The 104,995-nt window shown below is 45.1% G+C and overlaps 1 protein-coding gene across 2 annotated transcripts; it reads right to left on the bottom strand.

The window, feature by feature from the left end:
* Positions 1 to 27,409: 27,409 nt before the first annotated feature.
* Positions 27,410 to 104,793, bottom strand: SEC62 (SEC62 homolog, preprotein translocation factor). Of its 2 annotated transcripts, none has more exons than XM_068280985.1 (8): positions 104,706 to 104,793; positions 73,943 to 74,051; positions 68,128 to 68,233; positions 58,614 to 58,830; positions 44,632 to 44,724; positions 39,503 to 39,563; positions 32,212 to 32,331; positions 27,410 to 30,702 (listed from the first exon to the last, which is right to left on the bottom strand). In XM_068280985.1, the coding sequence occupies exons 1-8, from the start codon at positions 104,739 to 104,741 to the stop codon at positions 30,230 to 30,232; spliced, it is 1,215 nt and encodes a 404-aa protein (XP_068137086.1). In that variant the 5' UTR covers positions 104,742 to 104,793; the 3' UTR covers positions 27,410 to 30,229. The 2 variants fall into 2 exon arrangements, with proteins under 2 accessions (XP_068137086.1, XP_068137085.1); XM_068280984.1 differs by lacking the exon at positions 104,706 to 104,793 and adding an exon at positions 98,210 to 98,297.
* Between the last annotated feature and the right edge of the window lie 202 nt (positions 104,794 to 104,995).

The raw sequence follows: 104,995 nt of genomic DNA, 5'->3' as shown, positions 1-104,995 counted from the left end.
GCCAGCATTTACTTCAACCAGCCAAGCACAGCCCAGCATCACCAGCAGCCAGCCCAGCAACAGCATCACCGCCAGCCCGGCCACAGCATCACCGCCAGCCAGGCCACAGCATCACTGCCAGGCCTTTCAGCCCACACATCATCCCCAATTCAGCCAAAAACAGTATTGCCAGGCACAGCAGCCAGTAAAGGAGAATTCAGAAGCCAGGTGAGAGGCGTCTACTATATTAAGGAAGCATTCTGCCTATTTATGTGAAATCTATTTATGTGCTTCATGACTGCTGAATTTGTCTTGTTGGGGGCCTCATGGTTACTGAAGATACCGGGCCGCAATTATTTTTCTAAAAAGGCGATACCCAAACTGTACCATGAAGTTGAAAGGCAAGTGGTATCATCTCTGGCACACAGCATTGGGTCAAGGGTCCATCTGACCACGTATGCCTGGTCTGCCAAGCACGGTCAGGGCAGGTACATTACTTACACAGCCAATTGGGTCAACCTGGTGACCGCTGGCAAGAAGGGAGTACGTGGCTGTGCAGCAGACCTAGTTGTGACACCTCCACGGCTTGCAGGCAGGCCTCCTGACACCTCCTCTCCTCCTGCTACATCCTCTTCGCTGTCGTCCTCTTTCTCCTCCTTGGCTGAGTGGCAGTTCAACTCTACTGGTGCTGCAATCTCCTCTCCAGCTACACAGACCCAGCTCCCTAGGGCCTATGCTGCATGCCAGGTATGACGGTGTCACACCATCTTACACATGTCTTGCCTCAATGCGGAGAGTCACACTGGAGCAGCTCTCCTGGCTGCTCTTAACAAACAGGTGGATCAGTGACTGACCCCGCACCAACTGGAGATCGGCAACGTGGTGTGTGATGACGGCAGCAATCTAATTTCGGCTTTGAATTTGGGAAAGTTGACACATGTACCCTGCATGGCACATGTGCTGAATCTAATAATTCAGAGATTTTTGTCTAAGTACCAAGGCTTACTGGACATCCTGAAGCAGTCCAGGAAGGTGTGTGGGCATTTCAGGCAGTCTTACATGGCCATGGCACACTTTGCCGATATTCAGCAGAGAAACAACTTGCCGGTGAGACGCTTCATTTGCGATAGCCGGACTCACTGGAATTCACTGCTCCTGATGTTCAACCGCCTGCTACAACAGGAGAAAGCCGTCTACAACTACAGTCAAAGGACACGCTCTTGGGAGATGGGAATGTTCTGGCCGAATTACTGGACACTCATGCGAAATGCCTGCAGGCTCATGTGGCCGTTTGAGGATGTGACAAACCTGGTGAGTCACAGTGAAGGCGCCATCAGCGACTTGATCCCATATGCTTTCTTCCTGGAGCATGCCATGCGTAGAGTGGTGGATCAAGCTGTGGAGGAGCGTGAACAGGAACAGGAGGAAGAGTTGTGGGAATCAATTCTCAGCAGAAGCAGATGATTCCTCAACACCTGCGGCAGCACAGAGGGGGAGGAGGAGGAGGAAGAGTCGTGTGGGGAAGAGGAGTCAGATGATGAGGAAGGTGTTGTTTTGGAGGAGGAGGCGGCGGCGGAAGAACAACTGCAGCAGGTGTCGCAGGGGGCTTGTGCTGCTCAACTTTCCCGTGGTATTGTTTATGGTTGGGGGGAGGAGGAGAACTTAGCTGACATAACTGAGGAAGAGCAAGAGGAGATGGATAGTACATCTGCATCCAATTTTGTGCAGATGGCATCTTTCATGCTGTCCAGCCTGTTGAGGGACCCCCGTATAAAAAAAACTCAAGGGGAATGAGCTGTACTGGGTGGCCATGCTACTAGACCCTCGGTATAGGCACAAAGTGGCGGAGATGTTTTCAATTCACCAGAAGGCAGAAAGGATGCAGCACTTGCAGAACAAGCTGGCAACTATGCTTTACAGTGCGTTTAAGGGTGATGTCACAGCACAACGGAATAAAGGTGCCACTGCCAGTAATCCTCCTCCTCCCATGTCCACGCAGGCAAGGACAGGACGCTCTAGCGATCTCATGGTGATGTCGGACATGCGGACATTCTTCAGTCCAATGTCTCGCCTTAGCCCTTCCAGATCCAACGCCTGGACTGGCAGGTAGCCAACTATCTGGCCTTAAGTGTGGATGTAGACACTGTGAGCAGCAATGAACCCTTGGACTACTGGGTGCGCAGGCTTGACCTGTGGCCAGAGCTGTCACATTTTGCCATCCAACTTCTGTCTTGCCCTGCCTCAAGCGTCCAGTCAGAAAGGACATTCAGCGCAGCTGGAGGCATTGTCACTGAGAAGACACGTCGCCTAGGTCACAAAAGTGTTCAGTACCTCACCTTTATCAAAATGAATGAGGCATGGATCCCGGAAGGCTACTGCCCGCCCGAAAACTAAGTCAGTCCCGACACACAGCATCTCTGCCTGCAGGCCGCTTGACTGCCTTCTCCGCCACCACCAACAGGGTCCAGGACCCCAGGCGGATTCCTGAATTTTTAAGGCCGCTATGATAATTTTTCTGGTGCATGTACATGCCTGCCTAATTTTTCTGGCTGCACCACGGCTGCAACAACAAAGCAAAAGGCATGCATTGCACATGTGTTAATTCCCCTTCGTGATCATTACCTTGTCGCGGTGAAGGGGCTTGCGTATCACAATGAAGCACAACAAAGATAATAAGGTTGTGTTTCATTGTGGACAGACCAAATTCGATCAGCTGGTCAGTCACTGTTCTGTCATTCAGGGCCGGCGCTACCATAGAGGCAAAGGAGACAACTGCCCCAGGGCCCCAGAGCCTGTAGGGGCCCCCAGTGGCTACAAGAGGAAACATTTTTTTTCAAATCGACCTTATAGTTTTTGAGAAAATCGATTTTAAAGTTTCAAAGGAAAAAAAATACACATTTAAAAACTTGCCAACCTTAATGGTTAATAGCAAATCCATTTTAAATGCTAGAAACCCTAAATTTGTAGGATATGTTAAGGAGATCATTAGGAATAAGAGGAAAAATAATTTTTCAAAAAGACCTTATAGTTTTTGAGAAAATCGATTTTAAAGTTTCGAAGGAAAAAAATATACTTTTAAATGTGGTAAATGTCACCTTCAGTAGCAAACCTAACAGTAGTGTAATTTTACATGAATCAAAAGAAAGAGCAATACATTTCCTGATGGGGTTTCCAGGGGGCCCATACGCAGCTGGAATGCTTTGGCCAGGGATCGATATACAGCCGCAATATGTCTGTATGAAGATCCCTTGCATTTTTTCCTATTTTTCCATTTTTTTTTTATGTTTACAGTGCTGGAATTTTAAAAAAAAAATTATGTGGGGTCCCGCCTCCTGAAACTTTTTAACCCCTTGTCCCCTATGCAGGCTGGGGTAGCCAGAATGTGGAGTCCAACCGATTGGGGCTTCACACCCTGACTATAACAGCTGCAAAAAAGGTCCCTTAATGCCGATTTTTGTTCTGCGGTATCTGTTGGGGCAGCCCCCCAGGTTTATTTTGCCCTGGGGTCCCATTGTTGCTTAAACCGGCCCTGCTGTCATTGACCATATGGACTGGAAAGCCGCCATCACCTGCACTCTTGTCATGGTACGCACCAGTCCAGCTAGGCCGTCACTACACAAACTGCTGTTTGCGGTGCGTTACACAGGGAGTTTGGTCTGTCAGTGTGAAGCAGTACACTAATTACACTACTTGATTGATAATACACATGCAAGATGTTTTAAAGCACTTTAGGCCTCCAATTTAGCATTCAATGTGATTTCTGCCCTTAAAACGCTACTGTGCGTCAAATCCAGATTTTTCCCCGGGACGTTTGGCGTGTATCCCACTCCTTATGCAAAAACTCAGATGTTAGACCCCTTGAAACATCTTTTCCATCAGTAAAGTGTGAAGTGTTGCGCCACTGGGAATAGCTGCTAAATCTGATTGAAGGTGTCCCAATTCCTGAGAGTAAGATTGGCATAAAATATCAGATTGCGCTTAGGGGATTCTCACTGACATTAACATACAACTAATATCTGAAAGTGTGCAAATAGCTTTATTGAGCCTGTCTACCCACAATGGTGACAAGCACATGTAATACTCCTAAAATGATCAGTAAAAGTAATCATTAAAAACAATAAAAATAAATAAAAATAAAAATAAAATAAACATCAGTAGAACTGTGTATAGGAAGGGCTCCACTGATCACTTTCACAGGCAAGCTAAATGAATGGATAAGATGCTTACTCTTAATATATCCTCCCAATGCGTGGATTTACAGTACATGTGGAGTTCACCCTTCATATAGGGATAAATGAATAATGCTCCTGGTAACTGAACAATTGTGTAACAAGTATAAAGGTTCCAATTTGAAGGAATCCTATTGATTTGTATATCACATGTGAATAAGTCCTCTTCACTAAGCTTAGCGTGCTGTTTGATCCCTTAATGCAGCATCCAAGTGAATGCACTGATGTACTCACGGACTTCCGTTAAATGAAGGCAGGAACCACAGGATATGCACGGATCTTGAACGGGAGCCGCTCGATCTCACTGGCCCCGGCCGGCGACACAGCGAGAGAGTCTAGACCGGCTGCAAGGTGTTCGCTGCAGGGTCGGGCAGCAAGCCCTGCTCCCGGAGGATGGTTACTGGTGAGAGGTTTAGATGGTAGATCCCTCACTTTTTGCCCGCTTTGAGAAAGGGAGGCGTTCCTCCCGAAACGTCAGCACAGGCATCACTAGTGACGTCACACAGTGCGGAAGAAGGACGGCTGCTCTGAACATCACGCAGCGGTGAGGGATCTACCATCTAAACCTCTCACCAGTAACCATCCTCCGGGAGCAGGGCTTGCTGCCCGACCCTGCAGCGAACACCTTGCAGCCGGTCTAGACTCTCTCGCTGTGTCGCCGGCCGGGGCCAGTGAGATCGAGCGGCTCCCGTTCAAGATCCGTGCATATCCTGTGGTTCCTGCCTTCATTTAACGGAAGTCCGTGAGTACATCAGTGCATTCACTTGGATGCTGCATTAAGGGATCAAACAGCACGCTAAGCTTAGTGAAGAGGACTTATTCACATGTGATATACAAATCAATAGGATTCCTTCAAATTGGAACCTTTATACTTGTTACACAATTGTTCAGTTACCAGGAGCATTATTCATTTATCCCTATATGAAGGGTGAACTCCACATGTACTGTAAATCCACGCATTGGGAGGATATATTAAGAGTAAGCATCTTATCCATTCATTTAGCTTGCCTGTGAAAGTGATCAGTGGAGCCCTTCCTATACACAGTTCTACTGATGTTTATTTTATTTTTATTTTTATTTATTTTTATTGTTTTTAATGATTACTTTTACTGATCATTTTAGGAGTATTACATGTGCTTGTCACCATTGTAGGTAGACAGGCTCAATAAAGCTATTTGCACACTTTCAGATATTAGTTGTATGTTAATGTCAGTGAGAATCCCCTAAGCGCAATCTGATATTTTATGCCAATCTTTTCCATCACTTTTGTGGCCAGCATAAATGTTTCTAATTTTCGAAGTTCGCCTCCCCATTGAAGTCTATTGCGGTTCACGCGAACCAAACTTTTTGCGGAGGTTTGCATTCAAGGTTCATGAACGGAAAATCGGAGGTTTGAGCAATTTCTAGAGAGAGGTTCCAGCCTCAGAGCGCAGTGTAGGATGTGGCGCACAACTCACTCAGCTATCATTCCCCTATTGTGTTTGAAGCAGAGAGAAATAAGAAAAGGGGATACATGGCAGTTACTGCAAGCCAGATAACTAGAGATTAATAACTAGAGATTAAAGAGAACCCGAGGTGGGTTTCTGACATAATTAGGACACAGAGGCTGGTTCTGCATACTTTCACCAGCCTCTGTGTCCGTATAGTGCGCCCCCAGGCCCCCCTGCGCTCTGCTGTCCTCCAATATAAAAACCGCCACGCTAGTGATATGCAGCTTGTCGCTAGCTGGCTGTTTACCTGTGTGCTGCCTGTCACCACCGCTCCCCTCCCCGCCTCTGTAAGCTTCCTCTAATCTGCTTACGGAGGCGGGGAGGGAAGGGACGCAGTCGGGAAGCGGCGATATGCAGGAGGCGGGGAGCGGCGGGTGAATGGCAGCACAAAGGTAAACAGCCAGCTAGCGACAAGCTACATGTCCCTAGCGTGGCGTTTTTTATATTTTGGGGCGACAGCAGAGAGCAGGGGGGCCTGGGGGCACACTATACGGACACAGAGGCTGGTGATTGTATGCAGAACCAGCCTCTGTGTCCTAATATTCATGTCAAAAACCCACCTGGGGTTCTCTTTAAGGTGTTGGGGGCCCTGGGGTGCCTCTTAGTCTAATAGCAATTAGTGTGTCACTGCTGGGGTGGGAGGGATGGCGGGCGCACTTTGGTGTCTCAGCCTTGGGTGTTGGAGGACCTTGTCCCAGCTCTGCTCCTGGTCCTTAACATGAATAATAGGTGACAGGATGTAATCACTACCTCTGGGGGATCAAATACTTGAAAGTGCATTTGACAAATGTTGGACTCCAAAGTATTAATATATATATATATATATATGGGTTTTTTTTAAGTTACAATATTACTTTACCTGGGATGGGAACAGGAATGGAGCTGATGAGGAGATGGATAGCTATTTCATGGAGTCAGGGTGGGGATGAAATGATATGAACAGATGGGTACAGGCACGTGCACAGGGGGGTGCTCTGGGTGCCCAGGCACCCCCCTTTTTAAAATCTTCAAATAAGGCCCCTCTCGCTGCGCAAAATAAGCCCCGCCCCCAACTGCGATAAGTCCCACCCGCGGGAAGCTCCTCCCCCACCAGGGACACTTTCAAGTGAAGAGGCCCAGACAGGATTCCTAGTGTGGCATACTGACCTCTCCCTCCACCTAGGACCCATACTGACCTCTACCTCCCCCAGCACCCATAGTGATCTCTCCCTCCACCTAGTACCCAGTGACCACTCCCTCCACCTAGGACCCATACTGACCTCTCCCTACCCAGTACCCACAGTGACATCTCCCTTCACCTAGCACCCACAGTGACCTCTCCCTCCCTCCCCCAGCACCCACAGTGACCTCTCCCTCCACCTAGCACCCACAGTGACCTATCTCTCCACCTAGCACCCACAGTGACCTCTCCCTCCCCAGCTCTAGCAGTGATCCTGTCTACCCCAGAACCCACACTGACCTATCCCTCCCCCAGCACCCACAGTGATTTTTACCTCCCCCAGTGGCTACCCTCCTGTCCCCTGCAGCACCCACAAGGACCTCCCATCCCAAAAGCAGCACCTACAGTGACCTCTTCCATTGCCAGCGCCCACAGTGGCCTCTCCCAACATCCAGCATCCACTCCCTCCTCCAGTAACCACACTGACTTCTCCCAGCACCCACAGTGACCTACCCTTCACCCAGCACCCACACTGACCTCTACCTCCCTTAGCAGCAACTAGTATGCCATTCATAGCAGCACCCATAGTGACCTCCCACCCCCTGCACCCATACTGACCTCTACCTCCTGAGACCCACAGTGATCTCCCCCAAAGGACCCACAGCGACCTCCCTTTCCTCCAGCACCCATACTGACCTCTACCTTCCACAGCACCCACAGTTACTTCTCCCCACAGTGACCTACCCTTCCCCCATCAACTACACTGACCTCTACCTCCCATAGCAGCAACTATGCTATTCATAGCAGTACCCACAGTGATCTCCCACCCCCTGCACCCACATCAATCCCACCAATATTCAGCACCCACATTACACTCAACCAGTAACCCCCACTATAGCAAGCACCCAATACTTGCACCAAGCACCCTGCATCCAATACTCACATCCGGCCTCAATATGGCACTTAGTACTTGCATCAAACAGCCACATGACACCCAGTACCTGAACCCCTTCACCCTATAGCTGGCACCCAGTACTCACACCTACATGGCACAGTACTTGCACCCAGCCCCAACATGGCACTCACTACTCACACCTGCACACCGCCTTCACATGGCACCCACTAGCTGCACTCACATAACTAGTACTAGCACCCAAAGTACCTGCACTCAGAACCCACATGACACACAATGCCCACCCATAGCTAGCACCCAGTGCAGGCATGGCACCAAGTATTTGCACCTATGTGATACCCATTACCTGCACCCAACACCCACATGTTTCATCTGCAGTAGTTCCAGTTGCACTAAGCCTCCACTTGGTGCCCAGCACCCACACCAAACACTCACATAAGACATCCAGTACTTGCACCCAGAACTCACAAGGGACTGAGTACCTGCAATCAACACCTACATGATGGTTGATGCACGCCCATACAGCCAGAATCCACATGACGCCCTGTGTCAGCACCCATAACCCACATGGCACCCAGCATCTACCTTTAGCACCCACATGACAACTAATACTCCACTAGCCAGCACCCATCACCCATATGTCACCATGTACTCACTTCCAGTACCCACTTGGCACTCAATATTTGCACCTAAGACCCACATACCCCCAATGTCCCCATAATCAACACCCACATGGCACAGTACTCACACGTCACCAAGTTGCAAAGCCATTATATGTGCCTAGTACCAGTCCATGGCCAGCACCCAAATAGCATTCAGTACCCATCCTTGGTCTGAACCCGTATGAGACTCAGTACTCTCCCATGGCACACAACCAGACCACACATGGCACTCCTTACTCACTCATGTCCAACACTTACATGGCTCCCTGTACCAATTAGCACTCACATGGCACCCACTATTGTTTATCACCATCTGCTACTCATTCAGCACCCAATACTGCATAGCACCCACTGCAAATAAACACCCAATACAAACTGGACCTTGGTACCCAAAGCAGCTTGACAAAGACTTTACTTTGGCATCTCGGCACCCACTGCAACTGAGCACAAAGTGAACCTTTGCGTCTTACCATCTACTGCATCTGGGCACCCACTGCACCTTGGCACTTACTGCAGTTTTCCATCTACTAATGCTTAGCAACCACTGCATACTGGTAACCACTTATTTGCCTGAAAAGAGGATTGGGTGCTGATCAAGAGGGACAGAGGGTCCAGTAATGAAAGGCGAGCCTGTGCCTCCACTGTGGGCTCCACTGTTCCCACTCTAACCCACTAACAGTGGGCACCTATCACTGCTGATTTGAGGGTGGTAGTACCAAAAGAGTTGGTTGGAAGAGACACAATGGGCCTGATTCACAAAGCGGTGTTAACAGTTAGCACGCTGGTGAAAAGCCCATTATCATGCCTAAACTCAATTTAGGCATGATAAGTTTAGGTGTGATAAGTTTAGGCATGTTAAGTTTAGGTGTGATAAGTTTAGGCATGATAAATTTAAGCACCAACTGGGTTAGCACCGCAGTGCACAGCTGATCAAAAGTTTTGCGCTAGCAAAGTCTGGTGCACTTCGCATAGAGTTTAATGGCGCTGCTTTGCGTGCGGGACTTTGAGTGCAATCTAAAGTTATCTAAACTTATCATGCCTAAACTTATCATGCCTAAACTTATCACGCCTAAACTTATCACGCCTAAACTGGCTTTTCACCAGCGTGGTGCAATGGTTATCATGCCTAAAGTCTCTAACTGGGTTAGCACCGCTTTGTGAATCGAGCCCAATCGAGCTGGTGAAAAGCCAGTTTAGGCATGATAAGTTTAGGTGTGATAAGTTTAGGTGTGATAAGTTTAGGCATGCTAAGTTTAGATAAGTGTAGATAGCGTGCAAAGTCCTGCACGCAAAGCAGCGACATTAAACTCTATGTAAAGTCCACCAGACTTTGCTAGCGCAAAACTTTTGATCAGCTGTGCACTGCGGTGCTAACCCAGTTGGTGCTTAAACTTATCATGCCTAAACTTATCACACCTAAACTGAGTTTAGGCGTGATAAAGGGCTTTTCACCAGCGTGCTAACTGTTAGCACCGCTTTGTGAATCAGGCCCAAAGTCTGCCTGATACTGCTATAAAGAGGTGTGTGTGTGTGTGTGTGTGTGTGTGTGCGTGCGTGCGTGCGTGCGTGTGTGTGTGTGTGTGTGTGTTTTTTGCCGGGCCCCTTTTTTAAATTTGAGCACCCCCCACTTAAAGACCCTCTGCACGGCCCTGGATGGGTATATGATAAGATGGGTATAGATGAGGACTAAATCATGTTCCTAATATAACTCATCAAGTCTTTATCTCTGTCGCTTATTTTCTGATTCCAGAACTCACATTCATTTCTTGGAGGCCCACAGACATTCCAGTGGCACAAGGTGAGGGAAGTGTGAACACAGACTACAATGTAAGCTACTAAGGGATCTAACTCCTTCACTGCTTTATCCTGCAGTTGGGATTACATTATAATTGGTTTACAAATGCATACAGTAATAAATGTATGATAGGCTGTACAAGGTTTTATATTTATCTGCGTTGTGAACAACTTGTTCTTCCTTTCTGAGTTTTATGCAGGGTTGCTCATGTACAAAGGCTGATTCCTTTTAAGTTATTTTTGGAATATCATATAACTCCATATATTATAGGATGACACACAGTATATGGAAAAGGGGTAATATTACAGAGGTATTGTACTATCACAGGTTAGACGAGTATCCAGTAATCACAATGGTATGGTGAGATCATAGTTTCTGTGGACAAAACAAACTAGGTGGTACCATAAGGACATACTATAAGCCCCACTACCTCCATTTGTAAAATGTGTTTTGGTCATTTGTAATTGCAGTTTACATAACAATGGCCACAATTCACTAAGCTTACCTCCTGTCTTTAATAAAGATTCTGAGCTGTTTTTACTGTTATCACCATGGTGATAAAGCATTTAGTATTCATTAAGCTAATGCTGTCCTTAACCTCCTTAGCGGTAACCCCGTGTGTGACACGGGTTAAGCCGCCGGAGGATGCAGCTAGCACTTTGCTAGCTGTGCCAGCACACTGATCGCCGCCGGCCCGCGCTCGATCGCCGCTATCCGTTGCGGCGCATGCCCCCCCCCAGACCCCGTGCACTGCCTGGCCAATCAGTGCCAGGCAGCGCCGAGGGGTGGATCGGGACTCCCAATGACGTAAATCCTGAGCGGGATTTCCTGATCGAAGCGGGCGGGAGGATGCCGCTGAGCAGCGGCTATCATGTAGTGAGCCCTGGGCTCGCTACATGATTAAAAAAAAAAAAAAAAAACTGCTGCGCTGCCCCCTGGCGGAATTTTTCATACCGCCAGGGGGGTTAAAATAAGGATTACGGTTAAAGAACTGGGGGGCACCCAGAATCACTATCAAAAAGGCCACAGCATCACCACCAGTCAGGCCAGCATTTACTTCAACCAGCCAAGCACAGCCCAGCATCACCAGCAGCCAGCCCAGCAACAGCATCACCGCCAGCCCGGCCACAGCATCACTACCAGGCCCTTCAGCCCGCACAGCATTCCCAATCCAGCCAAAAACAGTATTGCCAGGCCAGCCAGGCACAGCAGCCAGTAGAGGAGAATTCATAAGCCAGGTTAGAGGTGTCTACCATATGAAGGGGGCATTCTGCCTATTTATGTGAAATGCTATCTGTGCCTCATGACTGCTGAATTTGTCTTGTTGGGGGCCTCATGATTGCTGAATTTGTCATATTGGGGCCTCATGATTGCTGACTTTGTCTTGATAGGGGCCTCATGATTGCTGAATTTGTCTTGTTGGGGGTCACATGATTGCTAACTGCGAGACTATGGGAAAAGCTGAATCACCATCATATGAGACAATAGCATTAAACCTACTTTTTGTTAGCTTTTGAAAACAGAAAATAAAAGTGGAAGTTTCTAAAAAAAAAAAAAGAATACATTTTTTAGGAGTAGGATGGATGAAATTGTTTATCTTCACAGAGTTTTTTCACCTTGGATTTTCCATAATGTTCATGTATGAGTTAAAACGTTCGTATTTAGTTTAAATTGCTGTTGGCACTTTGCGATAGATAAGTGACTTTTGGGTTGCAGTTTGGGCACTCGGCCTCCAAGGTTCGCCACCACTGCCATTGCCAAGTTCATGTAAATTTGTCTCCACCCATGACCACACCCACATTCTGGTCCATGACCACACCCATTTTTACACACGCCACACAACATAATTCCCCCCCCCCCCCCGAAAAATTTTCTGCGGACGCCCATGTGCATGGGAGTTTAAATCCAGGGGGAGGGGTACACCAAAGTCTTGTTTCTCTCTGGGTGTTATGAAACCTGAGGCTGGCCCTGATTATAGGAGTTAATTTTCACCTATACAGCACAAATTCCTACATTGTGGTTATATTTAGTGATTTAAATAGCTTCTAATCTGAAAACAATAGCCTTTATTCCAATGAAACTGCATGGCCACTCTCCGAGATTCCTGTATCACTGCACTGATCATGCGGTTTGTTCTCAGCTACATCTGTATCTCTGCTAGTAGCTAGGAAACCCACTTTAAACAGGAAGATCATTATACTGGGGCTTTCCTCAGCAGAGATTTCACTTCTTGGCAGATTAAATGGTGTGAGAAGCATCCTGTGACAGAAAAGCCATCTGGGTCTCTTGAGCATCTCAGGTATTTTCTGAACATTAGCCTGCTTCCTTCCACAGAAACGTATTGCCATGTTTACGAATGTGCATTGTACCATAAAGCCAGTGGGGATCCCGCCAGAGCAATTTGCTGCTATAAACACACACTTATTACATGTGATTTGGCCAGGGCCGGATTTCTGGCTAGGCCACCTAGGCCATGGCCTAGGGCGGCAGAAAAATCAACTTTGTGTAGGGCGGCTGATGGGCAGGAGGCATTTGTATACAGCAAACAAGATCACCGACCGCACTAAATATTATGCCGATTCAGTCCTGACTCCTCCACACTGCAGATGGAAGCAGCAGCCAGCAAGAGGCAGTCAGACCTGGTCCTTCCAGAGTCGCCCTGCATAAGTTTACAGATAGCAGCAGCGGCTGCAGGAAGTGAGGCAGGCATGTGTGATTAACAAGCTAATGGGGATGAAAGCACACGTGGTAGGCAGCGGCAGAGGGAAGAAGGAACTCCGCGGTGGCGAGGCAGGGAAGCTGCTAAGAGACAGCGTTAGGATGCAGAGGAGCATCGGAAGCCCATGGACCAGTCCAAATGCACAGAGGCACACACAGAGTGGGACCTCCCTCTTCGGGATTACTTCAAGAACGCAAGCAGTCAGCAAGGATAGCGCACACAGACGTGCAGAGCAGCATCCATGCATCTCCATTTTCGATCCAGATTCTACACTCCTTTCAGTTTAGGTTTCCTTTAAGGCATGTTTAATAGAGGGGGGAAGGGGGAGGGGGGGTTCTGGCTGAAGGGGGGGTCGGTGGGGAAGAAGGGTTAGGCTGCAGCGAAAGGCTCACTTTAAATGAACACGGATTTGGGCTGGTGCAGATTTTCTTCCCTGGGGCTTCTTCCAGGCCCCCAGTCTATCGGGTCCCTAACTTGCTGTAATTCGGACCTCCTCCAGAGTACCACTGGCCCCTCCAAAACATCTGATAGTCACCCAGTGTCGAATGCTACTGCACATGCGTGGGCCTATCTGGGTGCCTCCTCAATCACGCCCCCATAGCCAGGAGCATTTGCAAACCACTCCTGGCCATAAGGCATGATCGAGTAGGTGTGCAGACAGGCCCGTACATGTGCAGTAGCTGGATCTTTTGGATGTGAAAGCGGCACCATGGAGAGAATCAGAAGTAAAGCAAAGGATCCTAGACTGCTGGGAGCTGGATCTGATCTTCCTAGGGCACTTCCCCCTCCCCAGGTAATCCTTTATAAGTAGGGTTGTGGTGGAAATAGGCCATGCAGTGGTACTGCACTAGGGCCCCATGATGCTCTGTGTGTGTAGGGAGGTGTTTGGCTGCAGCAAAGGGCAACATTTAAAGTGAGACATCTATAGCCTCCTTCCCAGTGACATGGCTGATTCATCACATATAAATGGACCTGATCTATGCAGCTTTCCATTGGCCTGAACATGCTCTTGTCACAGTGACTCATCACAGACAGTCTTCAGGCCAATGGAAAACTTCAGAGACCAGATCCATTTATGTGGCTGATGCATCACTAGAAAAACTAGGTAGGAGAAGAAGGAGCGCTCTGCTGTAATCACACTGAGGAATCAGTCAGATAGTTATGGGATCTATGTGAAACAACTACTCTTGAACCTGATAATGGGGACACAAGTTTTAAAAAAATGAGTTCTGGTTCACTACTTCACTTCAAAAAAGGACAGGGGCAGAGATTGGCAGTGTTGGGAGGAGGGGGGGGGGGGTTGAAATTGCTGTTGGTCATGGGGCGGCTGGTGATAGTTGGCCTAGGGCGGTAAAAAGTACAAATCCAGCCCTGGATCTGACAGATGGAGAGGATTTTGCTGATCAGAAGATACCTTGGACAGTAAACCTTCAATATGGCCACAACATTTTTTTTTTTTTGCCAAAGAGCCCATGAATTTGCTATCCAAGAAAAGATATATTCACCATTGTCTTGCATGAATACAATGGAATTCACCGTGCCCCTTTATGCTGTGTTTCATGTACAATGTGCATAATATAATAAGATGGCTCTGGCCTTTGGCAATTTTCATCGCACCTATGAAATTATTTCTATCTACATACTCTCCTACCTAGGACACTACCCACTAACCACCATTTCTACCACTCCACACACAGCATCCCTTTACCTACTGTCCTACAGACTGTAATGCCTTCTGGCCAGGGCTCTCTCCTCCCCTTTTGTCTCACAATGCTGTGTAATGGGTGTACATACCTACCACCCCTGTGTAAAATATGTAATGAATTTGTTATACCCACTTGTCTTATATCAATTGTTGTATTGTATACTTGTATTGTTATACCCTGTAAGTTATTGTACAGCACCACTGAAGATGCTGGTGCTATATAAATCAATAGTAATGATAATCTGCCTTAAATCTGATTGTTCAGTAATTCAAGACACTAATTTCCTCACCTAGGAATGCTTGTAGTTTTTTGCAGAACATGCACTGTTAGTAGGAGATAGGCAAAAAGGGCGCCGGACATAGACTGTAATGCAAATTATAGCTATAGTGGCACTCAGAGGGTAATTTGGGTGCCCAAAAAAGATGGAAGCCAAATTACAAAAAAAAAAAAAACCTGTGACATACGGTCGGCAGCAATAGCTGGTAGCTGCATTGCATCTTTCCCCTGAGCCCACGGCAGCCTGGAGAGGCAATTGTAATGAACGCCACTGGGAAATTTGCAATAGCAGGGTAAGCCGTTCTTCGATTTCACCCTGCACATTTCCTGGCCCCATTTTGGAATGTTTGCCTGGTCGTGGGCCTTGAGAATGGGGTTGGGGAACTCTGAAACATCTATAACAACTGTGTAAGGCCCGGTTCACATTAGCGGTGGCCGTCCGGAATCGCCGTGCCGGAGCCGGACCGCTTGCAGAACGGACGGAACGGACGCACGGCAATAGCAATGAAAGCCTATGCGTCCGTTCACATGCGTCCGTTCTGCCGGACCGGATCCGGACTCCGGCGTCCGTTCCAACATGCGCTATTTTTTGGTCCGGCTTCTCCGGCAGCCGTATCCGGGGCGGAGCCGGACTGCACCATCCGGCCAATACAAAGTAATGAGAACCGGAGAGCGCACAACACACTGGCTACAAAAACCGGACGTTCTACCCCACTTCCTATGCATTTTGGATGGGGACCACATGGAGTTCACAGAGTGGGGCAGCAGCGATTTCATGCTGGAGCTCTAGGCAGCAACATGTCTGATATAAGTCTGATAACGAGGAGGCGAACAACAGAGAATTCCCAGGTATACGAAAAATGCCTGGATCCATGGTCCCAACTGCAGTCTCTGTATCCACGGATGGTCTCCACACGTCCACCTGTCTCCAACAATGACCCCAGACCCTTCTGCTGACCTCCCAGACCCCAGGTATTTACAGGTTGTTATCTCCTTAAGAAACCGGATCCGGACCGCAACCGTGTTCACACCGCACGGAAACCGGATGCAAACGGACCGGATCCGGATAGGAACCGTACGGATCAGGTCCGGTCCGGATACGGTGCGGTCCGGACATCCGGTGCGGTTTTGACAAAACCGCAAGTGTGAACGGGGCCTTACGCTAATGATCCTATGGAGCAGTTCCCAAATACCACTTTATTGGAGTACCTGAAGTGACATGTAGCATGATGAGCTAATCATGTACTGTAACATTTATCAATCCTAATTAGAACTTGCCTGTGTTCCCTTTTTTCCCCATTGCAAGCACCCTGTTTGATATCAGTAACTGCATTTTTTATTTAACCACTTACATGCCAAAAGTCTCTAGCCCCTTAAAGAGAACCTGAAGTGAAAGGAATATGGAGGCTGCCATATTTATTTCCTTTTAAAGCAAACGTGAAATAAGTTATTTAAAAAAAAAAAAAAAGATTCACTTAGGCTAGGTGCACACATAGCACAAACGCTAGTGTTGCATAAAACGCTGCGTTTTTGCCGCTAATGGAAGTCTATGGGCCGCAGGAAAACCGCATATGCGTTTTGTGTACACGTGTTTTTGAAAACTTTTGAAAAAGTTGTTGCATAATATTCAAAAACGCACATAATGAAAGTCAATGGGAACGCAATGGTATGCATTTTCCATGCGTTTTTATATGTCTTTTACCCCCCCCCAAAAAAATGTTTTTGTTATGTATTTCCGCTTCCTATTGTCTTCCTAGTGATTTACAAAAATGGAAATATAAAAACCCAAGAAAAACATATACAAAATGCATATGCGGTTTGTATATGCAAACCAAACGCATTAAAACACTTGAAAAACGCACATGCGCTAAAAAACTGCAAATGCTCCAAAAACGCAGTAAAAACACAAAACCGCAAACATAAAATGAAAAAATGGTGTAAAATACAGCATTTCATGTTCTGTTATGTGTACACACTTCTCCCAGGTCCCTGCAGCCGGCCTGTCCCGCGCAGGTACTCAAAGATCCTGCTCTCCCCACCATGGCTCCGTTTCATCACCGCCGACTAATACGTCAACAGCCATGCGCTCCCGTGGCCGTGCAGGCGCGATACGAGAAAATCTTGGGGAACAATGACCTGCGCAGCCAGGGCTGCGCAGATGCCACGGACGGCAACTGAAGAGAGAGAAACTGAGCCGCGGCAGGAGACCAGAGGATCATTGTGTACCGGCGTGGGACAGGGCGGCTGCAGGGGGCTGGGAAAAGCTACAGGTAAGTTAAACTTTTTTTTTTTTTTTTAAACTTAATTCAGGTTCCCTTTAAAGGGATACTGTAGGGGGAGTCAGGGGAAAATGAGCTGAACTTACCCGGGGCTTCTAATGGTCCCCCGCAGAGATCCTGTGTTGGCGCAGCCACTCCCCAATGCTCCGGCCCCGCCTCCGGTTCACTTCTGGAATTCCTGACATTAAAGTCAGAAAACCATTGCGCCTGCGTTGCCGTGTCCTCGCTCCCGCTGATGTCACCAGGAGTGTACTGCGCAGACACAGACCATACTGGGCCTGCGCTGTGTGCTTTTGATGACATCAGTGGGATCGAGGACACGGCAACGCAGGCACAGTGGTTTTCAGACTTTAAAGTCAGAAGTGAACCGGAGGCGGGGCCGGAGCATCGGTGAGTGGCTGCGCCAACACAGGATGTCTGCGGGGGACCATTAGAAGCCCCGGGTAAGTTCAGCTCATTTCCCCCCGACCCCCCTACAGTATCCCTTTAAGCATTACCAGTTGCCTGGCTGTCCTGCTGATCCTCTGCCTCTAATAACTTTATCCATAGATCCTGAACAAGCATATGCAGATCAGGTGTTTCTGACATTGTCAGATCTGACAAGATTAGCTACATGCTTGTTTCAGGTGTGATGCAGATACTACTGCAGCCAAATAGATCAGCAGGGCTGCCAGGCAACTGGTATTGTTTAAAATGAAATAAATATAGCAGCCTCCATATTCTTCTCACTTCAGTTGTCCTTTAAAGGACCAGAAACTTCTTGGTAAAAAAAAAAACTCCAAAAAAAACAGCTCACCAACATTACGCCGCACGGATCCGTCTTTCGTTGTTTTCCCGTCACTGCAGCCCACTGAGCTTCCTGAGCGAGCCAGGAGAAGTTTTCATTGGCACCCGACCCTGTGATCACTGTGAGCCAATCCCAGTCATCACAGGGTCAGGAGCCAATGAAATCGACTCCTGACCGACTTATGAAGCTCTGCTGTCAGAACGACAGCAGAGCGAGTGGGCTACAACGGGACAGTGGCGCGGCAATTTAAATCTACACCCTGGCAGGGATAACAGGTTCCAAACATGGAGTAGATTTCGATTACCGTGATCCAAAAGCAGATAAAACCCATCTGTTTGAAATTATCTTATAAAAAAATCAACATTTGGTTGGTATAGATGACTGATTAAGTTTATGAAATTGGTACTAGAGTACTTGACTTGGAAACGCTGGTAAACATTAACCTTATACAGATATATCTATCTATATCTCACGTATCCTTTCCTCCCTCTTGGATGTATCCCTTGATTGAGAATGTGCCCAGATAGGGGTCCAGAGTGTAATGCTGGGAATACACAGCTAGATTCTGAGCCATTTAGATGGCTCGATAATTTCCCACACGTCCAATCTCCCGCCTGATCGTTTTCACCGCTCGATTCTGCATTGAGGACAATGGAAAAAGATAAGAAAAATTAGCAGAAGATAAGAGACTCTCCTGCAGAATCGAGAAGGGAATCGATCGGGCGGGAGAATCGAGCAGCAAAACCAAGCCGTGTATGCCCAGTATAACAGAGCAATAGAACAATTGAAATGCCACCTGTGGGCAAAATATATAAAAACTGGAAATATATTTCACTAATTTAAAGGACACCCGAGGTGACATGATGAGATAGACATGTGTTCAGTATGTACAGTGCCTTGCACCCAAATAACTATGCTGTGTTCCTTTTTTCTTTCTCTGCCTGAAAAGTTAAATATCAGGTATGTAAGTAGCTGACTCAGATAGGAAGTGACCTCACTGACAAGAAATTCCCCTTTTTATCTCTTTCTTGCTCTCAGAAGCCATTTTCTGCTAGGAAAGTGTTTTATAGTTGGAATTTGTTATTAGTGAAGGTCACACTGTAGTCACTTCCCGTCCTGCCCCGCCTCTGATAGGCTTCAATCTATCAGATGCCGGCGATCCCCGGCCAATCAGAGGCCAGAGATCGGCGATCTCCTTTACGGCGCTGCTGCGCAGCAGCGCCGTATGATGTAAACAGCGGGGATTGCTTCCCCGCGTGTTTACAATTAGCCTGCGAGCCGTGATCGGAGGCTCGCAGGCTGTTCACGGAGACACCCTCCGTGAACTTTCCATGTAAAACCACCGTTCATATTGGGACTTAAACATTGGTATTTGGCAAATGGGAATATGTGTTCCCTGAGCCAATTAAAGTACCTGGGAATGAGTGAATGACTCCAAACAGCATTCAGAAGCCATGTTCATTCATAAAAAGTAAAGTAAAAGCTTTTTTTAAAAAAAAAAAGTAATCAAACATCTCCTGGTAACCAGGATAGTGTATAGCATCTTGTGGCCAGAAAATAAAATTACAATAAAAATACATTCAAAAATACATTTTACAGTACAGTATTACTCCCCCTTCTCCCCCATAGTTACCAAAATAAAACATTTGTAAAAAAAATAAATAAGTGACAGCATTAAAAAAAAAAAAAAAAATAGGTACCTTAGGGCAGGGGTAGGGAACCTATGGCTCAGGAGCAAGATGTGGCTCTTGATAGCTTCAACTGGCTCCCAGACAAATCGGTAGGGGTTGATTCACTAAGCTACACTGCTCAACCAGCGCAGCTTAGTGTGGCAGCACAAGTAAAAATTTTCAAAGTAGGCACACTACTTCTGTAGCATGCACTACTCACTTGCGCTAGCCCAAAACAAATGGCTGCTCCAATTGTCCCACTCTGGACATCGTCAGGTCCATTGACTTTGAAGGACGAGATCCGCATACTTTGATTGGATCAATAGGCTGCCTGTCACTTGACAGGCAGCCTAATGGGCCAAAGTGCAGGATCTTGTCCTACAAAGTGAATCAACCCCCAAGTCAGCTAGCTAATTGTACAAGCTGTTAGTCTGTATTTCTCCTGTCTGGCTCTTTGGGAAATTGCTGATGTTGCTGAAACCCAAGAGAAGCTGAAGTAGTGTCTGACACTTCAGCTGCCCAGCGAATCAACTGTATACACATCACCATGGCACCAGAGACGTGAGCCCTCTGTTGCTGCCCATTGCTGCGCATGCGCACTGTCCCAGTTTGAAACATACTGTATGGCTTTCAGGGAAATACATTTTAAAATATGTGGCGTTTATGTCTCTCAGCCAAAAAGGTTCCTGACCCCTGCCTTAGGGACTCTCTCTCGTGGTACGTGGCTGTGCTTGTCAGCAAATCTTTCTACAGGCAACATAAAAGCATCCCAGGGTGAGGAATTTTCAAAGGGGGGGGGGGATACCTATAATATGGCAGTGAGCTTCTTGGACAGTCAGTGACATAAATATGTACTCTGTAAAGCCCTGCAGGAGGTGTCGATGCTATACGGATACATAATAATAATAATAGTATGGTAGGACATTAGACTATGAGAGGAAAGTGAAAGACAGTAAAGGGGAAGAGACGCGAGTGTCAGTAAGTCAGTGTGTGTATGTGGGGAAGAAGAGAGTTGGGGAAAGAGGAGAAGAATGAGAGAGACAGGAATGGGGTACAGAGAGAGAGACACACACACAGGACAGAGTAGGGGAGAGAGAGGCACAGAACAGAGGGAATTGGAGGCAACCCTAAAACAGGCGAGAGATACCCGACAGGACTGCAATATTCTATTTTGCAGGGCCATACTGAAATAATACAGACATATTGCACTGTAGAGGAGAGACGGGGTAAAAGGGAGAGAGGATATACCAGGGAGAGAGGGTGAGAAAGACATGGGAGAGCATGAGACACATAATTAAGTGAGATTTACGAGGGCTATCACATGGGCAGCCCAAGAACAGGAAGTATTCAGCTGGCTTATCCATTCATACCATTCTCAGGTCTTCTTTTCCTATCACAACAAATGTCAGCTGATAGGAAGCATTGTTATCTGTATCCACAGGCCTCTGTAACATATTCAGTGAATACAGATTTTAATGAGGACAACCAACATCTGTAATGAAGGGGGAAGTGAAGCCTTCTGCAAGGTCCCAACTTCCTTCTTTACTAGCACACAGCTGGGGAACAGGGCTGCGCTCATACCTTGCTCTGTGCTCTTTCAAGTTCTCCAGAGCTGCCCCATGCTCAGTACACATGCTGCTGCTACTGCCAAAGTCAACTGTAGCCAGGAAAGAAAGAGGGCAGCACATCATGCAGCAGGAGCACCAGGGTGCAGCGAGCTACAGGAAACCTGCATTTTGTTATCTCAACTTGTGCCTGTCCCCAGATACCACATCAGCCCCGGTCTGAGCACCAGTATCCCCCTAAGCTTGCCTATTGGGCATTTGGCATGCTCTTAACCTGACTGAGGAAGTGGCTTATTTTTTTGTAGCAGCACTTTTTTTTTAATTTTATTTACAGAAACATATTTTCCATATAAGCTGTTACCTGTAATGAAGAGGTGCCTTGGCATTCTGTATTATTGCAGTGACCACCAAGTCTCAAGCAATACCACAGCATTTATTACAGTCACTTGTAAAATCTAGGTAATCTTCAACTCTCTCTTATTAGACAGTGGTCAAAGAGATCTTTTTTGCATAGCTGCACATACAAACTGTTAGGGCTGTTTTATACTGGATGGGGTACTGTTAAGGCTGTTGACTGATGCAGGGTTATTATTATTATTTATTGTATTTATAAAGCGCCAACATATTACGCAGCGCTGCACAATAGATAAATGGGTTAACATACAAGGTAGGACATACAGAAACTTACAACAAAACAAGATCATGCAAATGATTTGATAACAATACAGTGTCATAGGTCAAAATAGAGACTGTTCGAGTCTAAAAGAAGGGTGGTTGTGAGTAAGATGGCATAATCAAGCTGGATACATTAGGAAGGAGGGCCCTGCCAGAGGCTTACAATCTAAAGGGTGGGGTGGAGACAATAGGTGTGTCTTTTGAGAGGGGGTCTAACAGAATATATTATGATGCTGGTGTAGGGGGGGTATGCGAGCGTGAAGAGGTGAGTCTTGAGAGCTTGTTTGAAGGTATTAAAGGTGGGGGCGAGTCTGACGGCTGGTGGGAGAGAGTTCCAGAGAGTAGGGGCAGCCCTGGTGAAGTCCTGCAATCGTGCGTTTGACTGAGTTATGCGTGGTGCGACTAGGCGCAGGTCATTGGAGGGTCGGAGGGGGCGGGCTGGTATGTGCCTGTGGACCAGATCAGAGATGTAAGTCGGGCAGGTCTTGTGCACTGATTTGTAGACCAAGCACAGGATTTTGAAATTGATCCTTAAGCTGATGGGGAGCCAGTGTAGTGCTTTACAGAGCGGAGTTGTAGAGGTGCTGCGGTGAGAAGAATGTATCAGTCTGGCTGCCGCATTCATTACCAATTTAAGTGGGTCAGTACGGTTAGAGGGGAGGCCGGATAAAAGAGAATTGCAGTAGTCTAGGCGGGAGATGACAAGGGCATGGATAAGGAGTTTAGTGGTGTCAGGGGACAGGTAGGAGCGGATCTTGGAGATGTTGCGGAGGTGGAAGTTGCAGGATCTGGCAATACCTTGGATGTGGGCTGTAAAGGAAAGTTCAGAGTCCAGAGTAACGCCTAGACAGCGGGCTTGGGAGGTAGGGTGGATAGTAGTATTTTCAATAGTGACGTGCAGATCTGGGAGGGGTGCAGCCTTTGTCCAGGATCTGAATTATGGCTCAAGCCAGTACCTAAAACAGTAAGGAGTCTTTGGGCAAGGTGATCCTGGTCGCCATAAGTGACTGAAACCCTCAAGTGCTTCGAGTCCTCCAGGAGAAATGCACAATATCAATGTTCTGTGTGTTGTACTACATGTGATTTGCTGCGTTTTGCTATCTGTTTCCAATGACAAGCAAATCGCAAGATGGAAGGGCACCTTCAAAGTAAAGAAAATCAGGGGCAAACTTGTATATTACTGCGATCCAATTTGCCCAATTCAAATGTCCTGCATTCCTCCTAGTGTTCCTAGCAGTCAGAGAAAACTGCAGAATGTAACAAACTAAGTCATGGCTTTTGTGATTTGCAATATAGAGCAGCCCTTAGGCCTCTTTCACAGTGGGACGTTGTGTTTGATGCGATATTAAGGTCGCATAACGTGCCCCTAATGCAACGCATTGAAAGACTATAACTTGGACGTTCTAGTACATTCTTTAGCCCTGCATTTGGTGCGCGTTTTTGTCGCACAGCGATGGAACGAAAATTGCGCATGCGTTACATTAAAAAAAAAAAAAAAAAAAACTTGCCGAGCATGTGCAACACACATAACGCAGCAAATGTATTGCTAAACACACAGCATGCAGCACTTTCTAAATATTGCTACACGTTACACACAACGCAACGTGTGCACTGTGAATGTCGCGCAGAGTATTGCTCCGGCAATCTCCGATCAGGAAATCCCGTTCAAAGAACGGGATTTCCTGGAGGACTTCCCCCGTCGCCATGGCGACATGACGTCACTGATGTCGTGACGTCATTGGGAGTCCCGATCTACCCCTCAGCGCTGCCTGGCACTGTTTGGCCAGGCAGCGCACGGGGTCTGGGGGGGGGGGCGCGGCACGGCGAGCGGCGGACAATCGGCGCAGAACGGCGGCGATCAGAGTGCACACGCAGCTAGCAAAGTGCTAGCTGCGTGTTGCAAAAAAAAAAAAATTATGCAAATCGGCCCAGCAGGGCCTGAGAAACCCCCCTGCTCGGCATAGCCCGTGCTCAGCAGGGAGCTCGCCAGGGAGGTTAATGTCCGTTGTGTTGAAAGTATAAGAAGTAGAGATTATCAATGAAATGAAGTATTGTGTACATTTTGTATGCACATTTATGCAGCTTGAAAACGGACCAATCAAATGAAGCTGCGGTGGGATCAATTGGCTCCATTTCAAACTGGATGTATTTACATAGAGAACTTGCATTACCTGCATCAACTTGGATTTACATCTCATTGACCATCCCTAATAAGTAGGCTAAAAAAAAGCAGGCTATATTCTATAGGTACTGGCCAGTGGAAACTGATTTCTCATGTGTTTCTTTTTGCCCCCCTTACCAAAAGGGTTAAAGGGGTTCTTTAAGTTGTAGTAAAAAAAAAAAAAAAAAAAAAAAAAAACCCACACCTGTGGCTTCTACCGGCCCCCTGCAGATATCCTTTTCCCGCCACGGGTCATTTTCTCTTTTTTCATTTAACTAGACAGATGATACTGCGCCTGCGCGTCCTCGCTCCCGCCACCAGGAGCGTCATGCGCAGTACAAAAAAAAAAAAAGTTAGTTCTGCGCCTGTGCAGGATGCTCCCGGCGGCATGAGCAGCGACGCGCGCAGCCCCCTTTTTTTTTGGGGGGGGGGCAGCTTAAAGAACCCCTTTAAGCTATGTAAACTCATCCAACAAGTTTCACAACCAACACCATGACAAACCATTTACACGACTTGTCATTTCTCCGCACCAACTGTACGTCCAACTCATCTACATACTGCGCGCAAGTGAAACGACGAGATGCACAACATGGCCGCATTCAAAACAAGTATGTCATTCAAATGGCATTGTACACACGTAGTCAACTGCACAATACTAGACCAATAGTTGTGTGGGTTGATTTGACGGATGGATTGGGGCAAACTGCCTCCTAACATTAGCTTGTCTAATCATTTGCCAAGCGTACACATGCCTGATTGTCGTCCAACAGACCAAAATCAGACGACAATCAGGCGGTTTGGTTGAGCGAGTACGAGCCTTTAGACAACCCTGGTAAACACTGTTAGCATACATATCAATATTTGTAAATACATTAGCAGATTTTTGACACTAGGCAAAGCAGAAGTGGTGTACTGAGCTCAGCTTGGAGCAGTAAGACACAGGAAAGCTTACAGACCCCAAACTCAGACCCTTGTACAGCACCACATAACTTTCTATAGAAAGTCCAACATTTCCTAGGAAGGTCTCCTTTGGCTGTGCATACCGCATAACATGTTCAATAGGTCAGTCACTCTTACAAACATCTGCAACAACCACCAATATTGCAATTTATTGAATCACAACCAACTTCAAAGTTTGCAGTAAAGTATTTTTGTATTTTTGCTTTTACAGGACTATACATTTCAAAAATGGTGTCATAAAAGGTGCACAGACTTTTACAAACACATCATAACAATTCTCACTTCTCTTTCCTTTTTTTCAGTCTATAAGTAAAGTTTCAAAAAGGAAGACGCTCCCAGATGCCATCTGCTGCTTTTCTGTCGCCTTGGCCTGCTCGGTGACATTCATTTACACAAATAACAGCTACACATACTAAATTGTAGGCATTTATATTGGGAAGAAAGACTATAGCGCAGAGCATACTTTCTAAAACAACCTCCGGCAAATACACATTACCTGCTCAAGTGATTTCACTGGAGAGGCTAACAATGTCATACTACAAGGAAATTGCTGTTTCAACACATTCTTATGAAGAAAGTTAACTTGTGTAAAATAGAAAATGCCCCCCTTAAACCGGAAGGGGCATGGAGCTAAACAGCCAGCAGACAGAAAAAGTTTCTTGAAGTTTGGTCAAAAGAAGGCATGGATAAGCAAAACAAGGAAAGAACAATTATGCTGCAAAATTCCTGGTCATTGATCTTGTGTATATTATCAGGGAAGTCCAACATGCGTTTGCTACGGCCTTATTTATAAGGCAACACTTATAATTTAAAGTACACCCAACTCTAGGTTAAGCCAAGTACAATAGTAACAGGGTACTTTACGTTAACAGGGGAGTGTTCCAGGTAGCCTGTGATTTTAGTGTAGGGCACATCACCGAAATAGGACCCCGCTGTGTCATAAGGTTGGGCACTACATAGGAAACGGTCCTTCAAAAGTTATCGGCTTGTAGCCAGATAAATGAGTCAGGATAGAGAAACTAATTGCATGAGGACCAGGATGAAACATTTCTTTGAAAATAACAGACTTAGTGGATTCTACCTGTAGGAATACCCTTATAATTACTACCACAGCAGGTTTTGTGATAAACCTTCATAAAGTTCAGTTAAACTAAACCATGAAACATAGAAGTTAAAAAGTTTGTATTCAGCTATTTTTTTTTAAAGCAGATTATAACTAAACAGACAGCAGAGAAGTAGTTTTATTGTATAATTTCTAGATTTCCCCTTTAAATTCAAGGAGGGCTTTTTAGAACACTCGTCTGTCATTAAAAGGGAAGCAGGAAATGTGGGCGCCCATTAACAGGATTTTTTTTGTGGTGGAGGGGGTGTGTGTTAAGGTCAGGCGTCCATGGGGAGGGTTTTAAGGTAAGGGGTGTGTGGGTGGTGTTGGTTAAGGTTTAGGCATTGACAGGGGAATGGTTGAAGTGGATCCGAGGTGAACTTTTACTCATTGAATAATTGTGTTCCTTTCCTATTGTTTATAGGGCATTCCTCAAGCAAAATTTTTTGTTTTTGTTTTAATATTCTAATTCCCTATAAACTAAATAAACCACGCCCATGGGTTTTCAGAGAGCCTTGGCAGTAGCGAGGGCTCATGGGAGCTCAGTCTGGGCAGGGGGAGGAGGAGGTGTTACTAGTCATTGATTTCAGAGGCAGAGAGGAGGAGGAGGTTGGGTTTTTTTTCACTGTCTGAGCGCTGATGGTGCAGATAAGCCTGCCTCTGTGTAATGTTTACAAACAACATGGCTGCTGTCATTGCATCACAGGAAGAAATAATCATTTTCTATTAAATTTGTTTGCAGCTAGGTTTGCTGTGTAAACTATCTAAACTTTAGATAGGATATATAGACAAGTTACTTGTTATAGTTCGTTTTTCATCTCAGATCCGCTTTAAAGAGAACCCAAGGTGGCATTGTATTACGTTAGTGGGGCACAGAGGCTGGTTGGGCACACTAACACCAGCCTCTGTTGCCCCATAGTGTGTCTCAAAGACCCCCCTGCTCGCCGCTATACTCCCCGCAGTGCTGGCGACACGCAGCGTGTCGCCAGCACAATGTTTACTCTAGCACTGTCTGTCAGCGCCGCTCCGCCGCCTCCTCCGCATCGCCGCTACCCGCCCTCGTCCCTTCCCTCCCGCTGATTGGAGGGAAGGGACGAGGGCGGGTAGCGGCGATGCGGAGGAGGCGGGGGAGCGGCGCTGACAGACAGTGCTAGAGTAAACATTGTGCTGGCGACACGCTGCGTGTCGCCAGCACTGCGGGGAGTATAGCGGCGAGCAGGGGGGTCTTTGAGACACACGATGGGGCAACAGAGGCTGGTGTTAGTGTGCCTAACCAGCCTCTGTGCCCCACTAACGTAATACAATGCCACCTCGGGTTCTCTTTAAGGTTAGGCATCAGTAGAGGGAGGGTTCAGTGTGAGAATAGGGTTAGATTTATTTGTAGTAAAATATCAGTATTATTCACTGATATTTTACTATCATTATTGCCACTTTAACAATATAGAATATTGGTATATCTACCAATATTCTACTAGCCGAAATTGGGTGCCAAAATTTCCTGGTGCCTCTTTCTTATGCACGCCTTAAAAGTACCGTTCCTAGTGTACTTGGTTTAAACTCAACTAGTGATAGGTAGACTTCAATCAAATGGCATTTTTCCAGAAATAAGAACAAAGCGGTTTATTCCATAAACAAAAGGAGAAAAGTAATGTCACACAAAGGTCCCAATCCTATTGTTTTTATGAATATTGACCAGAACACAAGTAGTGCTGGGTGCTTATTGACAGAACAATTAACTGCTTCCACCTTTTCTTGTTATTACACTACGTTATACAGGTCAAAGAAATACGGGTCTGAAGACATGACGTCTCTCCCGATCACTTGTGTTACACGAGAGGCAAGACTCAGAGGAGGAAGCACAAGACGTGTGCTGGTACCTTAATACTACATATTATTTGCATTTTACAGTTAAAAAGTAATTTAAGGCGGGGCAGTGAAATCGTCACTCATTTAAATAGTAATTACATGCTTACAATGTACCTCTGTCAAGTGTTTGAAGTATCAGAGTCAAACTGAAAATGTTCAGAAATCCTTAAGATATAGTGTAACAGCTTTGATAGCGGTTTGTTGAGTATTTCCTAGGCATGCATCCAGCTTACTCAAGTGTGGCAGTGCAGAAAGAAAGAATAATGCACAAGGTGCAGTACAGCGTGGCAACAAGGTTTCTGATTGGCTGCTGCACATTGTCATTCATCACTGCCCTTGCCCCTCCAGTAGGACACTGTACGTCTGGAGCTGGTGTATCTCCAGACGTACAGTCTACAGTACAGTACAGTCTACATCAAGGAGCTGTATGGGCATCAGAGAATGAAATAAATAATATTTACAAAACCGGATCATTTTACTAGTCTGCCTTATTGTGGATACAGATAGAAGGACACCCTAATCGCTCGCTCATGGCGGCACCCAGCCCAGCCTTCGTGGGAGCTGAAAAGGGCTGCTCACATTCTACCTGTAGGTTCACTACTGAGCAGAGTGTCACTAAGATACACTGTTTATTGCCAGTTTATTCCAGTGTTATGGAAAAAGTATGAATTTTCAGGTGCTCCTCAATGCACTGCAGTGTTCTCCCCAGAATTTTTTTCCAGCCGGGTGGCTTGAAAATGTAGCCGGGTCCCATGTAAAACTGGCCGGGTGGGGAGAGATGAGAGAATGCCGGACTGGTGCTTCTGTACGCAACTCTGCTTACAGCATAGGAGGAGGTGAGCTGATAACTTCCGGGTGCTCAACAAAACTAGCCGGGTGGAGCACCCGGCTAAAAGAGCCTGGGGAGAACACTGCACTGGAAACAAATGTCTACTAGCAGAGTACATGACAATGTGCTACTCCACAAAGTTCTGCAGATTGTAAGGGTACCATGTGAGTTCTTCTGTCTCTCCCATTCCCAATCATTAGTGATTCAATTTCTCGAACGATTGATCAGAAAAGATTGTTCAGGCCCCTCAAAAGGAGGAAAAAGATAAGCAATCCAATAAGGCCAAAAAAATTGTTCTGGAATATGGATTGATGGAACAATCGTTTGTCATTGATTGGCAAAATCAACGGTATGTGATCCGATCAATTGTGCGGTTGATTGTTTGGGAGATTGTACCATTAATGGGCACCAGGGATTCTATGAGCACTTGTCTAACTCTAGCCCATATCACAACTGTCAAAATGAGAACGTTGGGCTTTAGGAAAAAGCAAGTGAACCATATCAATGTATAGTTCTGCTGGACAACTCTGTCAATGAAGGTTTTACTTGCCATTTAAATTCTGCCATTTATATGGAAACTGTGGTGGCAAAATGTACCATCAATACTATAAAAAGCAAAGTACTTATTTTTTTCTTTTAGCTTTAAAACAAACCAAAATTGGTGACTTCAACTTTTAGATAGACAGGTTGTCAAGAATAATTATATAATGTAATAAAAAACTCTAATCTTTAATAAACATAAAGGGACAGACATAATATGAACTTTATGTAAATAGGGATCATCAAAATCAATAAAAAAAAGAACACTTAAGTCTTAGACATATATATGGAACAAACAAAGAAAAAAAATCAGATGTCCAATTAAGGAAATGGAATAGCACTTTACTGTCAGGTGTTAAAGACACACTGATCAGATCGAGCAATATATTAAAGAGGACCTCTTGAAGAAAAGACGTACAAAGAAACAGTTTGCTACAACCGAGAGCTGCTGAGGAAAACCCCAAACACTTCCTGAAATGAACAGACCTTATTGCAATACATGCACCAGACAGGCAACAATGTGTATGAGCAGCATGCACAGGTCAGAGCAGCATCATCTAACCCAAAAACCAATGGATCGGATAGTCTACGGACAAGCAGGACAAGGATGAGTGCCTAACTCTTAGCATTTTGGCCTTTTTGCTAGAAAGAGAAAATTTAAAAAATATCTTTAATAAGCATTATGAAGCTTTTGCTTTTTTTTTTCTCTTAACACCAATTTTGTTTTAGTCTAGTGAATTTGATGATCCCTACAGATCCTGCATATTTGAAAGACAGTGAAGAGATGTGTGTAAATGTTTTGGTGATCACTCCACAGAAAACCTCCTTTCATATGCGCGTATCCAGTCCTACAGCCTGACCCATGCATTAAGATTTTCCACAGAGAGGCTCTGACTCTGATTTTAAATCCTGATCGTCTTCTTCGCAGTCTCCTTCATCCGTCTGCTGCTCAAGTTCCTCTTTCGTGATCATTTCAAAATCATTGCCATTGCCGTTACTGTGCTGTGAGCCATCATCCTCCCTCCTGTCACTGTCTGTGTCAGACTGCCTCTCTGCACCGGACCCTTCTGAGCCAGACCCCTCAGCGGCTTCCGTTCCCTTACCCTCCTCCTCTTCCTTCTTCTCACTGTCAGATTTATCCTCACTGTCAGACTTTACAGGCTTTTTGGACTCTTCTTTCTCATCTTTCTTCTGATCGGTCTTTGGTCCCTTGTACTCGTGTGTATACAATGGTCGGAAGGAGTCGATGAAGCCAACATCTGCCGTCAAATTAGGTAAGAACCAGAAGTGGTGGCGCCCTCCGGTCAGGAGCCAAATGATGAGGAAGAGAATGCATCGAGCTGAAAACAGAATACAAGGAATTTAAATACTCATGACTAGACATCATCATTAGAATTATATAGTAAACCAGTGCAAAGAGCAATGATTATAACAACAACAAAAAAATTCCTTACTACCACAATCTGAACATTGTGGCTAAATTATTAAGATAAGTGCCCAGAAAACTGATGCAAAAGTGGAGCAATTGCAATTGTCCAAGAGTAAAATGCACTATACACTCCTTTTCTTCTATATTCCTGTCACTTAAGGTGGCCACATACTGTCCAATTTCTAGCGAAAAATCGGATTGGTTGTAAATAACCTCAGTTGATGGACACAATCGATTATGAATGAGTGAAAAAAATGTCGTCCGAATGAATTTTCGTCGAATCAAAATTTGGATTTTCTTGTTGGTCGTGATAGATAAGAAGCAAAGATTTGTTAGTTGATGGTGTAGTGAACGATGTATTACAATATTTCACTTCCGATCAGAATTTCAAATGATTTTTCGCTAGAAATTGGATCATTAGTGGCCACCTTTACAATAGGTAGTAGAAATCTGACAGATCTGACAGGGACTCTATGAGGAGGTAATACAGGCGTCTGATATTGCCAGTGACCAAATTGCCTCCTTTTTGCCAATTTGCCCAAATTAATTACTACTCGCCGCTACAGCCATTATTCATATTACGGCCTATAGCGGTGTACAAATCCCGGCCGCTGCACTGCTCCGAAATGAACTGCCTCCCTCAAAAAACAGTCAAGATGGAACAGGTCAATTCGGCGCTCACTCTGCACCTGTGCTGCGCTGGATTAGGTGACAGCTACAATCTGTCAAAAATCACTAATTCATGTGCCGGCAATAGCGGGACCCTGAATTACGTACAGAAGGGAGGAAATTAGGTAATCAGTAGAGCAATGTGTTTTTTTTAATAAATTTCCCGAGAATACCTAGCACAAGAAGAACAGTCTTTTCCTTTCGCCCAAAGTGAACGCATCCAGAACATATGTACTCCAGTCAAGATGGCAGTGCTATATAAATACAGGGTAATAATACCAGTTTTTACATCTGTGTGCTGCCTGCATTAAACTTTAAGTTCTACTAAATGCAACACAGCGTCCTAAGTTTATTATGACAGCTACATCTGAAACTAGCCTTACTTTTATTTAAGATGGATGCTATACAAGTTATTTTTGATAAAATGTGCATGCAAATTGTGTGTTTAAAGTTACATATGGGGTTTAAAGCTACATATCTTTCACTGGATCTAGTTAATGTATAAATCACACAGATGCATATATAATAATTTGTAGTATACAACGAATGCAATTCTATAGCATAGTACTCCTAGTACTCAGACATGTCACAGCAAGAAAACTTGAAGTTCCCATGCCATTATACTGTAGCCTTATGTTTCTATCATATTTGCCAGCAAATTCCAAACAATGAAGAGAAAAGTTGAGGGATGAAGACACCTAGTGGCTGTAAGTAGCATGACAATAACAGACATTCATTTAGAGAGACTTACCAACGGCAAGGAGAAGAATACTGGCCACAAAACACCCAGCTCCCACACTGAGATAATACACCCCAACACGCATCTCTGCCGGCCACAGAGGGAACAGTGTGGCTGCGATCACTGCAATCACTGGAACAGAAGAGGACAACATAATAAACATACACAAGTCAGAAAAAACTGGGCACGACCAGAAAAATGGCACATTAAAGGAAACATCCGAGGAAATGTAAAAACTTACCTGGGGCTTCCTCCAGCCCCTGGTAGCCATCCTGTGCCCTCGCTTAAGTTCCGCTTCCAGCCGGTGTCCCCCTCTGGTGCAGATGCTGATTTCGCCCGGTGGACATCCACTGCCTCTGCACGAGTCGCTTGCAATGAAGTCATCAGGAGTGTACCGCTCAGGCGCAGTAGATTTGCGCCTGTGCAGAACACTCCAGATTATGCCAGCGCGACACCGAGCGATTCTCACACAGGCGCAGTAGATGCCGAACTGGCGAGGTCAGCATCTACACCAGAGGGGACCGGGAGCCCCCAGACCTGCGGAGAGGGCTCAGGACAGCTGCAAGGGGCTGGAGGAAGCCCCAAGTAAGTTGATTTTTTTTTTATTTCCTCAGACATTACCTTTAAAACTATTAGAATTCAGCCTTAATGCTGGAAAACCTTACTTTTCAGTAAGTTGCAATCATGTGACCACACTGGACTACTGTTACATTCAGTGGACATAACTAGCCTAGCCTGGGTCATACAGTATTCCCTATACCAGTCCTGTGGGGTTTAATCATTTGGGGACCCGCGCTACACTTATGCATTCCCCACAGAACTTGCCGCTTGTCTCCCGTCCGGATTCGCCGCAATCCTGTCCCCTCCGTGATCGGGGAATGGATAACAGCTGTTTCCATCACCGATCACTGTGTCTCCAATGACTCAGAATTTCTGGCAGCTCTGATTAAAAAAAAATCCGACAGAAATATATGTAAACACTCGGTTCCCTGTTATGGTTACTCAACACGGAACTCAGTGTAGCGCCATCTTGTGGCCAAAAAGTAAAAATTCATCCAAATACACTCTAATATTATATTATACACTAATCCGTAGGAGTATTAATTTTTTTTTTATATTATTTAACCCCTTCCTCCCCTACCCCATAGTTACCAAATAAAAACACTTGTAAGCAAATAAAAAAAATTACACCATTTCAAAAAAAAAAATAAAAAATAAAAAATATAATAATAATAATAATAATAATAATAATAATAATAATAAATATATATATATATATATATATATATATATATATATATATATATATATATATATATATATATATATATATATATATATATATATATATATATATATATATATATATATATATATATATATATATATATATTTACCTTAGGGAATTTTTTATATGTATGTCCTGAGGGTATATTACTGTGGCTTTTGTAAATAAAGGCTTGGAATTATTATAATAATATAACAAAAAATCACTAACGGAGAAATAGACACCTTTATTTCCAAATAAAATATTATTGCTATACATTGTACTAGGGACACAATTTAAACGTTGTAATAACCGGGACAAATTGGCCAATACAATGTGTTTGTTTCATCATCAATAGCACATTTTATTTTTAAACTACAATGGCTGAGAAATGGTGAATTTTTTTTCAATTTCTTTCCTTCTTTTTCCTTGCAAAATGCATATAAATAAAATAATTCTTAGCAAAAAGTACTGCCCAAAGAAAGCCTAGTTTGTCCTGCAAAAAATAATATATACATCATTTCAGTGTGATAAGTAGCAATAAAGTTATTGGCGAATGAATGGGAGGAGCATGATGTGAAAATTGCTCTGGTCCTGAAGGGGAAAAAACTGTGGTCCTGTAGTGGTTAATGAAGCATTAAGTTATAAAGTTCACACACATTTATTGTTTCCCAAGATAATCATGATTATCTTGGGTGAAAATCACGCATGCTAGATGAAATTGAAAAAAATCCAGTGTGTGTACAGCAGCCATCGATCCCCCTTGGCCAGTGTTCAGCCTGGCGGATCAATTCTGCTGAGCGCTGGCCAAGAGCATTGTTCTCCCCACTGACCATGCTTCTGTATAATTTCGTGCTGCTCTGTCAACCCTCTGCCCCCCTGCATAGCAACAGAGCAGGTTGTTACCCTGCAGGCTAGCAATGCATCTGTACAGCTTCAGCCCTCCAATGTCGCCCGAGGGATCAGGTCTTGATGACCGACAGGCGACAGACCTCTTACGTGTGTACAATGCTTTAGAGTTTTATTTGATTATGATGCAAATCCATAATATCCAGAATTGGACAACATAAAATAGTAATCTACCTATTACACTACTTCTGCAGATAAACGACAGCCAACATAAAATGTATCAGCTGATCCTGAATATTATTACAAGGCTACAGAAGCATCTTTACACTGATCACAACAGAGAACAGGAAAAGATTTAGTTACGATTAAGATTCATATTTTTTGAAGTACATGTATTATTCATTACAGAGGTGTGGTGAAAAGCAAGGGGAGTTTAACCACTTAATGGCAAGCTGACACATTAAAACGTCGTGTTGGAGCCTGTTAACGCTTCCAGGACGTTTTAGTGTGCCTCGTTTCCGACACCGCTCCCCCCACTCGTCAGGACACCATGATCTATGATTGGGGAAGAGAACCCAATCGCAATGTCTGGAATGAATGGACATGACCCCGATCAGGGGCCAAGTCCATTCATAAAACAAGAAGCCATCAGAGGCTAGTAAAATGTAAAAAAAGAAAAAAAACACTTCCTGTGAGTGTTTGCAGCTCTGGCCAAGTAGTGGCCAAAAACCAATGTTAGTTACCTGGTAACATCCTTTTTAGTAACCTCCAGGACAGGTCCACCATGAGAACGACAGGCTCCTCCCAGGAACAGGAAACGTCCAGATAGAGTACTCTATAAATCTTTGTCCAACCCCTTGATCCTCAGTCAATTCCAAGTACTGTTCCTAAAAACAAAGGGGTTTTAATATTCATACTGCATATACATATACTTTTCTTGTACTTATATACTCATATAAATCCTTTACTCGGGTGGGTTACGGACCTGTCCTGGAGGTTACTAAAAAGGATGTTACCAGGTAACTAACATTGGTTTTTCCATTAACCTCCAGGACAGGTCCACCATGAGAAGATGAGCAAGAATCTTACCCAATTAGGGTGGGCCGACTGCCTGCAGGACTTTTCTCCCAAATGATTGCTGTCCTGCAGACATCAGGTTCACTCTATAGTGTCTAGAGAAGGTACTTAGACTTGACCACGTAGCTGCTCTGCAGATCTCTTCCGGCGTAGCACTCGCTCTGTAAGCCCATGAAGTGGCCGCTGCTCTAGCTGAATGAGCTCTAACTGTATATAATACCGTATCCCCTGTAATCTTATAGGATTCCTCTATACACCGTTTTATCCCTTTCTAAATAGCATCTAAGACATCTTCTGAAATCTAAACCCGGCTTGTATTATTTTCTTTAATCTTTTTATCTTTTCGCTTGTTAAGTACATTCTTTCTGTTTCTGAATTTATTATGACTCCTAGAAACTGAATCTTTGACGTTGGTTGTAGGACCAACTTGTCTCAGTTTACTATCCATCCGAGGGTCTGTAACTGATCTAGTACTTTTTCTTGTATTTCTCTCTGTTTTTTTTGGTATGACTCCGCCACTACAAGGAGATCGTCTGGATATGGAATTATGAGAATTCCCTCTGCATGTAAATACTTTATCACTTCCGCCATTACTTTTGAGAAGATCCTCGGTGCTGATGATATTCCGAAGGGCAGGACAGTAAACTAAAAATGTTGAATCGTCTTCTTTTCCCTTACCGCAAATCTCAGGAACTTCTGAGACAACGCTCTTATTGGAATGTGCCAATCTGCGTCCCTCAAATCTATGTTTATCATCATGCAGTTTGTGGTTAACAAGTTTCTCACAGAGAATATTGATTCCATCCTGAATCTTTGATAAGACACAAAAGGTGTTTAAGCTTTTAAGATTAGAATTAACCTGAATTTTCTCGTCAGCTTTCTTACCAGAAAACCGTCGAATAAAATCACTGATAGCCAGTGATCTGACTGCCCGGAACCGGTCCGACGATGTTCTCGTCTAACATTGATTTTATGATGCTGGCTTTTCTCTCTGTCCTTTTGGAAGAGGAGTAGCAATAATTTTCTTGCTGGAAGGGACTGAAACTGAATTTTGTACCCCTAGTTTATAAAATTGTGGAAGAAATCGTTTTTGCTTATTTTCGTCCACTGGGAATAGAATTCCGATAGACGACCCCCAAATCTTTCTCTGGCGTCAATTCTTTTCTTGACTATTTTGGTTTCGAAAAAGAAAACGCTTTTTCGTTCCCTCTCTATTAATAGCCCCAGGTCTCCCCTTGCTACGTATGTTGTGGCTGCTGCTGGTTGAAAATTTGCCCCTGCTGCAGTCCAGGCCTTTTTAAGGGCAAACTCCACCTTCTTATCTTGTGGATCCTTCAGGTATCCCGGATCCTCAAAGGCTAATTCATTGTCTATATTAACCTGTGAGATGTTGTAGATCTTATGTACGGGAAAGTCAAAGATTCTTTTGGTTCCATTCCCTGATACAATCTATTGTGCATCGATAATTCTGATTTCTTAGATTCAATATTTAGAGTTTTATTAATAGCCCAGATAAGCTGCTCAGTCTCATCAGCTGGAATCTAAACCTGGAGATTTTCTGATTTCAGTCTGGCTGTCCATACTTTTAGAAGAAGAGTCTGACTCATCATTATCCTCCTCTTCACCCTCTGTATTTGGTATATCTACGGCCGGCCTGGTCGTACTAGTACCAGGGATTACTGCTTCTGTTGCTGGGATGATAGCAGAAGCAAATACTTCCCTTAATGACTTAATTGTCTCAGCCCTCTCAATTTTTACGGCTGACATTAATTCTTCCTTTAAGTCCCCTGAATGTTCCTACATTAACGTTACTTAAACCGGTTTGACAAAACTGCTTATTATAAGTATGGGCCATTTTTGTATCACAGAGCGGGCACCACCTTCTTGGCCTTGCTGGGTCAGTAGACTCTGTGCCCTATAACAATACAAACAAAAAATATAGTGTCATTTTTCTTTCTAAACCTAAAGAAAGAACACCCTGGTGCGCATCTGTCAAAGAGTGATAAGTAACCCTGAGCCCAGATGGATAAGAACATGAATAAAAATATCATATACATATGATTTATTTGAGGCCATCTATATAATCCCCCTATATATATTAGACAGGGGATGATACCACATATACACATATTGCCTGTACACTGATCCTATGTTGGCCCCTATGTTGGCACGCTCTGAAGAAGCCCCAAGGGAGGGGTGAAATGCATTAGCGATGGCCGCTGCTGGTGTGCATCCTGGATGATCTGAATGTTTGGGCAGTTCCCACGTGGCAATTATCCTCTGCTTACTACATCTTATGGCAGCAGAGCACAGTATACAGATAAGTGGAAATAGGCAGTAGTCTGCATACTTATATGAAGTGCTGAGGGAAATACATATTGCATTTCAGCAACCTTCTATGTGAACTGTCTGGAAGGGCATTACTGCTATCAGCTAACTGGATAAGGATTAGTGTGGCAAGGACTGATGATCACACATACAGTTTGCAATCATGCTGTTTGGTACGTGGTGCAGCTGCCCTTAAGTGATTTTTATCTACCAAGTCGTATGCTGCCTTTTATCATTATTATGACAAGTAAACTTTATTGGGACATTGCCTCAGCATTACATTGCATATTTATGAGTGGGAGATGTGAGTGTGGTTTCTCTCTGGTAGATGTATTGGGGCCCCAATTGGATCTTGTCATTTTTAGATTTATGCAACTTATACCCTATATTTATTGGGGGTTCTTTTGCTCAAATTTCCAAACAGTGAAGCATATTTTCGAGCAATAAATGGTTCTCTCTTATGAGTGCAGCTAAACTGGTGTTGGTGTTCTGTATATTGGGTGATATATATACATATATATACACACACACACACACACACACACACAACATATGACCCAGCAATATCACAACTGAATATCTGCAAAACATATATCTCCAGCTATATGCATAAGTTTATACAGACCTCAGATCAGACGCTAAGCCGGCTTTATATTATACTGCACAGTCAGATAATAAGTAACAGACCTCCGTACAGACGCGGCATAAGGCGTACGGCTCATACCATATAGGTCCCCAAGCCTCCGCCACTCTCACCTTTCCTGGCTCCTGCTTAGCGTCCCTCCCGCTCCGTTCGTGACACGAAATGCCGAACCATGCGGGCTTCCGGCGTCTCTTCCCCGCGCCACCGGAAGTGACGCCGCGTAAGGGCGGAAGTACGTCACAAGGACGCCGCCATTGAGGGCAATCAGCCACCTTCCCTCCGGAGGCCTGCTAGACTTCCCACGTCACTTCCGGTGCGCCATTAGCCTCCGCTCTAGGGGAATCATGGACACCGCGCGTGTCCTCCGGATCCACCTGCAACTCGGGCAGCCAGGACAGCCACAGGAGAAGGTACACCTCGCTTCTCCTTACTAGACCCAAATACCTCTCTAGGTAGGTCCACCATTCGCCGCCAACCGGGTCCCAAACACACCTGGTCTGACGGACCGGCGAGCGACTAGAGCACTCCTTGTTCCTTGGAACAGGAAACGTCAACTGAGGATCAAGGGGTTGGACAAAGATTTATAGAGTACTCTATCTGGACGTTTCCTGTTCCTGGGAGGAGCCTGTCGTTCTCATGGTGGACCTGTCCTGGAGGTTAATGGAAAAAGTAAAATTACACATACTTATAATTAAATATTAATAAGGTAAATATATTCCACATCCAAAGCACCCCCCTCCCCCCCAAAACCCCCCCCCCACATAAATAGTTGCCATAGGGACAACAAAAAATTACGCCTATATTTCTCAATAATATATTGTTGCCATACATTGTGATACGGACATAATTTAAACAGTCTAATAACTGGGTCAATTATTGAAAAATAATGATTTTTTTCCATTTTTTTTTATTTTTCCTGTTAAAATGCATTTAGAATACAAAAAATTCTTAGCAAGATGTACTACCCACAGAAAGCCTAATTGGTGGCAAAAAACAAGGTATAGGTAATTTTATTACAATAAGTATTAATAAAGTTATTGGCAAATAAAAGGGAGGAGCGCTGACAGGGGAAAATTGCTCTGGTCCGTTAGGATAAAAAACCCCTAGGGGTTAAAAAGAAAATGAGTGAATAAACTTACCAAGGATAAGCCCCATAGCAAAGGTTTTAAAATGGACTGGATCGTATATCCACACATACACCTGAAAAAAGAGAGCGGGTTACAAATGTGAAGGTTCTCAAAACGGGCATACATAAAAAAAAATAATGTACTTTGCACAAAAAAAAGCATAGCCATACACTCAAAACGGTTATACCCTGAATCAACCAATAACCGCAAATTCACAGCCCTGAGATGGGTATAAAATAGGTGAAGGCTTTCCCTGTGTTTTGTGCTTAAAGGAAACCAGAAACAATTTAAAATAAAAGTTTTATATATACCTGGGGCTTCCTCCAACCGCATGCACATGGACTGCTCCCACACCACCGTCCTCTGCCTCTTTTGTTGCCAGTACCAGGTCCCGTAACTTCTGCCAGTCGCAGACAGCCTACACAAGAGAAGTGCGCCCTCTACGTAGGACAGCCGCCGGAGAGATAGGTAGAGAGCAGCCAGAGAGATACTTAGAGGGCACACTTCTGTTGCGCCGACTGGCCGAAGTAACAGGACCCGGTACCGGCGATACAGAAGACTGAGGACGGGTGGCAGCGTGGGTGAGTTTCATTGGGATGGGGCTGTAGGAAGCCCCAGGTATGTATAAAACTTATTTGAAATTGTCTCTGGTACACTAAGTGCCTAGGATCTCAATATGTGGTATGTGTTGCCAAATGAGTACTTCTGTTGAGTAAGAAGACAATTGGCATACCAAATATTTAATAAAGGGATACACACTAAACACCCCTTTAGTGCATACTTTATTAAAGTACCCCTTAACCAGGGGAAAATCTATTAAGGGCCTGTACACACTGCTGCAATTGCTCTGTGTTTTTAAAATCGCAAAGCCTTCATGGAAATAGAAAAATCGCATCGCACCAGTGTGTACAGGTCTTCACGATTTTCATGATTTATCAAAAGACCTTGCGATTAAAAAAAAGCATGTGATTGTAAAAGCGCAGCAGTGTGTACAGGCCCTAAAAGAAGCTGCGGGGGAGGGGGTAGATTACCTTGTCAGAAGTGTCTTAGCGCTATTTTGTTGTAGGTTGATATTCAAAAGATTGCAGCAATAAATCTATTAAAAATGTATCTAAGCACAGCGTTCCTACCCCCACTCTTGCCAATGGACATTCTATGTTCTGTCCCATCCATAATTTTGATCAATCTTAGTTCAAAATCAATCGAAATTACATCGTCAGAACATGTTGGGGCAATTGATTACTGGCAGATTCAATAAGAGTAAGTAAATGATAGCACGCAGCAGCACAGAAAAGACAATGGACCTGATGCACTTAAAAAGGAACCGTCGAAGATCTTAAAATTTAAAACATACAAAAAAGAAGTACGTTTCTTCCAGAGCAAAATGAGCCATACATTAATTTTCTCCTATGTTGCTGTCATTTACAGTAGGTATTAGAAATCTGACATTTCCAACATATTTTGGGCTAGTCCATCGCTTCATAGGGAATTCTCACAATGGCCTTTATTCTTTATAAAGACACTAGCAGACCCAAGCCCGTTTAAAAACGGGCTCTAGGGTCTGTGTTTTCTCGCTGCCGCATGTACTACGTACGTGCTCGCGCACACCCGGCCGCCCGGTCACACGCCCGCCTGGCTTCCTGGCCTTGTCCTTCTGTCTCTATGAGGCTGGGTCCGTGCTGCGGACATGCGCAGTAGCTAAACGCACAGACCCAGCTACACAGAGACCGCACACGCAGGGACACAGGGGTATTATAGAGGATTCCCTGAAAAAGATTTATACGAAGATGCTGGCCAGCCTCTGCCCACTTCTTTGGCAGTTGGACGGAGCAACTACCATTCACCAAGTGCTTTTAAAAATTAGTAGCAGTAGGGTATTGCTGAAAGGCCGAAAGCTTGCTTATTTTTATTCATTTTTTAGTTAGCCAATAAATGGTATCATCCTAGTTTAAAACTTCTTGCTTTTAAAAATTAAGAAAACCCTGAGAACCCCCATGAGAACATGGGCTAGTTCAAAATCTGTCGGTAATGTCAGATTTCAACTACTTGCAGTAAGTGACAGCAACACAGGAGAAAAGTAATGTATAGGTCATTTTATTCTGGAAGAAACGTACTTCTTATTTGTACATGTTTACATGTATTTTAAATGTTAAGATTTTCGCAACAGAGGTCCTTTAACTCTGGTAAAGTTGCCGTGTGCAGGAAGCACATGGCAATTTTACAGTTGCTAGCACAGGGGGAGCACTGGCTATAAATACGTTAGTGCCACGTGCGTTACACTTGCTCAGAAGCAGCACACAATTTACCAATGCACACTTTTTTCTGGACTGCCCACGTCTGCCATTCATGACTTGGATGGAAGCCGTGTTAGGCCTCTTGCACACTGAAAGCAATTCAGATTCAGATTCCGCTTTTTAATCTGTTTTTACTTCCGATTCAGATTTGCAGTTTGCTCCTTGCACACTGCAAATCTGAATCGGAGGTAAAAACTGATTAAAAAGCGGAATCTGAATCTGATTTGCTTGCAGTGTGCAAGAGGCCTTACAGTGGAAAGATTGTGCATTGTGTTACAGCAACTTGCCCTTTATAGTGTGGAAGTGCCTTTACTCTGCAAGCAAATCAGAGGATTCTACCTCTTTTACACATCCTTCATGCACAATCTAAACCAAGTTTACAGGTGATAGACAACACCTCTGCGTTTGATGTGCACAATGCTGCCAGTGGATGCACAACAGCCCTGCAGGAAGTGTACACGTAGAATACATTAGTAATGTATGCCCATAATTCCATTGTAGACATGAACTACAAATTTAATAATATATAAAATAAACTGATTTCATGAGTAAAGGGATTTTGAAAATTATATGCAATAGGTCCTAGAGCTGACAATAGTTACACGTTAAGTTCACACTCAAATGCACTAGTTTAAACATACAGTATTACAGTTTAAATAAAATTAACACACTTTTGTAATGTGCCAAAATACACATTAAAATAATGTGTGAATGTCAATTTGCATAATAGCTGAGCTGGATGTTGCACTAATGACACAAGTATGCACCGGCCATTAGTCTTACAACAGATTATTATACATAAAATATTTAGGTGTACACAGACATACAAATAGTTATGTATGACCGCTTTATTGCAGATTTTTTTTATTGGTTTATTATTTAGTTTTTGGTGGATGAAGAGCTGCTTGGTTTATAATTTATTATGACTTATCCAGGGGCGTCGCTAGGGCCTTTGAACCTGTTGCCATGGTGCCCCGGAACCTGGAGCCTGTTGCCATGGTACCCCGGATCTAATGAGTGGCAGGAGGGACCACTGGGCGGAGCGGCGCAGGCAGTTCAGTTAAAAACTCACCATGTGCTTCCGACTTCCTCCCCGCGGCGTCCGTCGTCTTGGTTACAGCACCCCCTGTGATGACATCACAGGGTGCGCTGTTACCAATGCAAGGGACGCCGCGGGGAGGAAGTCGGAAGCACATGGAGGCTGTACCTGCATGCGGCGATCTGAAGACAGGCGATTTTTTAAATCCCCGCACCCCCCGCCGCTCCGCCCAGTGCCCCCTCCTACACTAGGGGAAGCTGCCTATCTAATCTACGCTGGGGAAACCTACCTATCTAATCTATACTGGGGGATGCTGCTTATCTAACCTATAATAAGGGAACCTACCTATCTAATCTATACTGGGGGAACCTACCTATCTAATCTACGCTGGGGGAACCTACCTATCTAATCTCCACTGGGGGAACCTACCTATCTAATCTCCACTGGGGGAACCTACCTATCTAATCTCCACTTTAGATAAGATATATAGACAAGTTACTTGTTATAGTTAGTTTTTCATCTCAGATCCGCTTTAATGCTATATTGCTCGGCCATACAACTTGGTACCCAAATGAATTCTACCTCCTTTTCTTCCCACTAATGGAGTTTTCATTTGTTGGTATCCGATTATGGCTGCGATCTTCATTTTTTTTAAATATTAAAAAAAAAAAATCCCGTTTCTTTTAATTCCCCCCCCCCCCCCCCCTCCCAAATTAGCCCTAGACTGCAATAAAGACACGTCACATACATAGGCATCAGCTTATGCATGGGATTACATTGTGAGCCGTTGGGAGGGACAATTACGTGACAGGCTGTCCCCTGTACAGCGCTGTACACTTTTTTTAACCTGACTGAGCATTCAGCCTGGCTTTGCTCAGGAATCGTTATAGCTGATTCTGTCTTCTCTGATGTCTTTTCAAGCCAAAGCCTGCCCCCTTCTGGATCTGCTATAATGACTCAGCTATAACGATTCCTGAGCAAAGCCAGACTGAATGCTCAGTCGGGGATTTTATCAGGGCTGATAACAAGCAGGCTGAGCAGTAAAAGATGAAACAGAAAGCAGGGTAGGCGTTTCCTTTGGTAAAATACATGAGGGTGCTTCGTCTCTGGTTCACTTTAAGCACAGTAGACCGCACAAACAGCCTTTATCACTGTGAGTGCTGCTGGCATATCGTGCTGGGTGGTTGAGTCTGCTGGTAAGTCGAGTTCCGGATAATCAGGACTCTACTGTAATATTGTCGTGCTCTATTCTATTTATGTACGGTTTGCAGCAGGCCGTTTATCACACTACAACCACCACATATGATAAAAGCACCCAGAAGGGCACATTCAAGTACCAATTCTCTGGTGAACAAAACACTGCGGGCATATCTTACACTAGGTGCAGTTACAGTGTTTCCCCAAAAATAAGACGGTGACTTTATATTAATTTTTGCTCCAAAAGATGTGCTAGAGCTTATTTTCAGGGGATGTCTTACATTTCTATGAACACACAAGTTCCTGTGCGGTGTCTCCTCCTGCTTTCCCCACTCTGCCGCTAGGGCTTACTTCTGGGGTAGGGTGCAATTTCAAGCATGCTTGAAATCCCTCCTAGGGATGTCTAAACAGGGTATAGGGCATCCTCTGAAAGGCAAATTTTCTCAGCACTTCACTGGATTTTGGACCTGGATTTTTATCATTTAATTTAATTCCACTCATTCCAGATTTATGGGGAAAAAATAAATGTTTAAATACTACCACTATAATTGTACTCTTGAATTATTTAGGGTAGATGGGACAGGTCCCTATGCTCCTGCAGACTGCCTCACCTCATTACCATCCAGGAACAGCTGATCTTCATGCGGCTCTAGCTTGAACTTTCTCTTAGTTTCCTTCTTTTTTGGAGTTCCTGGAGTCTCATCCTGTTAAAAACACAAGATCAGGAAATGATAATAAAAGAAGAAGAATTTAATAAGACAGCAATGTACCAGAAGTACAATAACATGTGATGCGATCACTCAGTAAGGATAGGTGCATATCCACGGCCAATCTAACATTTCTTTCTACACAGTGTAAAGTGTGTCCTTTAGGCTAATTTCACACCAGGACGTTGCGTTAGAGGGGGCGTTAAGGTCGCATAACGTCCCCCTAACTCAACGCCTGGTGGTGCTGGATCTGGACGTCAGAGTGAGCCGCGTTGTGCAGCTCACTCTGGCGTCAGTGATGCCGTGATGCGCACTCTTGTGCGCATGCGGCATCACGTGGTCCCGCCGGCCAATCGCCGCACAGAGCGGCTGCTCCAGGATGTAAACACTGCACGTCACAACGTGCAGTGCATAATAATTAGCCATGTGCCTGGCCGCTCTCCGCTCCTCCCCAACATTACTGAGCATGTGCAAGCAGTCTAACGCGGCTCAACCGCGTCCAAAGTACTGCATGCAGTACGTTGTCTTGTGACGCAGTGTTACAACGTAACGCAACGTCCGCACTGTGAACAGCCCCATTGATTTTTCAGTACTGTGCAGTGGGCTGCGTTACAGGCTGCTCTAACGTGCGCCTGTAACGTCCCACTGTGAAACCAGCCTTAAAGAAGAACACCCTGAGGCATTAAAAATGTATATAAAGTAGTAACTGTAGAAAATGTGTAAATAATTATCGTTTGTTTAGGAACTGCTTAATTTAGCTGAAAACAGCATTTCTACTCCTCTAAGGGCCTGAGCCCACTAATGCAGTTTTCAGTTACACGTCAATGTTACAGATGCTGAAAAGCAGTCAGAAGCGGATACAACTGTGCACAACTGCGTTAGTGGGCTCAGGCCCTAAGTGTCTTGACACAAGTCTGAGATGCCCTTTAGGGCTTATCCTACTTTCTCAACAATCCATAACCAGTCATGACCGACCCATTACATTTTATCCTGGGATTGCCTATATTGCTAGAGCTCAGGCATTTGTCTGTCAGTTTAAAATCATGCAGCACTTGCGTATAAAGATGCACATGAATCTAGCGATGTATGGGGAGATCGACCAAGAGGCAGATCGAATCTGATTAGGGAGAGCTCTGTTTGTTTCCCAGGCCGATTCCGGATTGGATTACAGCATCCCTCTACACCCTCTTTCCCCCCCCCCCCACCCCCCCATGCATTCAAATTCTACCTGCTTCCAGTCTTGTCTGCTGCTTCCCCATGAGTGGCCGCCTATAGAATGTGGGGCGTTTGTCATCACACACACGTGGTTGCCGGTGCTCAGGAGAAGTAGCGTACGAAACCAGGAGCAGCTGGACAGTCACAGCAGCTAAAGCAGGTGAAATTTAAATGCATGGGTAACTCGGAGTGTGTGTGTGTGGGGGGGGTCATTTACATCGGCGAATGGGGGGGGGGGTCATTGTGATATACTGCATGCAGTTACCGCCATGTACCTGATCGACAATGTGGGCCCGATATTCCCCAGAATTCTTGATTGATCCCTACAACCAATTTCAGCATGAACACTGGACAAATCATCAATCAGGCGTGCTTGCTGTAGCACCCATTTTTACTCAATTAGATAACATTATTGAATTAGATGATTGTTCAAGCCGTACAATCGATAAATGCATGGCCACCTTTAGCTCATGGACTGCAGATTTGGCAGGAACAGCTGATCTGACTGGGGACACCTCTCCCCTTTTCCTCTGCCTAACACTATCCTCTCCACTAGTCTGCCTAGCACCAACCTTCAACTCTCCTCTGTCTAATGCCTAGTACACACAATGCAATTATCCGTCAGACTTACGGTTGAATCTATTATTTCCAACAGGTCCAATGTGTTTTACGATTATTTTTCTCATTGATTTTTCAATCACTTCTATACAAAATTGATCAGAAAAACCAGGGCTGTGGAGTCGGTCCAAAAATCCACCGACTCCGACTCCTCAGTTTAGGATTCCACCGACTCCGACTCCTCGACTCCGACTCCTCTAATTTGCATATTACAATTTTGTTGATTAAAAGTATGTAACATGAAATTTGTCTCTTAACTGCCAACGCTTAGGAATTTTACAAGACAACTGAAGTGAGAAGGATATGTAGACTACTATATTTATTCCCTTTAGACTAAAACTAGTCCTTGGTAAGAGTACTTGTAAAAGGTACAAACCGGAACAAAGAACATCTATCAGGCCCTAGGCAATGTAACTGTGGGTACATGTAAGAGTGATGTGCAGGTACTCTGCAGGGGAATAGGAGATTCTTCCTCTATTACATTCTTCATGCACAATCTGAACAAGGTTTATGGGTGACAGACAACACCTCTGTGTTCAATGTGCACAGCATTCTCAGTGGATTCCCTGCAGCTCTGTGGGGAGTGCATATGTAGAGTATAGTACTACTGTGTAGCAAAGTAAACGTAAGACAGATGAAATTAAAGTTTTATACATACCTGGGGCTTCCTCCAGCCGCCTTCAGGATAATCAGTCCCTCGTTGTCCTCCTCCACCACCTGGATCTTCTGCTATGAGTCCAGGTACTTGAGCCAGTCGGGCGTAGTGCGCATGCACACACTCCGCCACCAGGAGCATACTACACCTGTGCAGCACTATTGCTCAGGTGCAGAATGTTCCTGGCGGTGGGAGTGGCATGCGGCCGGACAGCGCTGACTGGCTGAATTAACAAGACTCATAGCAGAAGATCCGGGTGGTGGAGGACAGCGAGGGACTGATTAGCCTGAAGGGGGCTGGAGGAAGCCCCAGGTATGTATAAAACTTTACCTTTCATCCGTCTCAGGTACCCTTTAATTTGTAGCCACCAAACCAAATTTTAACAACAGATCAAATTATTTGATTTCATCAGCAAAGGGAGTGCATACATTTGCATAAATCAGCATCAATGCAGAATTATTTCCATCTCATTGACCATCTCTATTAGTGACACAGCTACACATCAGGCTTTATTCTTACAGCATAGATGTTATTTAGTATATATAAGAGATTCCTGTGTACACATCATATATACAGCCACAATCAGATGTGTATATCTGACCTTAAAAATACAGGGACTGCTTTATTGAAGCAGCACAAGTAACTAATTTTGATTAGTTCATTTCATTTTTGTGGACTAAGCACAGCTATTACTGTATATATACTGTATATATACATTATTTTTAATGACTATTATCTGAGAAATAGAACATTTTATCATGTTTTCTATTTTAATTACAGTTACAAATTCATTAGGAGTCGGAGTCGGTGCATTTTTTCCCGACTCCGACTCCAGGCACCCAAAATTGCCCGACTCCACGACTCCGACTCCACGACTCCGACTCCACAGCCCTGAGAAAAACAATGGAAAATCAGAATAAACCTGTCGAAAATAATCGATTCGACCATCAATCTGACGGAAAATTGCATTGTGTACCAGGCATAAGGGTGCATAAACAATTTTGATACAAACAATCACTGACCAATTTTACGACTCCCATGTAGTATGCGGGCAAACAGATTTTGAATACTATGAATAGATTGTATATGTAAACTGTCATATTACTTGGAAGTGGTAAAATTGGCCAAGGTTAGTTCGGGGCTAGGGTTTTTTAACCACTCAAAAGACCACTCAAAAGAGAAACTCCGACCAAAAATTTAACTTTATCCCAAACAGTAGCCGATACCCCCTTTTACATGAGAAATCTATTCCTTTTCACAAACGTATCATCAGGGGGCGCTGTATGACTGATATTGTGGTGAAACCCCTCCCACAAGAAAAGTTCAAACTTTTTTTGGCAGTTTCCTGTCTGTGAACCTTGTTGCATTGTGAAAAATAGCTGTTAGGGCCCTTTTCCACTAGAGCGATTGTGATTGCTGAATCGCAAAATCGCAAATCGCTAGTGATTTTTAAATCGCTAGAGTTGTTACTTTATCATAGAAATCACGAGAAGTATTTTCCACTACAGTGATTCGATTTGGAAATAGCTAATCGCAAATCGCAATCGCTTGCTGGAGCGATTTTTACAATGATAATGCAATTCAAATGAAAATCACAAATTGCAATCGCATAACAAAATTAATGAAAAATCGCAATTGCTGGCGTTTGTGATTTGTGATTGCGATTGCTAGTGGAAAAGGGCCCTTACAGCTGTTTTTAACTGCCAAAAATCATGCAGCAGCTACATCACCTGCCAACAGTAAAATGTTCACTGGAGTTCCTCTTTAAATGGGAACTGTCGCGAAAATCTTAAAATTTAAAACACATACAAATAAAAAGGACAGTTCTTCCTGAGTAAAATGAGCCATAAATTACTTCTCTCTAGGTTGCTGGCACTTTCCGTAAGTAGTAGAAATTTGACATTACTGACAGGTTTTGGGCTAGTCCATCTCTCCATAGGGGATTCTCAGCATGGGTTTTATTCATTATAAAGACACTCCCTGAAAAAAGATTTATACAAAGATGCTGACCAGCCTCCCTGCACACTGTACACTATTTGGCAGTTGGACGGTGCAACTGCCATTCACTATGTGCATTTTAAGAATAAAGAAAACCCTGTGAATCCCCATGAGTTTTGGACTATCGCTAGTCCAAAACCTGTTGATTCTGTCAGATTTCTACTACCTACTGTAAGTGACAGCAACATAGTAGAAAAGTAATTTATGGCTCATTTTACTCTGGAAGAAACGTACTTCTTAATTGTGTATGTTTACATATATTTTACATTTTAAGATTTTTGCGACAGAGGTCCTTTAAGCCCGAAGGGTTGTTTATTTTTTTTGCATCTGAGCAACTTTCATCTCCCATTCATTTTCCAATAACTTTATCACTATCTTGACCAAGATGGTGCCTCGGTCGCATGGCTCCTGGCTTTTCTGTCGTTTTTTTGCTTTTAATGTAGAAATAGTCCAGCAGTAGTTTTAGTTTTAACTGTAGTTTTGCAGTTCCACTCACCTGATCCAGCGCTGACCGTGGACTGCACATCGCCCCCGGGGATATCTCGCCGAGCCAACCCGATATCTGGCTCCCGCCGCCGCACCGGTCCTCCTCCGCTTCTGGCCCGACGGCCGCCACCGCTCAGCTCTCTTCGTTCCCAGCTTCGGCAGACACACACGATCCCGCTGCCACCTCAGCTCTGGATCCTTGGTTGCCATTGACTCTCGGCTCCTGCCGCCTCACCGGTTAGCGGCCAGTGGCTGTTCGGCCTCTACTCTCTCTGGTATGGGGGTACCAGCTCCAGCTATCCGACCTGCCTCCTGCCGTCTCCCCATCTCTGCTGCGGATGGTCTCCTCCTGCCGCCTCTCCTTTGCAGTCTGCGGGGTTCCTCCGCTGCCACCTCTCGGCCCCAGGAAACAAAGCAGGTCGGCTTCACAGCACGTGGACTCCTGGCCCCACCGTCCCGGGCAGCATCCGTCCTCTACCATCAATCTGCGCAGCCCCTCTGGCTCCAGCCACCCTCAACAGACCGGCTCCTCTGGCCAGCAGCATCAACCCAGCACCAGCAGCGGCTCCTCTGGCCAACAGCATCAGCAGCATCACCCCAGCACCCAGATGACTAGGAACACAGGCCTGCGTTCGGAAGGGTGAGCTGCACTCTGGGCCTGCACTCTGAAATGGTGAGCCACAAACTTTCTTGCCTCCCTCCACTTCCCTGCACATCGGATTACCATCTCTTGCTGTGCTGATTCTGTCTGTCACCCTGCACCCCAGCTTACCACCCATGTCTGTACTGCACTACTGCACCTTGAACATCACTGTGCCTGCAGTGTTTGCCTACTACTATTGTGCCTGTTCTGTATGCCACTGCATCCCAGAATTCCTTCTGTGCCTGCACCCCAGCTTACCACCCATGTCTGTACTGCACTACTGCACCTTGAACATCCACTGTGCCTGCACTGTTTGCCTACTACTATTGTGCCTGTTCTGTATGCCACTGCATCCCAGAAATACTTCTGTGCCTGCACCCCAGCTTGCCACCCATGTCTGTACTGCACTACTGCACCTTGAACATCCACTGTGCCTGCACTGTTTGCCTACTACTATTGTGCCTGTTCTGTATGCCACTGCATCCCAGAATTACTTCTGTGCCTGCACCCCAGCTTACCACCCATGCCTGTACTGCACTACTGTACCTTGAACTTCCACTGTGCCTGCACTGTTTGCCTACTACTATTGTGCCTGTTCTGCATGCCACTGCACCCCAGAATTACTTTTGTGCCTGCACTGTATGCCTCTGCACCTCTGACCACTACTGTGCCTGTACTTTATGCCACTGCACCTCAGAGCACAATTGTGCCTGTACGGTGTGCCACTGCACCTCAGAACACTACTGGGCATGTACCGTATGCCACTGCACCGCAGAACACAAGTGGGCCTGTACTCTACGTCACCGCACCTCGAAAAAATATTGTGCCTGTACTGTATATGCCACCGCATCTCAGAACACTATTGTGCCTGTACTGTATGTCACTGCTCTCCGCCCGGCTCCCCGAGCCACAGGCTACAAAATAAAGCCACCCTATCCAGAGAGGCCCTCCTAAACTGGGAACCCCCAGACAGCCACAGGCCTCCATGGGGCTCCCCCCTGTGGGATGCTGTCACCGCCCACATCCAATACCTCATCTCCAAGCGAGCTCCATACAAACGCCACCACAGAGGTAGGAGAGCTGGGGCCCAGGTCCGACTCAAAAGAAAAGGACTACGCACTCCCATCCCTGCCATCCTACTTGCAAATGTCTGCTCACTCCCCAACAAACTGGACGAGCTTCTCCTTCTACTCGGTAGCAAAGGCCAGATCAGCAAGAACACCCCTGTTCTCTGTTTCACTGAGACCTGGCTGAGCGACAGCAACCCCGACAACTCTCTACACATGCCAGGCTACAACCTCCTAAGGGCAGACCGCGACGTAGCCCTCTCTGGGAAAATGAGAGGTGGGGGTATCTGCTTTTACATCAACACCTCCTGGTGCTCCAACATCACCACTCTCAACAAGACCTGCACCCCAGATGTAGAGTTTCTGGCAATAAACTGCAGGCCTAAATTCTCCCCCAGGGCGTTCTCTTCCCTCGTCCTCGTTGGGGTCTACATCCCTCCCGACGCATGCTCCAAGACGGCGCTGCATGCCCTCAGTGACTGTATTTCACGATGGGAAACATCCCTCCTGGAGGCTCTATTCATCATCCTGGGCGACTTTAACAAGGCAAACCTACGTCAGGAGATGCCCCGCTACAGGCAGCACATAACCTGCCCCACCACAAACGGTAACACCCTGGACCACTGCTACACAGTCCATAAGTGCGCATACAAGGCCACCCAAGGTGCCCCTCTGGGAATCTCTGACCATAACATGATCCACCTTGATCCCCACCTACAGGAGGCTCCTGGAGACCTCTAAGCCCACCGTCAAAACCACCAAAAAATGGACAGCAGAGGCAAAACTGGAACTCCAGGCTTGCTTTGACACCACTGACTGGTCAACCTTGGAGGCACCCTCCCTCGATGAATGGGCAGAGAATGCCACCTCCTACATCAGCTTCTGCGAAGAAGCGTGTATTCCATCCAAGACCTTCAGGGTCTTCCCCAACAACAAGCCGTGGTTCAACGACAAGCTCCGCCGACTCCGGAAACGCAAGGAGGAAGCGCACAGGTCTGGCTCCCCTGAGAAATACAGAGAGGCCAGGTATGCCCTGAAAACAGAACTGCGATCAGCAAAGAGGGCCTACTCCGACAAACTGGGGCTCTACCCCCAATCAAACAACACTCGGGAGGTTTGGAAGGGCATGAGAGCAGCCACGAACTTCAAACCCGTGGCTCAACCTGCGTCCCCGAGCCTTCGGCTGGCGGAGGAGCTCAATGAGTTCTACTGCAGGTTCGAGCGGCAACCAAACCAGCATGTGGACCATACAGCAACGTCTAAGGTGACCTACCCCTCGGGCGAACTCGGCGCCCTGGCTCCTGTCGCGGTCCATGAACTAGAGGTACTCCAGCACCTCCGTAACCTGAACCCCAGGAAGTCTTCTGGCCCAGACGGAGTGTCGTCGATCTGCCTGAGAACCTGTGCCGATCAATTAGCCCCTGTGCTCACCTCCCTATTCGAGTGGTCATTAGCGGACGGTACTGTCCCATCGTGTTTCAAACGGTCCGCAATTGTTCCAGTCCCCAAAAAACCCGGCAGCACTGAACACAACAACTTCCGACCAGTGGTCCTAACCTCCAACGTCATGAAGCTCCTTGAACGGCTGGTCCTTGCCCATCTGAAGAAGCACACTGACGCCCACCTCGAATTTGCTTATAGGGCAAATAGATCCGTGGAGGACGCCATCAATGCCAGCCTGGCATACATCTTTGAGCACCCCGACAACCCTGCCTCCTACGCCAGGATCCTGTTCCTAGATTTCAGCTCAGCGTTCAACACGATCTGCCCAGACATCCTGCTCACAAATCTGACGCGGCTCGGAGTAGATCTAACCCTTCGAGCATGGATCAAGGACTTCCTGACAAACAGAACGCAACAGGTGAAGCTCGGCAACTGCTACTCCAGCGTCAGAACCACCAACACAGGGGCTCCACAAGGCTGTGTACTGTCACCACTATTGTTCTCCCTCTATAGTACCAACAATTGCATATCATCCGCGGACTCTGTGAAAATCATCACATTTGCAGACGACACCACCATCAGCCGCCTAATTGGCAGCACCAGAGAGCATGAGTACCGCAGCGAAGTAGAGAGAATCTGTAACTGGTGCAGAGACAATAACCTAGTATCAACGCCGCAAAGACCGTTGAACTAGTCGTGGACTTCAGGAAGAATCCTCCCACCTGTCCTCATTGGGGGTACCAAAGTCTTCAGGGTGTCAACCTGAAGTGGGGGCAGAACGCCACCAAAATTCAGAAGAAATCTCAGCAGAGGTTGTTCTTCTTGCCCCAACTGAAGAGATTTGGTATGCCCAGGAAGCTGCTGGCCTGCTTCTATACTGCCACTATAGAATCTATCCTCTGCTCCTCAATCATCGTCTGGTACATGGGCGCAACGGCCAGCAATAAATACAAACTGCAGAGAGTCATAACTGATGCAGAGAGGATCATCGGGTCTCCTCTTCCACCCCTTGATCTCCTCCACTCCGCTAGGATGATGAAGATGGCCACTGTGATCTCCTGTGACCCCTCCCACCCAGGCAGCCGCTACTTCAAGCTTCTCCCATTGGGCCGCCGCTACAGGACTATACCATGCAAAACCACCAGACGGAAGAACACCTTCTTCCCCCAAGCGGTTCGGCTGCTGAACTCCAACTTCCCCGTCAGGCCCACCTTCTGGTGTGCCCTAGCGGGGCCTTCCAGCCAGTTCTCGCCGCTGCTGCCTTGGTTGTCGCTGCCCAGGGCAGTATGGGGGGGCCACCATCATCATTATTATTATTATTGGACTGTTCCTGCACGGCAGGAAGAACACTAACTGACGACCGGGGTCTGTCACAAATGAGGGCCAGACCTATACCATTACTGTAATTACTGTTATTCCAACTGTTTGTGTTGTGTGTCTTGTCTTCCTATACTATGCCCATGCCATGTGTACCACAAATAATTCCGAGTATAGCTCTGCTGTATTTGGTGAAATAAAGGATTCGGATTCTGACTACTCATCACAATGAATTGGTCTATATCTCGTTTTTTCCGCCACCAATTAAGCTTTGTTTGGGTGACACATTTTGCTAAGAATTATTTTATTCTAAATCCATTTTAACAGGAATATTAGGAAAGAAATGGAAAAAAAAATTATTATTTCTCAGTTTTTGGCCATTTGAAATTAATACATGCTGCCGTGATTAAAACCTATGTATTTTATTTGCCCATTTGGCCTGCTTATTACACCATTTAAATTTTGTCCCTATCACAATGTCGTTTTACTATTTGGCCACAAGATGGCCACAGTGAAAAAGTCCTGGAAGCGTGATCGTACGCTTCCAGGAAGAAGAATGAAGACAGGGGAACTTTTTGTAACTCAGAAAAACCGCGGCATCTGATGAGACGCTGTCGGCTTTTCTGCGGGGGGCTTCGATCAATGAAAGGGATCTATAATACCTTTCATTGATCGCTGGGCTAACGGCCGGCGGTGGGAGCGCACGCGGAAGGCCCGCGGGAGTGCGCGCAGCCCAACTGGACGAGAATGTTCCTCCAGTTGGGCTTAAGTGGTTAAAGAGACTCTGAAGCTTCCTTAAAAATCAAGTTTTTATTTTAAAAACCTCTTAAATATGTTTGCCCTTACCAAAACGCTGCATCCCCACAGCTGGAATCTGACTAAATCCCCCCCTGACACCCCCCCCCCGCAAAATCCATGACTTTCTTGGTCGTGGATTTTGCAGCCCAGGGAGGCAGAGCTTTCAGCTGCAGCTCTGCCTCCATGCGCGTTAATCCGTACGTATCTCCGCCTCTCCCCCGCCCCTCTTAATGAAAGAAGACAGAGGGGCGGGGAGAGGCGGAGATCCGCCGCAGATGGACGCGTATAGAGGCAGATATATGCCGCAGATGAACGCGTGTAGAGGCACAGATACAGCCAAAAGCTCTGCCTCTCACGGAAGTGCTCCCCGCAGTGTGCCTCAGCGAGTTTGGGGTGATTAGTGACATTTTAGTAAGGGCAAATATGCTTAAGAGCTTTTTAAAATAAAAACTTGATTTTAAGGAGGCTTCAGAGTCTCTTTAACAGGCACCATAATTATATGCACACATCTTTGGGGCCTTTCCTTTCCAACCCTGTACCACTAAAATACGGTGTGCCCCAGGGCTCAATACTACCCCCTTTGCTGTTCACAATATACGGTACATGCTACCACTTGGAAAAATAATCTAAAAACTTGACCTGACATACCACTACTATGCTGATGACAATTACCCTTTAAACCTGCCATGACTGACAGACTGCACAAATAATCCCATGCTTAGTTGAGCTTCAGGAGTGGAAGAATGATAACTGGCCAAAACTAAAATGCTGGCAAAACTGAGGTTCTTGTCACCTGAGGTCAGCGTTCGACAGCAAAGCAGTTCCAGTCTTAATCACTACCACTCCTTTTATGAATTCTTAATTGTACAATTTTTAGTGATCGTAGTACTTTAACTGACTAATCAGCTTTCAAGCATAAGAAGTAAAAACTGATATGGGTCACATAACAGGCATCTGCAGTAAACCTGCAAGGTACCTGAACATTCCAAAAAGACCTGAAAACTAAAAGGAAACACTATTTGATATGCATCTAAATGAAATTACCAGTAACTGAATTTCTCCAATGCGTTAGGGCCTGTTTCCACTACACGTGGATTCTGGATGCAGAAAAACTGACTTCAATGAATGTCTATGGACCAGTTTCCACTAAATGTGATTTTTCTGATACAGAAAAACTATGGATGGCATGTTGAAGATTTCTGCATCAGATTCTGAATGCAGAAAAACTGACTCCAATGTCTATGGGCCTGTTTCCACTAACATTTTAATTGCATTGGAAAACAGATGCATGATGCATCACAAAAATCGCGTTTAGTGGAAACAGGCCCATGGGAATTCATTGCATCCAGAAATGGAAACAAGCCCTAAATAGCCACATCCAGAAAACTGATCCAGAACTAGTGGAAATAGGCCCTAACTCATCAAAGAGGTTAAATATCTCAAGGTTCTATCCAAGGAAGAGAGACTGTGCCTAGAGGATACCGCCACATTACAAGGTGAACTGGAAAAGTTTATGAAAGATACAGCCCTATACTCCTATACAGAAACAAGACACATAACTGATTAACTGCTAGCTGTTTTCAGCAAACACCACATCACTATTGCAGACAATTCGTTCTCAAAGATGAGGCTTATAGGAAGTCTTGGTGACGTCAGAATTTCCTATGAAACCACAGGGTAAAGGCAGTGCACTCGCATAGCGATACTGTTATATAACATGATGAGAAGCACTGCAGCTGACAGAGGCTTCGCACTGGTCTCTGGAGTCACTGACAACTGCTGCTGCTCAGTGCAATATGAAACTACCACACCTCTCAAAACACTCACTGTTAAATGACTACAATCATCTCCAGAAGGTGGCTGCTGCAGCACCAGTTTAACCTAAACCTGTATCAGAAATGTACTTAGTGTTACTTATGCTGAATGAGGGATTCTGTTCACTGCAGGTCCACAATTGGATCTCATTCAATAAAAATATTGAAATATTAATGTACTTAGTAAGTTCATTACATGTAAAGATAACTCGGTCCATCCGGTTTCTTTTCTGTGGTATGCAGTATTCCTAATTTATCTTTAAAATCTCTGATTTGAGTATAGAAGGTATGTCTCTGGACAGGATGATCTTTTCCTTTCATATACCCTGAAATACTTGACCTGCTTCAGCAGAGATTTTAATTATTGGTTTCAAAACAAAATAAAGAACATGACTTTCCATACAAGACTCTGGCTTTAAATGTGATCTGTCTCCAAAGAAGAGCAATAGTAGGTTCACTGAAGACCAATATCATCACATGATTAGAGATGGCAACAAATGGATGGGTGCAACCTTGGCTGAAACTAGTGAAAGAGGCGCCCAGAATTTGACTAACACTGAAAGCACGTCATAAATAACGGATTCCCTCACACCAGCTCCTCATAGAACAGTATGAAAGGCCCTCAAGGCCATTTACTCACATGCCCTCCGTATTCTGCCAGCAGACATCAGTACCCCTGCTTGCACGAAGCCTGGCTTCCTAAGCTTAACAACTTCCCCCTCCGATGCCTAAACCTAACCACTTCCCCTCCCATGTCTAAACCTATTGGCTCTCCGTTACCGCACATGGGGCCCTGGACCAGAGGGGCCTCCTTCAGCCACTGTATTAGCTCTTCATTGGTGTTTTGTTAGCAATTATATATAGAGATATGTGCTTTGAATAGTGTTAATCAGTAAACTGTTCGCCCCTGATTACATGTCTCTGACACCATAGCAGTCCTTGGCAGCCTTTGGTGCTCAAAATCAGTTCTGTATGGAGTGCTTGAGTTGGCCCTATGTAAAAAACTCGCACTGGGGCCCATCGCTCTTTAGCTACACCACTGCTTAAACCTAACAACTTCCCCCTCCCATGCCTAAACCTTACAACCTCTCCTCCAATGCTAAAGCTAACCACTTCCCCTCCAATGCCTAAAGCTAACCACTTCCCCTCCAATGCCTAAAGCTAACCACTTCCCCTCCAATGCCTAAAGCTAACCACTTCCCCTCCAATGCCTAAAGCTAACCACTTCCCCTCCAGTGCATAAAGCTAACCACTTCCCTTCCAGTGCATAAAGCTAACCATTTCCACTCCGATGCCTAAAGCTAACCATTTCCACTCCAACGCCTAATACTAACCACTTCTCCAATGCCTAAAGCTAGCCATTTCCTCTTCAATGCCTAAAGTTAGCCATTTCCCCTTCAATGCCTAAAGCTAACCACTTCCTTCCAATGCCCTAAGCTAACCACTTCCCCTCCAACGCCTAAAGCTAACCACTTCCTCTCCAACGCCTAAAGCTAGCCACTTCCTCTTCCAACGTCTAAAGCTAGCCACTTCCTCTCCAACGTCTAAAGCTAGCCACTTTACTGTCAATGCCTAAATCTAACCACGTCCCCTCCGATGCCTAAAGCTAACCACTTCCTCTCCAATGCCTAAAGCTAACCACTTCCCCTTTGATGCCTAACCATAAGCTGTAATTTGGTTGCCGGCACTAGCTGGACCCTGAATTACATGCACACCCTGCAATGGACCCTGAGCCCAATTGACCAGCGGCGTACTAATGGGTATGCCAAATTTGATAGTCTTTCCTCTAAGAACAAATACTTGCACCAGTGATTCACAACTACAGTACTTACTTTTTTACTTTCCTCTTTCTCTCCATCCTTTTTCTTTTCCTTCTCCTTCTTCAATTTCTCCTCTTTAGTAGGATCTTTCTTCCCCTTCTTCTCTTCCTCCTTCCCACTATCAGTCTTTCCTTTCTCCTTCTCCTTTTCCTTTTCTTTCTTTGGATCTTTATCTGGTTTCATTTTCATCACCTTTAGTGCACGATGAAAGAACTGTTTCTTAAGAAGCCTTAAGAAATAGGAAAGTAAAAGGTAAGCAGACCTTACCAGTAAATATTTAAATAGGCTATATTTCAGTTTTCAGAATATTTCATGAAAAGTGTAGAGGCCTGCAATTAATTGACTAGCTGATTGCCCGGGTATGTATTTGGCTGGTGTAGACTCTGCCCACTTTTCCTAACACACAATGACTCAATGACCTAGTTTGTGAGCTTTGCATTGTTTGGCATCAATAATTTGCATTGAAATGAAACAAATCTGATTGGCTGTGGCTCCACCCTCTTTACTGAATTTGAACCCCAGTCACTCAATGACCAACTGTACCAGGTTTTAAGCTTGTGTCCTTAACAGTGCAAGAATGATAGCAATTGAATATTCCCCTTGAAAAGCAATAAATGAATTTGGATTAGCTTTTGTAGGTTCCACCCACTTTTCTGAATATTAATATTAATCCCAGTCACCCAGTAACTAACTGCAAAATTTGAGAACCCGGCCGTTAAAGAGAACCCGAGGTGGCCTTGTATTACGTAAGTGGGGCACAGAGGCTGGTTGGGCACACTAACACCAGCCTCTGTTGCCCCATCGTGTGTGTCAAAGACCCCCCTGCTCGCCGCTATACCCCCGCAGAGCTGGCGACACACAGCGTGTCGCCAGCACAATGTTTACTCTAGCGCTGTCTGTCAGCGCCGCTCCGCCGCCTCCTCTGCATCGCCGCTACCCGCCCTCGTCCCTTCCCTCCCGCTGATTGGAGGGAAGGGACGAGGGCGGGTAGCGGCGATGCGGAGGAGGCGTGGGAGCGGCACTGACAGACAGCGATAGAGTAAACATTGTGCTGGCGACGCGCTGCGTGTCGCCAGCACTGCGGGGAGTTTAGCGGCGAGCAGGGGGGTCTTTGACACACACGATGGGGCAACAGAGGCTGGTGTTAGTGTGCCCAACCAGCCTCTGTGCCCCACTTACGTAATACAAGGCCACCTCGGGTTCTCTTTAACAGTGTAAGAATGGCTGCAGTTTACATTTTCCCAGTGAAATTTGTATTTGTCTCCGCCCACTGATGACATAGCATTGCCTGGGTATGTATTTGGCTGGTGTTGGCTATGCCCACTTTTTCTAACAGTAACAGACAATTACTTAATTACTCAATGACCAAATTTGTGATCTTTGCAGTCTTTGGCATCAATAATTTGCATTGAAATGAAACAAATCTGATGGGCTGTTTGTGTCTCCACCCCTTTTCTGAATTTAAACCCCAGTCACCCAATAAATAACTGTACCCAGTTTGGGGCTTGTGCCATTAACAGTGCAAGAATGGCAGTAATGAAATATTCCCCTTGAAAATCAATAGGTGAATTTTGATTGGCTTTTGTCCACTTTTATGAATAATAGCTGATGAATCTGCATTGCCCGGGTATGTATTTGGCTGGTGTTAGCTCCGGCCACTTTTTCTAACCCTAACACACAAATACTCAATGATCAAGTTTGTGAGCTTTAGGGTCTTTGTCATCAATAATTTGTATATTCTCATAGAAATTACACAAATCAGATTGGCTGTTTGTGGCTCTGCCCCTCTCCGGCATTTGAACCCCAGTCACCCAATGACCAACTGTAGCAGGTGAATTTTGATTGGCTATTATAGGCTCCACCCACTTCCCATAATATTAATCTCAGTCACCCAGTGACCATCTGAGCAAAGTTTGAGAACCCAGCCAGTAACAGTGTAAGAATAGCTGCCGTTTTTCCTAGTGAAATTTGTTTTTGGCTCCGTCCACTTTTTGTAACCTTGACACACAGTCACTCAATTACCAAGTTTGTGAGCTCTGGTGTCCTTGGCATCAATTTGTAATTTACCAGTAAGATGAAACAAAATCGGATTGGAGCTCCACCCCTTTTCTGAATTTGAACCCCAGTGACCCAATGACCAACTGTAGCAGGTTTGAGGCTTGTGCCATTAACAGTGCAAGAATGGCAGCAATTTAAATATTCCCCTTGAAAATCAACAGGTGAATTTTGATTTTCTTTTTAGGCTCCACCCACTTTTCTGAATATTAATCCCAGTCACCCAGTGACCAAGTTTTAAGCTTTCGGGTTTCTGCCATCAAAATTGTGTGAATGGAAGCAGTTTATCCAATAAAGTAATCTGATTGGCTGTTTGTGGCTTCACCCCTTTAGTAGATTTGAACCCCAGCCACTTCATGACCGACTTTAGCCTGTTTGAGGCTTCTGCCATTATTAGTGTAAGAGTGGCAGCAGTTTCAATATTTCCCTTGAAAATCAATAGGTGAATTTTGATTGGCTGTTGTAGTTTTCACCCACTTTCCTGAATATTAATCCCAGTCATCCATTGTCACGTTTGAGAACCCGGCCAATAACAGAATGGCTGAAATCAATCTAACAAATTGGATTGGCTGTTTGTGGCTCCACCCCCTTTAGTGAATTTGGACCCCAGTCACCTATCAGGCAAGAGGCCTCTGCCATTAACAGTGTAAGAATGGTAGCAATGTAAATATTCTCCTTGAAAATCAATAAGTGAAATTTGATTGGCTGTTGGTGGCTCCACCCACATTTCTGAATATGAATCCCAGTCACCCAGTGGCCCACTATGCCAAGTTTGGGAACCCAGCCATTAACAGTGTAAGAATGGCTGCAATTTATATTCTCCCCTGGGAAAAATGTAGTTGTTGGTTCCGCCCACTTTTTCTAACCTTGACATACAGTCACTCAATTACCAAGTTTATGAGCTTTGGGCTTTTGGTATCAATAATTTGTATATTCCCATTGAAATAAAAAAAATAAAAATCAGATTGGCTGTTTGTGGCTCCGCCCCCTTTCCGAATTTGAACCCCAGTCACCCAGTGACTAACAGTACCAGGTTTGAAGCATTTGCTATTAACTGTGCAATGCTGGGTACACACGTTGCGATTTCCCGCTCGATCCGTGGGATCGATTGGATCGATTCGATTATTTCCAACATGATGATCGGGTTTCGATGGATACTTAATATGAAAAATCGACGGCTGTATCCATCAAAACCCGATCGAACATGTTGGAAATAATCTAATCGATCTAATCGATCCTGCGGATCGAGCGGGAAATTGCAGGATAAGAATGGCAGCAATGTAAATATTCCCTTTGAAAATCAACAGGTGAATTTTAATTGGCTGTTGTAGGCTCCACTCACTCTCTTCAATATTCATCCCATTCACCCAGTGACCAACTATGCAAAGTTTGAGAACCCTGCCAGTAACAGTGTAAGAATGGCTGCAGTTTATATTTTCCTATTATTTTTGTCTCCGCCCACTTTTTGTAACCTTGACACACAGTCACTCAAAGACCAAGTTTGTGAGCTTTCAGGTTCCTGGCATCAAAAATGTGTGAATGGAAGCAGTTTATTCACCAAGAAAGTCTGATTGGCTGTTTGTGGCCCTGCCCCTTTAGTGAATTTGGACCCCAGTCACCCAATGACCGACTGTAGCAAGTTTGAAGCCTCTGCCATTAACAGTGTAAGAATGGCAGCAGTTTTAATATTCCCCTGGAAAATCAATAGGTGACTTGATTGGCTGTTGTAGGCTCCACCCACTTTCCTGAATATTAATCTGATTCTCCCAGTGATCAAGTGTGCCAAGTTTGAAAACCCTGCGATTAACAGTGTAAGAATGGCTGCAGTTTGCATTTTTCCATTTAAAATGAATGTCTGAAATTTCATTGGCTGTTTTATGCTCCGCCCACTTTTCCTGGATTTGTAACCTCGGCCACCAAGCGACCAACTGTGCCAAGTGTGGGGGACTCTGGCTCGATTACTGTGAGAATGTCATCCTTTTCCATTTTTTCCATTCACTTTAATGGGTGGAATCTGATTTGCTGTTTGTAGCTCCGCCCAGGTAAGCAGGGGGGACGTGAGACCCCCAGAACCTATCATCCCAGGTAGTAAGGGATCGGTATACCAAGTTTCGTTCAAATCGGTCAAGCCGTTTTCACGTGATTGCGACACACACACACGTGGCAAGACGATCTGCTGATCGTCACTACCTTCGGTTTTTCGGTCCTGTTTAGAATTTGCTTCTGGCCCCGCTGTGCGCGGATTGGCCAGAAGCAGTGAATATGTATGAGTGTTAATGAGCGGGGGGGCGGATCCACTCCAGTGAGCGGCCGGGCCCATACAGCATTACCAATCACTGGCTAGCGATGGAATGACGGCAGCGGTAGGCGGAGCTGTATGCTCTGTACAGCTCCGCCTACCACTGCCGTCATTCCATCGCTAGCCAGTGATTGGTAATGCTGTATGTGCCCGGCCGCTCGCTGGAGTGGATCCGCCCCCCGCTCATTAACGCTCATAGATACATATTCACTGCTTCTGGCCAATCCGGTCCGCACTCTGTAATACTTTGCTTCTGGCCCCGCTGTGCGCGGATTGGCCAGAAGCAGTGAATATGTATGAGTGTTAATGAGCGGGGGCCGGATCCACTCCAGCGAGCGGCCGGGCACATCATACAGCATTACCAATCACTGGCTAGCGATGGAATGACGGCAGTGGTAGGCGGAGCTGTACAGAGCATACAGCTCCGCCTACCGCTGCCGTCATTCCATCACTAGCCAGTGATTGGTAATGCTGTATGATGTGCCCGGCCGCTCGCTGGAGTGGATCCGCCCCCCCCCACCCCCCACCCCCCCGCTCATTAACACTCATACATATTCACTGTTTCTGGCCAATCCGCGCACAGCGGGGCCAGAAGCAAAGTATTACAGACAGCGGACCTGGCAGTGCAGAACTATATATCTATATCTATCTATCTATTTATCTATCTATTTATCTATCTATCTCTATCTATCTCTATCTATCTCTATCTATCTCTATCTATCTCTATCTATCTCTATGTATCTCTATGTATCTCTATGTATCTCTATATATCTATTTCTATATATCTATATATCTATCTATATATCTCTATATCTCTATATCTCAATATCTCAATATCTCAATATCTCTATATCTATATATATATAGCCAACATATATGGCGCTGTACAAAGTAAGAAACGAACATGGGGTACATAATACAGACAATGGTGTACACCTATATACAAAATTGGTGCCAAAATACAAAATCGATACAAAATACAGAATTGGTGATGGCAGTGGTAAAAGTAACATGATGAATGAAATTTATAATGCATTCCAAGACACAAAAAGGGGAGGGAGAGAGAGAGAGAGAGAGAGAGAGAGAGAGAGAGAGAGAGAGAGAGAGACCTGCCCTTGGTAGGCGGGGCTCCACACACAGCACATTGATCACAGCGTGGTAGCTGGATTTGCACACTATCCCCGCGATTCGCATGACAGGCAGCTGGGAAGACTAACCACGCTGGACTGTCCTCATGCCACCGCCACAGGTCTCTATGACACCGGCGAAGTGAAAGCACTGTGACAACAACCAACAGACAATCGCAGGTAGTAAGCGGTCGCTGCCCTGCTGGAAGTTAGTGTGCACTGAACAATTAATACAGCACCTAGAATAGGGCACAAATGGATACACAGACTGTACCAGGTAATATTTTAAAGGGCTAGAACTGTGCTTAACATCTGACATTGAATCAGCAAGTGGAACATTTCCTTTATGGATGTGAAGCTTATCATTGAAACTATACTACATAATAAGCTGTGCTGACTCCCACTACAGCTTAACTATAAGGCGCAATATCTTGGTTGGCAATTACATTCTGTGGGCCAGATTTATCAAAGCATTACCAACAGTTTTTTCTTCTAAAACTTCTAACCAACAGAAGAACTGTTCTGCATGATAGTAAGAAACTTCTCAAATCCTACCTAATAGTGGCAGTTTAGTGTGGATTTCTAGTGCTGTCCTACAGTTAAATAAAAACTAAATTGGTACTCACCTGGGGCTTTCTGCAGCCCACCGTAGGCCGGGAGGTCCCTTGGCGTCCATCTGGCTCTTCTCCCAGGGCAGTGATGGCTAACCTTGGCACTCCAGCTGTGACAAAACTACAAATCCCATCATGCCTCTGCCTCCCCGAGTTATGCTTAAAGCTGTCAGAGTATTGCAATGCATTATGGGACTTGTAGTTCCACCACAGCTGGAGTGCCAAGGTTAGCCATCACTGTCCCAGGGCATTGTGCAATATGCATAATTTATTACATATACAGAATTGCTGATAACAGTGAAAAAAGTAACAAGATGAATGAAATCTATAATGCATTCCAAGACACTAAAAGGGGAGAGAGACCTGCCCTTGCGAGCTTACAATCTGAAGGAACAGGGGGTAGAGAAGTTAAAAATAGAAGAATGCAGTACTTAATTTACATCATGATGTGTCCACCGTAGAACAAACTCCAGATAGAAGTCTGCTTCAGAACGTGACACGTTTTCCTTTGATGTAACGGACAGTAAATTCACCAATAACGATTATACTCTGTGTTATTACCCAGTGGATACCAACAGCTTTAGCTAGATATTTGAGGGGAACATTCTGACATTTAAACCAGGCTAGTCACAAAAATGGGCATTTAAAATATATGATAGAATCTACACGGCTTTGTTCACACCATTTGCATTGATGTGCGCATTTCAGCAACAATCACAGTGTGAGGTACACAAGGATATTATAAGTGCATAGATCGCTCTGTCTGACGTGCTCACTTATGCAGTATGTTATCATAGCACACTGCTGCATGCATTTCTGCCAAAATGCAGAGTCTGTGAATGGGATCAGCACACCAACGTAAACTGCAGGTTTTGTGTGTTGTGTTGGGATGTAAATGTTCAGCCAACTGCATTGCATAGTGTGAAAAAGGCCTTACTTGCAGTGAAAATTGCATCGGAAATAGATCAAAATTTACAGAGATACGGTTTGCTAAAGTATCATGCAAACTTTAACTTATAGCAAAAGTCTAACTTTGACCCACCCTGTACACCTCCAACATGTCACTATTGGTCCTTATTGTGATGGGCGATATCAACGAGCAATGAGGTTAGCTTACTACACTACCTTTTGTTTTCATTAGACTTCAGCAACCTAAGTATCTGTAATTACTTGGTCTGCAGTTTTCAGTGAAAAGAAGCTGTGTATTTCATTATTTGATCACTTTCTACAGCCTGTGTTTGTGACAGGTTTGCTTCACTGCAGGGGCTGGAATGAATAGTGAATTTGTACTTCTATAATGTATAGTATTCTAGATAAATATATTCCTTTATAAAAACTACATTCAGGCCCCTTTTACACGTTTTTTGTGAGGCTCTGTACACTAACCCTGTTGCGCCGGAAGCTTCCAATTTGCTGTCAACCCACCACAAAGTCAACAGCGCATTATCATGCGACTGAATGGAAGTCAATGGGCGATGAAAGAAAATGTAAATGATAGCGGCGGTGTGGAGCGCATGCATGTAATGACGCAAATATGATGGGGAAGCCGGGAATCCCAGTGGCGTACTTCCTGGGGGGCAGCGCTATGCATATGACCCTGTCTATTTTTCACCACTTAAGTCTATCTGGACGGATATATCCGTCCAAATAGACTGTACTGCTGCCGCTGCATGAGGCGCGTGCTCCCGCTGCCTGCCGTTAGTTCCCCGATCAGTGAATGGGAATATAATTCCCATTCACCGATCTAAGTTACCCACAGAAAAAACGACGCTCTCTAATCAGAGACCGTGGTATTTCTGCCCCAAAAAAAGTTTCCCGTGCTCTTTATTGTTCCTTGAAGCGTGATCGTACCCTTCCAGGACTTTAACTGTGGCCATTTTGCGGCCAAATAGTAAACTGCACCCAAATTTTTTTTAATAAAGAATTACATTATTTTACGTTTAAAATTATCTGTTTCCCTCCCACACCAAAAATTACCGGGACAAATTGGCAAATAAAATACATGAGTTTTAATTACGGTAGCATGTATTAATTTTAAACTATAATGGCCAAAAACTGAGAAATAATTATTTGTTTCCATTTCTTTCTTAATCTTCCTGTTAAAATGGATTTAGAAAAAAATTCTTAGCAAAATGTACCACCCAAAGAAAGCCTAATTAGTGGCGGGAAAAACAAGATATAGATCAATTAATTGTGATAAGTAGCGATAAAGTTATTGGTGAATGAATGGGAGGTGAACGTTGCTCAGATGCATACGATTTTCAATGCTGTAGGCTGAAGTGGTTCAAGCCACAACGCTCTGGCCAGATGTAAAACGGGCATCAATGGTCTTGAAAGAGGCCCGAGAGTGATAATGCAATGCAAATGAAAGATCACAAATGCATAACAAAATTAATGAAAAATTGCAATCGCATTTGTGATTGTAATTGCTAGTGGAAAAGGGCCCTAACAGCCGTCACTAGATCTAGTAAGCTGCTCAAATACGGTAGGTACAGTATATTCAACATTAGTATTTGCAGCTCTTGTATTATGAATGGAACAAAACCCAAAATAGCTAAATGTTTATATCGCTAAATCAGTGTACCTGTCATGGTGAAAACAAAGGGTGTTGAGACCGCCTCTGAAAAGCAGAACTTTAGTAGATCTGCTCACAATTTTGTAAACTGCCGCCTGGTATATAGAATACCAGTCTCATCAATCCAAGAAGTCACATTCTTCAAACAAAGGAGGGCTGATAGCAACACTCTCTACTGTGACAATGGATTTCTGGTACCTTTATTAAACTATATTATCAGTACAAATCTACTGACAGTAAATCCAAGGTCCTTCTAAACATATCTGTACACAGCATAATATATCTGGTGCTTGCTTATAAATTATAGATGTGAGAGCCTCCTCAAGTGTAGATTTCGGTGGTGTGTGAACAGCAGCTTCCAGTGTCTCCTGGATACCTAGCCTTAAGGTGCGTACACACATGCGACTATAGTCGTTTGAAACGATCGTTCCCCGATCATTTCAAGCGACGATCGTTTAAAAAAAAAGCAGCCAACGATCATTAAGTCTAACGACGGACGAGCTAGATCGTTAAAAACGAACGATCTAGCTTGGCGGATTTTTTACAACGAAGATCGTTTGCAAAAGTAGTACATCGTTGGAAACGGTCGTTCGTACTAGGCTTGACATGCGCATTTCACTATTTCTCCATGGAACTTTTCATTTTTATGCGCAAGCGCAATAGTTGCTTTCTGTGATGTAACGTTCGTTCTAACGATCAGATCGTTACACACTTTTAAAAACTAACTTTACTTAAGTCGTTCTTTCTTCAATTAAAAGTTCGTTCGTCGTTCACAACGAACGATCGTTGTCGCATGTGTGTACGTAGCATTAGATCCGTCATATTCTGTTTTGCGCTGTAATTATTCAGCCAGGCATACCTGTTACAAAACTCCACCACGGACTCCCTGTTTGTGAACAGGGCCTCCTCTCCTTTCTTTGCTTTGGCCCATTTGGAATCTAGTAGACAATCCACTGCTTTAGAAGCTGGAAAAAAACAATATATTATTTTAATTTAACTAAGAAAAAAAAACAGACGTAATTTTGAATAAAAGAGCAAAGTAGGTCCAAAATACATCACCAGACTAAAAATGTAAGTGACCTGTAGGAGATACCATCAGCAATGCACATTGCACTAATCTCTGGTCATGTCCATTAATTTCGATTTATGCACATTTCACTTATATAATATTTATCGTTGCACTTTGCTATTGGTTGGACTCACCAATTAATTACTTTATTATTCTGCTATTTAGAAGCTAAATTGTATTATTAAGCAGGAGGTTTACTAACATATTATTGTCTAGCTTTGCTGTCATTTTGTGAATCGATTGTCTTAAAATCTGGTTCATGATTTGGTAATTTTACCTTTGGTATTTGATTTACACACCGCTGATGTTCTGCTGTTTTAAATTGGTTTTATATTATGATAAATTAGTTACCGTATATACTTGCAAGCAAGTCAAATTTTTGACCCCCAAAAAGTGGGTCAAAAGTTGGGGGGAGGGGGTCGGCTTGCTTGCGAGTCATGGAATAGAAATTAAGCCCCCCGGCCGCCGCTATTACCTTAGCTCGGCACCGCTTCTATTCCCCTGTCCTGCTCGTAATCCACAGCAGCGCGCCCCACGGCGGCTGCTGTGATGAGCGAGGGAGCCGGAGCTACACTGGGGAACTATACTAGCTATACTGGGCACTATACTAGCTATACTGGGGCACTATACTAGCTATACTGGGGCACTATACTAGCTATACTGGGGCACTATACTAGCTATACTGGGGCACTATACTAGCTATACTGGGGCACTATACTACCTACACTGGGGAACTATACTAGCTATACTGGGAACTATACTAGCTATACTGGGCACTATACTAGCTATACTGGGCACTATACTTTATACTGGGCACTATACTAGCTATACTGGGCACTATACTAGCTATACGGGGCACTATACTAGCTATACGGGGCACTATACCAGCTATACTGGGGCACTATACTAGCTATACTGGGGCACTATACTAGCTATACTGGGGCACTATACTAGCTATACTGGGGCACTATACTAGCTATACTGGGGCACTATACTAGCTATACTGGGGCACTATACTACCTACACTGGGCACTATACTAGCTATACTGGGGCACTATACTAGCTATACTGGGCACTATACTAGCCATACTGGGGCACTATACTACAGTGTTCTGCTACTTGAAGAGATGAGAGCAGCTGGGCACATCCAGTTAAAAACCGCCTTTATTGGAACAGATTAAAATCACTTGCAAGGTAACAGCATAGGTCTGCCAGGAAAGAGAGGGACAAACATGCAAAGTTGTCAACAGCTGTTTCGCACTCAACTATAGAGTGTGGCGTAGCTATGAATCTCGGGGCCCGGGTGCGAGTTTTACATTGGGGCCCCCCAAGAACTCTATACGTAGCAATTGATACGGCGCAACAAAACCTGCCAAGGTCATCTACAGTGTCAGAGGTGCCAGAAGGCAATGGGGAACAGCTTGTTAATGATTACTACCATTCAAAGCATCTATAGAAGTGATCATTACCAACACAGGACCAATAAACAGCTTATACTTTGGTTTAGGAAGGGCCCCATGGGGCCCCTCTGGCCCAAGGGCCCCGATGCGGTCGCTACCTCTGCAACCCCTATTGCTACGCCCCTGCTTCCTCAGGACAAAAGAGCCCCCCCATAATCACCCCTTAAATAGTGTACTCACATGATTTCAAGATGAAGCGGGAGGACGCCAGACCCAGCGCACCTTCAAACATGCCGCACCAGCACTTCCTGGACGCCAACTGCGTTCCAAAAGGCGGAAGCGGCGTTTCCGGAAGTGGTCACCTGCAGCAAAGGACCAATCACAACTAAGAGCCCAGAGCGTACCAAGCTCCGGCTCATGTTGATGGCCAGATCCACCCAGCGTGAAACCCACCCACTACAGATCTCGAGTGACGTTTACACTCAAATGGAGATTTGCACCTATCACCATCCTGAGTGCACGAGATGCGGTGCAAAAAGACAACGCCCCCTGCACATCACGGAAGCGAGAGGCGTCCTAGTTACTGTTGCTAACTGCAGGAAAAATGACAGCGTAAGCCGTCAACATGCGGGGAAAGTTACAGACACCCATCTGCACCACTATTGGGGCGCAATGGGCATAAAAAAAAAAAAAAAAAAAAAAAAAAAAAAGTGTATCACCAAGGCTGGGATGAGCGACAGTGACAGTGTTCTCCCCAGAGCTTATTAGCTTCCCGCCCACCTGTGGTTACAGCGTGCATCAGATTTTCTTCCTCCACATTCAATGCAGTGTGCAGCGGCTGTGTTATTGGAGCCAGACGCTGTCACTTACACTATCTCCGCCCTCCCCTCAGCTCCTGCATATCCGTGATGTAGAGGGGCAGGGAGAGCCTGGTAACTGAAGTTACACAGGCACCGCGGGAACTTCAAAGGAAGGAGCCGGAGCTATTGAATCCCGATCTGCATGACTAGTGCAGAGGACTGGGCTCTCCTCCTCCAGCCAGTCTTCACATCGCAGCAAACTTCCCAAATGTGTTCCAGCCTCACCTCCAGCCTCGCAGGTCAGAAGTCAGAGCACAGGAAGGAGTGTGGATCAGCGCTCGCTTATGCCGAGGAGACAGCATTGCAGGGCAGATGGTTATCTGTTAATCCCTAGTAAGGTGGTGACTGATAGCTATTAGCTGCCTGTGCTGCTATACCCGGTGTAGCGTCACCTCTATGGCATGCCCCCTTTTCAGATGCACTTTGTTTGCTGGGAGGAGAAGAGACAGACATTTTTACAGCTACTATATTGCTGTCCTTCCTCCAACTGCTCTGCTCGGAGATGTAAACCTGTCTGCAGACCTCCTGCAGTGTGCTGTGCAAGTTACAGGAGCTGTGAGAGTGCTGCATCCTTATGCATCCTCGTTCTACATTCATATTTAGATGGTAGTGCTGCAATCCTCTCCTCTCTGATCCACACATTGGTTTTTTTTGTTATTGCCCCCCCCCCCCCTTTCTTTTCCACACTGGTATACATCTTTTTTTCTTCTACCTTTAGTCTGTCTCTGCCTCGCACACATTTCCCTTTGTCTCTCACACACTTTCCTCCTTGTTTTTTCTTTCCCAGTCCTTCGCCCCCCTCTGTAGTACATGCTGTTTAGCACATAGACCAGCAACAAGCATGTGTAAATCATGCTTGTGTGCATGTGAAATCATCCAGTGTAACTCCCCATCAGTAGTTCCCAGTGTGACTCCTTACCCACTTCCTCATTCAAAAGAACCCAGCATGTTCCACCTGCACTCGTCCTTACCAAGTAGCACCCAACATGATCCACCCTGCCCCTCCCTACCTAGCAGTGGCATCCAGCATCACCCTCCAACTCCACCCAACGTGACCTTACTTCCCCACCCGGCTACTTTTTCATGCCACCCGGCTGGTAAGAAATTCTGGGGAGAACACTGTACTAGCTATACTGGGGCACTATACTAGCTATACTGAGCACTATACTAGCTATACTGGGGCACTATACTAGCTATACTGGGGCACTATACTAGCTATACTGGGGCACTATACTAGCTATACTGAGCACTATACTAGCCATACTGGGGCACTATACTAGCTATACTGAGCACTATACTAGCCATACTGGGGCACTATACTAGCTATACTGAGCACTATACTAGCCATACTGGGGCACTATACTAGCCATACTGGGGCACTATACTAGCCATACTGGGGCACTATAGTAGCTACACTGGGCACTATACTACCTACACTGGACACTATACTAGCTATACTAGGGCACTACCTACCCATACTGGGGCACTACCTACCCATACTGGGGCACTATACTAGCTATACCGGGACACACTGGGGGGGATCACACGGACAGCATTTCCTACCCTCGGCTTATATGAGGGTCAATCATCTTTTTACTGGTTTTTCAGGTAAAAGTTGGGGGTCGGCTTATATGCGGGTCGGCTCGCTTGCGAGTATATACGGTAACTTCGATTTGTTAAAATGAGATGATATTGGGGAGAAGCAGATAAACGTCTCCTACAATAAGAGACAAAATGGATTTATGATTTGAGGGCAACAGAATTTCCAGGCATCAATGAAATCTCAAGTTATTCTTCCTTTGAAACAATGAATATGGGGGAAGGGGTTTTAAACTCAACTAGAAGTACCCTCAATAATAACTAGACCCATACTAATCCAGCACCACAAATTATCTTTAGGTGCATGGAGATAAGGAAGTGGAATACAAATCACCAGTATTCGAACTATATTTTAAGTACAGATCATGAACCAGTGTTCTCCCCAGTTGCTTTTAGCCGGGTACTCCACCCGGCTGCCATTGGCTCACTTCCTCCCTCCACCCGGCTAATTTATCATGCCACCCTGCTGGAAAAGTTTTTTAGGGGGGTGGGGAGAACACCGATGAACATTGTGTATAATAAGTATGTTTTTCTTTTATCTGTTCCATTTAATTGAACTTATAGATGGGCCTTCTGGAGTAGATATGGTAATTTGAGATCTGGTAAGTAGGAACCCCCTTCTCCTTCCTCCAATCCCTTTTCATCCCTATACCCTTCCCTACCATTGCCTTCTTTCATATCATCCCTCTTTCCTACAATCCAACAATATGTAAACATCAATGGTAATGGCACTCCTAGCCTTCCCCTTGTGCTTCAGAAAAGGGGTAAATAAAATGTGTATATGTAGGAATACTTTTTTTTTGCGCGTGCACGCGCGCATGTATATATATATATGTTGTAATGTTTTCTAGCCTATACTACAATTTCCAGACTCTAATCTCTCTTGGGATGTGGGGATATTGATGAAAATATTATACGACTAGCATCTGTTTCTATTGGGAAATACCTCATAGTTCTTGAACAAGGCTTCTTAATTCAGACGCTCTGTTCGCCTGCCTTTGGAGTCAGTTCCTAATTAGCTTGGTGCCGGCTACATAACAAGGCCTCAGGTATAAGGCCTGTTTCACACTAGCCTTAAAAAACGGTCCGATCGGAATGGAACCGATACTGTACAAACAGAACGGATGTAAACGGATCCAATGTTAACATATGGATCCGTTCACATCCTTCTGTTCAAACTGATCTGTTCCACACGAGCCGCTGAACAGACCGCAAGTTTCCTCCTTGCAGCAATTTTCCAGACTCAGCAGCCCACACTAGTGAAAAAAACGGACCGTTCTAAGGGCAAAATCCACTGGGGGTGTGGTCTGGGGGACGAAGTGCACTGACCGGGCGGGTGAGAGAGGGAGGGTTTCTTACCCAGACTTCAGTCTTCTTCCCCTTTAATTGCGTCCCACGTTGCATCATGTGACTACCATGCTTCCCCTCCTTCTGGGTTGAAGGAGAAAGAGTGGTAGTCAAATGCGACCTGGGACGCAATTGAAAGTGTAAGACATAAGCCTGGTAAGTTAACCCTTCCTCACCCACCCGCTCAGGTGCACGGATCGGTGGAACGGAGTGAAAACGGATCTGATCGACCAGTGATTAGACCCATTTTCACGGGGCCGTTTGCCAGTGTGAACCAAGTCTTACGGATCCAGTGAAGCAGAAACCGGATCAGTTTGGCTGAAAATGGCAGTGTGAAATGGCCCTAATTGCCTATTGTGTCTAGGAAGCACCAATAAAATAAAGACAAATAAACCTTACCAATGAAATAGTCTACTCTGTGGCCCATCATGTTGGTGGACTTTGAAGGGCAATTGAAGCGTAGGTACTTTGCAATTGCTTTTTCATCTTTAGTTGGCTCGCCAACCTCCTGTTAAAAAAAAAAGTGAAGTTAAGAATTTGTTATTTAAACTACAGCTCAGACATTTACTTTTTATACCAAATACAATCAAGAACTGAGCTAAAACATTTTCTCAAAAAAGGGAGTTCTACAATCAGAGCACACAGACATGGTTCGGAAAATTGGGCTTGAAATCATTAACTTGTAAGCCCTCTTTTGTCTGACATAAGGGCTAATATGAGAAAATAGGGAAGGGGGAAGAGTAATAGAATGTGTAAAGTCCAAATACGCTGTGAAGTCAGTTAGTGCTACCATTGCAAAAATCCACATATACACCAGACAACCTATTAAAATCATTGGCAGATCTGTCATTCCTAAAAAAAAAAAATAAAAAAAAAAGTTAATATGGGCAGGCATATGACTAGGTAGCAGACAGAGTGAATTATTAGATATTATCAGAAGACTGCAGTGTCTAGCTCTAGTTTCTCAGAGGTCACTCTCACATGTAGTGCATGGTACACACCGTGCAATTTCTCGTTAGATTGAGAGGTCCAATTGATCATTTCCTACAGGTCTGATCAGATTTCCGATAGTTGTTCCAATCGATCTACCGATCACTTTTGTACAAAATTGATCGGAAAACTGATTATGTACAGAAGTTGCAGTCAACATAATTTTTAGGTCATCATTAGAGTACAATTTTTTTTTAAAGATTCTTTATTTTAGAGATTTTCAATATTACAAAGAAAACAAACAAAAACAGAAAAATGACAAGTGTCTAACAGGGCCTTCCATATCCCATTGTAGACGGAGAAAGACAAAATTGTGCAGCCAGTGACGACCAGTGTCACCAGTATTGTATAGTGTTCACAACAGGATATATGGATACAGCGGTTATCAATACAAATCTCCTAGAGGATATCTCCATAACAGTCATGTGTTGTCATATTGTACACATGTCTGCCCCCACGTGTACACCAGCCTTCCCCTCAGGACACCGAGGGGCGATAGATATGGTGGGGTAAGGAGGCTCGGGGCCCAAAGGGATCATACACCCGAGTCTCCTACCGTAGATATTTTGACAATATCGAGTGCCAGGCTGTACGTCTTAGTGGCCTAATATCCTCCAGGATATCTATGGTCTAAAGGTGGCCACTAATGATCCAATCTGTTTCATCTAATCTTACCATTTCTATGTAATATAAGGTAACTGCCTAAATTATCCATTCAGTTCATTCACACAATTTACCCTTCTACTACATAGATTTGGTAAAATTGGATGAAAAAGATTGGATCATTAGTGGTCACCATTAGGTAGATACTGGACAAACAAGTAGACAAAGACATTAACCCCCCTGGCGGTATGATTGCTGCTGCTGCTGCGCGGCCGCCAGGGTTTTTTTTTAACCTTTTTTTTTTTTTTTTTTTTTAGCATGTAGCTTCCCCCCCTCCCTGCGGCGTCCCCCCGTCACCTCCGATCGCCGCCGGCGCCGCTTGCCCATAAGGAAATCCCGTTCTGAACGGGATTTCCTTGAGGGCTTCCCCCGTCACCATGGCGACGACATCGACGTCGTGACGTCACACGGAGTCCCGATCCACCCCATAGTGCAGCCTGGCGGCGATTGGCCAGGCTGCGCAAGAGGTATGCGGGGGGGGCCCTGTTTAGCGGCGGGTAGCGGCGCATCTGCGGCGGCGATCGGACCAAACACGCAGCTAGCAAAGTGCTAGCTGCGTGTTTGAAAAAAAAAATTATGCAAATCGGCCCAGCAGGGCCTGAGCGGCACCCTCCGGCGGCTTACCCCGTGTCCAGCACGGGGTTACCGCTAAGGAGGTTAAGGAGAAGAAAGGAAAGAAAACAGAAAGAAAGAAAGGTTCGGTCAGGAAAAAGGATGTTGCTACTTATACTGACATGAGAGGGCCCAGCAGCCACTAATTGTGAAACTATAGTGGAGGCATCCCCCCCCCCCCAGAACGAGGGGGGAGGTGAAAGCCCCCCTGATTCGCTCCAGCAGACGCCAAACACCAGGGGTACCATCCCTATGCACTTTAGATTAACCCATCAGCCTCTTATACTCATGTGACTCTTCAAATTCAGACCAAAGAGCCCACGTCCTGCTAAACTGTTCATCCCGTTTATGTGTTGTCATGGTGATGTTCTCCAATTGTTTAGTAGTCTTAATCTCTTGGAACCACTCCTTCACAGAAGGGGACTGCGTTGTTTTCCAATGGCGTGTGATCAATATCCTAGCAGCATTGAAAAGGTGTTTGGACAAGGATTTTTTATATTTTCCAAGGCGTCGTGGTGTGTTATGGAGAAGGTAGTATGTCGGATCGTCTGAAGAGGCTACTCCTGTGATCTTAGATATGAGCGCTCAAACAGAGTTCCAGTATTCAGAGAGCTGTGGGCACTCCCAAAATATATGAAGGAACGTGCCACTATGGGTTCTACATCTCCAACACTCATCACCAACACCAGGAAACATTTTAGAGAGCCTAGCTGGTGTGTAGTACCATTGTACCAGAAATGTATATCCCGACTCTTGAATCCTTGCGGATAAGGAGGATTTGTGTGCTAATATTACAATTTTCTGCCATTGGGTATACGTGAAGGATTTACCAACCGTGGTCTCCCATCATGAACGAATGGTGTTGGTGGCTTCAGGATCTGCTGCCAGCATCGAGTAGACCTTGGAGATGCTCTGTGTGGCAACACCCTCCTTAGAGCAAAGGGTCTCGAATGGTGAGAGGGCTCGATCAAAGTCGGCCCTACTGCCCAGACTGAGCAGAAAGTGCTTAAATTGTAAGAAAGACCAGTCGTCTGCTTTAGGTAGTTGAAGAGTGGTTCTAAGCGCATTAATACCTAGCCATTCCTTATTCTGTACTAGCTGGTCGCCCGGGTATGTAATTGGCTAGTGTAAGCTCTGTCCACTTTTTCTAATCCTAACACACAATCCTAACACAACCTAGTTTGTGAGCTTTGCGGTCTTTGGCATCAATAATTGGCTGTGGCTCCACTACTTTGAAAATCAATAGGTGAATTTTGATTAGCTTTTGTAGGCTCCACCTACTTTTCTGAATATTAATCCCAGTCACCCACTGTGCAAAGTTTAAGAACCCTGCCATTGACAGACAGTGTAAGAATGGCTGCAGTTTACATTCTGGCAGTTAAATTTTTATTTTTCTCCACCCACTGATGTCCTGATGTTTCCCGGGTATGTATTTGGCTGCTGTTGGCTTTGGCCACTTTTTCTAACCCTAACACACAATTGTCAATAGTCAAATGACCAAGTTTGTGAGATTTGTGGTCTTTGGCATGAATAATTTTCATTGAAATGAAACACATCTGATTCGCTGTTTGTAGCCCCACCCCTTTTCTAAATATTTAACCCCAGTCACCCAATGATCAACTGTACCAGGTTTGAGGCTTGTGCCATTAACAGTGCAAAAATGGCAGCAATTAAATATTTGCCTTGAAAATCAATAGGTGAATTGTGATTGGTTTTTGTAGGCTCCACCCACTTTTCTGAATATTAATCCCAGTCACCCAGTGACCAACTGTGCAAAGTTTTAGAACCCCACAATTAATAGTGTAAGAATGGCTGCAGTTTACATTTTCCCAGTGAAATTTGTGTTTGTCTCCGCCCACTGAAGACTCGGCATTGCTCAGGTATGTATTTGGCTGGTGCTAGCTCCGCCCACTTTTTCTAACCCAAACACAAAATTACTTAATGACCAAGTTTGTGAGCTTTGAGGTCTTTGGCATCAATAATTTGCATTGAAATAAAATAAATCTGATTGGCTGTGGCTCCATCCCTTTTCTGAATTTGAACCCCAATCACCCAATGGCCAACTGTACCAGGTACAGATGATTAACAGTGCAAGAGGCTTGTGCCATTTACAGTGCAAGAATGGCATCAATTAAATATTCCCCTTAAAGATTAATAGGTGGATTTTGATTGGCTTTTGTAGGCTCCACCCACTTTTCTGAATATTAATCTCAGTCACCCAGTGACCAACTGTGCAAAGTTTGAGAACCCTACCATTAATAGTGTAAGAATTGCTGCAGTTTACATTTTCTCAGTGAAATTTGTATTTGTCTCCGCCTACTGATGACCCAGCATTGCCCGATTATGTATTTGGCTGGTGTTGGCTGCGCCCACTTTTCCTAACCCTAACACACAATTACTCAATGACCAAGTTTGTGAGCTTTGCGGTCTTTGGCATCAATAAACTGCATTAAAATGAAACAAATCAGATTGGCTGTTTGGGGCTCCACCCCCTTATATAAATTTAAACCCCAGTCACGCAATGATCAACTGTACCAGGTTTGAGGCTTGTGCCATTAACAGTGCAAGAATGGCAGCAATGAAATATCCCCCTGAAAAATCAATAGGTAATTTTTGATTGTTTTTTGTAGGCTCCACCCACTTTTCTGAATATTAAGCCCAGTCACCCAGTAACCAACTGTGCAAAGTTAGAGAACCCTACCATTAACAGTGTAAGAATGGCTGCTGTTTACATTTTCCCAGTAAAATTTGTATTTGTCTCCGCCCACTTATGACCCGGCGTTGCCCACTTATGTATTTGGCTGGTGTTGGCTGTGCCCACTTTCCTAACCCTAACACACTATGGCCTCGATTCATAAAAGTGCTGTGGGGAAGGTAACGTCGAGCGGGGAAACACCGCTGTCGGTATTTCCGCCTTCAGGGTGGTAATTCATAAAAATTTTGCTAGATGTGACAGGCGTGCGGAGATATTCCGCTGTAGGCAGGCGTTAGGCTGTCGGGAGACATGCGGAAACAGGGGAAGCAGGCGGAGTCCCTCCGTGCGGTGTTCTCTCTGCAGCTGCTTGGGAGGTCTGTCCCATTCACTGCAATGTATTCCGCACGCTTCTCGCCACATCAGAGGTAGCGGTAATACCCGTCCGCATACCGCTACCTCTAATCTTTATGAATTGACATTTGTTACTTTTGCTATGATAATCACCGCGCAAGGCGGTGATTGATCACTCTGCTCGCGAATGTCGGCTTTTCATGCGGAAAAAGCCTTTATGAATAAAGATTCTGCTGTGTGGTCGGTAAAGTGTGCCGTTTTCAGCATTCCCGCATGCGGGAATGCTTTATGAATCGAGGCCAATTAATCAATTACTCAATTATCAAGTTTGTGAGCTTTGCGGTGTTTGGCAACAATAATTTGCATTGGAATGAAACAAATCTGATTGGCTATTTGTGGCTCCACCCCCTTTCTGAAATTGAACCCCAGTCACCCAATGATCAACTATACCAGGTTTGAGGCTTGTGCCATTAACAGTGCAAGAATGCCAGAAATGTAAATATTCCCCTTGAAAATCATTAGGTGAATTTTGATTGGCTTTTATAGGCTCCAACCACTTTTCTGAATAATAACCCTAGTCACCCAACGACCAACTGTGCAAAGTTTGAGAACCCTACCATTAACAGTGTAAGAAAAACAAAAAAGTTTTTCTTAAAACAGAAAGAATTTGCGATAATTCAGGTTGGAGTGAGCTTGAGATGTCTCCCAGTGCATCACTGCTGAAAATATGCTAATTAACCATTGTTACCCTTAGAAGCTAAACACACCTCCAGAACCGCTGGAATGCAATGATGTGTCAGCTTGTTAAATTGTACAGAGCCATAATAATCCAACACGCATACAGACTGTTTTGGATTGTTTGATCCTTATCAGTGCATGGCATAGATTAATCTGGCTCTATGTAGTAGGGCTTGTAACACCGAGAGGGACATGCTACCCAGCAAGCTCATGGTGCCCCAGAACTCATTGGAGTGTGTAAGGGACTACAATGGTCCTAAAAGCCCCCTTACTAAGATGTTAAGAAAAACAAACGTTTGCTTTCTTAAAACAGAAAGAATTTGCGATAATTCAGGTTGGAGTGAACTTGAGATGTCTCCCAGAGCATCACTGCTGAATATATGCAAATTAACCATTCTACTCTTAGAAGCTAAACACACCTCCAGTGTAACAGTGTATGGCTGCAGTTTACATTTTCCAGTGAAATTTGTATTTGTCTCTTTTTGGTTATGGGAATAAAACGTATCCTATGCTTTATTCCAGGTAATGTACTATGTGTGTGCCAAATTTCATTCAAATCCGTTCAGCCGTTTTTGCGTGATCGAGTAACAAACATCCAAACTTTCCCATTTATTATATTAGTAGGATTAAGTGATAAGCTCTCACTGTATTGGTTCCCCGCCAATGCTTATATGCGGAGGCATGGACCCCAGGAGGGAATCTGGGATTATCTAGCAGAGGGGTCAGTGGAGAAGGCCAGGGTCTAATATCCGGTCGTTTACGGAACTTACATAACGTTAGTAGTGAACTTACTACTAGGGGATGGTCAGTGCTTCGAGTTTCTGACTTTTTATTGTAAGTCCATGGTAAATGTGTCAGATAGGGTGTGGTCATGTCTTTCTCCATGTTAACCCACTGCTTATGTTGTGCATGCCTGTTCCAGTCAATTATGCGTATTAGTACTGCCGCAGCGTGGTATAGTTGGAGATCAGGAACAGCCAGACCTCCTTCTGCCTTGGGTTGAACGGAGATCGCGTAGCGGATCCTAGGGGGCTTACCCTTCCAAATGAATTTATTAAAACATTTGCGAGTCTCAATAAAAAAGGATGAGGGCACCAAGATCGGAAGGGTCTGAAAAATATATAGAAAGCAAGGGAGGAGATTCATCTTGATAATATTTATCTTGCCAAACCAGGAGAACCTGGCGAGGTCCTATTTTTGCAAGTCTGTCTTTACCTTAGCTAGAAGAGGGGCATAGTTTAATTGAAAGATCTCTGCTAAATTGCTAGGGATTTTGGTGCCTAAATATGACAAAGCTCGGGGCGACCATTTCAATGGGAAGTTGGATTCCAGCATAGATTTTGTGGCCGGGTCTAGGGTGATGTTAAGAGCCTCACATTTGTCATAATTGATTTTAAAATTGGACAGACAGCCAAATGTAGAGAACTCTCGTAGTAGATTAGGCAGGGAAGTGTGCGGAGAAGTAATATAGAAAAGCAGGTCGTCCGCGTATGCAGCTACTTTGTGCTCTATTGTGTTTACCCGAAGCCCCCTAATGTCAGGATTGGCCCGATTGGTGCGCAATAGTGGCTCAATTGTCAGAGCAAATATAAAGGGGGATAGAGGGCACCCTTGGTGCGTGCCATTAGCTATGTTAAAGGGGTCCGAGAGCTCCCCATTGACTTTGACCTTAGCACAGGGAGATCTATAAAGAGCCATAATTCGCGTCAGGGCATTTTGTGACAACCCAATATGTACCAGGGTACCCCTCAGGAATTCCAAATGGACACGATCGAAGGCCTTCTCCGCATCAGTAGACAGTAGCATCATAGGTGAGGCCTTCGATCGTGCCCAGTGAACCGCCCCCAGAGTGCGCATTGTGTTGTCTCTTGCCTCACGTTTCGGGATGAACACAGTTTGGTCATAGTGTACTTACTGGCCCATATGGGGGGATAGCCTATTCGCGATAATTTTTGCATACATTTTTAGGTCCAAATTTAGCAGGGATATGGGGCGATAGCTAGGGCACACTGCTGGGTCTTTGCCCTGTTTATGGATGACCGTAATATGAGACATTGTCATGTCTGCTGGAAAGGATGCCTGATGCTCATCCTTAGTGATTGAATTAAAGGCGCTAAGAAGATGGGAGTTTAATGAATCATAATATTGTGCATAACAATCCCTGGGGAATCCGTCCGGTCCTGGAGCCTTCCTCGTAGGCATCTGAGCCAAGGCCACTTTAAGTTCCGAAAGGGTAAGTTGAGCTTCTAGTTCTTCCACATCAGCTTCCGAAAGTCTAGGCAGCCCTGAGAACTCCAAGTACCTTCTAATCCTATCTATTAACATTGACCTGGTATCATCTGAAAACTCCCGAGGGATGTTATAGAGTGCATTATAGAATGCCCTAAAAGTCTTGGCTATTGAGGAAGTCCTATGATGTTTCCTAGAAGCGGAGTCGTTAATAAATGGGACAGTTTCCTGTCTGTTGTGACCGAAGGGCTCTAGCTAATAAGCGACTACACTTATTCCCAAACTCATAATAATATTGTTTGCACCGTGTGGCTGCATAGCGGGCTTTAAAGAATAAGAGGGATTTAAGATTCTCCCTTTCAATGGTTAGAGCATTCAGGTCTACTTCAGAGAGGGAGCTTCTATGGAGGATCTCTAGTCGTCTGATCTCCTGAAGGGATTTCTCCACGGCCTCATTCCGCTCTTTTAGTCTGCTTCCCTCCTGGATTAACACTCCTCGAATCACACATTTGTGTGCTGCCCATACAGTCATGGGGGAGACGTCATCTGTCACATTTGTCGCAAAATAGCTTTCAATCGCCCTACCAACCTTTGCAGAAACCCCTCTATTTTTTAATAGGGATACATTAAGGCGCCAACAGGTGGATCCAGCTCTTTTTTCTAAGATAGCAAAGGAAGCTGACACCGGGGAGTGATCCGAGATGGTGCCCTCCATCACGCAAGCGCTGAAGACCACTGGGAGTAAGTTATGTGAGGCAAAAATATAGTCGATGCGTGTATATGTCTTGTGGGGGTGTGAGAAAAAGGTATACTCTTGGTCAGAGGGGTGTGCTATGCGCCAAATATCTACTAATTGACGAGATTGGAGTGCCAGCGAACATTTGCGAATCACCCGGTAAGGTACTGCAGTCCTACCGGACAAGGTATCCAGCGCCGGATCCAGTGCCACATTCAGATCACCCCCAAGAATCAAGCTGCCCTCCGCAAACTCATCTAGTTCCTCTAAGAACTTATAAAGAAAGGATTGTTGGTTAATGTTTGGGGCATAGAAAGCACCAAATGTGAATGAGCGGTCGTTAATGATACCTTTGACTAGTGCAAACCTCCCCTCGGGGTCCGTGAGAGACTGGATCTGGGAGATGCCAACATGTTTGGAAAATAGAATCGCTACCCCCTTCGTTTTTGTGGAAGAAGATGAGCCATAAAAGGCCAAAGGATAATGTTTATTTGCTAATTTCGGGTGATCATTCCCCTTAAAGTGGGTCTCTTGAATGAATGCTACTTGTATTTTTGAGCGTTGTAGCTCAGTTAAGAGTGCGGATCGTTTCTCAGAAATATTTAGACCCCTGGCGTTAAACGTCTGTACCTTAAGTGATGCCATTCTCAAGTTTATTTAATCTAAAGACTAGTGGCCACTGGGCTAACCCTATCAGCATCGACCAATCAAAGAAAGAGAGAAATAGAGTAAGAGAAAGACAAGTACAAAGAAACAAGAACAGGGAACTAAGTCCCCATTTGCATGGTAGGAGGAGAAAAATACTCCTCCCCCATGTCACCCAATTCTGCACAGGGCTCTCCGTCCAGCCGGACGGTAGAGTTAACACTGATCTGTCCAGATTGAGGAGAGGGACAAAACCAACACTCCACGTGTGGGTATAGCCTGCCACTCCCGCCACACGACATGCTCAACGATATGTAATATAATCCGGCAAAACCTTCCCCGATTAAACTAAGCATATTAAGTTATCTATTTGACTAGCCATAGAAGTGAGCAAGTAATAAATGTAACAGGCCCCAAAAGATCTAGTGCAATATCCCATTGAGCCCGGACCAGGGTCAATATCTGCATAGTAAAGCCGTGGGTTCTTCCCCAATCGCTTCCTGTGTATCCCTCCTCCCCACCGTGGCTGTGAACGAGACTGCCAGGTCTCAGACCCTATCATAACAGGAGGTGATATATCCCGAGGCCCTATCTCAATCTACCCCACGCCCCCCTCTCAGCGCTCTTCATCCACGGAGCCCCAACTATGTGTGATGTTATTATCGATCAGAGTGGCATTCTATGATCTAATATAGTGCAATAGGGCCCCCTTCAGCGCCTATGTAAGACAGATGACATAATATATAGTACGTATAAACCAGTGAACCTATTTTCGTCAAGGATACATTATATGTGCAGTAATCAGCTTATTACAAATATCTATACATAATGCATGTTATAAAGATCATATCGAGGGTGTTAAGACATCAGAATAAACCTCAAAAACGAAGAGAATACGGGGCATGGGTTCTCATGGCGTAGAAATGCTCAGAACTAGCGGGCATGAGCACATGCTAAATAGTCTGAGATAAACAATCTCCCACAAGGGGGGGCCCAGTCAAGAGAAGCAAGGTGGGGGGGGGGGAGAGCCCCCCTCAGTGAGGGCGAGGGGGGGGCCTCGTACCAGGAGCAACAGGGAAAGGGCTGTACCTGAGAGGTGGAAGTCATCAACGGGGGGAAAAGAAGAGGCTTATATGTCCATATATCCAACGAGAGAGTTCAAAAGATCTTGGCAACAATGCAGTTAGTTAGGCTCTGCGGTCCCAAGCTCTTGTGAGTTGTTCTGAGAGAGCTGCTCCTGTGTGTTTCTCTGGCGCTTCGTACGCTGAGGCTTTGCAAAGTCTAGAGAATCTGGGTCCCACTCTGGAACCCTGACCTCCTGCATGTCTAGGGCTTTAAAGAACTCAGGGAGCGCCTTTGGGTGTCGTAGGGTATAAGAGCTGTTACCTCTTCGTGCCTGTAAGTAAAAAGGAAATCCCCAGCGATAGGTCGCCCCCAACTGTAGGAGTGCTGAGATGAGTGGCTTAAGAGCCCGTCTCTGAGCAAGAGTAGACAGCGCTAAGTCCTGGTATAGGGAAATAGATGCCCCATCAAATTCAATAGTGCCAGCTTCACGTGCCGCTGTCATGACCGCCTCTTTGATGTCGAAGTCATGCACTCTGCATATGACGTCTCTCGGTGGTTCGGATGCCTTGTGCAGCGGGCGGAGGGCCCGATGTGCCCGATCAAACTTCAGTGGGTGGTCCGGTGCCCTGCGAATTAGACCATTAAAAATGCCCCGGAGAGTAGGTTGAAGATCTTCAGACCTTGTGGCCTCTGGCAGTCCCCTAACGCGGATGTTATTCCGGCGGTTTCTGTTCTGAAGGTCCTCGATCTGGGATCTCATAAAAGTATTGAGGGTTTGTTGCTTCTCGCCCCTCTCCAATTGTTTAACCTCCGTTTGTAGGGTCTGCACCTCGTTTTCTAAGGTCGTGATGCGTTGTGCGGCTGAAGCAATGTCGGCCCTCACAGCGGCAATCTCCGTCTTTGTAGAGCTCAGGATGTGTTCCGTCTGCTGATGCATGTCCATTTTAGTGGGCATCCCTCTCAAGAAGGCCCATAGATCATCCAGGGTAGAGGGAGCCTCTGTGGAACTAGAAGAGCTGTCTGAGGAAGCCGGGGTGGCGGCCATCTTGGAGGAATTGCTTCTTGTTGCCCGGGGAGAGAAAAAGTCTCGTAGGTTGGTTCTGAGGCTCGCTGCTTCGGTCTTTTTAGATGCTTTGCGTCCACCTCTTCCTGCCATACCATTTGGGGTGCTTTTTATGCGAGGTTTCAGGGCTGTATCGCCAGTATTAGTGCCATGTGGTCGGGAGCTCTAGAGGCAAGCTTCTTCACGCGGCCATGTTACGCTCCGCCCTCCTAGAGTACAATTCTTATAACAGTATGTTTTTGTTTTTTTTGTTTTTTAAAGTAAAAAAAAAAAAAAAAAAAAGAAAAAAAATCTTGCACTGGTCTAAATTGTTACCCATAACAATTTTAAAACATTTTATAGGTAGAACTGAAAATGGCGATTTGTTGACTTTTCAGCATTAGGTGGTCATATTTACAGAAATCAACATAATCTTCACAGGTCAAGTTACATATGAACATAGGACCCCTTATTTCAAAGAAGCTTCAAAACCCTTGCATGTTTTTTGTTTCTGCTTGAATTTCTTTGCAGGCAGTATGAATAGCCTCCCAGAGCTGCTGTTGGATGTAAACTGCCTCCCACCTTCATAGATCTTTTGCTTGAGGATGCTTATGCTGATAGCAGCCAATAATGCTAAGGTATTCCTTGCAGCATGAGATGGTGCGTTTTAAAGAAGATTTTGTCATGGAAAGTGTTGTACCCGGAGGCCAGCAGATGCATGAGGCTCTGCATAGGCTGCAGCAGGCCAATTCTCCCTAGCAAAAGGGAGAAGTTTCATTGGTCCAACATGAACCAATGAGAATTCTCCCTGTTGCTGATTACCATTGGTCTTTTGCAGCCCAATGGAGAGCCCCATGCTAATACTATAATTAGTATAGTATAATAATAATATATAATACTATATATAATAATATACAATACTGGGCTGTTTAGAAGGGACCGATCAGCGCCTGGTCTGGAAAAATGTGCCAAGTTGGGACATTTAACAAGTGGAAGCAGATCCTATTTTTAACATAGGATCAGCTTCCTGCGTTTAAGCTGAGCTTTAAAATAAATAAATAAATAAATAAATAAATAAATCGCCCTGAACGAGTACGTTTTTTTAAGCAAGTGTGGACTGACCCTTACTGATGAAAGAGAGAGAGGCGGTATAGATACCTTAATTTTGACTGGAGTTCTGCTTTAACCAACCCATATAACGGACAATATTCTGTGAACTTTGAGAGCTACCTTGCACATAATTAGCCTTTATGCACTGTGGTTGACACACATTTTGCAAAAACTGAGCAGGCTGCTATCACATTTCTCACTAGTGATTGTGGCATTGCTCTACCTGCAGTTCTGAGCAAAAACAAAACCACAGGAAACCAGCAACATTGCAACACCTGGGGTTCCCTCTTTCAAGTAAACAAGACTGATGATTGCTAGTTATGCATAGGAGATAATGGTGAATGTTTAGCTTGCTTTCTTCTCTGTAACACTTCAGCCTTAGAAGCGGAACATGTCACTGAAAATCAGATTGTACAAGATATAAACTATATTGTACTAGAAACACTGAACCTCTTGATTTTCTATAACCCATGGAACTAAAACATTTTGTGCAATAAATCTAAACTGGCCAAGGGTGCAGAACACCTCTATATATGAAATTTTATACTGAAACTGTCTTTTACTCCATCATGTGCTACTTCAAGAGGAACTCCAGTGAAAATAATGTAATTAAAAAGTGCTTTATTTTTACAATAATGATGTATAAATGATTTAGTCAGTGTTTGCCCATTGTAAAATCTTTTCTCTCCACGATTTACATTCTGACATTTATCATATGGTGACATTTTTACTGCTGGCAGGTGATGTCAGTGGAAGGAGATGCTGCTTGCTTTTTTTGGCAGTTGGAAACAGCTGTAGATAGCTTTTATTTCCTACAATGCAACAAGGCTCACAGACGGGAAACTGTCAGGACCATGGTCCTGACATCACACCGTGGGAGGGGTTACACCACAATATCAGCCATACAGAACCGCTTGATTATCCGTTTAAGAAAAGGTAAAGATTTCTCGTGGGAAAAGGAGTACCAGCTACTGATTGAAATGAAGTTCAATTCTGGGTTACGGTTTCTCTTTAAGGTAGCACTTTGTTTACTATTCTGTATTATATTGTACAGTATATGTTGCATATAATGATATATGTAGCTGCAAAGGTCAATATAAACTTGTTTTTAACTTTGTTTTAAACTGCAAATATTAGAGAATGATGCAATGTTATACCAAAAAAAAAAAAAAAAAGATAGAACAAAAAAAATATGAGAATATTTTCTTTGCTACTAATTTTCCATACTACACAACCAATTCATTATATCATATTTTTTTTTCACTTCAGTGTCTCTTTAAAAGACAGTGAGAGGAATAGGGAGGCTGAAATATTTATTTCCTTTTAAGCAATGCAAGTTGCCTTATTATTTTCGAGAACAGTGGCGCCAAAAGGATAAAAACAATATTTAAAAGTTTTAAAATTGCTTAGGAGGCAGTGGTGGACTTACCTCCTACAAGCAGACACAATGAACTGTGTATTCAAAAAAGGGTAAGTTTATTGGTACACTCAAAAGGTAGATTGCAACGCATTTCGCAGGTCAAGCCTGCTTCATCAGGCAAATACAGGAAGGAGTACACAGAAGTATGTCCGGGTACAACCTGGCGCCAGGTTCTACCCGGACATACTGCTGTGTACTCCTTCCTGTATTTGCCTGATGAAGCGGGCTTGACCTGCGAAATGCGTTGCAATCTACCCTTTGAGTGTACCAATAAACTTACCCTTTTTTGAATACACAGTTCATTGTGCCTGCTTGTAGGAGGTAAGTCCACCACTGCCTCCTAAGCAATTTTAAAACTGTTAAATATTGTTTTTATCCTTTTGGCGCCTCTGTTCTCAAATATAATACGTCTAACATCCACCCTTGGTGGAGGGGGATACCCCATCTTTCTTCATATCTACAGAGAGCGACTTCTTAATCCTGAGTGGGGACAGGTTAATCTCCTCAACTGGCTATACAGTGGTTGCCTGGAGGTAACCCTGGTTTGTGAGTATTTTATTTATACTCGTTCTAATTATCCTCCTGCCTGAACATACTACACCATATTGGGCTCTCGGTTCTTCTTTCTTTCTCAATGCAAGTTGCCTGGCTGTCCTGCTGATCCTCTTCCTCTAATACTTTTAGCCAAGCCCACTGTCTAGGTATCACCCTGGACTCCGCACTCTCTTTCACCCCCCACAAAGTCCTCCAACTTCCACCTCTGTAACATCTGCAAGATCCGCCCTTTCCTGACCTTTGTCACCTCCAATCTTCTCATCCATGCCCTCATAATTTCCCTCCTTGACTACTGCAATGTCCTTCTGTCTGGTCTCCATATGACCCCAATTGCTCAGCTGCAGTCCGTCATGAATGCGGCAGCCAGAATTATCCACTCCTCGCATCGCTCCACCACGGCGGCTCCCCTCTGTGAATCCTTCCACTGGCATTCTATCCAGTCCAGAATCAGATTCAAGATACTGTGTGTGGCCTACAAATCTGTGCACAACACCTGCTCAATCTTAGGCAGAGGTACACAATCTTACTCAGAGGTACAATCTTACTCAGAGGTACACACCTAGCCGCTCACTCCTCTCCTCCAATGAGCTTTGCCTGACTCCCCCCCCCCCCCCCCCCCTCGCAACACCCAATCGCCTGCACGCCTCCAGGATTTCTCAAGAGCCGCTCTAACACTATGGAACTCCCTAACTCCCCCCATTAAGGTTTCCCTAATCCTTCAACATCTTCAAGAAGGCCCTCAGAACTCACCTTTTCACTCTGGCCTACCCCCCCCCCCCCCTTACTAGTGCTCTAAACCCGAAGCTGAACTCTGGTCCCCTACCTTTCGTGTCCCTACCTTTCCCTCTAGATTGTAAGACTTTGGGCAGGGTCCTCCTGCTTATGTCTCCTACCTGTACATGCACCTCCATTACAGTACACCCATTCTATGGATCTGAGTGAACTCGACTTGCCTAATCTCCATGCTCCCATCCAGTGACTGACTAGGCATCACCTTGTACTCATACTCTGCTGCATGATCTGGTTTTCATGTATTCCTGTAGTCTTATTGCTGTATGTCACCCCTAAGTACTGTCTGTAACCATAACTAATGTTTAGCGCTGTATAATATGTTAAGGCCTATTTCCACTACACGCAGATTGGATGCAGAAAAACTGACTCCAATGAAAGCCTATGGGCCTGTTTCCACTAAACACAATTTTTTTTATGCAGATTTTCCCATAGGCATTCATTGGAGTCAGTTTTTCTGCATCCATTCTGCATCCAATCTGCGTGAAGTGGAAATAGGCCCTTAGTGCTTTATAAATAAATACAATAAATAAATAGACCCAGAACAAGCATGCACAGCAGGTGTTTCTGACTGAAGTCTGACTGGATTAGCCACATGCTTATTTCAGGTGCGAGATCCAGCTACTACCAAATGTAGAGGATAGGCCGTACCACCAGCGTAAAATAGAAGTTCTTTAATGAGGTTCCATGTGCAAACAGACAGCTATAACAGAGGCAGCCTGCTGTTTTGGAGAGTAAGGGCCCTGTTCCACTTGCAATCGCATTTGCAAAAGCTTATTTTTCCACTTGTGGCGATTGCAACTCGAGCTGTCAGGAGTGAAATGCGATCGCACCAGTCATCGTGCAGCCCGACGATTATGACTTGCGGAAGATCGAAATGCACTTATGGAAAAGTGCAGCGTGATTTACATGTAAATCACGGTGCACTGGCGATCAGCAAAACTCGGACGATCTGCTTTTTAAGTGGATCGCAGCTAGTGGAGAAGGGCCCTAATAGCTGTTTGCACATGGAACTTATATTTTACATTGGTGGTGCCAACTATTCTTTACGTTTGGCTTGATTGGCCTCCAGGTGCAGAGACCTTCAGGGCCCTTTCGCACCGGGGCAATGCTGTATTTTTACCGGACCCCTCTGCTGGGCAATGAAAGTCTATGGAGACTTTCATACGGGGTATGGCTACATTACCGCGTGGATTCTGCGGCGAGCTGTGTCAGCCTCGAAGTCCTGTTAGTCTATGGCAACGCGTTTCTTTAAACACTTTGGTGTCGTGACACGGATGCGCAGAAGCATATTATAGCAATACACTTCCACATAACTGAAGCGGGAAGTGACAGCAAGCTCATGTCACTTCCTGCTTGGCAGGTGGTCAGACAGGGAACCCCGCCCAATAGTGTGGTGTTCCCTGAAGGCCTGCTTCTGGCGGTGGTGGAAAGGACGCATCGCCGCCACCAGTTTACAGTGTGAAACCGGCCTCAGTCATGGCACACCTTCTCTCCCATAGGAGTATAGTAGCTGACATATTTATTTCCAGCAGCCTGACTGCGGGGACAGTCTTCTCGTTTCAGTAATCACATGCTGGCATGTAGCCAGAGTCAGAGCCCTGATCTTTGTACTTGTTCAGGATCTGTGACTCAGAGGATCTGCATACAAAATAACTAGCAGGTTTGACTGAATAAATATAGCAGTTGTTAATAATACAGCAGCTCACCCCAACCCACGATGCAGGGCTTCGCTAGGAAATATAAATTGGAAAACGTGGTGGTAAAATCATTAAGAGCATGGTAACCAATGCTATGAGTACTGCAAATAAAATGGATGAACTAGAGTTAGTTTTGATCAAAGATAATGACATAGTAGGAGTAATGAAGTCATGGGAGGAGAAAGTTGTGACTGGATACCAGAGTCTATAATGGGTAAGTATACCATGGTGGAAATACCAATTGCCATTTTCTTATTAGAGTGTGCTAAACCAGTGTTTCTCAACATTTTATTGGTATGTAACCCCTTTTAAAACCCTGTACTCACCTAACATAGTATGTATTATCACAAGTACCCCTTGACAAATATATATTTAATTGTAGTACATGATAATTGGTTCTAAACAATTTCCAAGCATTTACTTTAGCTTTTAGTTAGCTAAAATACTAATTTGGTGTTTAAATAAGATGCATCATTTTCTATAACTCTAAATGTGTTATTCTTGGTTAAGTACATCAAGCTCGAGTACCCCCTGGAACCATCAGAAGTAGCCCCAGGGGTACGCGTACCACATGTTGAGAACCTAGGTGCTAAAGGTTGCTACATATCCATGATACTTAAGAACTGCTACTAGTAAAGCAAATTGTAAAAGCTGCAAATGAGGTCATAGTTAAAGGGAAGGTTCAAGCAAAAAAAAAAAAAAATGAGATTCACTTAGCTGGGGCTTCTACCAGCCTCATGTAGCCATCCTGTGCCCTTGTAGTCACTCATTGCTGCTCCAGTCCCCCGCTGGCAGCTTTCTGACCTCGGAGGTCAGGGCCACATTGCATACATTTTTACGCATTCCAGCTAGTGCAGGAACAAAAATGTACGCGTTTCACCACTAACGCGTAAAAATGTATGTGTTAATGTTCCTGCACTAGCAGAAATGTGTAAAAATGTACGCAATTTGGCCCTGACCTCCGAGGTCAGAAAGCTGCCAGCGGGGGACTGGAGCAGCAGTGAGTGACTACGAGGGCACAGGATGGCTGCATGGGGCTGGTAGAAGCCCCAGGTAAGTGAATCTCATTTTTGTTTTGCTTGGACCTTCCCTTTAAGGGTGACTTCAATTATCCAGACATGATTTTAGTCAAAGATTCAGGGCTGTGGATTTGGTACAAAAATCATCAGACTTCGACTCCCAACTCCGACGTTGATGAAACCACCAACCAACTCCAGGTACCCAAAATTGCTTCGACTACAACTCAGACTTCACAGCCCTGCAGGGATTTTTTTTTTTTTTTAAATTTAAGATAGGTCTTGTTTGACTAATATGCTCAGCTTTAAAGTGTACCAGAGATCCTGAAATATAAAGAATTGATACTTACCCGGGGCTTCCTCCAGCTCATAAACACATGCGAGTCCCACGATGTCCTCCCGCGGTCTGCCGTTCAGCGGCAATCAGCCCCAGTAACTGCTTCAGTCGAGTCCAATCTAGGTCTTCTGCGCAGGACGGCGAGGCACTCACACGGGTTTATGGGGCTGAAAGGAAGCCCCGGGTAAGTATTGATTCTTTATATTTCAGGATCTCTGGTTCACTTTAACCCCCATGCCGTTCCAATTCTGTTGGCAAGGGGGCGGCGCAGCACTTTAATTTTTTTTTTTTTAAAATTCATGTAGCTAGCCTACATGATCGCTGCTGACAAGCGGCATCCTCCTACCTACTTCGATCGCCGCCGCCGATCTTTGCAAGCAGGAAATCCCGTTCAGAACGGGATTTCCTGCTCAGCTTCCCCCGTCGCCATGGCGACGGGGCGGGATGACGTCACCGACGTCATAGGGAATCCCAATCCACCCCTCAGCACTGCCTGGCACTGATTGGCCAGGCTGCGCAAGGGGGTCTGGAGGGGGGGGGGGGGGGCGGCGCGGCAGGTAGCGGCGAATCGGCGGCGATCGGGATATGCACGCAGCTAACAAAATGCTAGCCGGGATATCCGGCAAGGAGGTTAATGGAGGTGGTGAATGCTAATGTGGAAATGCTATAGAGGAGATATACTTGGACTTTGCAAAGGCTTTCAGTACTGTTCCCCACAACAGTCTGGTGCAGAAGGTGAGGATGCAAGGACTGGGGTAGAATCTGTGTGCATGGATATGGAACTGGCTACTGGACAGAAAGCAAAGGGTAGTGGTCAATAGAGATGATCAATGATACGTAAATATTTCCAAAATTCATGAAAATTTTTATGCAAATATATGCAGCTTGAAAAGTGACCAGTCAGTTTAAACCAAAGTTTAAATTGATTGGACCATTTTGAAGATGCATATATTTGCATAAACTCAGAAATATTTGCACATCATTGTTTATCCCTAGTAATCAATAGATTCAAAATAGGTGACTGTTCGCAGTGAGGTTCCACAGCGGTCAGTACTGGGTCCAGTACACTTCAGGCTGGTTTCACACTGCGGATTGGCAGTAACGGTGCAGCCCAGAGGCAACACTGCACTGCCAAAAACAGCCTTCGGTAATTACCACGTTAGTACGTGGTAATACTTGCCTGGCAGCCGGCCAAGCAGGAAGCGACGCTCACTTCCAGTGGCCAAAGCAATCACGTGCGTGGAAGCGTATTTCAATGCGGGTGCAACGCGTAAAAATTTGTGTTAATGTCCGCAATAGCTTCCTGTACCAGCGAGAATGCGTGCAAAGGTACGTGTGGCGGGCCCGCCGACTCAGAGTTGCCAAAAACGAAGCTAGCTGGCGGCGGGGGACCGGAGGAGACGCGAGTGACTGCGAGGGCACAGGATTGCTGCAGCGGGCTGGTAGATGACCCAGGTAAGTGAAACTCATTTTTTTTAAGAGTTAATGTTCCCTTTAAAGAGCCCGAGGCTCAAAAAAGAAAAAAAAAAAAAAGTAGGCTACCTGAACCAGGGGCTGAGCGGATCAGGTAGCCGCAAAAAAACGCTGCTTCCATGGGCCGCACTGGCCCACTTTTACTTTCGTGACCTATAGATCACGACACTGCAAGGAGAAACTGTGTCTCTCGAAGCGCGCAGGGAGGTGGGGGAGCGGCAGGGGGAGTGGACAGGGAGAGAGAGCTGCCTAGCTCTGGAAACCCTGAAGAAATGCCCCTGGTGGGCGTTTTGAACAGGGAATCCCTATCACTGTGTTTACCTCCGAGATAGTGACAAATATTGTCGCTAAACTCGGGGGGTTATAGGGCGGCGGTGGAGGGACACAGAGGCATGTCATGAGGTAGAGAACATGCCTCTGTGTTCCACCTGCCCCCCCATCTGCCCACCTCGGGTTCTCTTTAAAGGCAACATGAATTGACACATATGGAGGCTTCCATCACCACTCTTACAAACAATGCCAGTTGCCAGACTTCTTCTTTACAAGAAGCAGTAGAGTGTTGTACCGAGTTAGCCATCAGTAAAAGAAAGAATCAGGATAGTACCATTTATTGGCTAACAGAGGAAAAAAAATAAAAATAAGCTTTTGTGGCTATATAAGCCTTCTTAGACAACTGCACAGCTCCTACAGCCACTGTGATCCCTGCCCTGACCAATAGTACTGCACAGCTCCTACAGCTGTCCCCAGTACAGCGCTGCGATCAGCAGCAGCGCTGTACTGGGGACAGCCGTGTGACACAGCTGTCCCCCTGGGGCAAGTGAGAGCGATCGGCTCTCATAGGCAGAAGCCTATGACAGCCGATCGCTAGGATTGCCTGGCTGAGGGGAGGGAGGGGCTTTAAAAAAAAAAAAAAATAACCACCACAAATAGTAAAAAAAATAAAAAAGAAAAAAAGGAACATAAATATAAAGAAAGGGAGCTCTGTTGGTGGGGGGAAAAGGGGGGGGGGGGGGGAAATCACTCGTGTGCTGTGTTGTGCAGCCCTGCAGCTTGGCCTTAAAGCTGCAGTGGCCAGTTAAAGAAAAGACAGCCTGGTCTTTAGAGGGGGTTAGCACTGTGGTCCTGAAGAGGTTAACCTGAATCTGTTCTTAAGTCGGAACATTGTGCCATCTCTGTCCCCTGTACCGCCTCTGTGACCCCCTTTGCCTCCAGTGTCCCCCTCTGTGTTATCTCTGCCCTTTGTACCTGTTTATACAAGTTAAAAAGCCATTTTTTCTTTGATTTTTTTTACAAATCGATTCTCAAAAACTACTAGTTCAATTTGAATTTTTTTTCTTACTTGTTCCCATGGAAACACAGTATCCATACCGTTCGTATCGGCGGGACGATCGTAAGTCGGGCGTTAGTAAGTTGGGGACTACCTGTACTGCACAGTTCCTACAACCACTGATCTCTCCAGGGCTGTGGAGTTGACTGCACTTACTACTAATAAATTGAAATTAAGAGAAAAAATAAACCAAAAGACAAGATATTTGTGCTGCTGCAATAAAACAGTCACTGTATTTTTAAAATCAGACATACATATCTGACTGTATATATGATGTGTACACAGTAATATTTTATATACCATGAATAACATCTCTGCTGTAAGAATAGAGCTTGATGTGTAGTGTTGTCACTAGTAGGAATGACAATGAGATGCAAATAATTAGGCGTTGATGCAGGTTTATGCAGATTTGATAAGCTGAGAAACAGAGGAGTAGTCAGACAAGTTCTTATGTAGTCACTCCTGGTTATGCTTTACTGATGACTAAAAGTGAGTACACACCCTCTGAATAGACTGGTTTACGTCAATAGACAGAGGGAAAAAAGTAAGCAATCAATGTGGGGAACATGGGGTAGGAGGTCCTAGTACACTGGAAAGGATTAGTGTGTGCCCAGACATTAGCAGACTCATGCTAAAGGCTCATACACACGTCCCAACAATGTGCCCAACTATCTTCTAAACTTGGTCTGTTGGAAGATAGTTGGGCGTGTATGGCTGGCCAACAACTGGATGACCAACTGATAACAGGTTGTTTGCCAGATCCAAGCGGTGGATCAACCTGCCCAACTATCAAGCAGGTTGGATCATGTGTACCAGTTTTTTTGTACAACACGAAGAATCCACAGCACCACGTTGACATGGTGCTGTGGATTCTTTGTGTTGGACTTCATTTGACTCACTAAGGGCTATGTCCCCATTTGGGTGCTTGTCCACCTGGTTTCCAAGTTTTTTGTACAACTGTTTTTGAATGCAGACGTTGTGCAGTTTTTTTTTTGTTTTTTTTTTTCTTTTTCTTGATTAGCTCAGAGCCTAGCCACAGTTTATGAAGGCCCAACCATATTGATAGGCTTCATCACCACGCCCTTGTTGTTGGGCATAAAGTCTCATCATATTTGCTAATCAGAATTTGCCAATCAAATTTAATTATTTCATAAAATTAAATAAAGGGGAGAAAAGAAACAGACCAAAGATGAAGAAAAGTACCGCATCCTCCCGCGTACAAGACGCGCCCCCCCCCTCAGCAACCACGGAAGCAAAACTGTGCACCCCACAGCTCAACACTTATCTACACACTGCCCTATGCTGGACACCACACGCGCACACAGACACGCGCGCACACAGACACGCGCGCACACAGACACGCGCGCACACAGACGTTGTGCAGTTTGTAGTTTATCTTCCACGTATTTATTTTTTAGTGTTTAACCCATTCAGGTTCCGTCGTTTTCACGTGACAAATGTTCACCTCCCATTCATTAGCCTATAACTTTATCACTACTTATCACAATGCACTGATCTATATCTTGTTTTTTCCGCCACCAATTAGGCTTTCTTTGGGGTGTACATTTTGCTAAGAGACACTTTACTGTACATGCATTTTAACAGGAAGAATAAGAAAAAACGGAAAAAATTCATTATTTCTCAGTTTTCAGCCATTATAGTTTTAAAATAATACATGCCTCCATAATTAAAACTCACGTATTGTATTTGCCCATATGTCCCGGTTATAACACTATTAACCACCCTGGCGTTCTATTAAGATCGCCAGGGCGGCTGCGGGAGGGTTTTTTTTAAATAAAAAAAAAACTATTTCATGCAGCCAACTGAAAGTTGGCTGCATGAAAGCCCACTAGAGGGCGCTCCGGAGGCGTTCTTCCGATCGCCTCCGGCGCCCAGAATAAACAAGGAAGGCCGCAATGAGCGGCCTTCCTTGTTTTGCTTACATCGTCGCCATAGCGACGAGCGGAGTGACGTCATGGACGTCAGCCGACGTCCTGACGTCAGCCGCCTCCGATCCAGCCCTTAGCGCTGGCCGTAACTTTTTGTTCCGGCTACGCTGGGCTCAGGCGGCTGGGGGGACCCTCTTTCGCCGCTGCTCGCGGCGGATCGCCGCAGAGCGGCGGCGATCAGGCAGCACACGCGGCTGGCAAAGTGCCGGCTGCGTGTGCTGCTCTTTATTTGATGAAAATCGGCCCAGCGGCCTGAGCGGCAGCCTCCGGCGGTGATGGAAGAGCTGAGCTCGTCCATACCGCCCGGCTGGTTAAAATTATGTCCCTATCACAATGTATGGCGACAATATTTTATTTGGAAATAAAGGTGCATTTTTTCCGTTTTGCATCTATCACTATTTACAAGTTTAAAATAAAAAAAAAATATAGAAATATTTCATCTTTACATTGATATTTAAAAAGTTTAGACCCTTAGGTAAATATTTACATGTTTTTGTTTTTTTTATTGTAATTTTTTTTTTATTGTAAACAGTTTATTTGGGTAGTTTTGGGAGGGTGGGAGGTAAACAATAGATTGATAATGTAAATGTGTGTTAATTTTAAAAAAAATTTTTTTACAGGTGTAGTATTACTTTTTGGCCACAAGATGGCGGCCATGAGTTTGTTTACATGACGTCACTCTAAGCGTAACACACGCTTAGAGTGACTCATCGCAGAGGGAACGGCCAGAAAAGGCGCAGCTTCCGAGAGAAGCTGTCGCTTTTTCAGCGGGGGAGAGGAATCAATGATCGGGCACCGTAGACCGATACATTGATTCCCTGGCTACCGAATCCGCGGCCGGGAGTGCGCGTGCACGCGCGCGATCGGCCGCGGGGGCGCGCGGTAGCGTGCATGGTTCCTGGACGTAGAAACTACGTCCAGGAACCAAAATAGGTTAATGCCAACATCTTACGTAGCGCTGTGCAGAGTATATTGTCTTATAACTTACTGCAACTGTCCCTCATAAGGGCTCATAATCTAGTCCCTACCATAGTCATATGTCTATGTATGTACTGTGTAGTGTATGTATCATAGCAGAGGATCAATTTAGGGTAAATATAATTAAAGGGGCCCTATGGCAAAAAATTGATCATTTTAAAATATTGTGCAAACAAATAAGAAGTACGCTTTTTCCAGAGTAAAATGATAAATAAATTACTTTTCCCCTATGTTGCTGTTACTTACAGTAGGTAGTAGAAATCTGACAGAAGCGACACGTTTTGGATTAGTCCATCTATTCATGGGAGGATTCTCCAGGATTTATTTATTTATTTTCAAAAGCACTTAGTGAATGGCAGTTGCTCTGTCCAACTGCCAAAAACCTGTGTAGCAAGCAGGGAAGTTGGCCAGCATCATTGTTTAAATCCTTTTTAGGGAATAACTTTATAAAGAATAAAAGTCTTGCTGAGAATCCCCTATGAATAGATGGACTAGTCAAAAACCTGTCGCTTCTGTCAGATTTCTACTACCTACTGTAAGTGACAGCAACATAGGAGAAAAGTAATTTATGGCTCATTTTACTCTGGAAAAAAAAATGTACTTCTTATTTGTCTATGTTTGCACATATTTTAAATGTTACAATTTTCTCGCCATAGTGCACCTTAAAGTTATCTGTGTGTTTTTTGGAATGTGGGAGGAAAACAGACTGCCCAAAGCAAACCCATGCAGACAAGGGGAGTACATACAAACTCCGTGCAGGCTGTGGCTGAGATTCAAACTGGGAACCCAGAGCTGCAAGGCGAGCGTGCTAACCACTACACCACTGCGCTGCCCATAGTATTTAGCTAAGTTGATAGTTTAGTTGGTTGGCATGTGTGTATGTACTTCTTTTTTAAACAACTTGTTGTGCATTATGTTGGGCATGTGTATGAGCCTTTAGATAGATAAAGTGATTAAAGAAAACCTGAACTGAAAATTAAAAGTCAAAATAAACATACACAAGTCATACTTATCTCCTGTGTAGTCTACTCCTCAATCATTTTTTCCTCTCCAGCATCCTGTTTGTCCACTGTGATCAATGAAATTCTCCGTCCTCCATTTTGAAAATGGCCATTACACCATAACAGCTTTCTGGTCAGCACACAGTTAAACTGTAACATCGCCCACTTGAGCAATAGGGAAACATGGACACATCAGTTCTTTTCTCAACTGTAACTGACAGCAACTGATATATTTCAATTCTGACAAAATGTTGTCAGAACTGGAAGGGATCATTGTCAGAAGAAAATGGTGAGCTTCTGAGAGGACCTGATGGCAAGGTAACTATGCAATGTTCATTTGAAGTTACCTCATGTGTTTATTTTAAATAATTTTACTCAGTACAGGTTCCCTTTAAGACTACAGAAATGCTATAAAATGTGCTAATGAGCAAACATGGGTGAATACTTCTAGCACTGTGCCAAGTGCAACAGTTTCAGAATGTGCCAGAGTAATTTCCAAGCTCAAACACTTTGCAGCATTAGTTATATTGATAAGACAACTTCAACAATGTTTTCTTAAGCTATGTGCACATTATAAATCGCTAGCGCTATTGCAAGCCCTGAGCGATCTATTGCGATTTTTTAACCGCCTTTATAATCACTTTTGCAGAGTGATGCTTTTTTTTTTTCACCCGGAAATGAATAAATACAATGTATGTATTCCTAGATGCGCTCGGGAAATCGCTAGACAAAGCGCTTTGCGATTTCCCTATACCTTCCATTGATCCAAAGCACTCAGAAAATGGTACAGGCAGCGCTTTTGAAAGCGGATCGCAAGCAAACCGCTCATATGTGAACACGCTCATAGGGAATCATTGCACAAGCGCTTTTAGGGTGATTTTTTTTCTATAAATTAATTTGTCAACGTTTGCCCATTGTAACATCTATCCTCTCCCTGATGTACACTCTGACATGTATCACATAGTGACATCTTTACTGCTGGCAGGTGATTTCTGTGTAAGGAGAAGCTGCTTTTTTTGGCAGTTGAAAACAGCTGTTATTTCCCACAATGCAACAAGGCTCCCACAGTGTGATGTCAATACCTAGGTGCTGACATCACTCTGTGGGAGGGGTTTCACCACAATATCAGCCGTAAAGACCCCCCCCCCCCCTTTTCCGATGATCTATTCGAGAAAAGGAAAAGATTTCTCATGGCAAACAGGGTATCAGAAATAAATATGGCAGCCTCCATATGTCTCCCACCTCTGGTTCCTTTTAAATTGATGGCCAATGATTCGGTGCATTATCTGAATGCCCAAGCAGCTTGGGTGACCCAAAACCACTAGGAAAGAAGTATGGGAGAGCCCTCCTACTAAAAAGTAGGGATGATCAATGAGATGCAAATTGTTCCAAAATTATGCCAATTTTTATGCAAATGTATGCAGTTTGAAAATGGACTAATCAATTTAAACACAGGTTTAAATTGATTGGTCCATGTTCAAGCTGCATATATTTGCATACATTTTCAAGAACTCAGAATAATTTGCATATCTGTGATCATCTCTTATAAAAAGCAACGCTCAGTATAATTTGCCTTATTAATCTCCTTGCTGGTTATCCCGAGCTGAGCTCGGGGTAACTCGCGCAGGAGGATTGCTCTGGCCCTGCTGGGCCGATTTTCATAATTTTTTTCATCCTACACGCAGCTAGCACTTTGCTAGCTGTGCGTGGTACGCGATTGCCGCCGCTAAACAGGTAAACAGAAGGCTTGTGACAAGCAGATTGTCAGTATTTCTCAGGGGTAAACAGCAGAGTCCATGGGGACTGGCAGCGGCAGCAGAAGGACACAGAGGCATGTCCTTGTGCATACAACACGCCTCTGTGTCCTATTAAGATTTTAAAAATCCGCCTTGGCTTCTCTAAAAGTAAGTCCCTGTGTTTACCCACAATGCCTCACTACTGAATATGCAAATTATCTCTTTATGCCCCTGAAGGCTTACATCCAGAACCTCTGCAGTATAGCAAGACAGGCTGCCTGCATGTTGGGTTGATGTGGCTCTGCATTATCGCCGATTATATATTCAGAAAAAAACTTTTACTTTCACAATAAAAGTACTAAATTCCATCAACCAAAATCTAATCAGCTAAATGTAAGTATACCAAAATCCGACGGGTTTGGTTTCAGAATGCATGACATGCATAAAGGAAATACGTGTTCCGAATACGTTTATATTGGATTGCAGCTTTTAACCACAAGGAAGTGACTATCATTTTCCCTAGGATAGGATAAAAATACAGCCAGACTTACGCCACAGAGTTTCCAAGGAAAATTACAGACAGTATGAGATGAGGAGTTGAAGCAATTATAAAAGAAGTTTTGCAATAAAAACTGCAGATGTGACTGATGCCATTTACATGGAACATCCAAAGATCACTAGGGAGGAGGACCAAACTATTTCCTCTGCAAATTCAGCAGAGTAGCTGTCCTTTACAAACAATGAAGTGCAACTGTCATTCCAGCAAACCTGATTTCAGAGATAAATACAGTTAGTAAATGGGTTAAAAAAAAGGTTGAGTTTTGATGTTGAGTGTGTGTTGGGGGGTGGGAGACACGGGGAAAATCAAAACCTTACAAAGTGTAGATTTTCTAGGAATTAGTAGGGTATAATCATGTGTCCATTGGAGGCTCTGTAGATTGAGCTCTGCTTGGAGGGCATCATCCTGCTGTGGTGCAAGGACTAAAGGTGCCCATACATCAGATGATGTAAGGGCAGATCGACCAAGAGACAGATATCTCTGATCGAAGAGAGATCTGTTGCCTGCCCATACATCACAGGCCGATTCCCGATCAATTTCATGCTAAAATTATTCTGGAATTAGCCTTGTAATGCTGCATCCAACGCCTCACTGCTGCCCCCCTAATGTTCAATGTGCCCCCCAAGGTGCCCAGTGCACTATTACCAGTCTGCCACTGGCTTCAGGAACTATCCTGCGCCTAGACACTTGCCCCACGTGGTTGCCGGAGCAACGCAAACATATGTGTGATGTCACACCACGTGAGGCACATGTATAGATGGAGGATGAAGCCCAGAGCCAGCGGTGGACAGGTAATGTATAGTGCACTGGGCACCGATGGGGGCAGATTGAGTTTTAGGCCTCGTTCACATCATTTAGCGCAGATGGCTGTACGGAACGTAACGCATACGATTGCACGCCATCTGCGCTACTATGTGCTGCAGATCCCATTCACTACAGTAAATGGGATCTGCGCTGCGATTCCCGAAAATACATGCAGCAGTGCTATAGCGCATCGCACTGCTGCGCAGCACATATGATGGGTATATTAGAAGGGCTGTCTATGCCCTTCTACCGTTCTTGCGTGTCGCACACTATACGTGCTGCCATAAATGCGCACAGCAGCGCGTATAGTCTGAACGAGCCCTTAGGGGTACAGAGTCAGGCGTTTCATTGCGTTCATAGCTCACCCCAATATTGCTTACCGTTACCGCCGCACAGCCGACAAACCATGACAACTCGACATCTTGCAGCATGTCCGATCGACAGGCTCAGCCCGAAATTGGTTGCATTGTCGATCAAGCATGCACTTAGCAGCACCAATTTTCATCCAAATTGACAATCAAATTCCAATCAAAAACCAAGTCACTAGATGTATGGGTACCTTAAATCTCTTAAAAGACAGTAGACTTCAGCGATGTTTGGACAGCTAGGATTGCTGGAGCAGCTATGGCTAGATTCCCATTATCTTGACACCATTATCTTCCATAAACCACACTCCTGCGCCAATCATGTCATTATGTTCAGGACTGTTGAGTCAGAGCAATTTGGGTACCTGGAGTCACAGTGCCTGTAGTTGTGCAGTAGTGTATTGGTCAGAGCAAGGATCACAGTGGCTCTTGAAGCTGTGCAGTAGTCTATTGGTCAGGGTAGATATCACAATGGCTGTAGGACCTGTGCAGTACTTGTGGCCAGAGCAGAGATCATAGTTGTGCAGAAGTCTATTGGTCAGAGCGGGGATCACAGTGGCTGTACGAGCTATTAGTCAGAGCAGGTGTCACAGTGGCTGTAGCAGCTGTGCAAAAGTCTATTGGTCACAGCAGGGATCACAGTGGCTATAACAGCTGTGCAGTACTTGTGGCCAGAACACAGATCATAATTGTGCAGTACTATTGGTCAGAGCAAGGATCACAGTAGCTGCTGGAGCTGTGCAGTACTATTGGTCAGAGCAGGGATCACAGTAGCTGCTGGAGCTGTGCAGTACTATTGGTTAGAGCAGGGATCACAGTAGCTGCTGGAGCTGTGCAGTACTATTGGCCAGTGCAGGGATCACAGTAGCTGCTGGAGCTGTGCAGTACTATTGGTTAGAGCAGGGATCACAGTAGCTGCTGGAGCTGTGCAGCACTATTGGCCAGTGCAGGGATCACAGTAGCTGCGCAGTACTATTGGCCAGTGCAGGGATCACAGTAGCTGCGCAGTACTATTGGTCAGGGCAGGGATCACAGTAGCTGCTGGATCTGTGCATTACTATTGGCCAGTGCAGGGATCACAGTAGCTGCTGGAGCTGTGCAGTACTATTGGTCAGGGCAGGGATTACAGTAGCTGCTGGAGCTGTGCAGCACTATTGGCCAGTGCAGGGATCACAGTAGCTGCTGGAGCTGTGCATTACTATTGGCCAGTGCAGGGATCACAGTAGCTGCTGGAGCTGTGCATTACTATTGGCCAGTGCAGGGATCACAGTAGCTGCTGGAGCTGTGCAGCACTATTGGCCAGTGCAGGGATCACAGTAGCTGCTGGAGCTGTGCAGCACTATTGGCCAGTGCAGGGATCACAGTAGCTGCTGGAGCTGTGCAGCACTATTGCTCAGAGCAGGGATCACAGTAGCTGCTGGAGCTGTGCAGCACTATTGGCCAGTGCAGGGATCACAGTAGCTGCTGGAGCTGTGCAGCACTATTGGTCAGAGCAGTGATCACAGTAGCTGCTGGAGCTGTGCAGCACTATTGGCCAGAGCAGTGATCACAGTAGCTGCTGGAGCTGTGCAGCACTATTGGTTAGAGCAGGGATCACAGTAGCTGCTGGAGCTGTGCAGCACTATTGGCCAGTGCAGGGATCACAGTAGCTGCTGGAGCTGTGCAGCACTATTGGTCAGAGCAGGGATCACAGTAGCTGCTGGAGCTGTGCAGCACTATTGGCCAGTGCAGGGATCACAGTAGCTGCTGGAGCTGTGCAGCACTATTGGCCAGTGCAGGGATCACAGTAGCTGCTGGAGCTGTGCAGCACTATTGGCCAGTGCAGGGATCACAGTAGCTGCTGGAGCTGTGCAGTACTATTGGCCAGTGCAGGGATCACAGTAGCTGCTGGAGCTGTGCAGTACTATTGGCCAGTGCAGGGATCACAGTAGCTGCTGGAGCTGTGCAGTACTATTGGTCAGAGCAGGGATCACAGCAGCTGCAAGAGCAGCAGCAGCAGCGATACATCAGTCTGGTCCCCAGTGAGCGAGCAGCTGCAGCCCCCACCTCCTGCATACAGATATCACACTCCTCTCTAGGATGTGGCAGCAGAGGTGGCATCTCAGCCCTATAGCCCCCGGGCCTCTGCTGTGTCCGGCCGCCATAGTCAGGGGGAGAAGCCCCCAATTATCCGCACAGCCCGTGAGAAGGCGGCAGCGCCGGAATACACCCCCTTCCCCACACACGGGCTACACTGAAACCACTCAGGAGTTGTCTCTCCCCCAGCATCACACTTACCTGGATCCGCTTCTTGTGTCTCCTCCGCTCCGCCATGTCTGCCCCGGCCTGTCTGGTGACGTGGAGGGGGCGGGGCTACCAATTGTGCGCTGGCACGCGACTGCGCGTCCCCGCTGTTTGCAGTGAGATTACAGCATGGATGCTGCGGTTGATCTTGCGCACTGCTGCCTCTCAGTCCAGCCAGTCTACAGACCTCAGGATTGCTAATATACGTGTTCTGTCTGGATTTTAGTAACAGCCTAGTGAAAAAGTTGGATAGTAATAGTCCCATGTAGTATTAGTAACCTTAT

The sequence above is a fragment of the Hyperolius riggenbachi genome, chromosome 4, assembly GCF_040937935.1.
Source record: "Hyperolius riggenbachi isolate aHypRig1 chromosome 4, aHypRig1.pri, whole genome shotgun sequence".
In the NCBI taxonomy this organism is placed as follows: domain Eukaryota; kingdom Metazoa; phylum Chordata; class Amphibia; order Anura; family Hyperoliidae; genus Hyperolius; species Hyperolius riggenbachi.
This window is presented reverse-complemented; position numbering and strand designations above follow the sequence as displayed.

Coding starts and splice junctions, on each gene's coding strand:
- SEC62 (XM_068280984.1), bottom strand. CDS start 98,266: ATGAATAGATGGACTAATCCAAAACGTGTCGCTTCTGTCAGATTTCTA. Junction 58,831..68,127: donor GTGGTGGAGTTTTGTAACAG/GTATGCCTGGCT, acceptor CTATTTCTTAAG/GCTTCTTAAGAAACAGTTCT. Junction 32,332..39,502: donor TGCTATGGGGCTTATCCTTG/GTAAGTTTATTC, acceptor CTTCTGTTCCAG/TGATTGCAGTGATCGCAGCC.